The 129,348-nt window shown below is 41.7% G+C and overlaps 3 long non-coding RNA genes across 3 annotated transcripts; 1 reads left to right on the top strand and 2 right to left on the bottom strand.

The window, feature by feature from the left end:
- Positions 1-3,213: 3,213 nt before the first annotated feature.
- On the top strand, positions 3,214-46,206 carry LOC114086097 (uncharacterized). Its single transcript, XR_003581591.2, has 3 exons — positions 3,214-3,331; positions 37,097-37,183; positions 45,701-46,206. It is a non-coding gene; the product is annotated as an uncharacterized lncRNA (long non-coding RNA).
- Positions 5,988-16,416, bottom strand: LOC114086098 (uncharacterized). The gene is made up of 4 exons (XR_003581593.2): positions 16,342-16,416; positions 7,844-8,002; positions 6,728-6,861; positions 5,988-6,232 (listed from the first exon to the last, which is right to left on the bottom strand). It is a non-coding gene; the product is annotated as an uncharacterized lncRNA (long non-coding RNA).
- On the bottom strand, positions 39,186-42,496 carry LOC139703310 (uncharacterized). Its single transcript, XR_011705712.1, has 3 exons — positions 42,419-42,496; positions 41,218-41,400; positions 39,186-39,831 (listed from the first exon to the last, which is right to left on the bottom strand). It is a non-coding gene; the product is annotated as an uncharacterized lncRNA (long non-coding RNA).
- Positions 46,207-129,348: the final 83,142 nt, after the last annotated feature.

Here is a 129,348-nt window from a genome sequence, read left to right on the forward strand (position 1 = left end):
AGCCAGGGATGGTGGTACACACCTGTAATCCCAATGACTCAGGAAGCTGAGGCAGGAGGATCACAAATTCAAGGCCAGCCTCAGCAATTTAGCAAGACCCTGTCTTGAAATAAAAATAAAAAGGATATAGCTTAATGGGAAAGCACCCCAGGTTAATCCCTGGGGTAACAAACTTTTTTTTTTTAGTACCAGGGATTGAACCCTGAGGCACTTAACCACTAAGCCACATTCCAGCCCTTTTAAATATTTTAGAGATAGGGTCTCACTGAGTTGCTTAGGGCCTTGCTAAATTGCTGAGGCTGGCTTTGAACTTGCAATCCTCCTGCCTCAGCCTCCTGAGCTGTTGGGATTACATGCCTGGGACACACGGTGCTCAGCCTGGAACCTTTGAGTATAATGTTGAATAGAAGTGCTGAGAACAGAAATCATTTTCTTGATCCTCAAATCAGAAGAAAAGAATTCAGTCTTTGACTATTAAACATGTTAGTTTCAGGCTTTTTAGATCCCCTTTACCTGGCCCAAGAAGTTCCTATCTATTCCAGATTTGTTGAGAGTTTCTGTCATGAATGGCTGTTGAATTGTGTCAAATGCTTTTTCTGCTTGTATTGAAATGATTGTCCCAATCACTCAGGAGGCTGAAGTGGGAGGATGGCAAGTTCAAAGCCAGCCTCAGTAACTTAGCAAGGCCCTGTCTCAAAATAAATAATAAAAAAGGGCTGGAAGTGTAGCTCAGTGGTTGAGTGCCCCTGCGTTCAATCCCCGTACCAAAAAAGAAGGAAAAAAAGAAAAGAAAGAAAGAATTCTCTGTGGGGTGTGTGTGTGCGTGTTTTAGCCTGTTAATGTGGTGAACTACATAGATTGATTTTCAAATATTAAACCAACCTTGCACTCTTGGAATAACCCCAGTTGTGTTATCCTCTTTGTGTGTAGTTAGATTGATTTTGCTAAGTATTTCCAAGTCCAAGGCCATGAGGGATGTTTCTGTATATCTATATAGCATTTTTTTTTTTTTGTGGTGCTGGGGATTGAACCCAGAGCCTTGTGCATACAAGGCAAGCACTCTACCAACTGAGCCATATCCCCAGCCCCTAGGCTAATTTATCTTTAATTTCCAAATATTTGGAGGTTTTTCAGATTTGTTTGGTTGTTGCTATCAAAGTTAATTCTACTGTGGTCAGATATAATATCTTCTATGATCTCAATCATTTTGCATTTCCATGGACATATAGATGGTCTATAGAAGATTCTGTATTTTTCTGTTGTTGGGTGGAATGTTCTACAAATGTAAATTTGGTTAGTTTTTTGTGTCCATGTTACAAATCTTCTTGATCCTTACTGAATTTCCATCTACTTGTTGTATTAATTACTGAGGAAAAAGTAATGATATGTACAAACAATGATGGATTTGTCAATTTCTTCTTTTAGTTCCATTAGTTTTTATTTTATGCATATTAAAACTCTTGTTGAGTCCATATATATATAAGAATGATATTTCTTTCTGATGAATTGATCCCTTCACTATCACAAAATATTTTCCTCTCTCTGGTAAAATTCTAAAATACACTACTAATGATATGGTCACTATAATAATTTTGAGGTTAGTGATTACATAAGCTATATCATAAACTATATGTATTTTCTTTTCTTTTGGTACTGGGGATTAAACCCAGGGACACTTAAACATTGAGCCACACATCCCCAGCCCTTTTTAAGTTTTATTTAGAGACAGGGTCTTGCTAAGTTGCTTAGGAACTCTCTAAATTGCTGAAGCTGGTCTCAAACTTGTGATCCTCCTGCCTCAGCCTCCCAAGGTGCTGGGATTACAGGTGTGTGCCACCGCATCCAGACTTTTCTTCTTTTCGTGCCTTTTTTTTTTTGGTGGGGAGGGGCGTGGCTGCTACAGACTTCAGAGACCTCCTTGGCCCTGTCACATGGTGGGTTGCTATAGCCTCAGCCACAGCCAGCCACCTCTGCCCACCTTGCTAGCCGTGTAAGCCATGCAGTTTCACACAATATTTTGAGTATATTTTAGTATTCCATTTTCCCCCTCTACTATCTTATTAGCTATATCTCTTATTTTTTAGTGGTTATTATGGGCTACAACACGCACCTTTAACTTATCACAGTGTACCTTCACCTGATGTTGTACCACTTCATGTATAATGTACGATCCTTTTAAAATGTTTTATTTTCTTCTCCCATCCTTTGCGATATTGTTAGCTTCTGTTTTACTTCTCCATGAGTTATAAATCTCACAAAATATGCCTATTATTTTTGCTTTAAATAGTCCATATCTTTTCAGTAAACTAAAAAGTGAGGATGAAAGTGTTTTGTATTATCACATATTTACCACTGCTGTGCTGTTTATTCGTTGATATTGATTTAAATTCCCATCTGGTATCATTTTCCTCAGCAGGAAGAAATTCCTTTGACCTCTCTGTGGCTGCTATCTGCTGGCTGCACATTCTCTCGGCTCTTTGTTTGGAACAGTCTGTTTCACCTTCATGTTGTAGCTGTATTTTCTTTGTGTGTAGAATTCTAGACTGACTTTTTTTTCCCTCTGTGTTTAACTGATGCCATTCCGTATTTTTCTGGTTTGCACACTTTCTGATAAGAAGTCTGTGGTGTCTTTCTAATTTTTCTTTTTAATTGGGGGCTTCCTCTGCGATCTCTTTTCTCTTTCATAGTTTCTCATTGTTTTATTGGAATTGGATTAGAATTTTATTTGGTGTGATTTCCTTAAGATTTATTTTACTTGGGTCCACTGAGCTTCTTACATGTATAGGTTTATAGTTTTCATCCAGTTTTTAAATTTTGACCTGTGTGTGTGTGTGTGTGTGTGTGTGTGTGTGTGTGTGTGTTGTGTACTGGAGATTGAACCCAGGGGTGCTTACCTACTGAGCCACATCTCTAGCCCTTTTTTATATTTTATTTAGAGATAGAGCCTCGCTGAGTTGCTGAGGCTCATGATCCTCCTACCTCAGCCTTCTGAGCCCCTGGGATTACAGGAGTGTGCCACCTTGCCTGACTGGATACTAAATGTCCCCCAAAGCTCCTGTGTTGAAGGCTTGGTTCCAGGCTGATGGCACTCTTGGAAGGTGGTGGAAACTTCAGTGGGCGGGGCCTAGCTGGAGGAAGTAAACCATTGAGGCTGCACCTTTGAAGGGGATGTGGGCACCCTGGCTCTTTTCTTTTCCTTTCTCTTTCTTTTCTTACTGGCCACCAGGAAGTGAGCCTCTCCTCTGCCCCCCACGCCCTGCCATGATGTTCTGCCTCACACCAGCCCAAAACCAGTGGAGCTAGCCGACTGTGGACTGAGACCTCTAAAACCGTGAGCCCAAATAAACCTTTCCTCCTGAAAGTTGTTTTCCTCATGTTTTGTCACAGTAATAGAAAGTTGACTAATGTATTTTTCTTCTCTAGAATCTAACCTATTAGGGCTGGGGTTGTGGCTCAGTGGTAGAGTGCTTGCCTAGCATGCGTGAGGTACTGGGTTCGATCCTCAGCACCACATAAAAATAAATAAGATAAAGATCCATCAACAACTAAAAAATATTTTTTTTAAAAAAGAATCTAACCTATTACTAAGTCCCTGGTAAATATTTCATTTCAGGGATTGCCTTTTTCATCTCCAGAAGTTCCATGTGGTTCTTTTTATTCAAATTGTGGGAAAACATATATAACATTCACATTTTTTTTTTCATTTTTAAATGTAATTTCACATTGTTGTGCAGCCATCACCACAATCCATTTCCAGAACATTTTTTATCTTTCCAAATTGCAACTGTGTACCTGTTACACAACAGCTCCCCCTTTCAGCCTCTCCCCAGCCCCTGGCTGCCACCATTCTACTTTCTGTCCTTATGAATTGATGTGTTCTAGACGAGTCTCATGAGTGGAATAACATTGGGTCCTTTTTAAAGGCTTCCATTTTTTCCTCTTCATGTTTGTGTTTTCCTCTGTGTACTTTGACATACTCATTATGGCTGTTTAAGGTCCTTGTCTGCTATTTCCTTCACCTCTGTAACCTTTGAGTCTGCTTCTATTGGCTATTTTTTTTTTTTTGTTAATCCTGGAATAGGTCACGTTTTTATGCCTCTCAGAAGTTTAGTAATTTTTATTGGATGCTGAACATCACGAATATCAAATTGTTGAGGTCTGATTTTATCCTTTTCTTTAAAGAGTGCTGAGTCTCTCTTTTTTTATCATCTGGTGTGTGTGTAGGGGGGTGTCCTGGGCTTGCACCCAGGGGTATCTTACACTGTGCTACTTTACCAGCCTTTTTAATTTTTTTATTTGAGACAGGGTTTTGTAAATCGCTAAGGCTGGCCTCAAGCTTGTTATCCTCCCACCTCAGCCTCCCAAGTCAGTGGGATTAGGCATGTACCACCACGCCTGGCCTGAGTCTTTCTTTGACAGGCAGTTTAATTACCTCTAGTTCAGGCTGATCCTTTCAAGATTTGTTTTGCAGCCTTGTCAGGGCAGGTCTGAATGGCCTTTCATCTCGGGCTAGTCTAGACCTATTACTAGAGATTAACCCTCCTGGGGCCCCTCTGCACACCCCAGGCATTTCTCCACTGAGTGGTCAAAACCCTAACATTTCCCAGTCCTAAGAAGAGCCTGGGAGTTGCTCTGTTAGTGGCAGTTCTTTCTGGGATGGTTATTTTCTCTCAGGCTGTGAACTCTTACCCTGTGTATGTCGCCTGTGCTTGCTAGCCTGCCAGACGGCACTCTATGTGAAATTCTTGTTCTCTTTCTGGTAGTCTTCCTGCCAAATTTCAGCCATCCCAGCTTTGCTGAGTCTCCACCTCCTCAACTAAGCAAGTCTCTGCGCCCTACTTGGATTGCTCCTATTGCGTTCTAGAAAGTGCCTCCAATCAAGTCAGTTGGCTTTATGTCATTATGATAAAGATACCCGAGATAATCAACTGAAAAAGAGGAAAAGTTGATTTTGGCTCACAGTTTCAGATCATGGTCACCTGGCCCTGTTGCTTTGGGTCTGAGGCAGCACAAGACATCATGGCAGCAGAAGCAACTTATTCTACTATTCTTCTTACCCCTGTACCTCCTTGCCTCCCTTCCCTCCTCTCTGCCAAATCCAAAGTACCTCTACTCTTCCCTAGCCCCCCCTCTTTATTGTGAGTTAGCATCCACATATCAGAGAAAACATTTGGCCTCTGCTTTTGGGGGATTGGCTTATTTTGCTTAGCATGATATTCTCCAACTGCAGCCATTTACCTGCAAATGCCTAATTTTATTCTCTTTGAATGCTGAGTAATATTCCATTGTGTATATATGTCATATTTTTTTATCCATTCATCTACTGAAGGACATCTAGGCTGGCTGCACAGTTTGGCTATTGTGAATTGTGCTGCTATAAACATTGATGTGGCTGCGTCCCTGTAGTAAGCTGTTTTTAAGTCCTTGGGGTCTACACTCAGGAGTGGGATAACTGTTACCCCATCTTTTTTAGAGAATGCTAGCAATTCAGTTCCCTTTGTGCACCCTCCCTTTGTGTTTCACAACCAATTAATAACCAGTTCCTGCCATTGTATCGCCTCCATCCATTTCCTGTCTGCAACACACTGGTACCTCTTCAGGTGAGGCAATCCACGGTTTCAGTCTGAAGCGTTCCAGAGTTTTCTAAGCGTTCACCTCTCCAGCACTGCGCCTCTCTATACCATCCCCCTTACAATTGCCAGGAAGATCTGTGCAAAATACAAATATGGTCCTTTTTTTTTTTTTTTTTTTTTTTCCTGCAACTTAAACCTACAGCAGCTTCTTACTGCTTATGAGAAAGTCCATTCTTCGGAGCTTAGTTTACAAGACCCTTCCGGTGGAGCCCCAGACTCCCTGCCGACTCCTCTTCCTGCCCCTCCCTTCTTCTTACCCTCCAGCCACACTAAACTACCCGCCATCCCTGGAACACCGCGTTAGTTCCGAGCTTCTAAAAAGCAGAGGCCAAAGCAGAATTAAATGCATGTGAAATTTATATGCAGGGAAATGCCTCCGATGGATTCGGGGCCGAGGGGGCAGGCCAGGCGCATTCGGACGCCTGTGGAAGGGGAAGAAGAATGAAGGAAGAATGGAAGAGGAGGGGCCCTGGATCGGAGCGCGGGGCTCTGCGAAAAGTCCTGATGAGGCCCACGGAGTCCTCCCGGGGAAACATGATGCATTAGGGAATTCCACATCCGAAAGAAAAACGGTTCAGCTCCGGTGCAAATGCTGTGCTCTGTCATTGGTTGAGAACAGACCCAGAAAAAATATGTAATAAATATGCAATGGTGGAGCCTGAAAGTGAGGGATCTGGAAACTGTCAGCCAGCTACCCTCCCGAGGCAGCCTTTCTGGAAGGGAGACAGACGTGAAGAACACAGGCAGGGCCATGGCCGCCACTAGCATGGCACCCCCACCCCCACCCTGGGTCTTTGTTAACCCAGTTCCTGCTCCCGGAGGCTCCCCCATCCTGTTCCCCCAGGGCTGGCTCACTTCTCTTTCAGGGCCTCAGCTTACAGGTCACCTCTTCCATGAAGCCTACCCAGACTCCCTTCCCCAGCCCCCATGACCTGGCGCAGCTCTGCAGGATTCTCTCCTGGCACTCCCTATTTACACTAGAGTCGCCCTGGGCGCCTCGGATGCCCTGCACCTTAGTCCAGGGGAACCTTCTCTTTGTATCCCTGGTACCTAGTTCGGAAGCTGAGACGGTAGATGCAAAAATTGAACTTCACCTTGAAATCGTTGCACCTTAAAATCATTGCATTTTTCAATCCCCTTGCAAATACCCGGAAACGTGGCACCAAGTGCAATTATTCTCCAACCACGGAGTACGGTGCTCACGGTCCCCAGTACAAGGAAGGAAGGCCTGCAAGGAGACAGTTTTCATTTTGTGTTAGATTCGTGCAAGAAGTCACTGCTCACCCCGAGCAAACCAAGTACAGTGCACCCCCAGCCCTCCCCACCCCCAGGTGATTTGCATTTAAAAGTGAAGGCTCCAAAGGAGAATTCCTTTTGCCAAAGAGGAATGTCAAGCATCTGGGACTGGCCCGGGAGGTGAATTTTTTTTTAAGGGGCCAGAGGCCCATTCGGGGAGCAAATACCAAAGATCCCTTAGAAGGAGGCCATTTTATTTGGATCCTAACCAGCCACGAGAAGTATCCCGAGGCCTTGAACAAAGTCCCTAAGGAGGCCCGAATTTGGAAAAGACAATGAGAGTGAACGCTCTAGCCTTTAAAGAGACATTTCCATTTTCCGGGCTCGGGCGGAATCTCCGCCCCTTCCCCCCTTGTTTTTGTCTGCGACAGAAATTCGGCCTCTGCCAGCAGCGCCCGGGATGCTGTCCAAACAGCATGCTGTCAGCGGCATCAGCCGGCAGGGACGACAATCCTCCCACCCTTGGTTTTCCAGGGTGATATTAGCTAAGAAAATACTCCAGATTTTTCTCGTTCGTGTGGTGTAACTCGCTCGCTTCAGACATGCGCCTTTCTCCAGTAATTACCTCCCACGCTTGGGGAAATTTCTTTTCTTTTCTTTCTTTCTTTTTTTTTTTTGCAATCCAGTGTCCAATTCAGGAAACCCGTCAGCGTCTCCCAAGACAAAAAGGCAGCTTTTCAGACTGCCATGTCCCTGTTCTTTCATTCCCAACCCTTCCTCGAGTCAAAGGGGCACAATGACCTCAAATTTTCACATTTCTGAAACCAAACGGACGAGCCGATTCCTTTTTTTTCTTTTTTCCTCCCCAGCGTCTAAAGCTGTGATGAGATTGATGGTCAGCTAATGACTCACGGCATCTCCCAATGGAAGAGGGACAAGTCACAGATCCCCCACCCCCACCTTCCTGTCATTACCTTCCTCCCTGCAGAAGAATGCTGCTGAGACCGGGGCCCTCCCCGCCTCTGCCGAGACACAAAGCACAAAGATGATCCACGCCTGAGACCCCGAGCCGCTCAGGCCAAGGGAATTTCTTGGAGATTTATCAGATGCCAAACTCCACGTCGCACGTAGACCTGGATAATTGAATTCAGGCAAAGCATATTGAAGCCTGTGTGGAGCTGGCACTCGGGCTTCAGACAATAAATCACGACCCTACTTTGAGTAGCTCGGCGTGGTCAGGGAGACGGTCTCCAAACAGGGAGCAAACAATGGGATGATCAGTAGCAAAGAATCGCAGGGGAAGAACCGAGAACATTTGGTGTGGGGAATGGGACTTTTGAGTTCCTTAGAGACCACTTGAACAGCTTTCAAACCCTTTGCTTTGTTCTACAGTAAGGAATACATTATTCTTTTTTTTTTTTTTTAATTTGTGCATATTAATTTCACAGAACAGTGAGTTTCATTGTGACACATTCGAGCCTGCGCATAACACAATGTGACCAATTTCACTCCCCAGTATCTCCTCTTGGGATCCCCCCCTCCCTCTGATCCTCTTCTGTCCCTTCCTTCATCAGTTCCCTTCTATCTTTTATGGATCCCCCCCCTTTTCTCTGTAGTCTCCACCTATGAGAGAAGACACTCAGCACCTATCTTTCTGGGTCCCGCTTACTTAGCATGACATTCTTCACTTCCACACATTTTCCTGCAAATGACACAATTTTGCTCTTTCTTGTGGCTGAATAAAACTTCATTGTGTGTGTAGACCACAATTTCTTTATCCATTCACCTGTTGACAGGCATCAAGGCTTTCTGTTTCCATAACTTGGCTATAAGAAGACATTTTTAATTGATGTTTTTATAGAGGTGATTGTGGATTTGCATGAAGTTATAACAAATAATATAGAGAACCACCATGCACCTGGAGTCCCAGCTATATGGTACTCTATTTTTGGTACTGGGAATTGAACCTAGGGATACTTAAACACTGAATCACATCCCCAGGCCTTTTTATTTTTATTTTGAGACAGGATCTCCTTAAGTTGCTTAGGGCCTCATTAAGGTGGCCTCCAACTTGCAATCCTCCTGCCTCAGCCTCCCAAACCACTGGGATTACAGGCTGGTACTGCCACACCCCTCTAAGACCCCATCTTCTAAAAACAAACAAAAAAAAAAAAAAAAGAAGAAGGAAGAAAGAAAGAAAAGGACAAAAGGAAAAAAAAGCCAGGACCTCACACACTACCCAGTTCTCCACAATGGTAACATTTTTTTAAAAATGTTTATTTCTTAGTTGTAGGTGGACACAATATCTTCATTTTACATTTATGTGGTGCTGAGGACAGAACCCAGTGCCTTCTGCATGCTACGTGAGCACTCTATCAGGAGCCCCATCCCCAGCCCTATTTTGTATTTGATTTAGAGACAGGATCTCACTGAGTTGCTTAGGCCTCACCATTGCTGAGACTGGCTTTGAACTCCTGATCCTCCTGCCTCAGCCTCCCAAGCCGCTGGGATTTCAGGCAGGCACCACTGCACCCGAGTAATGGTAACATTTTAGAGAACTATATTGTAATCTCACAACTAGGATCTTGACATTGATATAATCCACCCAACTTATTCAGATTCTCCTCCTTTTACTGTTACTAGTTATAAGTGTGTTTGTGTGTGTTTTTAGTTCTACACAATTTTATCCCTGTGTAGTTCGCATATCCATCATCATATTCAAGTACACAACAGTCTCATCACAACAAACCCCCTCCTGTTGCCCTTTAAATCACACCCACCTCTCTCTCACCCCTGTCCCCAACCCCACCACTAACTTGTGCATTTCAGCTGCCATTTCAAGATTGTTACATAAATGAGATCATACATACACAGAAGTTGATCCATGTCACAAATGTATAAAGAGTTCCTTTCTTTCTGCTGTGTAGTAGTAATAGAAGACTACGTGTTATGGAATTCCATGGTATGGAATACCAGGTTGCTTAACCATTCATCTGTTGAGGAACAGCTGGGCCCATTCCAGTTTTAGCCTATTATAAATACTAGGATCACTTGAGCTATGAACATTTGGGTACAGGTTTTCGTGTGGGTACGAATCTTCTTTCCTCTGAGAAAAACACTCAGGAGAGTAATTGCTGGGTTTCTTTTTTCTTTCTTTTTTAATATTTTGATGCTGAGGAATGAACCTCCCAGGGCCTCATGCATGCTAATAAGCGCATGCTCTACTACAGAGCCATACCCCTAGCCCACATGTTTATTTTTTTGGGAAGCCAACAAATATTTTGTTAATTCTTTTTTTTTTTTTTTTTTAGTTATTGATGGATCTTTATTTTATTTATTTTTATGTGGTGCTGAGAATCGAACCTAGTGCCTCAGACATGCTAGGCAAGCACTCTACCACTGAGCTACATACAGCCTCAGCCCCAAGAAACCCACAGATTGTTTTCCAGGGTTGCTGTAGCCTTTTACATTTCCACCTGCAGTGTATGAGTTTCTCTTCATCCTCACCAGCATATGGAGTTTTCACTATTTTTAATTTGTAGCCATTTCAGGTACATGGAGAATGATACATCATTGGGGTCTTAATTTGTATTTCTCTAATAGCTAATAGTGTACAACATCTTTGCATGTGTCTGTTGGCCATCTGGATGTCAACTTTGGTGAAGTGTCTATTCAGTACAGAAGTGTCTCTTGCGTATGTTTCATTGGAATGTTTGTACTTTTTTGCTAGGTTTTGAGAACTTTTTAAAAATATATTCTGCCAGGCATGCTAGCACACGCCTGTAATCCTAAAGGCATGGGAGGTTGAGGCAGGAGGATCGCAAGTTCAAAGCCAGCCTCAGAAACATACCTAGATCATATGCAACTTAGTAGAACCCTGTCTCTAAATAAAATGTAAAAAGGGCTGGGGATGGGGCTCAGTGGTTAAATGCTTCTGGGTTCAATCCCCAGTACTAAAAAAATTAAAAAATATGTATTCTAGATGGTGGTCCTTTGTCAAATATGTGGTTTGTAAATATCTTCTCCTGGTCCCTAGTTTGTTTTTTTAATTGTCTTCACTGGGGCTTTTACTATGCAGAAGTTCTTAATTTTGATGATACAATTTATGAATTTTCCTCTTATAGCTCATGCTTTTGGTGTTAAGTCTAAGAACTCTTTGCTTATCTCTAAGTCCTAAGGATCCTCTGTGTTTTTTCTCCAAGTGCCTCTTACGAAGCCTTTACCAATTTCAGTGAAAGCATACCAGAGCTTAATGGAATCCAGGCAGAGAGTTAGAATTTAATAACAAGACTATATTAGTCTGCTCAGCTGCAGTAACAAAAACCAGAGGTTGAGTGACTTAAGCAACAGAAGTTGATTTTCTCGTGGTTGTGGGGGCTACAAGTCCAAGATCAAGGTGCCATCAAAATTGGTGTCTGGTGAGGGCTTTCTTGCAGACAGCCACTCTCTTTCTGTATTCTCATGTGGCCTTTCTTCTGTGTATATGGTGAGGTGGGGCATCTTTTCTCCTTGGTGTAAGTACACCAATCCTACGCCATCATGTCCCGCTCTTATGACCTCATTTAACCATATTGCGTCCTTCAAGGTCCTATCTCCAGACACACCTCACATTGATGGTTAGGGCTTCAACATAGGAATTGTGGAAAGGAGAAGACACAATTAGGTCTGTGACAACACAGCCCCAGCATACTGAAAGAGCTTCTTTGGCTTCTTTGCCTCAACCTGTGTTGGTTGCTACAGCCAACGTCATGTGCAGATACAAGTGCCAAAAAGCCTGGCACTGAGTGGGTGCCAATCATGCACTTATGTGTTTAGTGGACTCCTATTCCCTCCCCCTCCCTGATCTTTCTGGGAATCACTCCTGTCCCTCCCACTTTGCTAATGAGGTCATTACCCTAAGAACTTCTTACTACAGCAGGCCACACACGCTGGACAGTTGATCAGTCCTGGAAAGGGACTAGAAGCAAGCTGTGCCAATCACCAATTTTCTCTAGAAAGTTTGGCTCTTAAAATTTAAACTCAATGTAGCTGTTCTTTTTTTTTTTTTTAGTGCTGGGGATGGAACCCAGGGCCTCATGCATGCCAGGCAAGTGCTCTACCACTGAGCTATATCCCCAGTCCTTCGCTGTTCTGTCTAACTAAAGAAAGCTAAACTGGGAGTCCTTGATGAAGGGCTATTTTCTATGTGACTAGGAAACAGAGAAACAGGAATGGTGGGTTTGTCGTGAGAAAGAAAATGGAACAGATACAAAGAGAGAAAAAGAGATAGAAGCAAGGAACCGAGGGGCTGGGGATGTGGCTCAGCGGTAGAGCGCTCGCCTAGCACACATGAGGCACTGAGTTCGATCCTCAGCACCACATAAAAATAAAATAAAGATAGCCCGGCGAGGTGGCACACGTTTGTAACCTCAGCAGCTCGGGAGGCTAAAGCAGGAGGATGGTGGATTCAAAGCCAGCCTCAGCAAAAGTGAGGCCCTAAGCAACTCAGTGAACTCTGTCTCTAAATAAATAGGGTGGTGATGGGGCTCAGTGGTTGAATGCCCCTGAGTTCAATCCCTGATACCCCCCCAAAATAAATAAAATAAAGATATCGTGTCCACCTAAAAACTAAAAAGTAAATATTAAAAAAAACAAGGAACTGAGAATATTCTAACCCCAACCCCTTTCCTACTATATCCTGTCCTCAGGTTCTATGAAGCACCTGAGAATAAGTTGCCCTCTTTGCTTTAAAGAGGGAAGGAGGAGAAAAGGGTAGGGAAGAGCAGGCGACCCCAAGGAACCCCTGTCCAATTTCCAGTCCCTGCCTACCCCAGTGCGGTATGTTAGTCAGCTTTCATTGCTATGACAAAATGCCTGAGAAAAACAACTTAGAGGAGGAAAGATTTATTCTGGCTCACAGTTTCAGAGGTTTCAATCTCCTAACCCATCCCATTTAGGCCTGTGATGAGGCAGAAACATTGTGGAGAAAGGGCTTGATAGAGACAAGCTGAGAAAGAGGGAGAAAGGGGTTAGGGACAAGATACGCCCTTCCAGGACACACCCTGGGTATCCTCCTTCTTCAACCTAGGCCCCACCTCCTGTGGTTTTCACCACTTCCTAATAGACCATTGATTATGAACCCATCTGTGGATTGACCCACTGAAAAGATCGGAGTCCTCATGATCTAATCGCTCCCCTAATCCCCACCTCTCAATATTGTTGCGTTGGAAACCAAGGCTTCAATATCCGTTTTCAGGGGACATTCTAGATTTGAACTAGAACACCCAATGACACCTAATCCCTTCAAAAAGGACCTAGTTTGGCATACACTCTTAAGAGCACCTCTGTCCAGTCAAATATAATGTGAGTCATACATTAGTTTTCAATTTTCTAGCAGCCACATTTAAACATTTTTTGTTTTGTTTTGTTGTTGTTGTTGTTTTGGTACTGGGGATCAAACCCAGGAGCACTCAACCACTGAGCCACATCCCAAGCGAGGGTCTAATTGAGTTGTTAAAGGCCTCACTAAATTATGAGGCTGGCTTTGAACTCATGATCCTCCTGCCTCAGCCTCCCGAGCCACTGGGATTATAGGTGTGCACCACCATGCCCAGCTTTTTAAAAATTTCTATTTATTTTTTTTAAATTACACATGACAATAGAGTATATTTTAACATATTAAACATACATGGAGTATAACTTATTCTAATTAGGATCCCATTCTTGTGGTTGTACATGATGTGCAGTTTCACTGGTCGTGTATTCATTTACATAGGAAAGTTGTGTCCCATTCACTCCACTGTCTCTCCTATTCCCATCCCCCTCTTCCCTTCATTCCCCTTTGTCTAATCCAATGAACTTCTATTCTTTCCTCCCCACTCCTTATTGTGTGTTAGCATCCACATATCAGACAGAACATTTGGCCTTTGGTTTTTTGGGATTGGCTGATTTTACTTAGCATGATAGTCTCCAGTTCCACCCATTCACCAGCAGATGCCAGAATTTCATTCTTAGTTACAGCTGAGTAATATTCCATTGTGTAAATGTACCACATTTTTGTTATTCATTCATCTGTTGAAGGGCACTTAGGTTGGTTCCAAAGCTTGTCTATTGTGAATTGAGCTGCTATAAATATTAAATTGGCTACTTCACAGTAGCGTGCTGATTTTAAGTCCTTTGGGTATATGCTGAGGAGTGGGATAACTGGGTCAAATGATGATTTCATTCCAAGTTTTCTAAGGACTCTCCATACTAGCAGCCACATTTTTAAAAAAGCAAAAACAAACAGGTGAAATAAATTTTAGCAATGTATTTTATTTAATCCAGTGTATCCAAAATATTATCATTTGGACATGTAATTATTTCTTTTCTTTTTTTTTTTTTAAATACCTCATGAGGGTTTATTGGAGACTGATGAACTCAGTCCTTGGTTGGAAGTTCACCATCTACAGCCTCTCTTTATCATTTTATTTTTTATTTTTCAGTTTTTGGTGGACACAACATCTTTATTCTATTTGTATGTGGTGCTGAGGATCAAACCCAGCGCCCCGCACATGCCAGGAGAGCGCATTACCGCCTGAGCCACATCCCCAGCCCTGGACATGTAATTATTTCAACATGCAACTCTGAATTTTCAAAATTGTCCCAGGTGATTCTCATTCAAAAGCTTTGGGAAAATGAACTATCGGTTGCCTCAAGAGACTTAGAAAATCCCCTGGGAGGTAGAAGCCGGAGGCAACCCCTGGGCTTCTCTGAGGCTTCTCTGTGGCAGCTCTGTGCCCTGGGAGGCAGAGTAACCACGTTTCAACTTGGCAACCAACTGTCTACTTCCCTGAGGCCCCTTCTAAATAAGTCTGTGATTCTAGTTAACCCTTTAAGAGCTAAGAGTATGGACTTCCTTCCTCATCAATATCATCCATCTGGCCTGGCTCAGTGGTGCCTGCCTGTAATCCCAGTAGCTGGGGAGGCTGAGGCAGGAGGATCTCAAGTTCAAAGCCAGCCTCAGCAACTATGAGGCCCTAAGCAACTCAGTGAGACCCTGTCTCTAAATAAAATACAAAATAGGGCTGAGGATGTGGCCCAGTGGTTAAGTGCCCCTGAGTTCAATCCTTGGTACAAAAAAAAAAAAAAATCGTTCATCTCTCTGTCCCTCTCTCTGTTCATCTGTCCTCTCTCTTCACATGGGCTGTGCTATCACGACCTTCTGTATTTGACTCTTGATTCTGTGCCTCTTGATAGCCAAGACTTTGGGCAAATTATCTCAACTTCTCTGAGTTCCTCTTTTCACAGTTGTAAAATGTGTCTCATCATATTACCTGCTTATCAGTTATAGAATAAGCATTAAAAAAGGATGAAAACACAGTGGCATATGTTAAGTGTACTATAAACGGTGGCCATTATTACGCAGACCTGCTCTCTAAAGGATTAACAGCTTTTTTTGACTGGGTACTGGGGATTGAACCCTGGGACGCTGAACCACTGAGCCCCATCCCCAGTCCTTTTTATTTTGAGACAGGGTCTCACTAAGATGCTTAGGGCCTCACTAAATTGCTAAGGCTGGCTTCCAACTTGCAAGTCTCCTGCCTCAGCCTCCTGAGTCACTGGGATTACAGGTGTGCGCCACTGCAGCTGGCTAATTTCTGGGCTTTCTATTGGACTAACATCTTTCTAATGACTCCTAAGAACAGAAAAGCCACATACACAGGATTAGAAAACAGACACTTCCAATTGTGATGTGTTACTATACCAAAGGCTCAATACAACACTTTCAGACTGCATTTGGGTTCCCAATAGAAGACCAAAATAAAATTAAAGCCCTTTCCTGTTTTAGCATCGATTTGCTGTTTCAATTTTGGATTCTTCAAAGGAAATTCTTCTTATACAGTAGGCCCTTCTCCTTCCCTTTCCAGTAAGTTAATGAATATCTGAAATCTTTTAACGTCCTCATTGAGCACAACCACTTTCCATTGGCTTCTGCATTCCAAGTGATTTTCCTCTGGAGCACAGAGAGGTAATTTGAAACAGTGGCCCTGGAAACTGCTTTTTACTGTTAGAAAAAGAACTCCTAAGGTGATCTGTAAGTGGGTTAGCTGGAGTCCACCCACATCCCCACAGAGCTAAATGCGCTTGTTACAATGGAAGGAAGACTTCACAGAGAGAGAAATAAACAGCAGAAAATTCAAGCTGGAAAGGACTTTAGAAAATTTGTGATGCCATCTTTTTTTTCTTTTTGTGGTACTGGGGATTGAACCCAGGGGTGCTCTACCACGGAGCTACATCCCCAGCCTTTTTTATTTCTGTCTACTCTATTTGATTTTATGGTGGAGACAGGGTCTCGCTAAATTGCCTAGGCTAGCCTCAAATTTGCAATCCTCTTGCTTCAGCCTCCCAAGTAGCTGGGATTACAGATGTGAGCCACCATGCCTGGTTTTGAAACAACCTTCCTTAAATGTCACAGCACCTGCCAAACCCGCAACGACACAGTAGCCCTTACCTGTTGCAGTGCGGTTGTCCTGTGCCTGTCCGATCTGCTATTCTCTGAGGCTGCGTCTTGCTCATCTGAGTCCCCAGCATGGTCGTGATAGGTACTAGGTGCTGAGTTAATGTCTGATAAGCGCATGAAGGGCATTTGGCCTTGTAACGGGGCATGGTATCTCGCATGAATAAAAGATCAGAGTGAGATCTTTAGTTCCCATCTTTTTTATTCCCAGGGTATGTGTTGGTTTTATGTTTTTGCTCTTCATGGGGCTGAGTTCCTATAAAACATGGCTGACATTTTATTTATTTTTAAAAAATGTTTTTTCTAGTTGTATATGGACACAATGTCTTTATTTTTATTTATTTGTTTTTATGTGGTGCTGAGGATGGAACCCAGGGCCTCACGCCTGAGAGGCAAGCACTCTACCATTGAGCTTCATCCCCAGCCCCGTGGCTGATATTTTAAATGATGTTTAAAATGTGGTCATTCGAGGAGGTCCCTGGGCATAATGTGAAACATAATTAGCCGGTGGAGATTTCAAAGTGCTGCCAGAATTAAATATCCTCAACTTACCATACCTTTAAAATGGCCATTCTGACTACCAAGTAGAAAAAAACTTGCCAATGAAGCCTATACAAAGGAAATCAGTATTAAGTGAAGGACACAAAGATGTCTTCTGATGGTATCATCTGAGTACCTGGATCCAACCATACCTGAAGTCAGTATGCCTGCACTTGTCTCTCCTATAAACCAATATGTTGGCTTTTCATTTAAGCCGGGATGACTTAGGCTTCTGGTACTTGTCACCAAAAGAGTACTGGTGACTAGAATAAAGATCAAACAGAAAACCATAAAATCCAACATATATTAAGTGTTATGTTGCATAATCTGATTAAAAATGTGATACAAGTCCAGAGGCACAATAGCTGCAGGAAGCTAACTGACATAATGGGGTTTGGGCAGGGCATAATCTCTGTTGTCATCATGAAGGAACATAAAGGACTGTGGAGCTCGTAGACTGTCTCAGTCTAGTATAATATGGCATAATATGGTACAGTGTACGATCCCAGCATATTGGAAAGGCAGGAAGAAAGATGGACCAAGTGCAATGCTAACCTTTATCCTCTTTTAAGATTATTAAGAGGACTGGTAGAGGAGGGAGAGTCAATGTTGGATAAGATTGTTAGATTCAGGCTGATCCTGGAGCATTTGGGTCAGACTTGGTACCTCTTTTGTGAAGGGGTAGCTGAGGAGACTTTAGCATTGGATAAAGCCCAAGGAAGGAGTCAAGGCTGAGAACAACAATCACGTTAACTTGAAGGTGGCGGGCAGGATGGTTCTGTGGTGCAGTTTAAGATTAAAAGGCCTACAGGCATACACTAGGCTGGCTATAGTGGTTCACTCCTGAAACCCCAGCAGCTCTGGAGGCTGAGGCAGGAGGATCGCGAGTTCAAAGCCAGCTTCAGCAACTTAGTGAGGCCCTAAGCAACTCAGTGAGACCCTGTCTCTAAGTAAAATACAAAATAGGGCTGGGGATGGGGCTCAGGGGTTGAGTGTCCCCAGGTTCAATCCCCGGTACAAAAAAAAGTGTGTACATCACATAATGAAAGCCGACTGTGAATGACATGGTTTGTCGATGAGGCAGATGAAATTCTGATTTGATGGGCAGCCAATTAATGAAACAGACACCCCTGCCCACCTGCACAGTTAGAAATGGAGAATCAAGATACAATTGAGGGCTGGGGCTGGGGCTCAGTGGTAGAGCGCTTGCCTGGCATGTGTGAGGCACTGGGTTCGATCCTCAGCACCACATAGAAATAAATGAATAAAATAAAGGTCCATCAACATCTAAAAAAAATATTTTTTAAAAAGATACAATTGGTGTGTTCCAGAAGCAGATAGGAGGGTCTACTAAAAAGGGAACCTGCTACTTTACTCCAGTGTTCTGTTTTTACAGACCCAGAATACATTCTCAGAAAATGGTCATTTGGTTCCACCACATCGTGACTACTACAATATGGTTTTCTCTATCCTTTCATTTTCCCCCTCCCCATTCCTTTATAAAGTAACTGGTGTATGTGCACAAGTGTGTGTGTATGTATATATATGTATGTACCAAGAATTGAACTCAGGGACACTTAACCACTGAACCACATCCCCAGCTCTTTTTATTTTTTATTTTGAGACAGGGTCTCGCTAAATTGCTTAGGACCTCGCTAAGTTGCTGAGGCTGGCCTCAAACTGCAATCCTCCTGCCTCAGCCTCCTGAGCTGCTGGGATTATAAGTGGGTGCCACCATGCCCAGCATATTGCTTAAAAAAAGAAAAAAAAAACCTAAATGGCCAATGATGTTTTGATTGACATCAAATGGAGATGGGGTGGGGAAAAATACTGGTTCTGTGAAAATAGTTCCTTTGTCCATTAGTAACATGCTCATTCAGCTCTTATCTTTGTATTCCAGTAAGTTATTTTGATGTCATTATTTTAACAACAATAACAACAAAACCTGAACAACATAAAAAAACCTTGCATACCTTCTTCAATTGGAGAATTTTAATATTTTTCCCTTATCATTAAAAAACCAAGGACAATTTTATGACTAACTTTTTTTTTGTATGTACCTGTTACACATAGGGCAATCTGTCTTTAAGAAGGGGTGAATTACTCTTTATAAGGGAAAAATTCCTAGATAGCTTCCCTTCAAGTCAAGCATCTTGTTGGATTTTTTTGGGGGGGAGGTTATTGGGGATTGAACTCAGGGGTGCTTAACCACTGAGCCAAATCCCCAGCCCTTTCCATGTTTTGTTTTGAGACAGTCTTGTTGAGTTGCTTAGAGCCTTGGTAAATTTCTGAGGCTGGCTTTGAACTTGTGATCCTCCTGTCTCAGCCTCCCAAATCGCTGGGATTACAGGCGTGTGTCGCTGTGCCTGCACCTGCGCCTGGCTCAAGCATGTTGTTGTTTAAATAAATCTCTCCTTTGGGAAAAAAAAAAAAAAAAAAGATCGTTAGCATACCTAGTGATCCAAGCATACCTGGCACCTGGGCTGAGAATATTCTCTAGTCTAGAACAGTGGTTCTCAATCTTAGTTGCACATTTGAATCACTTAGGGAGTTAAAAAAAACAAAAACAAAAACAAAACCCAGATACATAAGCTGCACCCCAGTCCAAGAAGATCACAGTCATTACAGGTGAGACCCAGGCATCAGTATTTTAAAAATTCCCCAGGTGGTTCCACGGGGCAGCCAGGTTTGAGAACAACTGTGAGATAGTACTTCTCAAACTTTGACATGCCTTTGCAATTTATTTTATTTTTTTAATTGTAGATGGACACAATGCCTTTATTTTATTTGTTTTTATTTTTTAAACATGGTCCTGGGGATCGAACAGTGCTTTACACATGCTAGGCAAACGCCCTACCACTGAGCCCCAGCCCTGGCCCCCTGCATTTTGCTTTAACAAGATTCAGATATAGTAGGTCTGGAGTAGGGCCCAGAATTTAGGGGGTTAAATGTAGTGGGGAGGGGAGGGGTGTCCTTTCCAATGCATTCAGCCAGATTTCCCAGAAATAACCTTTGGACAGCTAAGTGTGGCAAAAGGTCGATGAATCACCTGACTGTCCCCAATCTGATGCAGGATATAGGATGACCAACTGTCCTACTTTGCCTGGGACTCAGGGATTCCTGGGAGTTGGGGTTTTCAGCACTAAAACCGGAAAGCCCTGGGCAAACCAGGATGGTTGGTGACCCTGCCCGTCCCTGACCTTCTGGTCAGTGAAATTCTGACCATTGTTACAAAAGCTTTTCCAACCAAACAGGCCCCATCGAGTACCTGGGAACAAATAGGACCTCAGAGGACAGGCCTGGAAAGAGACAGGGAAATCCTCAGACACATGATCCTCCCTGAGGCCATCAGTAGATCTGGGGACAAGAGCAGGAAAACAGGGGCTTTACCTGACTTACAGGCACTTGCCAAAGAACAAGCATTCAGCAAACTGAAATATTCCATATCCAGTTGACTTTTATTGGAGACTCATGAACCGGGCAGCATGCTGCTTATTATACTACAGACCTTCTCAGAACTGGCCCAGAAAAGGGTGAGAAAGGAGACTCCTCCCAGGAGGCAGAAGTTCCTGTGATCCATTGAGTAGTTCATTTTGTTGGGTATAAGTTTGGCCAGGGGGCTGAGCCACACTGCCTCACGGGCACTGGCTAATTTGTCAGGGACTGGCCAGCGCACGGTGCAGACCTGTTAGGGAAGCCGGGCCAGGTCTTTTCCAAATTTCTCTGTCCATAGATCCTAGGGAGTGGGTAGAGCAGCAACAAGAGCTGGTGCCACAAGAGTCTGGCCACCTGCTAGTGCAGTTTTCTCTTGCTTTCCAAATGTGTTTGGGCCTGGTCTTATACCTTCCACCTCTATTTTTTAGTGGAAAAATGCTATGCATGTCCAATTTTATGGCTTGTTAGATGAGATAATACCCAGGTCATAATGGGTGTTTTTGAAGAAGCTTTAAGGATAGCTGTTGCCTTTTATTGAATGCTGTTGCATGATCTGCAGAGATGGGCTTATTTTATTTTTTTCCTGTATTCATGCCATGTACTGTAGTAATAAATTCTTGCACACTGAACTATCCTTGCATTCTTAGTATAAACTGCACTTAGTGATACTAATTTCTTTTTTTAATATGATGCTGGATTTTTGTTTGCCAATATTATATTTAGGATTTGTTGTGGTTGTTGTTGTTTGGTACCAGGGATTGAACCCAGGGGCACTTAACCGCTCAGCCACATCTCTATGCCTTTGTCATATTTTTATATGTAGAGACAGGGCCTCACTAAATTGCTGAGGCTGGCCTTGAACTTCAAAGGATATTTCCTTCTTCTTCTTTTTTTTTTTTTTTTGGTGGAAGGGATTGAACTGAGGGGTGCTTACCCACTGAGCCACATCCCCAACCCTTAGAATGTTTTATTTTGAGACAGGGTCTTTCCAAGTTGCTTAGGGCCTTGCTAAATTGCTGAGGCTGACCTCAAACTTGCAATCCTCTTGCTTCAGCCTCCCAAGACACTGGGATTACAGGAATATTTCCTTCTTTATCTATGCTCTGTCACATCTAAGGCAATAGAATTATCCCCTCTGTAGAGATGTGCCAGAATTCACTTGCAAAACCATCTGGACATACCACGTTATGAAACTGGACCATCAACTGTGGGTTCTACTGAGTCTCTTTGGGTCAGCTCAAGGCTTGGTCAGGAAAGCTGGTAACCAACCCTCCAGCACATGGCTTTCTTTCTGTTCTTCTTACTTGCTATGCTCCATCTACCGTATGCTATTCCCCCTTCCATGTTAACACCGACTCTTGCTTCCCACGTCACCCCAAGTCTCACCATTTCAAAGAAGCCCTCCTTGAAGCCTGGAAGTCGTTTGCGGGCTTGCTTGAGTAATATTGGTCATGCCCGGCTTCTGTTCACTGTGATGTCACCTTCAAGAGGGCAGAGGCCATGTCTGGTTTGGGTTCTCACTGTATTCCCAGTACCCAGCCCAGAGTCGGGCACATACCACGCACTTGGCACCTACTTATTCAATTAAGTAGCGGATGCATCAGGCGGCGCAGAGCTAGAATAGCTCTAGAGTTCCCATCAGCTGTCATTTTCTGGGCTCCCTTTTTGGGTCCTGCTTGTGGGGCGGAGGGGTGAGGGGCAAAGCGGCCAGCTGTGGTCAGTTGGCAGCCACCCACCATGCGGTCAGATCTGGTTAGAGGTTGAAGAAGCCCTTTTCCTACTTCAAAGATCCTGCTAAGAACAATGTGGCAGGCCCCAGCCCTGGCCAGACAATTCTCAAGGAATGTTCCACCCAGGCCAGAAAACCCAGTGCCAGAAATCTTGGACAGAGCCTGTGCCAGGAGATTCCCTGCCTCGGGGAGCTGAGCTGACAGGGAGATGGCTGTAAATGCCACTGATTCATCACCAAGGTGACACTCGGCTCTTCCAGTGCTCAGGGTCTGCTCCTTTACAAGCCACCACCCACCACCACCCCTTCTAGAAAGATCCCAAGTGAGTGTTGCTGCCTTGACATCTCCTCAGATGGTTTTCTTGGCTGGTGCCCAATATCTTTTGTCTTGTATTAGGGTGTTGGGGAGGGAGGGGGACAAGGTCATCTAGCTCCTGCCTTGTGTGATTCTGTTATTCCAAATTCTGAGAATGCCTTTTCCCTTTTAAAAGAGTGAACTAATTCCACTTCGACAGCGACAGCGTTACTTGGACTCCCTCCAAGGGAAAGAGGTAGGGGATTCCAGGGATCTGAGTCATCTAGCCACTGGAGCTGGAAGCAATTCTTCGGTCCTTATCCCATGGCAAGGACAAAGTTTATGTCAAGGTCAGATACTGTTGTGAATCCACACACACCAAGTGGCCTCTTCTAGCCACTGGAAGCTTCTCCTGAGGCCCAGGAAGGAGGGCTTGGAGGAGGCACCTGATCGATTTTGTTTCTAGAAGTGGGTGTCGCTTTGGCTCTGAACTAAGACTCCAACATCTTGTATGAGGCAAAAGACTGACTACAAGCCTGGGTCCTGAGTTTGGCTGGTAGAAAAGATGTGTCTGTTCAGAAGGTGGAATGCTATATAGCAGTTAAAAAGGATGTCCTAGGCTGGGGCTGGGGCTGGGGCTCAGTGGCGGAGCACTTGCTTAGCATGTGTGAGGCACTGGGTTCATCCTCAGCACCACATAAAAATAAACAAATAAAATAAAGGCATGCTGTCCATCTACAACTACAAAAAAAAAAAAAAAAAAAAAAAGGATGTCCTATACACACCCTGTCCTCATGGACTCATTTTGAAAACACAATGTTAGAGAGAAAAAGCAAGTTCCAGAAAGATATATAGAATGTGTTACCATTTGTAAAATGTTAAAATATACTGTGGTTTGGATGTGTTTTGAATGTGTACCCAAGGGCTTCTGTGTTAGCAGCTTGGTTCCCAGTGTAGTGTTGCTATGTGGCGGTAGGACTTTTAAAAGATGGGGCCTAGTGGGAGTTGATGAGGTCACTGGGGACACTGTCCTCAGAAGGGATTAAGATAGCTCTCAGGGAACCCCGAGTTAGTTCTTACAAGAGCAAGTTGTGGCTGGCTGTGGTTGCTCAGGCCTTTGATCAAGTGATTCAGAGGCTGAGGCAGGAGGATTGTGAGTTCAAAGCCAGCCTCAGCAAAAGGGAGGCCCTAAGCAACTCAGTGAGACCCTGTCTCTAAATAAAATACAAATAGGGCTGGGGATGGGGCTCAGTGGTCAAGAGTCCCCTGGGTTGAGTCTCTGGTATCCAAAAAACCAAACCAAAACAACAACAAAAACAGCAAGTTGCTATAAAAGAGCAACCTGACCCCTGGATTCCTTCTGGCTTCCTTTCTCTCTCTCTCTCTTTTTTTTTTTTGTGGTGATGGGGATTGAACCCAGGGCCTTGAGCATGTGGGGCAAGCACTCTACCAAATGAGCCATATCCCCAGCCCTCTTTTTTATTTTGGTACCAGGGACTGAACTCAGGGGCACTTGGCCACTGAGTCACATCCCCAGCTCTATCTTTGTATTTTATTTAGAGACAGGGTCTCACTGAGTTGCTTAGGGCCTCAGTAAATTGCTGAGGCTGGCTTTGAACTCGTGATTCTCCTGCCTCAGCCTCCTGAGCTGCTGGGATTACAGGTGTGCACCACCGCGCCCAGCCTGGCTTCCTATGTCACCAAGTGATCTCTCCCGCTTGTGTGTCATTCCATTGTCCTGCCCTCTGCCATGTAATGCCACAGCCAGGGCTCTCTCACCAGATCTGGTGCCATACTGTTTGGATTTTCAAGTGCCTGAACTGTGAGCTGAATAAACCTCTTTTCTTAACAAATAACCCAGACTCAGATATTTCATTATAATAACAGAAAATAGACTCATACATTTAGGATTAATAGTATATGTATATGTGACGTATGTAATAAAAGAATAAAATTACACATGGAAATCATAATATGGTACCAAATTTGTAGTTGTCTCCCGGACAGGGAGAATGAGAGTGAGAATTCGTACATATTGGTCTAACTGTATCTGAAATGTCACGTCATTGGCTGCGTGTTCATTATGTTGTTCTGTATACTTTTTATATATCTGGAATATCTCATGATGATTTTTTTGTTTGTTTATTTTGCTTTGTTTTAATACCAGGGATTGAACCCAGGGGTAATTTACCACTGAACTAAATCCCCTGTGCTTTTCATTATTTCCTTTTGAAACAGGGTCTTGCTAAGTAGCACAGGTTGGCCTCAAACTTACCATCCTCTCTCCTCAATCTCCCCAGTAGCTGGAATTATAGGCACACACCACTGCACCCGGCCCTTGATGACTTTTGATTTTTTGTACTGAGGACTTAACCCAGGGGTACTTTACAAATGAGCTACATCCCCAAACCTTTTTTTGTTTTTATTTGGAGATAGGGTTTCACTAACTTGCTTAGGGCTTCTTTAAGTTGCTGGGATTAGCCTCCAATTTGTAATCCTCTTGCTTCAGCCTCCTGAGCCCTCAGGATGGCAAGCATGTGCCCCTGCACCCGGCCCCACGATGATTTTTTGAAAGTAGAAAGAAAAATTAGCTTTCAGGGGCTGAGGTTGTAGCTCAGTGGTAGAGTGCTTGCCCAGCATGTGCGAGGCCCTGGGTTTGATCCTCAGCACCACATCAAAATAAATAAATAAAATAAAGATTTTGACAACCACAACTGAAAAATAAATATATATTTTTTTAAAGCTAGTTTTCAGCAGCCTCGAGTATAACATGAAACTGCCCATTTTTTTATTGACTGGGACAGTCCCTCCATTATGACCGCCCAAGGTGCCAATGTCACATGGACAAAATCACCCCTGTGTCCAGGGACTTTCCTCCTGATTTTAGCCTAGACTATAGACACCCCTCCTCTCCCCGTGGCTGGGCCACCCTGTTCCTTTTCCCTTCCTCTTTTGTCACTCCTGGGAAGCCCCTGCCTCTGCCCACAGACTCCTGGATGCCTTCCAACTCCTTTTCCTGGCCTGTGTACTTCGATGACCCCTGCTCTAGGCACACCCGGCAAACACACTTCTGATGGCGAAAGAGAGGGAGGGCAAGCTGAGTTTCTGCTCTCCCAAGGTGAAACGGGGCAGTGGACTTCACCAGGAAATAACACTCCTTAGTAACCTTGTTTTTGTTTTTATTTTATTTTGTTTTTGCACCAGGGATTGAATCCAGGGTCACTTAACCACTGAGCCCCATCCCCAGCCCTTTTCATATTTTATTTAGAGACAGGGTCTCAATGAGTTGCTTAGGGCCTCACTTTTGCTGAGGCTGGCTTTGAACTCGTGATCCTCCTGCCTCAGCCTCCTGAGCCGCTGGAATTAAAGGCATGTGCCACCAGGCTTGGCTTATAACCTTGTCACTTGACCATCATTCATACCAGAGCCTCACTTTCTATGGGTGACATGGGCTCTGGCGGCCTGCTTGGGAATCAAAGTCATTCACATGGAATTGAAGAAAATCTGTTCTGAATTCTAAGACAGATTTTTCCAACCAAGTTTTGGAATGGCCCCAATTTTTCAGTTTGTCGCTTCTCCATAAAGTCCTGGTGGGTGGGGGTGAGCTAAGTTTTCCTTGGCCAAAAAGGCATGAATTCAAGGAACCCAGCTTTGCTGATGGGTGAAATAAAACAGGGTACTTCAGGGCAACCCCAGAAAGAATTTCCCGAGAAATGAAAATGACATCATGGCTCATCTGCCTGAGCTGCTCAGTGTCCACGTGTCTACTGAAAAAGCTTCTATTTTTTTTTCTTCTCGGCAGCCACACATTTTAAATATGAACAATATAATAACTAACTCCAGAGAGAAGAGCTGATCGTTCACCACACAATGTGATTTCTAATTGCTTGAATAATACTGCACAATGAAATAATTTTCTACCCAGTAAAAATGATTTCTCTTTGCTTGAGTGATAATATCCTGTTGAAATATAATGCCGTTCCAGACAGTGAGTACATAATGTCTGGAGTATTTTTTTTTTCTTCTTCTTTTTTTCTATATATAACCTTTAAATGCTAAGCATTAGGAACAAGGCAAGACCAAGTGATAAAACAAGTTCCCAGATGAAGAACAGGATTCTTGGAGTCTATGTTGGAATCTCTAATGACCCACTGTCCTTGGTTACAATGGTGAGTCAATAAGCTTATAATGCATAGATGGTCTTGGCTCTGTTCTTTTAGAGATCAGCCGTGTGATAAGAATGGAAATGGATTTTTCCATAAAGCTGGTGTGCTCTGGAGCATCTGTATTTGGACAGGCGCACATACACCATGTTGTTAATTTTAATGCAGCAATTTAATCCTCATTACTTGCATCGCTGGACCCATAAAGACAGAATTTTCTTTAGGAAATGAAATTGCAAGACATTTGTTGGCCTACCGTGCCAGTAGGCGTGGAGAGTGTCAGTGCCCTCTAGGACTAGGGCAGAAAAAGAAGGTGTGCCTCCTATTCCTGAGACGTTGAGAACATAGGGAATAAGGGTTTCAGGCCAGAGAAGAGCCATTCAGCAGAAAGGCAAGTAGCCAGCATGGTGGCTCATGCCTGTAATCCCAGTGGCTGTGGAGGCGGAGGCAGGAGGATCACGAGTTCAAAGTCAGCCTCAGCAAGTTGGTGAGGCCCTAAGCAACTCAGTAAGACCCTGTTACTAAATAAAATATAAAGAAGGGTTGGGGATGTAACTCAGTGGTTAAGTGCCCCTGGGTTCAATCCCTAGAAGGAAGGAAGGAAGGGAAAAGAAAAGAAAAACAAGAGTGAGGCCCAGAAAGGGAAATTGACCTTCCCAAGGTCACACAGCTAAGGAAGGGAATTGGTCAGGTAAAAACCAGATGCTTAGAACCTAGCCTCCTGCCTCTCACTGTACTGAGACAGCCAACACTGCACTAGAGTGCTTCTGTAGGTGGGATCATGATCCTGACTTCTATGGGATTCACGGGAGGCTGGGTCCCTTTGGCTGCAGCTCCTACCATATAGACCACACACTGGCTCCCTAATTGCCACTCCCTTTTGGCCCCTCTTGGGCTAAGGTGAGAGGATGGCAGTGGAGTATGGAATCCATACACCTTCAAAAACTCTTGGGAAAGACTTAAGCTGCTTCAGCTTTTACAAATAACATCGCCATGACCCTTACCATCCCACCCCTAGCTATGTCCACAAGTGTGTTAGAATGTCCAAAACATTTATAGCAGTCCCAAATCAGAAGCTACCTGCCTTATTCTTCTGCTGTTGCTAAAATAAAATACCACAGACTGGATAATTTATAAAGAAAAGAAATTTATTTCTCACAGTTCTGGAGGCCAAGAAGTCCAGTATCAAAGGGGCTGGCATCTAGTGAGGGTATTCATGCTGCATCATTCCATGGTAGAAGGCAGAATGGTAAAAGAGTGCAAGAACACAAGAGGGGCCTGGTGCTGTGGCTTAGAACAGTACACATTGCTAGGTGTGGTGGGGAACACCTGTAATCTCAGAAGTTTGGGAGGCTGAGGCAGAAAGATTGCAAGTTTGAGGCCAGCCTCAGCATCTTAGCAAGGCCATGGGCAACTCAGTGAGACCCTGTCTCTAAATAAAATACAAAATAGAGATAGGGATGTGGCTCAGTGGTCGAGTGCCCCGTGTTCAATCCCTGGTACCAAAATTAAAAAAATAAATAAATAAAAAGAAATAAAAAAGAAAAAAGAAAGAAAGAGATAAAGAAAAACCAATCTGTGCTATTAGAAGCCAGGTTAATGGCTACCCTTAGGGGTAGCAGACTAAAACGGAGTACAGGGGCCTTGGGATGCTGATAATTAATGTTCTGACTTCAGGAGGATGTTCAATTTGCAAAAGAATCACTTTAATATGTTTCTTCCATTTCCAAACTAAAGAAGACTCCAGCCTGACACTGACACCCCCCCCCCTTCCTGTGTAACCCAACCTCTTTAAAGGACCCTCTTAATGCACTTTTTCAGGAAACATGAGGTTAGAAGGCAACCCCATCCCCCACCCCTCAGTAGCCTTCTCGAAAAATCTTCACAAACCCTCCTTCCTGCTCCCTTCTCTCGATGCCTTTATAATCAAAATTGTTGAGGGAATTTGAGAATTTTAGAGCATGTCTTTGGTGAGTCTGCCTCTGCGGATCTGTCCACACTCATTTTGGAATGTGATATCTCTTGCGTTGGTATAGGACAGCAATAGGAAGGTCCCAATTTACTATCTTATTGTGTAGGCAAACAATAAATCCATCCATCATAATGACTTAGGACATTCACATAGACTTGGATCTTCTAAAGAGAATTCAAATCTATTACCTTCCTTCATTTCCGCAGCCATCCTCCGGGTAGCCCTTGTTATTCTCAGGTTACCAGTGAGAGTATTAAGTCTTGTAAAGGGAGGCTTCCTGCCCCGCCTGAGGTCACATGGGTACCATCTGAGGACACTGGGATCCCAGGTGTCCTGACTCCAGATTTATTCTCCTCCACCCCTATCTGGGGCAGGCCAAGGCGGGGAGAAACACAGCCCAGGGGGAGATGCTGGGCCTCAGCCTGCTGTTCTGACAGGTGAGCCTTGAAACAGCCGGGCCTGGTTTGAAGCCACCTCTGTTCCTTCCCAAGGGCCTCATTTGGAGTTTGGTTATTTTGCCTCTCTGGACCTTGAATGATCATATCTGCTTCTTGTGATTCTTGGGAAAAAAATTCAATAAAATCGCCAAGTGCACTGCCTCACTCCAGGCTTTAAAAAGATATTGGTTTCTCTCCCTCCCCTTGAAATCCTGTGGCCCCAGCAAGGTGGCTCACACCTGTACCCAGGAACTCAGGAGGCTAAGGTAGGAGGATCGCAAGTTCCAGGCCTGCCTAGGCAACTTAGCGAGACTCTGTCTCAAAATTAAAAATAAAGAGATGCAGGTGTGGCTCAGAGGGAGGGTGCTTGTATAGCATGCAGGAGGCCCTGGGTTCCATCCCAAGCACACTAGGAAAAAAAAAAAGAAAGAAAAAAGAAGCCATCAGGCCTAAGGAAGAATAGGCAGAGAGGGATGATAAGCATAATAAAAAAGGGAGGGTTTGCCACAGTGGTGCACACCTGTAATCCCAGAGGCTGAGGCAGGAGGATCATGAGTTCGAAGCCCGCCTCAGCAAAAGTGAGGCCCTAAGCAACTCAGTGAGACCCTGTCTCTAAATAAAATACAAAATAGGGCTGGGGATGTGGCTCAGTGGTTGAGTGCCCCTGAGTTCAATTCCCAATGCCAAAAAAAAGGGGGGGGGGCGGTGGAAATAAGACAGGAAATAGTTTCTCCCTTGCTTTACTATCCTGCTCAATGCTATTTTTTTTTTATTTGATGCCTGCAGCTGCTGAAGCCATCTTTTGATCATAAGGCACAAATGTGAAGACTAAACCAATAAAACTAAAGATAAAGAAACAATTAAGAGGAAAGAAAAAACCAAACAAACAAACACCGGAGTCCTTAATAATGTCATACTAATGAATCGATCAATTCTGGAACCACCAAACTCCAGATACATTACATAAATTAATAAATGCCATGATTTTTAAGCTAATTTTAATGAAGTATTTTCTACTTGCAGCCAAAAGTTAATATTTTGGCTAACCAAAATAGCAAATATTTTAGTACCATATATATATATATATATATATATATTTTTTTTTTTTTTTTTTTTTTGGTAGTGCTAGGGATGGAACCCAGGGCCTGGTGCATGGTAGGCAAGCTTTCTACCGTGGAGCTACATCCCCAGCCTCTTTATAAAATTATTAAGATGATACCCATTTATTAACTGATGAAGTCAGATACCAATCAGAAAAGAGAACAATAGGTTTTAGTGCAGGAAAAGACAAAGAAGGTCCTAGAAATAGAGGGAAAAGGTAACCAAAAAAGAATAGGAAGATGGAAGGAATTCTCTTTACCGTATTAGAACTAAAGCTAAAAGAAAGCCATAGTACCCCCAAATAGCAATGTACTCCTGTAATCCCAGTGACTAGGGAGGCTGAGGCAGGAGGATCACATGTTTGAGGCCAGCCTTAGCAATTTAGTGAGGCTCTAAGCAGTTTCGTGAGACTCTGGCTCAAACTAAAAAGGATGGGGGATGTGGCTCGGTGGTTGAGCACCCTTGGGTTAAATTCCTGGTACCACACACAGAAAGAAAGGAAGAAATAAGGAATAAAGAAGAAAGAGGGAGGGAAGGAGGGAAGGAAGGAAGGAAGGGGAGGAGGGAAAGAAAAGAAGAAAAAAGAAAGCCCTAAGTTTGCCGTGGCAGGTGTATGTGTTCTGCTTTCCCTCACAGACCTTAAACTTTTTCAATGTGCAGCTTCCAACTGGGGGTGGGGGGACCCAAGCATTAATGAACCATCAACCATGTTTCTTACACTTCATATGACTGAAATGACCCATTTATTTCTCTTTTTCGCTCTTTTCTGTTTAATGGGAAATGATTTTTTAAACTGGGATTTTTTTTTTTTTCTTTTACGAGGTTTAGATTTCTTGGATGATCGCTCTGTCCCAGACATTGTGCTCGGGGTCTATAAATATCATTTATTCCCATCTTTATGGCAACTGCAGCACATGAAATATCCATTTCACCCCCTTCCTTGATCCCTTTTCATGCTGGGGCTAGAGGGCAGCCTTCCTCCCTCCTCCTGGGCACAAGGGCGGGGGCAGGGTGGCAGGGCTGGGGTGGGGGCTGGGGGTGTCGGTCACAGCACACCAATAATCCTCTCCAAAGAGTTCTCTCCACTCATCCTTCTTCCTAACATGGCCCTGGACATTTTCAGGATGACAATGTTCTTAGGTAAAGCCACCACCTTTCCAGACCCCTTTGTTTGGGGACGCCCCTGACAGAGTCAAGGCCAATGAGAAAGAAGCAAAGTTGCTGTTTGGATCACTCTGGAAATTTTTTTTCAAGGGTCCAACTCAGCTACTTTGTCTCTTTGCCCATTTTCTTGAGCCGTTCCTCTGCTGCACCTTCTGGAATATGGATGTGGGGCCCAGAGTGAAGCAGCCCACATAAGAAGGGTAAATAGAAAAGCTAAGCCTGGCCTCACCAAGATCTGCGAGGATACAGGGTGCCCAGGGCAGCATGGGGAGATCTGCTCACCCTGGGCTGCTTTCCCAGGCACTTCTTAATTGTGGGAGGAAAATGACCCTCTGTGGTTAAGTTTCTCATCTATACAGGTGAATACATATGGCTCAGCTAATTGATATGGTCATATGCTGAAGTTTAGCTTTTTAAAAATTATGAAATCTAGCCAGGCGTGGTGGTGCACACCTGTAATCCCAGCAGCTCAGGAGGCTGAGGCAGGAGGATCCCGAATTTAAAGCCAGTCTCAGCAATTAAGAGAGGTGCTAAGCAACTCAGTGAGACCCTGTCTCTAAATAAAATATAAAAAAGGGCTGGGGATGTGGCTCAGTGGTTGATTCAATACCTGGATTCAATCCCTGGTATCAAAAAAAAAAAAAAAAAAAAGTTGAATTTATCATGCACAGAGTGATCGAAACTCATATATACTTGAGAAATGCAATCAAAGAAATTCCGCCATCCATCTCCTCTTGAATCCTGCCCCCAGAAGAGACCACCATCCTGACTTGCTGGGGCAATATGTTTCCAAGTTTGTTTTCATTCTTTTAAAAATGACAGTTTCTTATTCTTTTTTGTTGTTAAGTAATGGTTCCTTCCAACAAATTTCATTACAGTTGACAATAAACTGGATTAAAACCCTACAGGGGCAAAGAGATAGGAAGAGGAGAGAACAAGAAATCTTTAGAAGCTAGAAAGCAGATGGAAAAATACTTAGTGACCCAGCAGACCACAAGAGGCTGAATCTTGTTTTCAAAGGGGGTCAGGGAGACCAAGAAGCCAGCTAATTTTTGTTGGAAAATTCTAGAAAAGCCTGAGACTTGGAGGCAACTAAATATGTTAATGCAGGACGTAGATGGGGTTAGGAAACAAGAAAGCAGGGTAATTACTTGGGATATGGTCACAAATAACACCAATTATTTGAGACCAAAGGAATTTGGAGGAAGCGGGTACTAGGGATTGAGCCAGGGGCGCTTCAACACTGAGCCACATCCCCAGCTTTTTTTTTATTTTTTTATTTAGAGATAGGGTCTTGCTAAGTTGCTTAAGACCTTGGTAAGTTGTTGAGGCTGGCCTCGAACTTGTGATCCTCTTGCCTCAGCCTCCAGAGCCACTGGGATTACAGGTGTGCACCACCATGCCTGGTGAGACTGAAGGAGTTTAATGTAAAGAATTAAATTGGTGCAACAGAGGCCACACCATTTATTTGAGATCAAAGGAATTTACTACAAAGAATAAAATGAGTGAGACAAAGGCCATATCCATTATTTGAACAGAAGGAATTTCATATAAAGAATTGTTAAGGGGCTGGGGTTGTGGCTCAGTGGTAGAGTGCTCGCCTAGCTCATGTGAGGCCCTGGGTTCAATCCTCAGCACCACATAAAAATAAATAAATAAATAAAGGTATTGGGTCCAACTACAGCTAAAAAATAAATATTAAAAAAAAAAGAATTGTTAAGCAGGCATGAGTTGTTAACTGGGTAACTGAAAGGGTAAAAAGAGAATTCTTAAGGAATCATGGAGGGAGTAATTCCCAGAGCTGGGTGGGGAACAAAGGAAAAAGTTGGAATTATCAAAACCTGGAAGCTTGAAGTAGGGGTGCTCCTCTATACGGGCCGGAGTCTCTGGGGTGGCAAGTGATGAGGTTGGTTGTATAAATGTCAGAAAAACTGCAAAACCACCTTCCAACCAGGCGCGGTGGTGCACGCCTGTAATCCCCGCGCTCAGGAGGCTGAGGCAGGAGGATCTCGAGTTCAAAGCCAGCCTCAGCAACTTAGCGAGGTCCAAAGCAACTCAGTGAGACCCTGTCTCTAAATAAAATATTTAAAAAAGGGCTGAGGATGGGGCTCAGTGGTCGAGTGTCCCTGAGTTCAATCCCCAGCATCCCCGTCCCCCCACAATAAATGGAAAAAAAAAATCTTTCCACTGATGCTACAGCTGGATGGAGAGGCCCTTCCGGATGCTGACCACAGGAACAGGAGGCCAACAGGAAGTGCCTCCTCCCTCCTTCTTTGCCCAGTCTTCCAGTTTCCCTCTATTGCCCTCTATGGGTAGAGCCCAACAAGGAACAGCTAAGCCAAGTCTGTGCTTTGCAGGGTCCCTGCCTCAGTGTCACAAAGCATGGAAAGGTGAGGTGAGAGCCGAGACACCAGAACATAGTCACTGACAGTGTTGGCATTAGAAGCCAGTTGAAAAACAGATCCCCAAACTCAGCAAGGCAAGTGCTGCCCTCCACTCGAGCCAAATGCTCAGCTGTGTTCTCTGGAGGGCAGGGGCTCTCTGGACTGGGCAGAGGGGACATTAAGCACAGTAGAGGGGGAGATCCTGTACTGAAAATAGGGCACAAGCAAAGGCTAACTGACCATCAGGACCTCAGCCCTCATCTCCGACTGAAAGTCGGACATCCACTCTCTAGACGTCTTTCCAGAAGGAGCTTTCTAGAATGGCTCTTGTCTGAGAACCTTGCATCTGCAAGAAAATGATCTAAATATTCTGATTTCAGTATAATGGTCTAACTAGATTGTGTGAGATCTATAATCAATTACTCCCATTGAGCTCTCTTCCAATCACGTTTTTAGATTATAATCTGGTTTTTTTTGGAGGGGGGGGTACTGGGGATTGAACTCAGAGGCACTTGACCACTGAGCCCCATCCCCAGCCCTGTTTTGTGTTTTATTTAGAGACAGGGTCTCACTGAGTTGCTTAGGGCTTCGCTTTTGCTGAGGCTGCCTTTGAATTCACAATCCTCCTGCCTCAGCCTCCCCAGCCAATGTGCCCAGCTAGATTATAATCTTAAACATGAACAGATATTTTAGGGCTACCAGATATCTTAGGAGACTCTCTAAAGTGCAGGACAGAGGCCAAACTGTTCAGAATAAAAGAAACTATCCTACAGAGTTCATCTCTGATGCTTAATATTTTCTGAGAAATAAAACAAGATATTGCAAGCAAATAAAAAGAAAACACTTAAAGAATAGGACTGGGGGTATAGCTTAGTTGGTAAAGTGCCTGCCTTGCATGCCCAAGTCCCTGGGTTCAATCCCCAGCACCACAAGAAAAATAAATAAATAAATAAGGACCCTTAGAAATTAAAACTAGGATAGCAGAAATGAAAAACCTAATGGGAAGATTGGAAACTAAAGTTGAGTCTATTGCCTACGATAGGGAGCAAAAAGAGAGAGGTGGAAAACAGGAAATTAAAGCTAATAAAATCTGGTTGAGAACACATCACAAATGAAAGGTAAGAACCATCCAAATTCAAGAACATTCCTCAGACTTGAAAGATACCTATTTCCAGATTGAAAGCACTGATCAAGTGGATCACAGAACGGCTGACCTGAAAACAACTACGAATATGCAAATGATCACAAAATTTGGAAACCCAAAGAACAAGGAAAAGATCCTATGAGCCAGATGCAGTGGTGCACACCTGTAATCCCAGCAGCTCAGGAGGCTGAGGCAGGAGGATTACAAGTTTGAGTCCAGCCTCAGCAATTGAGCGAGACCCTGTCTCTAAATAAAGTATAAAAAGGGCTGTGGATGTGGCTCAGTGGTTGAGTGCCCCGGGGTTCAATCCCCAGTACCAAAAACCAAAACAAAAAGTAAGTTGCATAAAGAAAATTAGTTACACGGGCTGGGGCCAATCTCAGGAACCTTTTTTGGGAGACCCCAGCCTACTCCCCAAGTATTTGGACAATAATTATATACAAGTTTAACAACTAGCTAGCATTTATGAGGCACCAAAGACTTTACACACATCATCTCATTTTATTTTATGACCATCCAATAAATCAGATTATTCTCTCTCTGGTTTTTTTTTTTTTTTCTTTGTGGTGCTAGGGATGGAACCCAGGCCTTGTGCATGTGGGGCAAGCACTCTACCAGCTAGTTACATCCCCAGCCCTCCTCTCTCAGTTTTACAGATGAAGAATTTGGAGCAGGAGGGGGTATATGCCTTGACGAAGAAGTTCCCATAGCTAATAAGAGCTAATAACAGCAGCCAAGATATATCTAATGCTTGCCATGGACTAGAGTCCGTGCTGTAACTGGCGCTGTGGGAGCCTGCCCAGTAGCCATCTCACCCTGTACCTGACGGCAGAATCCCACTTTCGTTTACATATCCATTCCTCAAGAAAAGAGAGCTTAATTCCAGCTTGACGGTCCAAGCCAATCAGCGTGTTTCTATTCCCCATTTTCAGTGTTTGGGTTAAACAGGCTGGCAACTCAGCTCTCACCAAAAATATGGGAAGGGAAAGGTTTTCTTAGTCAAAAAAAAAAATAAAAAAAAAAAATGCAAAGCCGGTAGCAGGGGCACACACCTGCAATCCCAGCAGCTCAGGAGGCTGAGATAGGAGGATCACAAGTTCAAAGCCAGTCTCATCAACTTAGCAAGGCCCTAAGAAACTCAGCAAGAATTAAATAAAATATGGAATATGTATTTGAATGTATTGAAAAGAGAATTAGAGCCAGGTGTGGTGGCACATACTTGTGATCCCAGTGGCTCAGGAGGCTGAGGCAGGAGGATCACAAGTTTGAGGCCAGCTTCAGCAACTTAGCAAGGCCCTAAGCAACTTAGAGTGTGTCTTAAAATACAAAATAACAAAGGCTGGCTCAGTGGCTCAATGGTTAAGCGCCCTGAAGTTCTATCCCTAGTCCAAAAAAAAAAGAAGAAGAAACAAAGGAGAATTAGGACTGATGGTGTCGCTTAGTCATAGAGCGTTTGCCTAGCACGTGTGAAGCACTGGGTTTGATCCTCAGCACCACATAAAAGTAAATAAACAAATAAAATCAAGTTAAAGAAAGAAAGAAAGAAAGTTGAGAGGGCCAGAAAAGATAACTAGGGGTCACTATATAGTTTAGGCATGGATTACATTTATGTAATCATAATAATGTAAAGGTTGAATGTTGATTTAGTTAAAATTATGATGCAATATGCTGGAGGCTTGGTGTGCTGTGAGCGAGGAGGGGAGATGGGTGAAAGAACCAAAATCTTCCTTTTGCATATTGAGCCACCAGTAGATAATGCCCACGCTGTGCAGAGCAGGTTATCACCGCAAGCATGTCATTTTGTGATATGAAGGAAAATACCACAAGGATCAGCTAAAGAAGAAGCAAATCGGTGGCCTTGGGTAGCAGAGAGCAAGAGATGGGCTACAGAGGACTGTTCTTTTTCATGCTATTTATTTATTTATTTATTATTTTTTGTACCAGGGATTGAATTCAGGGGCACTTGACCACTGAGCCCCATCCCCAGACTTATTCAGTATTTTATTCAGAGACAGGGTCTCACTGAGTTGCTTAGGGCCTCACTGTTGCTGAGGCTGGCTTTGAACTCGCGATCCTCCTGCCTCAGCCTCCGGAGACACTGGCATTACAAGCGTGCACCACTATGCCCAGCTGTTCTTTTTCATTCTTGACCTTGTGGAACTGTTGGACTCTACAGGAGTGTGAATCATTGGGGTAGAAACAAAATTTGAATTTAAAACACAAGAAACCAAAAACGAAAAAAAAAAAAAAAAGTCTTGCAGAAAAAGATCCAATTATTAGCTCCAAGGAAAATCAGCGTTACTCAAGAAAGAAAAGAATGCTAAATGTCCTCAGCTGTGAATACGAGTTACATAATGTGCTGCCTGTGTTTGCCTTGCCTTCCAGATCCATCCAGCCTGCCCCGCCTGCTCTGTGATGGGAGGCCACCATCTATGGATTCCACCAATAGGCTCCTTTGCCTCTGGCTTCCAGGTGGGTGTACCCCAGGGGAGCCCCGGCAGGAGATCAGAGGGAAGACATGGGTTATAGGCACTTAGTTCCCTGGCTCCGTTCCTGGCGTGGGCATCTAAGGCTGGCCTCATGCCTTAACCGATGATTACAGCTGCTATCTGGCATCTCTCTGTCCCCAGGTCCTTTGAGGCCTACGAGTGATAATGGAGTCCCCATAGTTTTCCCAGCCATATCTCTAGTGGTTCCCTGTATGCTACCCACACTTATATAAATAGTCCTTTATTCAATTCTTCTCAAATTACCCAATTTGAGCGTGCCATCTGTTCTTCACTAGGACCCTGACTGATACACAGAATGATGATCATATAAACAATGAATGTTGTTAACCAAGCTCTCATATTATCTCAGGAGCTGAGGAAGGGAAATATATGTGTATTTGCAGCAGGTGTACAGAGAGAGTTAAATTCTCATTTTCCCCGAGAAATAAATAGACGATATCTAATAACAAAGAAAAACATTAAGAAAAAGCATTATAGAAAGGTGGACGGAGATCTCAGAAGAAACAGCAAAAAGAATTGAGGATACCAAGATCTTTCTTAATTGCTCCTTGGATAGCTGAGGAATACCTTCGTAAACTATTTCTTTTTAGACTGTGATTCCAGACTCGTTAGTGGGTTTGGAAATCAGTTCAAGGGGTATCAGTCAATTCTCTGTGTATGTGTTGGGGTTATTGGAGAGTGAACCCGGAGGTGCTCTACCACTGAGAAACATCCCCAGCCCCCCTTTTTAAAAATTTTACTTTGACCACCATGCGTGAAGGTTCACACCTGTAATCCCAGCAGCTCAGGAGGCTGAGGCAGGAGGATCATAGGCTCAAAGCCAATTTAGCAAGGCTCTAAGCGATTTAGCAAGACCCTGTCTCAAAATAAAAAAATAAAAAAGGTGGGGGTGATGTAGCTCAGTAGTGAAGCGCCTCTGGGTTCAATCCCTGGTCCAAAAAATAATTTTACTTTGAGATAGGATCTCCCTAAATTGCTGAGGCTGGCTTCCAACTTGAGATCCTCCTGCCTCAGCCTCCCTAATTGCTGGGATCACAGGCATGCACCACTGGACCTGGCAGTCAAATCTTTAATTAATCAGAACAGAATAGAAATTAAAAACAGGCATCCCCAATAAGGAGAAGAAATGTGGTTTTGTTAAGCTTCTGTTCAGTTTTATATTTGTTCCTGTGGATGTAATGTGAAATGTGTTTCTTATTGTGGATTACTCTCAAAAGAGCTTGAAAGTCACGATTCTAAAAGAATGGTGGCTGAACACAGGACCGAGAACAAAACAGTCTACTCAAATGAGGTTAAAGGGTTATGTTATTCTCTGAGGATGCAGTTAAATTTCAAATGACTGACAGGAATAATAATTCTCCGCACTGATGCGAGGGCCAGCCAGGTTAATAGTTCCACACGCAGTTCTTATTATAACCACCCTGTGCATTATGATGTTCTTGGCTCAGCAGCTAATAATAAAATAAATCCAGAGCATCTCTGTTGAAATGATAAATTGCTTTAGCATGAAAGCCCTACATACAAAGAAATATAATTGTTCAGGATGAGGCTAGCAGACATTACAATAAGACTAGCAAGCAAGAACAGAAATCACATTCAACACAGAGGGAAATGGGAGGGAAAACCCGACCCATTTGCAATTCACTGCTACTTAAACCACCAGCTAGGTGACTCAGGGTGCAAGTGAACAGAATTCCTAGAATCTAAAAAACAAAAACAAAAGCATCGCCTGGGAATCGACCTCAGCTCTCTTTGCATTAAGAGAGCTGGAAAATAAGGTTTCAGACTCACGAAATCTATTGGAAAGTGGATTTTGTGATCAAACTAGGAAGCAGTGAGTCGAGATGCAATTTTTACAGTACCGTATTTATTGTACATAGTCATAACTCAAATTGTGACATTCAATGTATATTTATTGTATCATTTATGTGATTGTATGAAATAATTGAGAGAAAATGAGGAACTACAGTTTCTTTTCCAACTTGTGTAAAGTCAATAAGAGGAGGCACCCTAAGACCAATAATTCCCATGCACCAGAATGTCCAATCGTTTGACTTCTTCTAATCTCTGAAATCTAATGGCAAATGTAAAGTTTATTTTTGGTTTTTGTGGGTTTGTTTTGGTAATAGGAATTGGATCCAGGAGCACTCAACCACTGAGCCACATCCCCAGCCCTATTTTGTATTTTATTTAGAGACAGGGTCTCACCGAGTTGCTTAGAGCCTCACTAAATTGTGGAGGCTGGCTTTGAACTCGCGATCCTCCTGCCTCAGCCTCCCCAGCCAGTTGTCAATGGATCATCAATAGAAAGTCAGTGCTTATGCCAGTATTTGATCTGGCAGTGCATTCTGGTCTGTGTGACAGTGGGAAAGTAAAAGAGAGCCGGGTGCAGTGGCACACGCCTGTAATCCCAGCTAATGAACTGGAAATGATGCAATGAAGGCCCCCTCTCCACCGCCCTGCTCTCATGCCAATGAAGATTCCTGCAGTTCACCTCTGAGCCAGGCATCATGGAGAGCCAAAGGAAGGAGGGGATGGGGTTCTACTGTGGTCTTCAATCCCATTAGGTATTCAGGAAGCAGCTGCAGCACGATATCCACCTGAGGACATCTAATAAACAGATAAGTTGTATGGGTTAAAAATAAGTTTAGCCAAAGGGATCGGTATCCCTGATACCATTCTATGTTGTGCAGAAGTTAGCCACCATTTTCTGCAATGCACTTGGCTGGCAAGTGACCCTAAGGGCCAAGATGTACTTTTATTTGTATATTTTTGGTACCAGGGATTGAACCCAGCAGAGCTTAACCACTGAGCCATATCCCCAACCAATTTTTTTAAATTTATTATTTTGAGACAGGGTCTCACTACATTGCTTAGGGCCTTGCTAAATTGTTGAGGCTGGCCTCCAACTTTCGATCCTCCTGCCTCAGCCTCCAGATCCACTGGGATTACAGGCATGCACTACCATGCCTGGCCCCAAATGCACTTTTGAGCCCACTGCTGAAACCCACTAACCTTACGAGCCTCTTGACTCTGGTTCTAAAACTCCCCAATGCCTATGTATTGGCACTTGACCCCTGATAAGCTCCAGAAGGCTGGCCTCCAAGAAGTAGGATCAGGATAACCACGTCCCATTGACTGCCCACCAAGGCTGGCTTCTGCCTGAAACCATCATGCAGTGAGACAGTCATGCAGAACCACACAGCAAGTATGTCAGGCAGGTTTTTGGTTACAAGGCCCATTCTGCCTGATTATATCAAAAGGAGCATCCTAAGAGAGTAGGGGAGCTCACAAAATCTATGTGAAGATGAGGGAATCAGGCTTGTAAGCCTGGATTATGCTATCAGACTGCTCTGATGAGACCTCACTTCTGGGATATGATGGATGTATTAATCAGCTTGATTGTAGAGATCATGTCACAATGATACATATACCAAAACATCACATTGCACACCCTGAGTAAATATAATTTTTGCTTGTTAATTATATCTCAATAAAACAGGAAGGAGAAACAGAATTCATAAAATTAATATAAAAGATGCTTTAAGAACATTTCAGTACCCAGTTTTCACTTTTTTTTTTTTTGTACTGAGGATTGAACTCAGGGGTAGTTAACCACTAAGCCACAACCCCAGCTTCCCTCCCCCATTTTTTTAAATTTTATTTTGAGACAGGTTCTCACTAAGTTGCTGAGGCTGGCTTTGAACTCATGATCCTCCTGCCTCAGCCTCCCAAGGTGCTGAGATTACAGGTGAGCACCACCATGCCCAGCCAGTTTTCCCTTTTTAATCATGGATACCACATGGCTTTCTTGGGTTTCTGTTAGTAAGATGAAGAATCCTGCTATGAATGACTTTTTTCTTTTTTTTTTTTTTTGCTTTAATGCAAACATAGGACTAAATTAAGAATGCTCATTTTTTTGCTCATTTTCCATTGTAATACATGGTTTTAGTTCAAAAAAGAAAGAAAGAATCCTTAAAAAGTACAGATACAAACCTCGATTTGGCCTCTCATATTTGGCAGTTTCTTTAGACAACTGCTTTCTTCTGGCTCAGCAATGCTTAACTGCAAACTAGCATCAAGAGCTTCTATCAGGATGCTGGGTTTGAATCCTGCTTGGCCATGCTATTTCTTTGACCTGGGCAAGTTCTTTAGCTCTCTGTGCTTCTGTTTTCTCATCTAAAATGGAAATAATAATGATACTTATTTCATAGAGTTGCTATAAGGCTAAAATGAGATAATGTGTGTAAAGACTGTCTGGAGGACAATAGGCACTTATATTTGTCAGTTTTCATTGCTGTAATGAAATACCCGAGGCAGGCAACTTACGAAGAAAAACAGGTTTATTTCGCTCACAGTTTGGGAGGTTCAAGAGCATGTACTGGCATTGGCTCAGCTCTGGTGAGGGCCCAATTGGCTGCATCACATCATGGAGGATAGCACTGGCAGGAGTACATTTAGCTGCCAGTGATTATATGGCCAAACAGGAGGACAGAGGCCGGGTGGGGTCAGGCTCAAACTTGTAAAACAATCCTTTCACAAGAATTGACCATGGTCCCATGAGAACTCTCTTGTCCCTTTTGAAGGCACACCCCTGATTGACATAGAAATTTCCACTAGGCCCCACCTCTTAAAGACTCCATTAGCTCCACATTGCCACAGTGGGTATCAAGCTCCCAACATATGAAACTTTGAGAGGGACAAAGAGCATTCAAAACATAGTAGCCCTATTGTTGCTTTTGTAATCATTGTTATTATACTTTCCTTGATATTTTTTATCTAATCCTTTTTATGCAAATATGTTATGTGAGAGCCAGGGCATCTTAAAGGGAGCTTTCATATTTAAATATGAAATGAATTTATTGGTGACTAGTTTCAAAGGCAGAAATCTAAATGCTAAAGTTTGTTGCATTGAGAGAAAGGAAAATAAAAGCCCAAAGTTATAGCATCAAGGAGACCTCAAGGGCTGGGGATGTAGCTCAATGGTAGAGCGCTTGCCTAGCATGCACAATGATACTCAATCTCACACACACACGTGCACACACACACACACATGCACACACACACATGCACACACACACACACACACACACAAAGAAGGCCTTAAATTAAGTGATATTGCTGGCATTTGTATGTCATAACAATGATTCAAATACTAAGGCAAGAATGATTCTTCATATAAAAGGCTTTTACAGACCTCAAGATGTAGAATCTATCTTCCAGGCTTAAAATAGCTTCTTTCATAATTTTTAAAACATATGCGCTTTCATGCGAGACAGCAGGGGGCAGCTTTATTGGCACCATTTATCCGTTGAGCTGTAAGTCATGGCAGGTATCTTGGATTGCACATTTCCCCTTATCAGGGGGAGTCGACAGGCAAATAGACCAGTCATGTTTCTGTTTATATTCTCAAGAGCACTTATTTGTTTAATAAAGCTCACTGGTAATTGCCAACCAGGTTTCCTTATACAAAATACAAGACTTAATGAAATTTTATCATAATTGTGAGTCACAAAAGCCCTTTTAAGCAAATTAATGGCCACTGATGGAAATAAACAAGGAGCGCCAACGAAATTTCAATTAGTCATTTCACTAAGAGTCCTTCCATCTTAACACTCAGAACTTTATTCTGCCCTGTTGTCACTGTTTTTATAATTCAATACAAGGTCTTTTATTTGACATTAGTTTTGTTGCTCGGTGACATATTGTGACCCAAGTTTAAAACTGCAACATAGCACAAGTTTCATCAAATTTTGATTAGCATACTCCACATGACAAAGAAAATATATTGCTACAATCTCAACTCTCCAGCGCTTAGAAAAGTAGCTTAGTAAATTGAGAGGGTATATGTGGAGAGGCTACTTAAAATATATTTATGTCTTCATTATGTTCTCTTAAAATATGATATATAAAATCTAATTTTTTTTTTGGTACCAAGGATTGAACCCAGGGGTACTCAACCACTGAGCCACATCCCCAGCCTACCTCCCTCCCGCCCTGTCCCCATAAGGGGAATTGAAGAGTTGCTTAGGGCCTTACTAATTTGCTGATGCTGGCTTTGAACTTGCGATCCTCCTGCCTCAGCCTCCTGAGTTGCTGGGATTATAGGCGTGTGCCACTGCACCCAATTTAAAATCTAATTTTCTAGTGAGCGCAGGTTTGCAAATGGAAAGAGATAGGATCCTTTTAAAATCCAGCCAAGTGAGGACTATACGCCTGTAGACCCAGCTATCAGCAAGGCAAGGCTGAGGCAGGAGGATCACTTGAGCCTAGGAGTTTGAGGTCAGCCCCAAACAGAGAGAGATCCCCATATCCAAATAAATAAATAAATGAAATCATTAACAGATATGTTAAGGTTTAGTACAGGGAATTCAGAAAAGCAAAGTTGAGCTTTTTAAAGCTAATATTTTTTGGTAGACATTTGGAAGGATTTTTCTCTAAGATAAAAGGGGAAAAAAGACTTTGATGCCTGGTAAAGGTAAGAAATCTGAGTGGTGAGTTTTGCCTCTGTTCAAAAATAAACTGCGATTCAAATGCACATTTTTGTCAAACCTGGAGAGCTGGTAATTAATAACCACGGCATCTCGGTGATTCTTTTCTCATTTACACTTAGATATTTATATTCTTTTCATTGTTCTTGGATTTTCTGTGGTCTTAGTTTGGATTCCTTCAGAAGCTGAAGGTGAGACAAGGGTTGAAGCGCAAGTAGTTTGTTTGGGAGGTGGAAATAAGTGTCCATAGGGGGCTGAGGCTGGGGCTGGGGCTCAGTGGTAGACTGCTTACCTAGCATGTGTGAGGCACTGAGTTCAATTCTCAGCACCACATAGAAATAAATAAAATAAAGGTCCATTGACAATTAAAAAAATATATATTTAAAAACAAAGTGTCAATAGGGAAGTCAGGAAGTAAATCCTAGAAGGGAAGCCACTATAAGTGGGTTATCCAGCAAGATACAACTGCGGACCCAGGCTGCCTAATCTCACTGGGGAACTCTGGGAGGGAGGTGGTGCAGAAGGGAGCCCCTGAGTCATCTCACAGTAGGAGAGAGGGAGCTGGGGCATGGATAGCTAGGGAGCCAGGCAGCTGGGGTATTGATTTGCTAAATAGCCAAGGTCTTTGGCTGGGGGCTTGCTCCTGTCCTCTGGGGCTGTCCAATCCTCAGCTCTTCCAGCCTGCCGTGCCCTGGGCCAAGTCCTCAAGCAGATACTAGCAGTTGGTGCACTGAAGTGGTAGAACACCTGCTTTGGGTCACCCCAGAGGATTTCTGTAAGAAAGTAATCACTGCGTAAATATATGTTTAACTTTTAGAAAAGAAATCACCAAACTATTTAGAATGGCTGTATCATTTTATATTTCTATTAATAGTATATAGAAGATCACTGTCTTTAAGTTCTCATAAACATTTACTATTGTTAATTTTTTAAATTTTAGTTATTCTTAAAATTTTAATTTGCAGTTTTGTAATGGCTTATACTCGTTTTAGTTGCGCTGCTGAATCAAAGTAGTATAAAGTGAGCAGCTTATAAACAACAAATTTACTTCTCAGTTCTCATTGTTGGAAGTCTGAGATCAGTGTGTCACCATGCCTAAATTAACACTTGTGTTCTGGTTTTCTTAGAGTTTTGAAATATTTTGAAAAGTTCTCAACATAAAGTTGCTTCTTCATTAGTTTTTGTTTAGATGAGATGCCCCCCACTGGCCAAAGCTCCTGTTAATGCAGGAATATGCCGAGGTCAAATGTTTAAATTATGAGAGCTGTAAACTGATCAGTCCATCCTAGTTTCAGTGGACTGTTAACTGGGTGGAAGAAGTGTGTGTGTGGATGCTTTGAAAGGGTTGTTCTTGCTGTGGCCCCTTCTTCCCCCATTACCCCCCTCTCTCTCTCCCTGCTTCCTGATCCTGCCATGAGCTGGGTAGCTTTCTCCCACACAACCCTTCCCCCATGATGTGCTACCTCACCTTGGGCCCAGATCAGTGTAATCAGCTATCTATGGACTGAGATCTCTGAAACTATGAACCCCAAATAAACTTTTCCTACTCTTTAAAAAAAAAAAAAAAAAAAAAAAGAGTTTAGAATAATGCCTGGAACAGAGTAAGGACTCTGTTCTTAGTTCAGTTGTTCTGATAACATTTGCTTTCCTTTTTTTTTTTTTTTTTTAGTATCAGGGATTGAATTCAGTGGTGCTTAATCATTGAGCCCCTGAGCCACACCACCAGCCCTTTTTCTTTTTTTATTTTGAGACAGGGTCCCACTGAGTTGCTTGGGGCCTGGCTAAACTACTGAGGCTGGCCTTGAATTTGTGATCCTCCTGCCTCAGCCTCCAGAGCCACTGGGATTACAGGTCTACACTGCCACACACCCGGCGTTCCATCTTAATTAATTAATGTAGTATATATAAACCATCCTTTCTTATTGTTCTAGGACTTGTCTTTCTCTGCCTGCACCTTAGATACTGGTGTTTCTCTTTACTTCTTACAGTACAACCTCTTGCAGGGCCGTGTCTTATTATCTCATCCAATGGCGTCTTTGTTCTGGAATCTTCATATCCGGATCAGACCACCGCTCTGTTCTGGATGCCACTGCCTGCCGGGGAGCATGGCTGCGGGTCACACAGCTCTTCCAACTCACCCTGCCCTCCCAGAACTCCTGCTAAAGGAACCCTCTTCCACTTCCATTGGTGATTCTGTAACCAAGGTTCACTTGATGCTTTGACTATATCCCCTGTAGCTATGAAACGTACATTTTTTTTTCTTTTCTCCAACCTTCTTCTCCTGATCTTCTGCTCCCTGCTCTTTTCCCTAACTTTTCCCCTAATCTTCTCTGATCTTCTTTTCCCTAAACTTCTCCCTGATCTTTTCCCTGATGTCTCCTTCCTGATCTCATTTTCTCCTCCCTAATCTCATTTTCTCTGAATCACCTCTAGAATCACAGCCTTTGGGACTTGATGTGTTTCTCCTTTGCTAGCAAAGCAATAAACCCTCTTTTTTTTTCTCAAAACTGTGTCCTCTTTATTGGATTGGCAACAGGGACAGGGACAGAGCTTGCAGCAACAGTTCCACTGGCAAAGACAACTCCTTCTGCATCTCAGACCAGGGCCGACCTCCAGCCAAGCCCATGAGGCAACTCAGCCCCTCTCCATCCCCAGTATGACAGGACAAGAACTGTTCTAGGGTCAGGCCCCCCAGGATCAGGGAGGGGTCTGGGTTCTGGAGTGAGGAGGATTGGGAAGCCGGGCACCTCACAGGGAAGCTCTGTCAGGAAATGTCCAGGTAAATTTGGGGAAGGTGGGGGATGGTGGCCTCTAATTCTCTAGCGTTCCTAGGTGCTTACAGGAACCCTTCTGTTGCAATCCCTCCTTGAAGGGAAGGTGGCCCCAAGTGTCCCAGGCCACCTTGGAGAGATAATGGAAGATTATCACAGATTGTCTCAGGAAAGACTGTGAACAAGGCCAGAAAAAAAAGACAACAGCAACAATGAGAAACTCTTAAAAAATTCACACCTGGGGCTGGTTGTGGCTCAGGGGTGGGGAGCCCTTGTCCAGCAGGGGTGTGGCACTGGGCTCAATTCTCAGCACCACGTGAAAAATAAACAAATAAAAAATAAAGGTTAAATTCTTAAATACACCCACATTTTCTCCATCCTTAGGACTCTGAATGGACTTTGGAGGGAGGGACTCTTAAACCCTCAAAAATGTGCTCCTCTGGTGCTGAATCAAGCATCGCTGGTCCGTTGAGGCCAGCCTCCATTTTCTTTTTCTATTCTTTATGTGCTTTCAGAGAACAATATATATTTAATCACAAATGGCTCCCCTCTGGCAGGGGGCTCCATGTAGGTGGGTATTTTTCTTTTTAACAGGTGCTAGACGGTTCTCATGTAGCCTGGCTTAGACCAACCAATGGGAAACTCTACCCAGGATAAGGATCTAACCTTAGGGCAACATTCCGAGTTGTCCAGTGTCCAGCCCCTGCTCAGGTCTTGTTCCTCTCCTGATCCTCTCTGCCTGAAAACATCAGCCCCAGCAGCACAGCAGTCTGGAACATTTTTTCACGCACCCCTCCGGCCAGCTCAGCTCAGCTCACTGATGCTCATTCACTCTTGTGCAATGGGGCCTCCATTTTAGCTGCACGTTGGCTGAGCTACAGTTTCTCTGGAACCTGCTAGTAGAGCCTTCTCCATACCTCGTTGCACTGCTGCTGTGTTGTCATGATCTCTTGAGGTCTGTCTCTTTTAGTAGATTGTGAGGACCTTGAGGATAGAATCACCTAGAACTATTCTATGTGCCTCCAGCCTGGCTGGCATAGAGTCTAGAAAGAAGGGGGAGGAGGAAAGAGGGGCGTTAGTTTGGGTCTTCAGAGAACACACAAAGAGGAAAGAAAATTTGCAAGGAATTAATAAAAGAAAACATGTATGAGAGGAATTGCGGGGGGAGATGGAAAAGACTAGAAGATCTTTTAGGCCCGGATGTAAATGTGTCTTGTGAAGGAGGAAGAAAAAGAAGGAAGTCTGGGTGGAAGCACCTTAGACTGCAGCTCAGTCTAAGAAAGTTTTGGCAAGGCCAATGGGAAAACCTGGAACACAGATGGAGGTGAGGGAGCTTCGAGTGTCTCAGGAGCGGCCTCCCTTGGCATCTCCACTAACCTCAATCCCCGGCAGGAAGTAGGCCCATGGAGGCTGGGCCTCAGCCATGATGTAGTGACTTATGGGCTGTGGTTGGGGTTAAAGGTCAATTGCAGTTCCAACAGTTACAGATCAGAGAGGCAAATTGTCATGACCATGGAAGGAAGGAAGGGAGAGAAGGAAGAGAGAAAGATGGAGGGAGGGGAGAAGGTGCTCTGGAGAGAGGGGGGAGAAGACACCATACAGATGTGTATAACAAGCCCACAGGAAATCTGGCTTCCTGGACTTGGAGGTGGAGAAATCACAAAAGCAGAGAAGTGGAAAAGAGCCCCAGAGTTGGTGTCTGGGTTCCTGAGTGCCTCGCTGCGTGACTGGGCGACTTCACCACTCCACATGCTGTTTCCCCATCTTTAAGTCGAGCATATGGATACCTGCCCCACCTGTCTCACAGGCTTGCTGTCCTCCCTGAGGGGTCCTAACTTCAGCCCATTCACCACCAAATGTAGGAATTCAGCTTTGAGGACTCTGCAACATCACTCAGGGATACCCAGGAGTGTCCCTTGGCTTATTGGAGTTTTAGGTCTTCAGAGGGAGGTGTCCACATGGAGTGGGCACAGGGGGACCTAGCAACATGTTCCGATCCAGCTGGCTGCTCATCTGTCTGACTTTCAGTAGGTGATTGTTGAGGATTGGATGGGAGGGGTCCCCCCAAAGCTCACGTGAGACTATGCAAGAAGGTTCAGAGGAAAAATAATTGGGTTGTGAGAGCCTTAACTCAATCAGTGAATTGCTCTCTGATGGGATGAACTGAGTGGTCACTGGAGGCAGGTGGGTGTGGCTGGAGGAGGGGGGCATTGGGGGCATGCCTCTGGGGTATATGTTTTGTTCCTGGAGAGTGGAATCTCTCTCTGCTTCCTGATCACCATGTGAGCTGCTTCCCTCCACCACACTCTTCCACCATGAAGTCCTGCCTCACCTCAAGCCCCTACAATTGTGCTGGTTGGGTCTTTTAGTCGCAGCAGCAAAAGAGCTGACTCAAACAGTGAGCTTCAGGTATGGATGGAGTAAGGTGCCCCTCTGCCAAACAAAATTAGAAATTTCCAGCCCGACCCCTGACCTACTGAATCAGAAACTCCGGGGAAGGGACCTAGGGATTTTATTTTTTAAAGGTCCCAGATGTATAAAAAAGAAAAGTCTAAACATGCAGCCGGAAATAACCACAGTCCCTCGAGAGCTGATCTCACTAACCCAGACCCAAAATGCACCACCAAGCCCCTCCGGCTGCTCACACAGCTCCACACTTGTGACTGACTTGCTGGCTTGCTTGGTACGGTTTTCTCATGTCACTCTTCATTGTCTACATTAGGAAGTGAATTCAGGAGAGATCCTCAACTAGAAAACTCATCTGACCGCCCAACTCTGTCTTTCCATCTGGGGATTATAAAACTGTCCTTGATAAGCGGGGAGACACTCAACTGACTTCCTCCAAAGCGTGATTTGTGATCTCCTGGTTCTGATCATATCTGTGTTTACAATGGCTTCTCAGGACCACCCAAGATGTTGGATGACAGTTTCAGAAACCAGTTAGAGCCAAGATTATTGAATTCACTGCATGCACAGTCAAAAAATCCACTCGGGCAGACGTAACTATACCCGTTCTTGTGAATTCCTAAGCTCTCCAAGAATAGAGACTGGTGTTTGTGGACCTCCGTGTTTCCTGTCTTGTCTAGTTCTTGACACACAGGAAGTATTTAATAGATGTCTGTTAGTAAAACTTATGCTTTGGCTCTTTTTTTGGTACCAGGGATTGAACCAAGGGGCGCCTAACCACTGAGCCTCATCCCCTGCCAATTTTCCTATTTTATTTAGAGACAGGGTCTCACTGAGTTGCTTAGGGCCTCACTTAATTGCTGAGGCTGGCCTTCAACGAGAGCCTCCAGAGCCAAGCCAGTGGGATGACAGGTGTGTTCCACTGTGCCCAGCTATGCTTTGGCTCTTAAGTGGCCCCCAAAGGTCCATGCATTAAAAGCTTGGTCCCCAGCCTGTGGTGCTGCCAGGAGGTGGTGGAACCTTGTGGAGATGGGGCCTACTGGAAGGACATAGGTCACTGGGGGTGTGGCCTTAAAGGAGATATTGGGAGTTGGTTCCTGTCTCTGTCCCTTTACTTCCTGCCTGCCAAGAAATGAGCAGCGTCGCTATACCACTCACTTCCTGCCACAGTGTTCTGCCTCACCACGAGCTCAGAGCAACAGGGCCAAGTGACCGTGGACTGAAACCTCTGAAACCAGAAGCCAATCCTTTTGTCTTTTAACTTCTTTGTGTGGCCCAATGCCCCATGCAGCACGCCTATAATCCCAGCAGCTCAGGAGGCTGAGGCAAGAGGATCACAAGTTCAAAGCCAGCCTCAGCAACTTAGCAATGCTCTAAGCAACTCAGCGAGACCCTGTCTCTAAATAAATACAAAATAGGGCTGGGAATGGGGCTCAGTGGTCAAGTTCCCCTGAGTTCAATCCCTGGTACCAAAAAAAAAGGTTCTTTGTCTAAAATATTTTTTCATAGTGACAAAAAGCTCACGAACACAATAAATGAACATTTAGTTCCTGTGACTCAATGCTGTGTACCTGCCACGATACAGATACAGGAGCCACACAGCTTGTGAGCTTTGTTTTGTGTTTCTTTGGCTTTGATTTAGTTGCAGAGGTATTTCATGTACCTGGTAACCTGTTAAACAAGGAAGAGGACATTTTGAATACACTTTACCTCCCCACTCTAATCCCACCACCGAGATCACCAGTGTCAAGTTGGTTCATTATTCTTCCACATCACTTTTTGTGATGTTCAAATAAAAATACAAATACGGGGCTGGGGTTGTGGCTCAGAGGTAGAGCTCTCCCCTAGCATGTGCGAGGCCCTGGGTTCGATCCTCAGCACCACGTAAAAATAAATAAAATAAAGGTATTGTGTTCATCCAAAACTAAAAAAAATATATTTTTAAAAATATACAAAAACTTGTGTATCCATCAGGGTTCTCTAGAGAAATAGAACTAATGTGAGGCATGTGGGTGTGGGTGTATGTGAAGAGAGAGACGGAGAAACAAACTTGTTTTGTTTTATTTTGGGACCAGGGATTGAACTCAGGGGTGCTTAACCACTAAGCCACCTCTGCAGCCCTTTTTTATATTTTATTTAGAGACAGGGTCTCACTGAGTTGCTTAGGGCCTCACTAAGTTGAGGAGGCTGGCCTTGAACTTGTGAACCTCCTGCCTCAGCCTTCGGAGCTTCTGGGATTACAGGAATGTGAAGTGTTTGGGGGGTTTTTTTGTTTGTTTGTTTTGGTTTTTGGGTTTTTTTTTTTAGATTTTGTTTTTTAGAGCAGTTCTAGGTTTACAATAATATGAGCAGAAAATACAGAGACTTCTCATATATCCTCTGCCCCAACATTTGCATAAATTCCCCAATTATCAATATGCCTAAAGTGGTATATTTGTTACTATTGATGAACCCACGTTGCCATTGTTTACATTCATCCATAGTTTACGTTAGGGTTTACTCTTGATATCCATTCCATGTGTTTCAGGCAAATGTAGAGTGACATGTATCTGCCATGATAGTATCATACACAGAAGTTTCGCTGCCCATTCATCCCTTCGTTCCCAACCCCTGGCAATCACTGCCCCTTTCACTATCTGTATACTTTTGACTTTTTCATACAGTTGGAATCACACAATATATAGCCTTTTCAGATTGGCTTCCTTCACTTAGTAATATATATTTAAATTTCTTCTATGCCTTTCCATGACTGGATAGCTCATTTCTTTTCAGTACTGAACAATATTCCATTGATTCGATGTATCATAGTTTATCCACTCACCTACTGAAGGACATCTTGCTTTTTCCCAAGCTTTGGCAATTATGAATAAAATTGCTGTAAACATCTGTGTGCTGGTTTACGTGGAAATGAGTTTTCAATTCTTTCCAATAAATACCAGAGTCTCATTGCTGAATCATAAGGTAAGAGTATATACATATATATGATTTTTTTTTTTTTGGTACTGGGGATTGAACTCAGGGGCACTTGAACACTGAGTCACATCCCCAGCCGAATTTTGTATTTTATTTAAAAACAAAGTCTCACTGAGCTGCTTAGCACCTCGCTTTTGCTGAGGCTGGCTTCAAACTCTCCATCCTCCTGCCTCAGCCTCCCAAGCTGCTGGGACTATAGGCATGCACCACCACACCCAGCTCATGTCGCAACCCTGAGTCAAGATTCTCCAGGGCAGGCTGGTGAAAGTGGAAACTCAGGCAGGGTTTTAGGGTTGTGGTGTTGAGGTCAGTTTCTCCCACTTCAGAGAAACTCAGCCATTGCTTTTAAGACGTTCAGCTGAGCGGATAAATACTACCCTCATCATGGAGGTTAATCTGCTTCATTCAAAATTTACTGGTATGTATTATTTAGTCACTTCTAAAACAAAAATATCCACAGTAATATCTAGACCGATATTTGAGCAGACAGCCCGGCACAATAGTCTGGCTAAATTGGTAAATAAAATTAACTATCACAGCATATAAACCTATTATAGGATTTTTAAATTTGTTTTTTACACAAGTGAAATTATGCATATACTTTTCTGTACAACTTGCTTAATAACATAACATATCATATTATTAAAAATAATATGTCACACTTAGCTCTTCAGGCTAATCCTATAAGGAAATTCAGATTTCCTCATAAAACTCCTAACATAACTGGGGAAATGTAGATAGTCCCACTCCCACCGAAGTGAGGGCTACCTTGAACAGAAATTTAGAATCTGTTTTCAGTGGCACTGGCCTATCTCTCTGTCATTTCTTTTCTGATAGATGTTTGTGATTTTCACTGTGGGCTGGAGGTGAGGCAGGACATCATGGAGGAAGAGTGTGGCAGAGGGAAGCAGCTCACATGGTGATCAGACAGCAGAGAGACTCCACTCTCCAGGTACAAAATACAGACCCAAAGGCATCCACCTCCTCCACCCTATTTGTATGTATATTTTGTATATTATATATATAAAACGTATGCCCTAGGGGCTCACCTCCTCTGGCCATACCCTACCCACCTTCAGCTGACACTCAGTTAATGCCACCAGGGGACTAATTCACAGATTAAATGGAGGCTCCCAGACTGGGGACATAGCTCAGTTGGTAGAGTGCTTGTCTTGCAAGCACAAGGCTCTAGGTTCAATCCCCAGCACAATCAAAAAAAAGTTGAGGCTCTCATAACCCAATCATTGTCTCATACTTGACCTTTTGAGGGACACCTCACATCTAAACCATAACAGTCATCTTGGTTTATTAAATTGGTAAGTTTTGTTTTAAAAGGAGAAGCATTCTACCCCAGTCGATCCCACATGGCAGGCTGGGGAGACAGAGGAAGTGAGCTGGCAGAGGCAGGGGACAGAGACTAGCTGAGGTGTGCAGGGGACCGAGCACAAGTAGGGACCCCAGGAAGGAGCACAGTCCAGTCCAGGTGAAGTCCTCCATAGACAAAAAGAAGTACCTTCTGACATGTGTGTTGGGGGAGGTGATCCTGTGGATGGGCTGTGACAGGGGTGTCTGGGGGGTGATTGTGGAGGTGGCCAGCTGTCGGGGCATGGCAGTGGGACAGAGCTGGCCCCCAGAGCAGGCACGCTCTTTCATGAACAGCACTGCCGTTTGTCAACACTGGGGACGATCAGAGAGAAAAGAGCCCAAACCCCAAGCAGAAGAGGACCAGATAGGCTGCCCCCAAGTCCTACTAGACATACGCAAGGAGAAGGCCACCCCAACCCCCAAACCCCACAAGTGCTGGTAGCAAAAGACCTGGGCAAGGACCACGCAGATGGTGTGCCACATGGTTTCCTTTAGTCCCTCCAGATCTACTCCGCCCTTCTCCCCCGGCTCCATGCCCCCAGAGGTGGGCCTTCCGGTCACCTTTGGCCAACAGTAAGAGATGGGGGCTGTGAGGAGAGAGTATTTATTTCCCCCAAACACCTCCTTGAGGGCTGGCTGGCTGTACCTCTGGACCAAAAGCCATAACTCCTGTTAAGAGGCCCTTTTCACAGAATTTTCTCTCTCAAGTTTCCAGTAATTGCTTCCCCCTTCTGCTCCTTCTGGCCTGTGGTTTCCCTATACCCTGCCATGCCTTTGTAAATAGTCTCTTTACCCAACTCGTCTCAATTTACCCAATCCGAGGGTGCCATCTGTTTCCTTCTAGGTGAAGCTAGGTACAGGCCTTTGAGGGGTGGGACCGTAGCTTAGTGGCTTTGCCATATTGTGATAGGGCTGATTTTTAAGTAGGGGGCCCTTTTAGGTTCCTCTCTTTCTTCAGTTCAGGAACATTGTTTGAGCTTTAAGGGATTATCATTTTCAGATAGTAATGTTCCTGAGGGGTTGATAATTTTCTTAAGATCAAAACCATCATTGAGGCCTTGAGAGGAAGAAAGGGCCCCAGGAAGAGGCAGAAGTTGAGGAGATGAGGATTTGGAACAGCACTGAAGGGAAAATTTGGATTTAAAAAAGAAAAGGCTAAGGCTCCAGAGGCCTCCACCCATCCCACAACTGTGAAACTGAAGTTTTTATTATTATTATTATTATTATTGGTACCAGGGATTGAACTCAGGGACACTTGACCACTGAGCCACATCCCAGCCCATTTTTATATTTTAGTTAGAAACAGGGTCTCACTGAGTTGCTTAGGGCCTCAGTTTCTGAGGCTGGCTTTGAACTTGCGATCCTCTGGCCTCAGCCTCCCAAACTGCTGGGATTACAGGCATGTGTCACCATGCCCCGCTAAGTCAGAAGCTCTTGGCCAGGAGGAGCTGCTAATCCAGCTAAAGAGAAACCAGAGGAAAGCAAGGGTCCAAGCCACTATGCAAGACAGAGTATACCTCTCGCCAGGTGGCACATACAGGCCAGTTACCTGCAAATTCTGCATTATGAAAATGTGCTGATAGCTAGAAGATTAGATCTGAATGGCCTTTTACCATTTTTTGGAAAGTCAAAGTGCACTATGATCATAACCATGTCCAACTGTAAATTTGCCAAAGACTGGAAAACACATGAAAATATTGTATTGGGATATTAAGGTTAGAGAAAATTTTTTTATGCAGTTGTTAATTAAATGAAATTTTTCTTATGATACATAAAAAGGAAAGGGAAAACATAAAGCAAGAATGTATATGAAATTGGGCAAGATACTTAATCGGCCTCCTTTCTCTCTTTATAATAAAGGGATAAATGGGGGCTGGGGATGTGGCTCAAGCAGTAGCGCGCTCGCCTGGCATGCGTACGGCCCGGGTTCAATCCTCAGCACCACATACAAACAAAGATGTTGTGTCCACCGAAAACTAAAAAATAAATATTAAAAATTTCTCTCTCTCTCTCTCACTCTTTCAAAAAAAAAAATAAAAAATACAAAAAAATAAAGGGATAAATGGTCTCTTCCATTCCAGCCTATTCAAGGTTTTATAAAATGTGATTCTGAACTGTTAAATTGAGTTACATAAATGTGGATAAAGACAAAAGAGAAAGAGACTGAGGTCTTGGTTATTTGAACATTTCCGTAAAACTCAAGACATAAGATTGGTTTTGTTCTTACTGAGGACTGTCCCAACTAAAGTTTTCCTTCCCCATTCCTTCCTCTGTGTCCCTTAAAGAGCTCCTCCTTGACATCACATGATGCTGATGGAAAATTCAGTCCCAGTGCCCTGCCCCCTCCTTGATCATCATTTGGGGGTCACATGATCAAAGCAGAACCTGAAATGATAAGATGTTCAAGGATGCTGCTATACTTTGTCTTCCCCATATCTGTGATAAAAAATTGTGAGATGTCCTTAACTTTCCTAAGTTCATATATGAATGCACCAGGGTGTTCATATATGTTCATATATGAATATGACCAGGGTAACTCCACATCATGGACAGCCACAAGAATGGGAAGTGATACTCTATGTATGTATGATATGTCAAAATATACTCCAGTGTTATATATCTAAAAAGAACAAATTTTTTAAAAAATTAAAATATGAAATCTGAAAAAAAATTACTCATCATACCAGAATCAAGGAAACTCAAACTGAATTTAAAAAGATAATCTGTAGATGCCAGCACTAAGGTGAAACACATGTTAAAATGATCTGACAAAGGTTTTAAATCAGCCATCATAAAAACAATTCAGTGTACAAATTAAAAACACATTTCACACAAACAAACAAAAAAATAGATACTTTCTATAAAGGAAATAGAAGCTAAAAGGAGAACCAAAGAGAAATTTTACACTGAAGAAAATATAACCAAAATAAAAGTGGGTAGACTCAATAACAGGATGGAGGAGATGGAGAAAGAATCAGTGAACTGGAAAACAAAACAATGGAAATTATCCAACCTGAACAATAGGGCAAAGGTAAACTGAAAAACTAAATAAATAGAACTTCAGGGTAGGACTTCAACAAAAGATCTAGCATTGATATAACTGAAATCTCAAAAGGAGAAGATAAAGGAAGTAGGTCTAAGAAAATATTTAAAGAAATGATGGCTGAGCAGGGTGTGGTAGTGCATACCTGTTATCCCAGCAACCCAGGAGGCTGAGGCAGGAGGATTGCAAGTTTGAGGTCAGCCTCAGCAACTTAGTGAGAACCCTGTCACAAAAGAGGGAGAGAGAGAGAAGACAAAAAGATTTTTTTAAAAAGTGGCCCCAAATTTCCTAAATATGGAAAAAGACATAAGCCTATAGATTTAGGAGGCTAAATAGGCCCCAAAGGGTAAGCCCAAAGAGATTCAAACTAAGTCACATTCAATCAAACTTCTGAAAACTAAAGACGAAGAACCAAATCTTGTAAGCAACAGGAGAAAAATGACACCTTACAACAAGGGCAAAACATTTGAATAACAGAATTTCTCATCAGCAAACAGACTAGCCAGAAGAGGCACAGTATCTTTCAAGTCCTAAAAGAAAAAAACAGTGAACCCAGATTCCTGTACCCAGTGAAAATATCCTTTGGGAATGAAAAGGAAATCAAGACATTGTCAGATGTAGGAAAATCAAGAGAATTTGTTTCCGATGGATCTACCCTAAATAATGTGTAAAGGAAGTTCACCAAACAGAAAGGAGGTGATAAAGGAAGGAAGCTGGGAACAATAGGAAGGAAGAGAGAGCATGGGAAGGAAACGATACGAGTGAATACGATCGACTTTTCTTTTCCTCTTGGGATTTGTAAAGTATGCTTGACAGTTGAAGCAAAAATTATAAAAGTGTCGGATATGGTTTTAAATGCCTCTAGAGGAAATCTTCAAGACAATTATGTTATAAATGGAGGATGGCAAGAAGACATGAATAGAGGCAAGATTTCTGCACTTCACTCAAACTAGTAAAGAGATGGCACAAGTAGACTGGGATAGTTATGTATGTAAGAGTCCTAGAGAGGCCACTGAGAAAACTACAAAGAGCAGAGCGCGGTGGTGCACGCCTGTAATCCCAGAGGCACAGGAGGCTGAGGCAGGAGGATCCCAAGTTCAAAGCCAGCCTCAGCAACTTAGCAAAGCCCTGAGCAACTCAGTGAGACCCTGTCTCTAAATAAAATATGAAAAAGGGCTGGGGATGTGGCTTCAAGGTTGAGTGCCCCCAGGTTCAAGAGGTAGTCCCACCGCCAAAATGGTTAAAATAGTAAATGCTATGTATACTTAAATACAATAAAAATGGGTGGAAACATATATAGGGCTTATATGGGGAAAACTACAAAATCAATTATATAGAGAAAATAAAGCCTTTTCAACAAACGATGCTGAGGTAATGGGACAGCCTTAGGCAGAAAGTGGGCCTCAACCTAAGTCTGAGTCACACAAAAATAACTCAAATAGATCACCAACTTAGAAAAGTAAGACGTGAAACTATAAAACTTTAAGGAGAAAAAAAGCCATAGGAGATCTTTGGCGTTTAGAAGCAGGCAAAGAGATCTGAGACTTAACACCCAAATCAAAGCCTAAGGGGAAAATTGATAAATTGAATCTCAACCAAATTAGAAACTTTTACTCTGGGAAAGATTCTGCAAAAAAAGAGGAACAGACAAGCTATGGCCATTTGCAGTGGTGTACCCCTGTAATCCCTGGGACAAGGGGGGCTGAGGCAGGAAGATCACAAGTGGGAGGCCAGCCTCAGCAACTTAGCAAGACCCTGTCTCAAATTTAAAAATATAAAGAATTGGGGAGCCGGGCTCAGTGGCACACGCCTATAATCCCAGCAGCTCCGGAGGCTGAGACAGGAGGATTTCGTGTTCAAAGCCAGCCTCAGCAACTTAGTGAAACCCTAAGCAAGACCCTGTCTCTAAATAAGATATAAAAAAGGGCTGGGGATGTGGCTCAGTGGTTAGATGCCCCTGGGTTTGATCCCAGTACCAAAATAATAATAATAATAATAATAATAATAATAATAATAATAATAATAATATTTGACAAAGGTCAGGAATCCAAAATATATAAGGAACTCTCAAAACTTAATAGTAAAAAAAAAAATCCAATTAGAAAATGGACAAAAACATGAAAAAAACATTTCACTCAAGAGGCTGTATAGATGGTAACTGAGCACATGGAGATGTTCAACATTCCTTAGCCTTTAGGGAAATGTAAGTTAAAACCACCCCTCAGAATGGCTGAAATAAAAAAGTAGTGACAACATTAAATGCTGAGGAGGATGCAGAGAAACCGGATCACTCATACCTTTCAGATGAGAATGTAACACGATACAGTCACCCTGGAAAACAGTTTGGCAGTTTCTTTACAAACTAAATATATACTTGCCATATGACTGAGCACTTGAACTCTTGGGCATTTATACAAGATAAATGAAAACTTATGTCCACACAAAAACCTGTACACACACGTTTATAGCAGATTAGCTCATAATAGCCTCGAACTGAAAACAACCCGGATGTCGTTTAACAGGTGAATGTTAAACTGTGGCATTTCCATACCATGGAATAAGAGTGATAAAAATGAGTGAGGACTGGGGTGGGGTTCAATGGTAGAGCACTTGGCTAGCATGTGGGAGGCCCTGGGTTCAATCCCAAGTACCACAAAAGAAAGACAAAACAGAAATGAGGTGTTTTTTTTGTTGTTGTTTTTTGTTTTGTACCAGGGCTTGAACCCAGGGCCATTCGACCACTGAGCCCCATCCCCAGCCCTTTTTTTTATATTTTATACAGAGACAGGGTCTCACTAAATTGCTTAGGGCCTTGCGAAATTGCTGAGACTGGCTTTGAACTCACGACCCTCCTATCTCAGCCTCCAAAGTCGCTGGGAATACAGGCATGCACCACCACTAGGAATGAGCTATTATTGCAAGCAACAACCTGGATGAATCTCCAGAGAATTAAACTGAGTGAATAAAGCTAATCTCTAAAGACTGTATGAGTCCATTTCTACCAGTTTTTTTGAAAAACATCACAGAAATAAAGTGATTGCCAGAGGTCAAGGAGTGGTGAGACAGAAGTACATATGGCCAATGTTAGGGACCCTTGAGATGATGGAAATGTTCTGCATGTACCTTGATTTTTTTTAGTGTCAATATTTTGCTTGTGATAATGTACTGAAGTTGTACAAGATGTTCCTACTGAGGAAAGGACACATGGGAATCTATACTTTCTTTTCAACTTCATGTGAATCTAGAGTTATCTTTTTTCTTTTTCTTTTTGTACCAGGGATTGAACTCGGGGGCACTTACCCACTGAGCCACATCCCCAGCCCATGTTTATATTTTGTTTAGAGACAGGGTCTCACTGAGTTGCTTTGGGCCTCGCTAAGTTGCTGAGGCTGGTTTTGAACTTGCGACCCTCCTGCTTCAGCCTCCCAAGATGCTGGGATTACAAGCATGTGCCACTGAGCCAGACTGGAATTATCTTCAAATAAAACGTGTAATTTAAAAAGAAATGAAGTGGAGGAGATCCTAAAGAGCACAAAGCCTACAAGACTAAGAAGAAAGGTATCTGATGGTGTGATTTACGGCATGGTGACACATTAGTAGCAGAGGGATTTATACGCACTCTTTGCTACCTTCTTTAAAGTCAGTCCTGGCCCCTAATATAGTCAGATGTCAGTGTTTACATATAGTTGATTTCGAGAAGATTCTTCCCCTATTATCCTCTGTCAAATTTGTAGTCATCAGTAAAGACAAGTGTTTTTTTTTTTTAATAATTTTTATTGTTTAATTTTCGGCGGACACAACATCTTTGTTGGTATGTGGTGCTGAGGATCGAACCTGGGATGCACACATGCCAGGCGAGCGCGCTACCGCTTGAGCCACACCCCCAGCCCATCACAAGTGTTTGATTCTTAGACCTAGGTATAAAGGACTTTAAAATCTTACTTGGTGAACTGTGTTTACAAAATTTAACTACAGTGACTTGTATATGAAAAGATGAATGCAGTTTTAATCTGCATCAGAGGGGAATTTTCAGCTAAAAATATCTCAATCCTGAAAGATCTTAATATTTGTCATGAGAAAACACCCATGGTCTCAGACATGGTTACAGAATAATGGTCTCCTGATGACTCACCAAATACTTCTTTTTTGGGTAAAACTAAAATCTCTAGCATTATAAGTAGATTTGCAAAAAACTAAAAAGATGAGCTTTGTCAAGTCAAAAGGTTTTTGTTTTGTTTTGTTTCTGGGCAGATTAATGGAGAAGTAAGGCCTAGCGAGGTGGAGATGGGCAGCAGACTCTTAAATGCTTTTGAAGCCTCTATCTTTCTTTGATAACTCTATGAAAGTTAGGAAATGAATTGTGTATGTGTGTGTGTGTGTGTGTGTGTGTGTGTGTGTGTGTTTTGCTGGGGTGGAACCCAGGTCCTCATGCATGCTAGGCTAGCTAGTACTGTACCTCAGTACTGAGCTACATCCCTAGTCCAGAAAATATATCTTAAGATGGGAAGGAACTGTACTATTAATTTGGTCACCCAATTCTAAAAGACTGAGTGAGAAACAAAGATTCAGGGGAGGTCTGAGGATGTAGCGCAGTTGGTAGAGTGTTTGCCTCACATGCACAAGGCCCTGGGTTCAATCCCCAGCACCAAGAACAACCAAAGGGGCTCATTCTCTGATTTAATCAGCACAATAACAGGAGAAGTGATTTTTCAGGGGAAATACATTTTGAAGACATGATCAGGAAGACACTGACATTGATGACGCATTGTGAACCCCGGGTAAGATGGAATCCTCAGATACAGACAAGAGAGAGGAGGTACCAGGAGGTGAATGGTGTGGCTGCTGGTCATGGGCTTAGTGTTTGGCCCTGGTCATCTGCAGGTTCTGAATCCTAACCCAGAAGGGCAGACCCGCCTTCATGGGTTGGCTGAGGTAGGAACACCTAATGTCTGGGTTAGGCTGCTTAAAGCCACCTGGTAAAATGATTTGCTCTTTAGAAGAGTATGGTCACTTTCAGAGATTGCCAGATAGAATATGAACTGGTACAACCTCCACAGAAGTCCATTTAGCAATATCTATCAAAAAAAATTTTTAAGTAAAGATTGGTATTTTTTTTATTTTAATTTTTGTTCTTGTTGATGGAGAGAATGCCTTTAGTTTATTTGTTTTTATGTGGTTCTGAGTGCTTCACATGCGCTAGGCAAGTGCTCCACCACTAAGCTATAGCCCCAACCCCTCTATCAAAATTTTAAGAGCATATGATCTTTGACCCAGCAATTACATTCTTAGGAATTACCCCACAGATATATTAGCAGATGTAAGAAAGAAACTCTACTATATGACATTGTCCACTTGGTCACTCACCTACTTATTCATTGATTCAATATATGTATATAGTTACTAGTAAAGATTGAGGCCAGGTGTAATCAGTGATGTATGCCTATGATCTCAGCAACTCAGGAGACTGAGGCAGGAGGATTGCAAATTTGAGGCCAGCCTCCACAACTGAGTGAGACACTGTCTCCAAATAAAAAGTAAAAAGGAGTGGGAATGTAAGTCAGTGGTAAAGTGTCCCTGGGTTTAATTCCAAGTACCACAAGAAAAGAAAAAGAAAACAAAGAAAGAACAGAAGTAACCTAAACGTCACTTACATACATTACTGTACAATGGAGTCACATGCAGCCCGAACAAAGAAGCTCTGTATGTATCAATTTGGGAAGATCTCCAATAAATTTTAAGGCACAAAAAGATCATGCTATAAGAAAAGAGTGTGGCTGGGGCTATAGCTCAGTTGGTAGAGTGCTTGCCTCACATGCACAAGGCCCTGGGTTCAATCCCCTGCACCACAAAAAAAGAGTATACATTGTATTAAAAAGAGGAGATTGAGGATGTCTATTTATATTTGTTCCTACCTGCTTTTAAAAATATCTGAAAGGGGGCTAGGGTTGTGACTCAGGGGTAGAGCGCTCATCCAGCCCATGTGAAACCCTGGGTTCGATCCTCAGCACCACATAAAACTAACTAAATAAATAAAGTTATTTAAAAAAAAAATACATGAAAGGTAGCAGTGGCTGTCTGTCAGGGGAGGGCAGGGACTGTGGGGTAAGCATTAGAGGGAGACCTTTCACTGTGTAGATACAGACAGGTGACACTTTTTATTAATATATATCTTATGTATTTATATTTATCCTGGGTATACTTTTTTTCCGTGTCGTTTTGAACTCTCAGCCAGGTAAAATGTCAACTGAACGTACTTTATAATTAAAACATTTTAAAAGAGGCTCTAGCCCAACAGAGTTAAGAACCCACGTGATGTTTGTAGCACAGCTTCTCACTGTCCTTCCCTGTGGAAACCAAGGTGGCCCTCAGACAGCCCCTCCCGCCCCCACCTTCTCCTGTTGGGATTTTGTAGCCCAAGCTCTGTCCTCTCTGGGAGCCACCAATTACCCTTCCCACCCCAGCTCCCTGGGGGAGGACCTAGGGGCTGCTTTCCCAGAGGCCACCAAAGATCCCCTCTTGCTAAGCACCAGGCCCCAGCCATCTGGGAAAACTTGAGTTCAGGTGACCCAACCGGTCCTGTCCTGCAGGTTTGAATCCCTTCAAGTAGGGCTGAGACAGCGCCAGGCGATGCCTCACGTTCTCCCTGATACCTGTCCTCTACCAGCTGCTGAATACTTCGGTTGTCACCTCTGCCCTGGCTTGCTGTCCCTCTCACTTCAGTTTCTCCCACTCCCTCCTTCCCTGGGCTTTCTCCCCTGATCAAGCCTGTTCCTTGCAGATGGCCTTCCGGTGTCAGACAGAGGCCCAGCAAGAAACAGATGGCACACTCCAATTGGGTAACTGGAGAAGAGTTTAATAAAGGACTACTCATAAAAGTATGGGCAGGGTGTAGGGAAGCCACCTGGGAGAGGGTGCGCCCTGGGGCAAGGGGAGGGTACAGAGGTAGAGAGGGCCAGGGGGAGGGGCTGCACTGAGACTTGTGATTGGTTACTGGAGGCAGACAGTTCACGGTGACTCATGAGAGACAGAACTTAGGAAATGAAAAAGCCCAACCTCAATCAACTTTCACCCTTCTGTCTCAATTTCCAAATCCAGCACAGGGCCCAAGAACTCATCCAGAGAGGTCAGCCTACAGGGCGCAAAGCATGATGGTAGGGAATGGTGGATCCAGAGGGGCAAATGGAATCTATGTAACACCCCTCCCACAACATTTATCTTTATCATGGAAAGTTTTCAAACATAAAAATGCAGACAGACTAGTAGAGTGAACTCCAAATACCTACCATACAGCTCCAACAACTATCAGCTTACAGCCAATCTCATTTTATCCGGATCCCCACTCACCCCCACTTTATCATTCTGCAGCAAATGCCAGTCATGATACCACTTCATCTGTCAATAATTCATATGCATTTCTAAAAGATATGCCAAAGAAACAATGAAATAAGAATATCACCATTTTTCAAGCCCTAATAAAGTAGTGGATCTCAGCGATGATCACCAATGGCTACTAAAGCCATCAGGTAAAAGCTTAAGGAAACAGATGAATCGGGCTGACACCACCTGATCTCACTAATCAATGTTAGCATCTCTACAGGTAAGACAACACACTACCACCTCTTGATGTGTTGTAGTGGAAAGTAGAGAGCACTGCCTACTAAAGATCTTTCCCTATAAAAACTTTAATTTAGCCGGGCACAGTGGTGCATGCCTATAATCCCAGTGGGCTCAGGAGGCTGAGGCAGGAGGATTGCAAATTTGAGGCCAGCCTCAGCAATTTAGGGAAGCCCTAAGGAACTCATTGAGACCCTGTCTCTAAATAAGATACAAAAAAAGGGATGGGGATGTGGCTCAGTGGTTAAGCACCACTGGGTTCAATCCCTCATATCAACAAACAAACAAACAAAAAAAACACTTTAGTAAAGCTTTGCAACTATTCATTTTTAGGAAACATAGAGAATACAGAGAGATTGCAGAAGCAATTAACCAAATCCAGACTGTAAGACAATGATATTGTTTTTCCAATAAATCAATGGTATAGGAAGAAAAAGGAGATATGGCTATTATAGAACAAAAGGAACTTAACTATTATGACTGAATACATTATACGAGCCTTGTTTGGATCCTGAAAAAAATGATATCTTTGTGATAATCAGGGACTCTATGGATATATCCTAGGATGAGATGATATTAAGAAATTATTAGCCAGGTGTGGAGGTACATGTCTGTAATCTCAGTGACTTGGAAGGTTGAGGCAGGAGGATGACAATCTTGAGGCCAGCCTCAGCCATTTGGTAAGACCCTGTCTCAAAATAAAAAATAAAAAAGACTGGAGATGTAGTTCAATGGCACACCACCTCTGGGTTCAATCCCTAATACCATACCACAAAAAAAGAAAAAGAAATTATTGTTTATTTTAAAAAGAGTAATAGTGGTATAGTGTTTATGTTATTCTCAGTGTCCTTATTAGGTAGAGGTGTTTACTGAAACACTTATGGATAAAATAATATGGTCTGGGTTTTGCTTTAAATTCAACAAAAAAATATTGGGAACATGGCTCAGTGAGACCCTGTCTCTAAATAAGATACAAAATAGGGCTGGGGATGTGGCTCTGTAGTTGAGTGCCCCTGAGTGCAATTCCTGGTACCTGCCCCCCTCCCCCAAAAAATATACTGGGAGATGGATTAAATGAAACGAGATTAGCGAATGTTGGTAATTATTGAAGCTTAGTGACGAGTGCATGGGGTTATTATCCTAGCATGTGTGTGTGTGTGTGTGTGTGTGTGTGTGTGTATATATATATATATATATATATATATATATATATATATATTTAAATTTTTCCATAATCAAGTTTTCGAAAATAAATATTCCTTAAAGATGAGGAAAGACCAAGGAAGTGTCACAGATTTGAGTAGACTAAGGTGATACGGACTAAATGCAATGTTGCATCCTGGGTCAGAGCTTGAAAGGGTAAAGGAGGAAATCCAAATAAAGTCTATAGTTCAGTTAAAAGGATTGTATCATGGGGTTGGGGTTGTAGCTCAGCGGTGGATCACTCGCCTCATACTTATGAGGGCCTGGGTTCGATTCTCAGCACCACATAAAAATAAATAAATAAAAATAAGGGTATTGTGTCCAACTACAACTAAAAAATAAATATTTTTAAAAAAGTATTGTATCAGCCAGGCACCTGTAATCCCAGTGTCTCAAGAGGCTGAGGCAGGAGGATCACCAGTCCAAAGCCAGCCTCAGCAACTTTGTGAGGCCCCAAGCAACTTAGCAAGACCCTGTCTCTAAAATATGTAAAAAGGGCTGGAGATGCGGCTCAATGGTTGAGCACCCCTGGATTCAACCCCTGGTACAAAAAAAAATCAATGGTATCAATAATATCAACAGGCTAATGAAGAAAAAAACACATGATCATATCAAATGATACAGAAAATCACGTGGCAAAAATCAACAGCCATCCATGAGAAAACAAAAAACTCTCAAGCAGACCAATAGCACAAAGAAACTTTCTCAAACTAATAAAAGGCATATACAAAACCAAAAATCAAAAAACTTACAGCAAACATCATTATTAATGATGAGAGAGTGAATGCTTTCCTTTTAAGGTTGCAAACAGGCAAAGGAATACACTTTCACTCTTATCAAATTTCCTACTGGAAGTTCTAGACGGTGCAATAAGGCAAGAAAAATAAATAAAAGGCATACATGTTGTAAAGCATGAAATAAAACTGTCCTTATTCACAGACAACATATTGGTCTATGGAAAAAAATTTCAAGAAATTCACACAAAAAATCTAAAACTAATAAGGGAGTTCAGCAAGGTCGCAGGATACAAGGTCAACACACAATATTTCTATATACTGTACCAACAATTTGGCAATCAAGTTCACATATACTAGCAATTTGGAAAGCAAAGTTTAAAAAGAATATCATTTACATAATTTCAAAAGATGAAATATCTTGGCATAAATTTAACAAATTATGTATAGGATCAGTATACTAAAAACTATAAAAACCTGAGACATTTGGGCTGGGGTTGTGGCTCAGTGGTAGAGCACTTGCTTAGCGTATGTGAGGTCCTGGGTTCGATCCTCACCACTGCATAAAAAATAAAATAAAGATATTGTGTCCACCTACAACAAAAAAATAAATATTAAAAAAAAAAACTGAGACATTTAACACAAAGCCATTTCATTTACTCCACAATGATGCCCAGGAGTGTCCTAAGCCACAGAGGAACTTTAGGGCAGCGGAGTCTCTTTGTGTACAAATTCATAACATCTTAAAAAAAAAAAAAAAAAGTTAAACCAGTTTCTCTTGTACAAGACTTTTCAGAGCCTTTCGTATGTTAACATGTACTATGAATCTAGGAAACAACAAAATCCTCTTCTCTTAGTGAATTATAGGACATGTACCCCGAAGACACGGAGATGCTGTTAGCAGGGCAGGGGGTCTCCAGCTCGGAGGATTCCGCGGGTGTGGACATTTGTTATGAGCTGCGCCCTTTGGGGCTGGTGGCTAAGGAGGAGGGAAGCAGCCCTAGGTGGCCAAGGACACTAGAGATTTCTCAGTGTGGGAATCGGCCCCCTCCTGCCCCCAGGCTGGACCACCTGGGCAAAGGCCCACCAGCCCCCCCACGGCCAGCACTCAGGGCCTCTGTGGAGTGAGGACCGGGCTGCCAGATCCCACCCTAGGCACCCCAACAAGCCAGCTCTTTTCAGGGCTCAGTGGAAATGAGCAGAGGTGGACTGTTTTGTGAGCTGCAGGATCAGCAGCTTTGGGGACCCCGGCCACCAGGGTGGCTTTGCAGGCTTCCTCCTGGGGCTGGCTCTGGGCTGCGGATGTGGCTCAGTGGTAGAGTGCTTGCCTAGTGTGCGTGCAGGAGGCCCGGGTTCCATCCCCAGCACTGCCAGAAATATAAAAATATAAACTGATGGAAATAGTCAAAGATGTAAATAGTGGAGATACATGCTATCTTCATGAATTGGAGGACTTGACCTGTCAGTCCCCAAAAGATGATCTGTTATAATTCCAACAAAAATCCAGCAGAATCTTTCTTTTTTTTTTTTTTTAATTCATTGTTTGAATATGACACAATTACTTATTCCTTTATTTATTGATGAAGAGTTTATTTATTTAGTATGTGGTGCCGGGGATTGAACCCAGGGCCATGTGCATGGGAGGCAAGCACTCTACCAACTGAGCTATATCCCCAGCCCCCTCCAGCAGAATCTTTCTTTCTTTTTATTTTTGGTACCAGGGATTGAACCCAGGGGTGCTTAACCACTGAGCCACACCCTCAGCCCTTTTTTTTTTTTTTTTTTTTTTTTTAGAGACAGGGTCTCACTGAGTTGCTTAGGGCCTCTCTAAGTTGCTGAGGCTGGCTTTGAAAATTTAGTATCCTCCTTCCTCAGCCTCCAGAGCTGTTGGGATTATAGGTGTGCGCACCTGGCTTTTTTTTTTTAGATCTAAACAACCTGATTCTAAAGTAAAAAGGGAATGAAACTAGGGTAGCTAAAGCAATTTTGAAAAAGAAGAATAATGTCACAGGAACCACAATACCTGTTTTTAAGACTTACTATATAGTTATAGTAATATAGTTACTATGTAATAAAGTAACTGTACCTCACCAAACTTTAAAACTTTTTCTCTATGAAAGAGCCTGTTAAGAGGATAAAAGGGGGCTGAGGTTGTGGCTCAGTGGTAGAGTGCTTGCCTTGCACATGCGAGGCACTGGTTCAATCCTCAGCACCACATAAAAATAAATAAAATAAAGATTAAAAAAAAGAGGATAAAAGGACAAGTTATAGACAGTAGAAACTATTTGCAAACCACATATCTGATAAAGGATTCCTATCTAGGACATATAAAGAACACTCAAAGCAGTATTTAAAAAAAAAAGAAAGAAAGAAAGAAAAAGAAAGAGAAAAAGGAAAAATATATATATATAATCAGCCTTTTACGCAAGAAGATATATGGAGCCAGGTGTGGTGGTGGCACATGCCTGTAATCCCAGTGTCTTGGAGGCTAAGGCAGGAAGACCACAAGCTCAAAGCAAGCCTCAGCAACTTAGTGAACAACTAAGCAAATCAGCAAGACCCTATGTCTAAATAAATATAAAAAGGGTTTGGGATGTGGCTCAGCGGTTAAGTACCCCTGGGTTCAATCCCTGGTACCAGGTATGGATGGCAAATATACACTCAAAAGATGCTCAACATCATTTGCTATTAGGGAAGTGCGAAACAAAATCCCTCTGATTCCAGATGCTGTCAAAGATAGAGCAACTGAAATCCTCAGACATTACTGGTAAGAATGCAAGATGGTCAAGATGTTCTGGAAAACTGTGGCAGTTTCTTACAAAGTTAAGCTTATGTCGCAATAATTCCACTTCTAGCTATTTACCCTAGAGCAGGTGCCCTCGAACTAAGATAAACAGGTCAAATGAAGTCAGTTATCTACTTTTGTAGGACCCGCAGGCAGATAATGTTTTTGACATTTTCAAAGAATTATTTAAAAAAAAAATGTGACAAAGAGCATGCATGACCCACAAAGCCTAAGTATTTACTATCTGACCCTTTACAGAAAAAAAAAAAGGTCAATATCTGCTCTAAAGAAATGGAACCTTAAGTTCACACAAAAACCTGTATATGAATTTTTAAATTCTTTTGCTCTTGCTCCAATCTGGAAGCAACCCAAATGTCCTTTAATTGGTGAAGAGATAAATAAGTAGTGAGTGATATACCCCTAATAAAATGAAATTTTAATTTGAGTTTACAGTGATAATAAGAGCAAAACAGATAAGAATATGCTGGTGCCGTTCTGGGAGAAGTTTAGGCTGGATAGTAACCTCTGTCATATTGTCACCCATCACTGTAGAGATTATACTATAGAATGTGGCCTATACCAGCATGAGGAAATGCTGCAGGGGTTAGGTGGTGAATGTCAAGGGTCTAGGGGCAGATGGAGGATCATTAGACACGCCACAAATCATGTTCTTCTCTGATATCAATGCCTCTAGAATGACATTACTAATTAAGCCATTGTGTGCTTCATTGAGAATTTGGCACAGGTTAGATGAGAGGGATGAAAATCATTCCCAGGAGGAGAAATAATATTTTCAATTTTCATAACCAATGCCTAAAGTGTCACTGCAGCATAATAAGAGGCTCAGCCTTCGTGGGCAGGTGCCACAAGGAGTTGGGTTTCTCTCAGGTAAGCCTAGGGCAGGCTTCTTCGCCAGCTCAGGCACTTATGTTAATGGAGCCCTGTGGGAATGAACACTCTAGTATTACCTCCAGATGGTGGTGGTGACGAAGAATAACTCTAATCCCTCTTTGCCCAATTAAGGAGTTCCCAGACAGGTCTTGCCAACCAACATGATATTGGCTTTCTTTGCCATCCAAGGGAGTCTTTGCCATCTCTTCACCTAGACTCTCAGAGTCCATTTTACTTTAAAAAAATGTTTTTTAATTTGTTCTTTTTACAGGACAGTAGAATGTATTTTGACATATCATATATACATGGAGTATCACTTCCCATTCTTGTGGTTGCACATGACGTGGAGTTTCACTGGTCGTGTATTCATATATGAACATAGGAAAGTTCTGTCCAATTCATTCTACTGTCTTTTGGAGTCCATTTTTAAGTTAATTGATGCAAGAACCAAAAAAAGGAAAACACCAATCATACATCTCGAAATCCATCGTCCACTCTTTCCAACATGCCTGAATCACTATAAGAATCAAGAGAAGAAAATGCAGATATTTTTTCTGACAACCAGCTAACTGCAAGGGAGGCTGGGAAATGTAGTCTGGGAATGCTCCAACAAGAAAAGGTAGGAGGTTTGGTGAACCTTTGTCACAAGCAAGTGGGTGGTAATGGAGGTTGAATTGGAGAGAAACCCCTTGAATACTTTTCCCCAGAGAGTGTTAATTAAATGATAAATATTATCCTAGGATGAATCAATGCTAAGACAGTTTGGAGGGAAAAGGTTTATTGGTAGATAATGCATGTGAGAAGGAAAAGAGGAAGAATTGCAGGCTGGGTAGGATCAGCCTCAGACTGCCATGCAGATTTGGCCAAGTCTCAGCAAAAAAAAAAAAAGAGAGAGAGAGAGAGAGAGCGCTCCCCGACAAAGACTGCTTATTTGAAGAGTTCACATTGTGTGGCCATGGCCAGGCCCTTGTTCCCACAAGATAACCAGTCCTTGCCTGGGGGCTACCAAGGAAGAGCATGGCTTTGGCTCAAAAGCTGAGGTAGAGTGATATCAGCAAAATGGTGGAAACAGGAAGCCCCACATCCTCCTTCCTCTCACAGGGCCACACTGATTTCACAATACACACACCAATACCTTCTGTGAGAAATCCAGAAACAAACGAAGAAGCTGATGCACCCTGGTGAGTGTGAAACCAGGCACATGGAAGTGAACAGGAGAATTCATGGCACCCTCTCCCCCTAGTCCCTCTCCCCAGCACACTGCCACATGATTGTGAGGAAACTCAGCTTGGGGCTTCTCCCTGTGGAGAAAGAGATGACTGGACAGATGTCAAACATTCTGACTTTTCTGGGGTCAGGGGCTGCCTGAGGGACTGGCTTGGAACTTGCCTGTATCACTGTGCTGACAGGATTCAGCATGCCTTAGATGCCTGAGGGCTGCTGGGACAAGAAAAAGCTGGACAGCGGGCAGTTGCTGTGGAGGAGCCCCCTCCCCACAACATGGCCTACAAGGGCCAATAAAGCTCTGTGTCCTCTTCCTCAGGGGAATGAAAAAGGTGGAGGGAGTTCAGCATTATCATTTTTCAGGCGCTGCCTGAAGGACTAATTTCTGTTTTGCCTGTTTCAGAGCAAGAACAGGACCCAGCATACTCTAGGTGCCTGAGGGCTTCTGAGAACAAAATAGAGCTGGGTGGTATGCAGTGGATCCAGAGGACCCGCAGGAAGGCACACACAGGCCTACACTGCACACCAGAGGCCTACGCTGCGCACACAGGCCTACACTGCTCACTGGCTTCTCCTTCTATGGGGAAAGAGAAGAAAGAGTCTGGTGTTCCAGTTTGGGGAGGGACCTGGTTTCTGTCTTGTTTCTCCCAGAACATGGTCAGGAGTCAGCATATTCTAGTTGCCCGGGGGCTTCTGGGAAGGAAAGAAGAACAGTGTGGTAGGCTGCTGCTCCTGAGGGCCACACAGAGGCTGCAGGCCAAAAAGATGGAAAAGATACTCTGTACAAATGGTACACAACAGAAAGGAGGGGTGTCAAATTTATACCAGAGAAAATGGACTGTAAGTCAAAAACTATCACAAGACACAAAGAAAGACATTCTGTAATGATAATAGGGTCCATGCACCAGGAAGATAAATGCAGCTAACATCAAAACACCTAAATATACAAAACAAACACTGATGCAACTTGAGGGAGAAATTGATAACAACACAGTAATACTAAGTGATTTCAATGTCCCACTTTCACTAACGCATAGAACATCCAGACAGAAAATTAATCATAATTTTAACAATTATTAATAATAATTAATAACTTGAACAGCACTATAGACCAAATGGAACTAACAGATATATACTGAATATTCCACCCAACAGCAAAATAATACACATTCTTCTCAAGCACACACAACATTCTCCAGGATGGATCACATGTTAGGTCAACAAATGAATCTTCACAAATTTAAGATGGAATTCATACCAAACATCTTTTCAGACCACAGTGGAATGAAACTAGGAATCAATAGCAGAAAGAAAACAGGGAAATTCACAAATATGCGGGAATTAAATAGCATACTCTTGAACAACTGATGGGTCAAAGACAAAATCAAAAGAAAAATCAGAAAATACCTTGAAACAAAATGAAAAGGTCAGGAGCTGGAGGTACAGATCGGTGGGAGGGCACGTGGGTAGCATGTACAAGGCCCTAGGTTCCATCCCCAGCACTGGAAAGAGACAGACAGGAAAGGAAGGAAGGAAAGATGGAAGGGAGGGAGGGAGGGAGGGGAGGAGGGAGGGAGGGAGGCAAGCTCAGGAACAGATGGCTTTTGCTGATGGACGCCACCAAATATTTGAAGCAGAATTAACATCAGTCTTTCTCAAACTTAAAAAAAAAAAAAAAAGGAAGAGTCAGGAACACTTCCAAATTCATTTTATGAGGCCAGCACTGCCTTGATACTGAAGCCATAAGATGGCACACGAAAATAAAATTTCAGGCTAATATCTGTGATGAGCATAGATGCAAGATCCTCACCAAAATATTAGCAGAAAATTCAAAAGCACATTAAAATGATCATATACCATGAACCAGTGGGACTTAGCCCTGGAATGAAAGGACAAGACACAAATAGGAAAGGAAAATGAAAGATTCAAGACACAAATATTAATGTCATACACCACATGGACACAACAAAGAATACAAATCACATGATGGTCTTAACAGATGCAGAAAAGCATTTGACAAAATTAAATAGCTTTTCATGATAGAAACACTTGGTAGAAGGAAATTACCTCATCATAATAAAAAGCATAGATGTTAGCCCATACACAACAGCGAGAAACTATAAGCTGTTCCTTTAAGATCTAAAACAAGGCAAAGATGTCCACTTTCACCACTTCTATTCAATATAGTACTAGAAGTCCTAGCCAGAGGATTTAGACAAGAAAAGGAAATAAAAGGCATACACATTAGAAAGGGAGAATTATATTTATCCCTGTTTACAGATGATATGATGTTCTATGTAGAACACTCTAGAGATTACATATGTACACACACACACACACACACACTGTTTATAACTAGTAAATGAATACAGTAAAAGTTCAGGTTACAAAATCATGTTTCTGTACAATAACAATTAATAATTTTAAAATGCAATTAAGAAAACAATTCCATTTATAATAGCATCAAAAAGAAGAAAATACTTTGGAATAAACTTAACCAAAGAGGTGAAAGACATATACACAGAAAACTATAAAACATTGCTGGAAGAAATTAAAGAGTTGAAACATGGAAAGACATCCTGTGTTCATGGATTGGAAGATATTCTATTGTTAAACTCTCCATACTACCCAAAGTAATTTACAGATTCAATACGACTCCTATCAAAGTTCCAGGAGTATTTTGTGCAGAAATAGAAAAAAAAATCACATAGAAAAAAATTCCAATGTAACCACAAAGGATTTTAAATAGCTAAAACAATATCAAGTAAGAAGAACGAAGTTAGAGGCCTTATACTGCCCTATTTCAAAACATATTAAGCTACAGTCATCAGAACAGCATGGTACTGGCATAAAGACAGACATATAGACCAGTGGAATTGAATAGAGCCCAGAAATAAACCAATGCATATATAGTCAACTGATCTTCAACAAGAGGACCCAAATATATGATGAGGAAAAGAGAATTTCTTCTATAAATGGTTCTGGCAAAAGTGGACATTCACATACAAAAGAATAACTTTGACCTTTATCTTACACCATACACAAAAGTCAATGCAAAATAGAATAAAGATGTAAACATAAGACCTAAAACTACAAAAATCCTAAAAGGAAAGATAGGGGAAAACTTTGTCACCTTGATCTTGGCAATGATTTCTTGGATATGAAACCAAAAATAAACAAGCAGGACTACATCAAACTAAAAAGCTTTTGCTCAAAAAAGGAAATGATCAGCAGAGCAAAAAGGTAACTTATGGAGTGAAAGAAAATATTTTCAAACTATATATCTGATAAGAGTTTAATTTCGGAGCCAGGCCTTGGTGGCGCATGACTGTAATCCCAGCCATTCGGGAGTGGGAGGCAAGAGGATTTCAAGTTCAAAGCCAGCCTCAGCAACAGCAAGGCCCTAAGCAACTCAGTGAGACCCTGTCTGGAAATAAGAAATACAAAATAGGGCTGGGATGTGGCTCAGTGACTGAGTGCCCTTGGGTTCAATCCCTGGTACCCAAAAACAACAACAAAAAAAGTTTAATTTCGAGGGGGCGTGCTGAGGTTGTGGCTCAGTGGTAGAGCGCTCACCTAGCACATGCAAAGCGCTGGGTTTCTTCAGCACCACGTAAAATAAATAAATAAAATAAAGGTATTATGTCCAACTACAACTAAAAAAAAAAAGAGAGAGAGAGTTTAATTTCCAAAACCTTAACAACTCAATAGAAAAAAAAAAAGATTATACAATGGACAAGAACTTGATAGATATTTTTCAAAAGAAGACATACAAATAATTAACAGGCTTAGGAAAAGATGGTCAAAAATCGAGAATCATCAGGGAAATGCAAATGAATACCGCAATGAGATGCAGACATCATGGTACACACTTGCAATGCCAGCTACTCTGGAGACTGAGGCAGGAGGATTACAGGTTTGAAGTCAACCTCAGCAACTTAGAGACCCTATCTCAAAAGAAAAAATCAAAAAAGGCTCAGGATGTATCTCAATGGTGGAACTCCCCTGGGTTTGATCCCTAGTACTACAAAAAAAAAAAAAAAAAAAAAAAAAAAGGAGGAGGAGGAGGAGGAAAACTATATTGAGATGTCATCTCACACCTGTTAGGATGATCATGATTTAAAAAAACAAAAGAAATAAAAACCAGAAAATAGTATTAGTGTTTTAGTCAGCTTTTGCATCATTTTAATCAAAATATTTGCTATATATTTGTTGTCACCAGTACTGGATTTTGTTTGTTCCTTTATTTTTCCTGCTTAATTTCAAAGATACAGTGCAGTTACTTTAGGGGAGAGGAAGGCTTATCCTTTTTTTTTTTTTTTTAACATACATGACAATAGTGCAATACAGTACACTCACTATTACCCATATACAGCATAATTTTTCATAACTCTGTATATAAAGTATGTTCATGTCAAATTATGCCATTATACATGTTCTCTCTCTCTCTCTCTCTTTTTTTTTTTTTTTTTTTGCACTACAATTCTTAAGATAAGTCTTCCCTTTTTTTGACAGTGCTGGTGCTGAGGATCAAACCCAGGTCTTGTGCATGCAAAGTAAGCACTCTACCAACTAAGCTATATCCCCAGCAAGCTTATTTGGTAGAGTGCTTGCCTTGCATGCACAAGACCTGGGTTTGATCCTCAGCACCAGCACTGCCAAAAAAAAAAAAAAAGGAAGGCTTATCTTAAAAAATCAGTACTAAGGGACTGGGGCTGTGTCTCAGTACTAGAGTGCTTGCCTAGCAAGTGGGACGCACTGGGTTTAATCCTCAGCACCACGAAAAGTAAACAAACAAGGGCTAGTTACATAGCTCAGTCAGTGCAGAGCTTGCCTCACATGCACAAGGCCTCTGGGTTCAATCCCCACCACCACACACACACAAAAAAAATGTAAATAAAATAAAGGTATCATGTGCAATCTACAAACTAAAAGTATTTTTTTTAAAAAAAGAGCACTAAATATATTTGGAATAGCAGAAGGTTAAGTAATTTCTTATGTATAGTTGAACTAAAGCAGTACTTCATCACTGAAAGGATTTTTCTTTTTTTATTATTTTTATTGTTTTATTTGTTCTTTTTAGATATTCCTGACAATAGAGTGTATCTTGGCATATCATACACACATGGAATATAACTTCCCATTCTCGAGGTTGTACATAATGTGGAGTTTCACTGGTCGTGTATTCATATATGAGAATAGGAAAGTAATGTCCGATTCATTCTAGTTTCTAAAAGGATTTTTCTTATCACTAAATTGAATTTGGCAATTATTGCAAAAAAAAAAAAAAAGAAAAGAAAAGAAAGAAAGAACTTAAGAGGGTAGGTCTCAGATTGTATGTTTTTTTAACTATAATTTTAAAAAGCTAAGGCAGAACCTAAAGGCATTAACAGCTGAAGCTTTTAGCTAACTTGGTTCTTTGCAGGTCTCCTCTTGAAGACCAGGGTAGCGTACCTCCATAGCTGCTGCTTGATATTTTGGGGAACAATTACTGGAATAAAGTTATCAAATGATAGTGACATATCTGCAGCTGATTCATAAGACAAACATTAGTTCTCATTATAGACAACTAGGAGTTTGAGAACTATCCTGATGTCTAGAATAGAGCTGGACCAAATTCAACAAGGTTAAATCTCATAAAGATAAATGAAAGCTCTTCCATTTAGGTTTATAATGGACTATAACTACTAATGGTGAAATTATTTTTCTAAGCAATAATCTGAAGCTTTCGCTTGGTTATAGGACTAAAAACAATATAAGAATATGCGTATGGATACTTATAAAGCCTAGGAAGACTATAGCCATATTAATAAAGGTACTGTGTTTAGAACAAGAAAGGTGATATCCCCTCTGGAGCTGGGTATTCTCTCCTGGGCATTACTATTTATTGATGTCTCCAATGATAATTGGGAATTTGTCTATTTCTCCCTCCAGTTTTATTGGTTTTTTGATTCACATATTTAGCTACTCTGTTATTTGCTGCATACACACATAGAAATTTATTTCTTCTTGATGCATTAACACTTTTATTATTGTGTAATGTCACTCTGTATCACTGGTAATTTTCTCTTCTCTACAGTCTCCTATATCTGATAATGAGTCACTCCTGCTTTCCTTTGAATAATGTTTGAATTATGTGGCTCTCCTCTATTTTTACCTTCAACTTACTATATCATTATATTTGAACTGTGTTTCATGTAGACAACATGTAGTTGGGTCATGTTTTTTTATCCATTCTGCCATTCCCTGTCTTTTAATTGATGTATTTAGGCCATTTAAATTTAATATAATTATTGATATGTAAAAGCTTAAGTCTGCATTTTATTTTTCATTTTCTCTCTATCCTTTGCTTTCCTTTTTCTTTTTCCTGCCTTTCTGTGGTTATTTGAGTCATTTCTAGAACTCCATTTTGATTTATCTTCAGTATTACTGAGCACATATTCTTATATATTTTTCTATTGGTTCTGCTAGATAATATTATATTTGTATACTATGTATGTAATGCATCATGAATTATGTAAGTATAACTTATTTTCTTAGTGTCATAATTTCAGCAGTCTAAATGCATCCCTTTCCCTTCCTAATTTATAATTGCCTTAAATATTTCCTCAACATACATTTAGGACTATATAAGACAACAACCTAATTTTTGCTTCAACCATCAAACATAATTGATGAAACTCAAGAGGAGAAGGAAGGTTTATTGAATTTACCCATAGTTTGCTCTTTCCTTCATTCTTCCTTCCTGATATTCCAAGATTCCTTCTTTTCTCCCAAGATTCCTTTTTATTAGGGAACTTGTTTTAGCCATTCTTTAGGATTGATCGTCTGGTAATAAATTCTCTTGGTTTTCCTTCATCTGAGAATTTTTTTTTTAATGCCCCTTCATTCCTGAAGTAGATTTTCGTTGCTTGTAAAATTCAGGGTTAACTGTTCTTTTCCTTTAGTACTTAAAAGTTCTGTGCACCTGGCGCCTGTAATCCCAGCGGCTCTGGCTCCAGAGGCTGAGGCAGGAGGATCATGAGTTCAAAGCCAGCCTTAGCAACAACGAGGTGCTAAGCAACTCAGTGAGACCCTGTCTCTAAATAAAATACAAAATGGGGCTGTGGATGGGGCTCAGTGGCTGAGTGCCCTTGAGTTCAATTCCTGGTACCCCCTCTCAAAAATAAAAGTTCTGTGCCACTTTATTCCGGCCTCCATGTTTTGCTCCCTTTGTTTCCTTTTTGTATCAGGGGTGCTTAACCACTGAGCCACACTCCCAGCCCTTTTTATTTTGAGAAAGGGTCCCACTAAATTGTTTAGGACCTCGGTAAATTGCTGAGGCTGGTTTTGGAATCGCCATCCTCCTGCCTCAGCCTCCCAAGCTGCTGGGATTACAGGCATGCGTCATTGCACCCAACAATATTTTTTCCTTGTTTTTAATTCTCAAAACTGTGATGTGTCTTTGTATGCATTTAGATTGATCCTATTTCAGGTTCACTCAGCTTTTGAACCTATACTTTTTATGTCTTGCCAAATTTAGGGAGTTTTCAGTCTCACATTTTCCCCCCACTCTCCTTTGGGACCCTGATGACTAGATATTTTTTCAGAGCCCTGTATATTGCTGAAGCCTCTATTTTTTGCTGCTGTTCTTCGGTCTTTTTTCCTTTCTATTGTTCAGATTGGTAAAATTTCTTTTTTTCTTTATTTGGTGGTGCTGGGGATTGAACCCAGGGCCTTGTGCATGTGAAGCAAGTACTCTACCAACTGAACTATACCCCCAGCCCCAGATTGGTAATTTCTATTTTTATCTTCAAGGTCATTGATTCTGTCTTCTGTCCTCTGCATTCTGCTGTTGGCCCATTCAATGTATTTTATATTTTAGTTTGTATTTTTCAGTGCTAAAGTCTCTATTCAGTTATTCTTTGTATCTTGAATTTCCTTGCTGAAATTATTTGACCTGCAAATCTCATAATTCCTATTAATATCTCAAAGGCCAGTAGAGTCCATGTGGCCCAAGAAGGAAGCGCTATTTACAGGGGACTTTGGTATTTCTCTCTCTCACAGTATATTATAAAAAGTGTTGGACACAGATGTGCTTTTCCAGAAAATGTTGAAATCCTTAACCTAGAATATGAGGCCTTTTGTCCTAGTTTGGATTCTTCCAGAAGATGAACCCAACACAAGTATAGAAGCACAATTTTGGGGGGCAAAGGGAGAGGCCACCTCAGGAAATACTAGTAGGGGAGTGGGAAAATGATACAAGGAACAGAATGAAGCTAAAAGGGGTTTATTATGGAGCAGGTTAAGGTTTGGGGCAACTGAGACTCCAAAGCACTGGAGGACTCTGGGAGGTAGTTAGAATTAGCTTTGGGGTTGGCTAAATGAACACTCCTCCCCTCCCCGACACACTGAAGACAGGAAGCCAGGGTATTTATCCTAAACTCCCTTCCATCTTTGGCAGAAGGCCACTCCCCGGATATTCACCCTCTGGCACTTCCTGCCTGTCCTGCCCACAGTGCTCACACTGAGAAGCACAGGTCCTTGCTGCAGAAGTCTGTCTTGTGCTGGAAGGGAGTGCCAAGGGAATATGAATGGGTCAATGTTAGGATCTGCCACATCTTTGAATTTTAAGTGTGTTTTTCCTAGTCTCTTCTTGGCTCCAGTGTAGTTAAATATACAACCCTGCTAGTAAAATATTTTTGAAGATACTGAAACAAGCTATTGATTTTGATTTTGATTTTTTTTTTAAGTCCAAAAAGCCAACTGAGAACAACCAAGTTGGTTGCAGTAAGATGGGCCAGGCAAAGGGGAATGAAGGGAAGGGGCATGGGAATAGGAAAGACAGTGGAATGAACTAGAGAGAACTCTCCTCTGTTCATATATGAATACACGACCAGTGAAACTCCACATCATGCAGAACCACAAGAATGGGAAGTGATACTCCAAGTATGTGTGTCAAAATACACTCTACTGTCATGTTTATCTAAAAAGAACAAATTTAAAAAAAATTTTTTTTAAGTAATAAACAACACCTTCTCTTCTTATAGAGAGGTTAATCAGGAAATGAAAAGTCTTCAGACAAACATGCTTAGTCTCAAGTTTTAAAAAGCTTTGCAGGTGAAGCCCCGAAAAGGAAAAAAACTTTTCCAAGGGCAATATTTGTAATAAAACTGAAATATGACTTTATTTTATTTATTAACACATATCCATAAAATTGCAAACTGATGTTAAAAAAAAAAAAAGATGGACCAGACTGGGAAGGAGTGACACCTCAGACTGCACCCCCCACACAGAATGACACAGATGTTAGTGAGACACAGCTGCAGGGATGTGGGGCCACAGACTCAGCTTCTGAGTGAGAACAGTCCAATATGGCAGACACCCCATGGTGCCTGACAGCTTTTGGTGAAGGACAATTGACCGTGTGATGCACACAGCATTAGAAGTCAAAGTTAGGGAAAAAAATAGCTATGAAGATCTCGGAGGAATCCAGGCATAAGCAAGGCATGTAGAGCCAAGGGGACAGATGGACAATGGGTGACAGTCATCTGTCTCTAGAAGTTGGAGCCAAACAATGGGAAAAAGTTTGGGAAGGACGTGGTATTATAGGATGAATTTGCCAAGACTTAGTCAGGACCCCAAATCATAGAGGATGTCAGGAAGCAGACAGATGCCCAAATCAGAACCTTGAATATGGGAAACAAATCCAAGACCAAGTTCTAAAGTAGAAATGGAGGGGCTGGGGTTGTGGCTCAGTGGTAGACCGCTTGCCTAGCATGCGTGAGGCACTGGCTTTGATTCTCAGCACCACATACAAATAAACAAAATAAAGGTCTATCAACAACTAAAAAAATATATTAAAAAAATACAAAATTAAAAAAAAAAAAAGTAGAACTGGACCCAATAACAGAGCTGGGGCCAGGAGGCGGCACATGCCTGTAATCCCAGTGGCTCAGGAGGCTGAAGCAGGAGGATTGAGAGTTCAAAGCCAGCCTCTGCAATTTACTGAGGCCCTAAGCAACTCAGTGAGACCCTGTCTCTAAATAAAATACAAAAAAAAGGCTGGGGGTGTGGCTCAGTGGTTAAGCACCCCTGGGTTCAATCCCTGGTACAAAAATAAATACATTAATTAAATAATCATTAAAAAAAAAAAGTCTATGCCAAGCTTTGTGATCTTCAATTAGGGAGGCAAAAAGCCCAAGGTCAAAATAACTTAAGCAGCAAGGACTTCATGTTTCTGAGTCCCAGAATAGGGGACGAGGGTTCCTGAGACACTACAGCTAAGGCCCGAATTTGTCCTAGAGCTTAGAGAAGACTGCATCACCAATGCACATCAGGTGGCCCTTGCAGTAAGGGAGGAAAGTTCTCTGAGACCAACAGTCAGGCTCGGCCTGTCCCTTACTATAACATTGAGAGCCGGGTGGTCAGGAGTTCTTGTTAACAAACCCACCCATCCATCCCAAAGCCTGCTTCATGACCTTGCACATCTCTTTGTCTCTGTGCTCCACTGACACCCTTATACCTTTGGAGCACCTAAAAAACAGTGATCTGGATCCTGCCCAAATTATGTGAGCCAACCATTCCTATGACAGAGAATACCCAAATCTTCTCTCCTCTGTAATCCACAGGAATAGAGTTTGCAGGTAATTTCAAGGGCATCTGGGGTGTTTGTCATATATATATTTATTTTTTAGTTGTAGTTGGACACAATGCCTTTATTTTATTTATTTATTTTTATGTGGTGCTGAGGTTCGAACCCAGGGCCTTACACGTGCTAGGCAAACGCTCTACCGCTGAGCCACAACCCCAGTCCCTGGGTTTTGTTGTTTGTTTGTTTGCTTTTTTATTTTGGTACCAGGGATTTGAACCCAGAGATGCTTAACCCCTGAGTCACATCCCCAACCCTTTTTGATATTTTATTTTGAGACAGGTCTCACCGAGTTGCGGAGGGCTTCACTAAGTTGGCTGAGACTGGCCTCGAACTTGCAATCCTCCAGCCTCAGCCTCCCGAGCTGCTGGGATCCCAGGCGCGCCTGGCAGGGCATCTGCTTTTTACCATTTAAAATCCTCTCCCCCTGAATTCCTCTGCTGGCGCGGTTTTAATGGCCTTTTCTCACTGTCTCCCTTCAGGTCACACTGCACAAGTCTATTTTGGTCAATTTCCTGTCAAAATTGCTTCCCTTTTCTCTTTCTATACTGGCGCCTTATTCATCTCTCCCCCCCCCACCTCCTTCTCATTTATTTGCTGTTTGGGGTTTTGGGTTTAGTTTTCGGGTTTTTTCACCCTGAGTTTGACCTTGGCCAGCTGCTCCCACGCCCCCACCCGCAAGATTCAGATCTTTTCATTTATGTTGACCACATCAGCAGCTCTTCATTTCTTGGTGGCCCCTTTCTTACCTTATTTCTTTTCTTTTTTGTTTTAGTTTTAATCCTTCATTACCCAACTTTTCCTGGCAAATGTCCACGGCCAAACTGCACATTTCTCTTGTACTTCTTTCCCTCCCCCTGGCTCTCCAACAGTCTGCCTCAGGGATCCATGTTATAGGTTTGTTTATTCCAATAACAAATACTTCATTTACTATTTTGAAGAAATGGTGCTTTGCAGCTAATGGAGAACTTTTTTTTTTTTTTTTTTTCTCTTTGGAAAATGCTGTATTCGAAAAAGAATCAGATAAATCCCTCTGATGCTTTTCATTGAAATAGTTCTACATTTTCACTGCAGAATTCCAAATATGTGGCATCATGCATGTTGGGAGCCAGACTTCTGACAACATACCCTCAATCACCCACAGCCTCTTCATGAGTTTTTTATGTCAAATGTGACTTTAGTTATTAAGATGTCCCAAGTGATTAGACTCACCAGCAGTCTCCTAAATCCTCAGCCATGAAACCTGAGCCTGCAGGAAGAGGCCATTTGGGGGCGATTATTTTGCAATGGTAACAGTCTGAGGCCTGAGGTCTGCAGAACTTTGTTCAGTTCTCAAAAGTCTTTTGACTGCAGGGTCTGGGGAAGCCACTAGAAATCTCTTTGTCTCTCTCCAACTGCAAAAGGTAAGGAGAGAGCAATACTCCATTACAGAAGTTCTACGAGAAAAACATTACAAAACATCAACAAAATACCTTGATCTTCTTGTATGTTAAAGGACAGATGTTCTGTCTGTCCTTCTTTCCACCAGTCACCCTGAAATTTAGAAGTGTTAGGGCCAGCCAGACAAGAGCCTTAGGCTTTGTGGTTGAATTTTTTTTTTTTTTTTTGGACACTTAACCCCTGAGCCCCATCCCAGCCCTTTCTTGTATTTTATTTAGAGACAGGGTCTCCCTGAGTTGCTTAGGGCCTCGCTAAGTTGCTGAGACTGGCTTTGAACTCACAATCCTCCTGCCTCAGCCTCCGGAGCTGCTGGGATTACAGGCATGTAGCACCGTGCCCAGGATGGATACTGCTCCTTGTGAACCTGTCAGGGCAGGGGCAAAGGCAGGGCCAGCAGCAGGATTGGGGCTGGTACACAGCCCCCTGCTCCCAGGCCTGTTCCAAGCATCCAGGTATATTTCCCTAGTTCCCCACTATTTTGTACATCTAAGAGCTTGTTGCTCAAGCAGATAAGGGACAAATGGAAGAGTGACAGAAAGGCAGCACACTATGATGGTTCAGAATATAGATTTGGGAGACAGATGCCCTGAAATTGACAACTTGTTCTGTCGTGAGATAGCTTTGTGATCTTGGGCAAATTACTTAACGTCTCTTTGCCTCAGTTTCCTCATCTGTAGGCTGGAAACAATGTTATGAAGATTAAGCAGGTGAATGTTTTATAAAGGGCCTGCTTAGAACATCCCCTGTCACATAGTGAGTGCTCTAAGGTATCTGTTCAATAAGAACATTGTCCTGAGCCTAAGGTTTTTAATGTTATGAAATCTTTCTTGGAAGTAATTAGGTAAGAGATCACAAAGGATTATTTGAAAAGACGGCCTTCTGGTCTCTAGAGTGTAAAGGATGTGGTGAGGTGGAAAATAAAATATAAACAGAAGAAAAATAAAATTATTTAGGGAGCCACCAGGCAGATTATCAAGATGACCCTGCTGGCAAGACTTCACACTGTGAAACAATAACTGCTTATAACTGAAAGGAAGGAAGGATGAGGGAGAGAGGGAGGCAATAGAGGAGAGAGGGCAGGGGAAGGGAAAGAGAGCAAAGAGGAAAGAAAGTCCTCTGAGATTTTGCTTTCTTTTTTTTTTTTTTTAATACAGATCCAAGATGGCTAATGAGTTCCTGTGGAAATTTGGGGAGTGTGCCAGATTGTGTTTCTCCAATATGGCCGCTCCCATCTATGCATCCTCTCCTGCATTCTCTTCTTTCAATGTGACACTGACATCTCTTCACCAAAGATGGGGGTCTGTTTCCTTCTCTGAAATCTGGGCAGAGGCTCTACCAATGGAGTACGGTGGAATGATGCCAACCCGAGTTCCAAGGCTGAGTGGCAGAAAGGATACAGCTTCCATTGCTTGCTCTTGGATCCAGGCACTGGGCTGTGTGGGCCATGTGAGAAGGCCACGGTGATGTGTAAATGTTCTGGCTGACAGCCAGCCTCAGCCACCAGATACGTGAGTGAATGGAGCTTCAGATGGCTCCCGCTCCTGCTCACCCGGTCTCCACAGCTGAGGCCCAGACATGATGGAGCAGAGACCAGCTGTCCCTGTGGGTCCTCTGAATCCCTGATCTACAGAAGGCATCGGAGATAAGAAAAGGATTATTCTTTTGTGTGTGCGTGCGTGTGTGTGTGTGTGTGTGTGTGTATTACAGTTGGACACAATACTTTTATTTTATTTATTTATCTATCTATCTATTTATTTATTCATTTATTCTCATATAGTGCTGAGGATCAAACCCAGTGCCTCGTGCTACGCGAGTGTTCTACTGCTGAGCCACAACCCCAGACCTAAGAAAGGATTATTCTTGTTTAAACCACTGAGTTGTGTTTTTTTTTTTTTTTTTTTTTTTTTTTTTTGTATGTGTGTGTGTGTGTTTTGTACCAGGGATTGAACTCTGGAGCACTCAACCACTGAGCCACATCCCCAGCCCTATTTTGTATTTTATTTAGAGACAGGGTCTCACTGAGTTGCTTAGGGCTTCACTGTTGCTAAGGCTGGCTTTGAACTCACGTTCCTCCTGCCTCAGCCTCCCGAGCCGCTAGGATTACAGGCATACACCACCGTGCCCAACTAAACCACTGAGTTTTTTTTTTTTTTAATATTTATTTCTTTTAGTTGTACACAGTGTCTTTATTTTTATGTGGTACTGAGGATCGAACCCAGGGCCTTGCTTGCACCAGGCGAGTGCTCTACCACTGAGCCACAACCCCAGTCCAACCACTGAGTTTTTAAATATTTTTGTTGTTGTTGTTTATTTTGTTTTGTTTTTGAATCCAGAAGTGCTCAACCACTGAGCTACATCCCCGACCCTTTTCATTTTTATATATTTTATTTTGAGACAGGGTCTTCCTAACTTGCTTAGGGCCTCGTTAAATTGCTGGGGCTGCCTTTTGAACTTGTGATCCTCCTGCTTCAGCCTCCTGAGCTGCTGGGATTACAGGCATGTGCCATGTCACCCAGCTGAATAGTTTTTTAATGCAGCAATAAATAACCAATACAGGAAATCTACAAGGAAGTAAAGAGTGTGGTTTCTAGGGGAAAAAAAGGACAACAGAATTTTCCCATGGGAAATTCTGTTTGAACCCTTGGGATCCATGCCACTATAAATTTAAATCCTTCCCAGAGTTCCTAAATCTTGTCAAATGAAATATGGTTGATCCAAGTCAAATCGGGAATCTCTGAATAGGCTCCATAGGGGCCCCCTGATCCAGGCTGCCACCCACGGACTGAGCAAAGAAATTCTCAACTTGACAGAAATTACAAAGTGACCTGGTGTCTGGAACCCATCAAAAGTCCAAACAATAATATTCCTAACTTATTAGCTGGTACACTGGCTATAGGTACATGCAAGAAATGTAAGAAAATATAATTTTAAAAAACTAAAAGAAAATATCAACCAATCCTCCATTTATTCATAATTAAATATGTATAAGTTACTCCATATTTAATTTTAGATATATTGAGAAGTAGAGATTTTAAAAACAGGTTTTTAATTTTTTAATTAGAAATAACCATTCCTAATTTTTTTTTTTTTTTTGTACCAGGGATTGTACCCAGAGGCACTCAACCACTGAGCCACACCCCAGCCCTAATTTGTATTTGATTTAGAGACAGAGTCTCACTGAGTTGCTTAGGGCCTGGCTAAGTTGCTGAGGCTGGCTTTGAACTCGTGATCCTCTTGCCTCAGCCTCCCAAGCTGCTGGGATTGCAGGTGAGCATCACCATGCCCAGCACTGTCTTTGACAAATAGTGCTGAACTGCCCACCAGAAAGATTGGGTTAATTTTATATGTCATCAACACTATATGGTCACTCAGACCTACTATTTTTAAAAATAACTTTTTAGATGTTGATGGACCTTTATTTTATACATTTATTTATATGTGGTTCTGAATATAGAACCCTGTGCCTTATACATGCTAGGCAAGCGCTCTGCCACTGAGCTACAGCCCCAGCCCCAGACCTACTATTTTTTAACTGGCTAATCTTACAGGCCAAATCTTGTGGTTCACTTATGCAATTTGCAACTTTATAGTTGAACATGTTTTTCTTTTCTTTTCTTTTGATTTTGGTTCACTTGCAGTTCTTCGAGAGTTGCCTGTTCTTGTTTTTTGCTTTTTTAATAATGCATACATACTTTTTAGTTAATCTGCATAATGTATTTATATGGGAAAATATTAGCCTATCATCTATTATAGAGACTGCAATTGTTTTACTTAATTGCCCATTGTCTTTTAATTTTACTAGTGGTATTTTTTTACTCCAAATTTCCAGGTATGTTTGCACGTGCCTGTAATCCAGTGGCTCCGGAGGCTGAGGCAGCAGAAGGATCACAAGTTCAAAGCCAGCCTCAGCAATTTAGTGAGGCCCTAGGCAATTCAGCAAGACCTTGTCTCTAAATAAAAAATAAAAAGGGCTGGGGATGTGGCTCAGTGGTTCGGCTTCCCAGGGTTCAGTCCCTGGTACAAAAGAAAAAGAAGAAAGAAAATATGAAAGTACCTTCATATCTCATGATGAAGAAAAGTATCTGGGGACTGAGGATGTAGCTCAGCATGCAGGAGGTTCAGGGGGCCCCAGGGTTTAATCCCCAGCACTGCAAGAAAGAAAAGCATCTGATATTAGCATATATGCAAAAAGACCTGTGGGGCCAAGAGGCTGAGAGGAGTGTTGGCCTGAGTGATGAGCCTTCCACATTTCTATACTTTCCAGAGGTACCAAAATGAATGAATGACTTTTATAACCTTAAAAAGTATTCTATAGATTTTGTTTTTCTTTTTCAAGTGAAGGGACATTTATGTTGCCAGAAGCAAGAAAGAGGATGAAAGGGAAATAGAATAGGAGGGAAGAAGGCGCATAGTAAAGTTGAAAAAACAATGGGCAAAATCTCATGTAGTGGACCATATATATATGGGCTTTTATTTGTCAATAAATAAATTAGAAGAGAGGGGCTGGGGATGGGGCCTCAGCACCACATAAAAATAAATGAGTAAACATATTAAAAATATATATATTACAGAGAGAGAGAGAGAGAGAGAAAATGAGGACCAGACCACCAAAGACTTTGGATTTCATGTTGGGGCTGTAGTCAATAGCTGAAGGCTTTTAGACAGTAAGTGATCTGATAAGATCTGTAGTTCAGAAAGAGAACTCTGGTTACAATGAGAGAAATAAATTAGATTTTGGAATTAAGAAGCCATTGGTGATGGCATTAGTTGTTTCTTGCTACAATAATGGTATGTATAAATTATAAAATCTCAATGATAAACAGCAGTGTTTGTCACTCATATGTCTGGGGTCACCTGGAGGCCAGCTAGGCACCCCGGCTCCTCCTGGCTTGGCTCAGTCACTTGTCTGAACATGGCTGCCTATTGGCTGATGGAGACTGGAATTGTTCTGGGCTGTTTTTTTTTTTTTTTTTTTTAATATTTATATTTTAGTTATAGGTGGACACAATATCTTTTATTTTATATTTATGTGGTGCTGAGGATGGAACCCAGTGCCTCACTCATGCTTGATGAGGGCTCTACCTCTGAGCCACCACCCCAGCCCCTCAGATATATTTTTAAGGATGCTTCTATAGCAAACAGACATGGAAGATAGAGATTTTTATCTTGCTCCATAGAAAAGGCCAAGCACACTTACCGCTTATTATAAAAGACTCAGGCTCCCTAACTTTAGTGTTTTGCTCCTATAATGTGTGCAAATATTTGAGTTTCAAATATTTGAGTTTTTAAAAAAAATTTTAAAAATATTTTTGTTAGTTATAGATGAGCACAGTGCCTTTATTTTGTTTGTTTGTTTGTTTTGAGGTGCTGGGGATTGAACCCATGGCCTTGTACATGTAAGGCAAGCACTCTACCAACTGAAGTACATCCCCAGCCCTATATGTTTATTTTTTATGTAGTGATGAGGATGGAACCCAGTGCCTCACACACACCAGGCAAGTGCTCTACCACTGAGCCACAACCCCAGCCCTCAAATATTTGAGATTTAAAAAAATTTTAGTCTTTTTAAAAATTGTGTGTACAGGATCCATCTGAGCTCATTCACACCACCCTCATCGGACTGGTGGGGAGGGGACCTGATGAAAATCTACTCATGCTGTTTGGTGTGCTATGAGTAATAAAATTCTTTGCTTTTGACCCAGGATTCTCATGTCTTCTGCCAGTGTCCATACAATATGCATTTCTGAAATATTTATTGAACAAATAAATTAATCATTATTTAATCTTTATTTTTGGCAGATAGGCTTGAAGATACCTTTTCCCTGATGAGGTCATCAATCTCCTGTTCTGGGCACTCTATGCATTCTCACACCTCCCCCGTGCTTGTTAAAATAATGATGTAGTCTAACATGCATGAGGCCCTGAGTTAAATTCCCAGCCAAAAAAAAAAAAAAAGAAGAATGAAAGAAAAGAGAGAAAGAGAGATGATGTCATAGCACTGAAGTAGCTAGATGTATTCTACTGATTTTTTTTGGTACTGGGGATTGAACCCAGGGGTGTTTAACCACTGAGCCACATCCTCAGCTCCCCCCTTCCCATTTGAGATAAAGTCTTGCGAAGTTACTTAGGGCCTCCCTAAGTTGCCAGGCTAGCTTCAAACTTGAGATCCTCCTGCCTCAGCCTCCCGAGTCACTGGGATTACAGGCATGCAATACAACACCCAGCTTGTTCCTACTTTTCTGAAATTTATTTTACATGTGGGCTTTGATTTCTTTCTTTTTTTTAAATTTTTTTTAATATTTATATTTTTGGGGTGTAACTGGCCACAATATCTTTATTTTATTTATTTATTTTTATGTGGTGCTAAGGATCAAACCCAGGACCTCCCACGTGCTAGGCCTACAATCCCAGCCCCATGGGTTTTGATTTCTTTACAAACATTTTTCTTGTAGAAATTACAAAAGAAAATTAGTAATGTGTCCACAAAGACTTGTAGGTTTGATTCCCGGACATTTGTCCAAATGAGTGTGTAAGCCCAGGAAAAAAGATGCAGATGAGGCCAGAAATGGAGAATCAACAGACTCAAAAGGAGAGAAATGCATAAAGATGAGGACAACTTGTCCACTCAACTGCATTGTGCAAATTTTCTGCATCTGTCTGCTTAGCTGCTCAAGTCTGGGTTAAAGTTCAAAGGGAAAGATCTCCATGCACTTATTTTCTAATTTAAAAAAAATGCTAAAGTACTTGAAATTCAAATATTTTCACACATTAAAGATTCAGTGATAAACTTTAATAAAACACATAAGCAGTATAGAAGCAATTCAGCTCAGATTTAAACATCATCAGTGTTGAAACTATATTAATTTTAAAACCTCAGCCCTGGCACATTTATTGAGCCTGCTGACTTTGGCGACAATCTCCAGGCTAAACGTGAGTCATAACTTTGACACTGCAGACAGCATCTGCGAGGTGGGGTGTTTCACTTCTCACTTTGGTACATGTTTGCTTGTGCTGATTGGAAAGTAAGGACGTAAGAGGAAAGCAAATGTGTGAATTGACTTCTCCTATTTTCATTCAAAAGGCTCTGGACTAGGACATAGTTATAGATTTTTTAAAATGATTTTTTAAATAGATTTTAAGGGGCACACAGTTTCAATAGGTATTAAAATGCAATAGATACTTAATGCCACAAAAAAATATGCTTAAAAAACGGTTAAATTGAGCCAGTCGCGGTGGTGCACTTCTGCAATCCCAGCAGCTCGGGAGGCTGAGGCAGGAGGATCATGAGTTCAAAGACAGCCTCAGCAATAGCAAAGTCCTAAGCAACTCAGTGAGACCCTGTTTCCAAGTAAAATACAAAATAGGGCTGGGGATGGGATTCAGTGGTTCAGTGCCCCTGAGTTCAATCCCCAGTACCAAAAAAAGATTAAATTGTATGTTATGTATATTTTACCATAATAAAATGTTTTAATTCACAGTGATATTTAAAAATTAGACACCTTGAAGGTTGTTAGGGACCCAATCCCTCACCTGAAAACTGATAAATAAAGGGAATGAATAAGATATATATATCCTGCTTTTCCAATAGAAATCATGCTACTAATCAGGCACGGTGGCACACGCCTCTAATCCCAGTGGTTTGTGAGGATGAGGCCAGAAGATTGTAAGTTCAAAGCCAGCCTCAGCAACTTAGCAGGGATCTAAGCAACTTTGTGAGACCATGTCTTAAAATAAAAACTAGAAAGGGCTTGGGATGTGGCTCAGTGGTTAAGTGCTCCTGGGTTCGGTCCCTTATACAAAGAAAGAAAGAAAAAAAGAAAGAAACCGTGCCACTAGGTGATCAATAAGTGGATCAGGGAAACATCTCTTTCTAAAATTATTCTACCTAGTGAATGAAAATAAGATGACAGAATTAGATAATCACTATACTGCAACACTCAATGAATGAACTGATCTAGGCAATGAGAATCAGCAGCTGCTAATATCACAAAAACAGACACAACCAGATATCATGGTGTCCTGATGACAGAACTCAGCACCACTCAATCTTGCAAAAAAAAAAAAAAAAGAAGAAGAAGAAGAAGAATCTAATCAAACCACTGGATACAAAAGACCATTGGCAGGAAAAGCAGGGGACAGAATGCAGGATCAAATGTACCATGAGTGTGTCGTCAGCAAAAGTCAGATTTTTTCCAGAAACTCTGTAGATTCATTTGTCTGCGTTCTTCAACAGGTAGGTAAATTACGAGGAAAAGAACAGGATGGAGAGGGGAACTGTAGATTAAAAGAAATCTGAAAGTGGCTAAGGATGCACACTTGGGAGGCACAAAGCCATGAAGTGTAAGAAATGATTACTATGCAAACCAGGAGGGTGAACAGGGAGGAACAAAGCACCAGTTCTGTTTGTTGATGGTAGTTAGGAAAGTGCGGCCTTTAAAAAATTCACTACTCCATGCGTTTGCTTAGTGTGATTTTCTGTGTTGTATTTTATAATAAAAATATTTTTCGGTGACGCATCCAGGAGAAACTGTGGTAGTTGGAGTCACCTAGGACTGCCAGCTGGACCCGACCAGCTGGTCAGAGGCAAGTAAGATGAGAGGACTGGTGAACCTCTAGAGACCATCCAAGGGCCAAGAATTTTGTGCAACTACATGTGACCGTGCAAAAGCTGAATTTTACCGTGAATTGGAGCCAAGACAGAATTTTGAATTCCTGGCAGAAATGGATGGGAAAGGGATCAGAAGCAGTTTGGAGTGAACCACATTTTAGTTCATGGAAGAATTTGGTTCTCTGGGCGTTATAGCTTAGACTGGCTGATTGTCAGCAAAAACTTGAAATTGGACCTTTAATACCTATGCCATTCGAGGGTGGTGAGTGAGGAAGTACTCTCTCTAGAGACCCCATTTCATTACAGACAAATGCTGTGGCTCCTTATCAGCCATGCACAGAGCCACTGAAACTGTACCAAGGTTGCAGACAGCTGTCTTTCTACCAAGGAATCTGGAGAAGATGAGGATCTTATTACATAAAGGATACCCCAAAACCCAGATATAAGTCCCCAAGGGGAAAGCAACATAAAGTGTCAAAGCAGGAGAAACAGCGTGGTCTACCCGAGATGGTGTCTCACCACAATGAGATACTGATACACATCTATCAGAATCTGGACATAAAACAAAAAGAAAACTGACAATACCAATTTCTGGAAAGGATGTGGAATAATAGGAACTCTCATTTATTGCTAGCAGGGATTAGCAAAAATGGTACAGTCCCTTTGGAAGACCATTTGGCAGTTTCTTATTAAACCTAAGCATAGTCTTACCATACAATCTGGCAATTGCACTACTATTAAACCAACTGATTTGAAAGCTATGCCCACACAAAAACCTGCACACAAATGTTTAAAGCCCCTTTATTCATAATTGTCCCAAACAGAAATATGTAATAAGAATTTCAAGTCAGGCGCGGTAGTGCCCATCTGTAATCCCAACAGCTTGGGAGGCTGAGGCAGGAGGATCACAAGTTCAAAGCCAGCCTCAGCAATTTAGCGAGGTCCTAAGCAACTCAGTGAGATCCTGTCTTTAACTAAGATATTAAAAAGAGCTGGGGATGCTGGGGATATATCTCAGTTGGTAGAATACTTGCTTCACATGCACAAGGCCCTGGGTTCAATTCCCAGCACCACACACACACACACACACACACACACACACACACACAAAATGCTGAGGATGTGGCTCAGAGGTTAAGTACCCCTGTGTTCAATTCCTAGTACCAAAACAAAAAACAAATGTATGAAATAATTTCACTAAAGGAGGCAACAGGGAAGGATGCTCACCTCAGTAATTTTGGAAGTAAGTGTAAGATTAAAGGCAAAAGGAACTATACACAAATACTATGCTCTAGTTGTTAAAGTTGTTTCCCATCAGGATACACATTAGCAGTTCGAATCCTACAACGTGCTCACTAGAAATGAACAATGTAATCAATGCATGGCAGATGGCCATATCTTGCTATTGGAGCGGGAGTTACAATAAGCAAAGGGAGAAGGCTACATGGTACTGGATGAAAGTGGGAGACATTCAGTATGGCACTGTACTATTTAGCTGTGGATGGACGCTCATAGAAATATTTACAGATCTGCAGGTATACCTTGGTTAATATATGCACATATATTTCCTTGCTCCATCATCTGAGAGAGCCCATAAGCAATGATAGGCCAGTAGCTATAAGCATACCTAGATCTTGGTGTGTAAGAGGTGGTGGGGATAGTGCTGGCAAGAAAACAAAGTAGTGGAAAATAGGAAGCATCCAGAATGCCTTAGGCAGGGGATACCTGTCTATTATGACAGGACCCTGTTGAAGATCATCCTCATTATAGCCAGGCATGGCGGTGCACGCCTGTAATCCCAGCAACTTGAGAGGCTGAGGCAGGAGGATCACAAGTTTGAGGCCAGCCTGGGCAATTTAGCAAAGACCTTCAGTGGCTTAGCCAGACCCTCAGCAACTTAGCAAGATACTGTCTCAAAATAAAAATTAAAAAGGGCTGGGGATGTGGCTCAGAGGTAAAGCACTTCTGGGTTCAATCGGTGGTGCCAAAAAAAAAAAAAAAAGGATCAGCCTTATTGGTCAGAATGACCTCCATTGTCTTGAAGTGGCAGTGCTCCCAGTGTGCTGTGAACAATTCCCAAAACCATGAGCATTGAGATGTCCAGATTGCAGCACAGATTGCTAGTTCTCCCTTTCTCATTATGAACAGAAACCTTATATTGTTGGGGGTGGCAATGTGCCCAACGTTAAAATAAGACTTTCCCAGTTTTCCCTGCAGATATTTGTAGTCAATAAGAAAAAAGCAAACGTCACTGCCTGCAGCTTCTGCGAAAGCTTTGGAAGGGGAACTGATTAATGTAAGCGGTTTCACCTTTTGCCCTCGCCCTTTCCTCCTGCCTAGTGCCTGGAATGTGCATAGATTCGGAGCTGCAGTAGTCCTCACCAACTCCCCACTCCGAAGCAGCCTTGGTGACGGGAGCCATGTGCTAAAATCTAAGGAAGCAGAGAGAAGGAGCCTGCATCTGGGATGCGTGTGGAATGGCCACTACACCAGCCCTGGATGTCTAGCTCTGAACTCCTTTTACAGGAGAAAAAATAAATAAATAAATAAGCAAATCCCTATCAGGTTTAAACCACTGTAATCCCAACAACTCAGGAGACTGAGGCAGGAGGATCACAAGTTTGAGGCCAGCATGGACATTTTGGTGAGACCTTGTCTCAAAATCAATAAAAAAGGCTGAAGATATGGCTCAGTGATGGTGCCCTTGGGTTCAATCCCCAGAGCTCAAAAATAGATAGATAGATAAAGACAGAGAGAGAGAGAATAAAAATCAAGCCCCAAACAACAAAAGACAAATGAAACTAATTAATCGATATATCAAATTGGCTTAACAACATGGAAAGAAATCATTTCAAATAACTTTAAACATGTAGTATTGAGGGGCTGGGGTTGTGGCTCAGTGATAGAGCACTTGTCTAGCATATGTGAGGCACTGGGTTCGATTCTCAGCACTGCATATAAATAAATGAATAAAATAAAGGTTTATCAACATCTAAAAAAATATTTTAAAAATATAGTATTGACTGTTCATCTCTTATAAGATATATCCAGTGGATGAGAAAATGCACAAGAAAATCACAAAACTGGTGGTGATGATTCTCCTATTGTTATTTTGAAATTTTGAATGTGTATAATTGTAGAAAGACACAAACACACATTTATATAGACATCAATATACACTCACACATATATTAGGATAAAGCAAATATAATAGGTAACTCTATTAATGTTATTAGAAATGAATATTTTTGGCCTAAGGAAAAAGACACACCAATATAAATTCAATGAAATGACCTAAAAGTCATAGGATCTTAATTTTAAATTGAATATACCAATAAAAATTGTGAATTATTTTTATCTTTCTAAAAATGTATGAACTTCCCAGTTCTTCTCACTGAAGAGGCAATTATCAGTCTAGTAACAATGAGTACTCGTGGTACTCAGATTGTCATTTCTCAATGTCCTTATGCACTAAAGGGAATCCAGGACTCCCTGGAGAAGTATCTGATTTCAGATCTGGAGCAGGAAATGTACAAGATGTACAAGGTATTGTAGAAGAAAACAAGGAAGCTATGCAATATGATGGATGTCATGTCAAAAGGACACAGTAACAGACTTAAGGGGTTCTACTTGCTAAAGATGAGACAATTTGAAGATTAAAAAGAATAATGATCTTTAGGTCGGAATCAAGTCAAGGATATCTCTTCTCACTCCTTTTCTTCCACATTGTACTAGAGGCTCTAACCAGGGCAAGTCCCCAGGAAAAAGAAAGAAAAGAAATCCATATGAGAAAGGAAGAAGTCAAATGATCTGTTTGCCAATGACATGATCTCATAAATACAAAATCCTCAGAAATTCACTAAAAAAAACTATTAGAACCAGTTTTAAAAAAAAAACTTGCAAGGTTGCAGGATACAAGATCATTATACAAAAATTGATTGTATTTCTATACACTAGCAGTAAACAATTGGAAAATAAAAAGAATTCCATTGGTGATAGCATCAAAAAATAAAATACTGAGTAATAAAATTAATGAAAGAAGTGCAAAACTTGTATGCTGGAAATAACACAATGTTGTTCAAAGAAATTAGAGATCTAAATAAATGGAAATTTATCACATGTTCATGGGTCAGAAAAGCCTACTATTGTTAAGACGGCAATAACCTTCAAAGTGATCTACAGATTCAATGTAATACATATCAAAATCCTAACTTGCTTTTTTGTAGTGATGGACTAGCTAATCTTGAAATTCATATAGAAATACAAGAGATCCATAATAATCCAAAAAATCTTGAAAAAAGAAAAACAAAGTTGGAGGACTTATACCTTCTTTATTTTCTCATATTTCTAGAGCCAGAAATCTTAAATCCAACTAGTTGGTACAGACATTCTCCCTTATTCCTTGCCTCTTCCAGCTTTTAGTTTCTTGTGGCTGCCTAACTCCAGTCTCTGCCTCTGGGTGTCTCTTATTAGGACATTTGTCATTGGGTTTGGGACCTATCCAAATAATCCAGAATGCTTCTCATCTTGACATCTTTAATTCAATCACATTTGCGAAGAATCTTTTCCCACATAAGGTCACATTCATAGGGGACATAAAAGATGTATCTTTTGCCCAGCACTGGGGTGTATGCCTATAATCCCTGTGGCTCAAGAGGCTGAGGCAGTAGGATCTCGAGTTCAAAGCCAGCCTCAGCAACAGTGAAGCCCCAAGCAACTTAGTGAGACCCTGTCTCTAAATAAAATACAAAATAGGGGTGGGGTTGTGGCTCAGTGGTTGTGTGCACTTGAGTTCAATCCCCAGTTCCCCAGTACAAAAAAACCAAAAAGGTATCTTTTGAGAGGCCATCATTCAACCCATTACAAACCCAATTTTCCATCAACTGATAAATGGATAAACAAAATATGCTTCATCCATACAATGAAATATTATTTGGCAATAAATGGGAATGAAGTTGTGGCACATACCATAGTATGGATGAACTTTGAAAATATTATCCTAAGGGGATAGACAAAGGCCATGTGTTTTGTAATTCCATTTCTATGAAATGTCTATAATGGGCAAATCAATAGAAACAGAAAGTAGATCAATGGTTGCCAAGGGCTGTGGGGAAGAAGAATGGGAGTGACTACTAATGGATATAGGGGTTCTTTTTGGCATGAAAAAAAGGTTCTAAAATTAGATTATAATAATAGTTGCACAACCCTGTGAATATACTAAAAATTGTTGAATTTTGTACTTTAACTAATTTTATGATATGTGAATTATATCCATGAAACTGTTAAAAGATGAGAAACTAAAATCTGAGTAACGAATTGAAATACAACAAAGATGTTAAAATCCATGATTTTTTTTTTTTTGTACTAGGGATGGGACCCAGGGCCTTGTACATGCTAGGCAAATACTCTACCACTGAGCTACATACCAGGCCCTTTTTATCTTTTGCTGATACAGTTGTCTTGCTAATTTACACAGACTGGCCTGGAACTTGCTATCCTTCTACCTCAGCCTCTCCAATAGTTGGGATTTACAGGCAGGTCTGCCATGCCTGGACTCGAATGATTTTCTTTTTAAAATACTTTTTTAGTTGTCAGTGGATTTTTATTTTATTTATTTATATGTAACATTCAGAATTAAACCCAGTGCCTCACACATGCTAGGAAAGCGCTCTACCACTGTGCTATGACCTCAACCTACAAATGATGTTTTTAAAAAACTCTTTGGTCAGTTTTAGACAATGCTAGGTAATCAAGTCATTTTTATGAAAATAGGTGAATCAAGGTAAGGAGATTATTATGGTTTGGATATGCGGTGTCCCCTGAAAGGTCCTGTGTGAGACAATGCAGGAATGTTCAGTGGTAAAATTATTAGATTATAAGAGCTGTAATATAATCAGTGGATTAAACCATTTGATGGGTTAATAATTTGAATGAATGAATGAGTGATAACTGTAGGCAAGCAGGGCATGGCTGAGGGAAAGTGGCAGGGGGGTGTGCTTTGGGGGATTATATTATTCCTGGCTCCTCACACTCAAGCTGTCTGCTGCTTCCTGGCTGTCAGGAACTAAGCAGCTTTCTTCGACCATGCCTTTCCGCCATGAAGTTCTGCTTCAACTCAGAAGCAGAGTCATGGAGTTGGCCGACTATGGACTGAACCTCTGAAACCATGAGCCAAAATAAACTTTTTCTTCTTTAAATTGTTATTGTCGGGACTTTTGGTCACAGCAACAAAAAGCTGACTAACACAGAAACTAAGCACTTGTCTCCCTTTCTTACAAGTCCTACACCTGGAGGTACTTAAATAGTTAAAGAAAGTTCTTTATTATAGGACAGTTCTCCCTAATAAAGGCAGAAGAAATGACAGAATTAGAATCTCGCAAGTTTGCAAGCCCTAATGAAAAAATGGATCTAGGCACTGTTTTCTATTACATCAGAAGTCAATGAGAACTTAAAAGTGGAGTTAACAACACCTGAGTCCAATGTTTAACGTCAATATCACTAAAAATGGAACAGCCAGACATACAGGCCTCCTGATGTGATGTGATGGGAAATACACAGAACCACCCGCAAAGTATTCTTGCTAATCAAAATCAAACCTGAATTTTACAGAGCTTCTAAATCTACCTACCAGTTTATAGGAGATACAGAGTTTAAGGGAATATATTAAATGACACAAAAGACATGAATGAATTCAGCAAAAGGACTGATCGTGAGAAATCTTCCAGGTCAAATGCTCCATTTTTTCCCCACAAATAGCAAGAATCCAAGAGAGAAGAGTAACCTATCAAATAGACTTAAGGGACTATTAACCACATGTGATAAGAGACCTTGTGTGGTTCCTAGTTTGAGGGAACCAACTATAAAATACCATTATGGGATAATGTAGAGAACTTTGGACACTCACTGGATAGAATTGACATTAAGAAACTCTTATCAATATTTTGAAGTTGGGATAGTAGTGATGTTTGAAAAAAAAGTTTTTTGGTTGTCTTAGATATATACTTAAATATTTTCCAATATATTTCCATTATATCTTATAATATATCTTGTGAAGATATAATGTCTAGGATTTGTTTTAAAATAATTTTAGGGTGGGGTGAGAGAAATAGCTGTGAATATAGATGAAACAAGATTGGCCACGTGTTCATAATTGTTGCAACCAGGGGATAGGTGGATGGTGGTTCATATACTGCATTGCTGGTATATATGTTTGAAAATGTTCCAGAACATAAGTTTTTCTAAAAAAAAAATGGTTCTTTGAAACACTGAATTGAGCCCTGAGTATGTTTTCCCATGTAAATCAATATCTTCTTTGCCTGAGTTCCTATCCAGGATGTCCTTCAAAGGTTCATGTGTCAAAGGCTTGGTCCCTAGCCTGTGGCACTATTGGGAGGTGATGAAACCTTTAAGAAGTGGGGCTTTGTACAAGGAAGTTGGGTCATTTAGGGTGTGTCCTTGAAGGGGATATTGGGATCCTGGCCCCTCCCTGTCTCTCCCTTTTTGCTTACAAGCTGCCAAGAGGTGAACACTTTCTTCTACATGGCACTCCCAGCATGGTATACTGCCTCAGCACACACCCAAGAGCAATGGGCCAAGTGGCCATGGACTGAGGCCTCCAAAACTGTGAGCCAAAACAAACCTTTCCTTCTAATAAATTGTTTATCTCAGGTATTTTGTCACAGTGACAGAAAGCTGGCTAACTAACCTAAATGGATGGGAATTTCCTATTGTCTAATCTGATAAAAGTTGATCATCAGGAGGGCTGCAGGTATGGCAGAAAGGCTGAGCTTTGAAATTGGGTCTCAGTTTGAAATCTGGTACCACTATTCTCTCACCTTGTCAGATACTTCTGAAGATCAATTCTCTCAGTGATCAAACAGATATAGCAATAATAGTTGTTATCTCATAAGGGTTGTTTGAGGTATTAAGTAAGATACAGAATACAACGCAGTCAGAATAGTGCCTCACAATGCTCTATAAATATTAAGGGCAGGCTGGGGATGTGGCTCAGTGGCAGAGGGCTTGCCTAGCGTGTGTGAGGCACTGGGTTCGATCCCCGGCACCACATAAAAATAAACAAATAAAATAAAAGTATTGTGTCCATCTACAATTAATAACAAAAAAAATATTAAGGGCAACTAACCCAGGGCCTTGTGCATGCGAGGCAAGCACTCTGCCAGCTGAGCTATGTCCCCAGCCCATCTGCCATGTTATATTTATTTATGAGTTAGAAGGTCTGCCCCAATACAATGAAAGAGAAAAATTCCACCTCTTTTTTTTTTGAAATATTTATTTTTTAGTTATAGGTGGACACAATATCTTTATTTTATTTTTATGTGGTGCTGAGGATCGAACCCGGTGCTTCACACAAGCGCTCTACCTCTGAGCCACACCCCAGCCCCAAATTCCACCTCTTAATGGGGAGAGAGACAGAGTTTTAGGCATCTGTGTTAGTCAGCTTGCCATTACTCTAACAAATACCTGAAATGATCAACTTATAAAAAAGAAAAAAACTGGCCCAGTGGTACCCACCTGTAGTGCCAGTACTCAGGAGGCTAATACAGGAGGGTCACTCAAACCCAGGAGCTCCAGGCCAGCCTGAGCAACAGAGTGAGACTCCTATCTCAAAAAAAGGGAGAAAGGGCTAGGGTTGTGGCTCAGAGGTAGAGCGCTGAGTTGCTGAGGCTGGCTTCGAACTCATGATCCTCCTGCCTCAGCCTCCCCAGCCACTAGGATTAGGGGTGTGCGCCATCACGCCCAGTGGACATCTATGATACACCACATTAAGTATCCTTGTCTCCTCAGCATATGGTCCATAGGTAAAGATATGGATTTCAAAGAAACACACCAAAAAAGAACCCAATATGTATCTCTGGAACGTGCTTGCTATGGACCACCCTGGTGGACATTCTTCCTGCTGCTCAACTGACTAAGCCCAGGCCCAGGCTGGTAGAAGGAGCTAGAGAAGAGCTGGGTAAGAAGAGCAACTGAAGCCAGAATCAGACAGGCCATGAACATAGATAGGTAAATCGAGTCAGGTCGGATCAAGGAGGCCCATTTTGAGTGAGTCCAGCAAGTTGGAGACTGTCCCCTGAGGGATTGAAATGCTAATTCCTTCAGAGCCCTTCCTCCACCCTTAACAAGAAGCAGCCCCTGCTCCAACCTGTTGCCAAGGTAACCTGTCCCAGGAATTGCCCCTCCCTACAGGGAGCTATAGGATTGTTAATTTGGTCTTGGCTGCTCCATCCTGCCTTTCCCCCTTCAGCCCACCTGCTTTCCAGCCCACCGAGCCTTCCAGGGCCTAGTCTTGTACAGGAAGGAGAGAGTCTAGGAGGAGAGGGCAGAATTAAAAGGAAGCCCAGGACTTATTAAAAGGGCAGATCACCTGGCTTCTTGGGATACCAGGATGCCAGCTATGGCCCCCTTCTTCTCCCAGGAGAAGTCTATGTTACCCCTTTTTAAATAAACCCTGCTTTGTATGCTTGCCTCCGCGTGCTTCTCCAATGTTCAGACTTCAACATGTGGGGGAGCAGGACTCGTCCCAGCAACCGGCGGTATCATATTTGGAGGTTCCCACAGAGATCTACAGCGAGGTGAGCTCCTCTCCATGCACCCCAATTCTGTTTGAGGTGCATCTTTCTGTCTCTTTCGTGTTGGAGGGGGATGGGCATCCATCGGCCACTTAAATGCAGTCAGTGCAGCTGCCACTCTTGGATGAGAGGTTTCCCGGCCTAGGCCGCTCTCAATCACCTGTTCAATGCAGAGCAGGCATGTTGGGTTCTGCCAAAGCCACTTCCGACTCTTCTGTCCAGGCCTGGAGAGCAATTGGCGTGAGTGCACAGTGTCCCTAGTCCTGATCTGCCTTGGACGCGTGGAGGTGGGGGAAGGAGTTTGGGACAACTGCGGAATTTCCGCCCTGGGCTACACTCAGGCGAAAACCCTAAGGTTCCTTCTCTCAAACCCCCTCCCGACCGCCCTAAGGGGGCATCTGGGGTGATCGGTAGATGGATGGCACTGAGGGAAAGCCCCAGTTACATTTGCGACCTGCGGGCCACACAACACTCCCCACCCCCGCATCCATCCCCACCTGGATGCTCCCTTTCTTTGCCAATCAGAAACACTAGCAATCCAGATTGTGGGACTGAGACATGGGCTGATTAGTGAGAAAGCATCCAGATTCCCTTTGTCCTCATAGTTAGCCAGTTTAAAACCTCCCAGTACTGTTCCTGTGCTCACATGTCCTCAATGTATTATTATTATTTTTTAATGCTGCAAGAGGGAGGCACTCTATTTTAACCAACCCTTCCATAAACTCTTCTGCAAAAGGGTGTTTGTTCTGTGCTTAACAACCAATAAATGTTCCCCTTACTCGCTGGAGATTCCTTTAGTCTACAGGATAATCAGGCACAAAAGGTTAAGACATAGACAATTATCTTTTCTTCATGGGTTTTTCATAATCAGGAATTATAGTGGCAGGGAGGAAAGCAGTAATGGCCTTAAGTCTGAATCCTCCCAGAGTCTCTGGCACAGGGCAAACTGGGACCCTAGCACTTTGTCAAAGGGGAACAGAAATAACTTTGGCAAAAGCCGGTGATGAGAGATGGGTTTTCTGGAACCCACAATGAAGCTCAAGCTTGGGAAAACATCCCTAATAGGGTAAAGAGTTTTCTCTGACGTGGAGAAAACTTGAATTTTCCATCACTCCAGTGGGAGCTTCTCTCTCAAGTCAGTGTGTGGATTGACCACTAGTCGACAGACTGGGTTTTCATGTGTGGTCAGGACTAACCTCAATGTCTACCAGGAGAGAGGGCCTTAAGGAATCACCCACTAAGAAAACTCAATCTAGGGGACCGCCCCCCCCCCAACTTGAAATGTTCATTCCTTCAGAGCCCTTCCTCCACCTTTATCCAGAACCAGCCACTGCTCCAACCTGTCGCCTAGGTAACCTGTCCCAGGAATTGTCCCTCCCTACGGGGAGCTATGAAGTTGTTAATTAAGGTGTCCTTGTCTGCACCATCCTGCCCTTCCCCCTTCAGCCCACCTGTTCCCCACCTTTTGGCCACCCCACCAAACCTTTCCTGGGCCTACTCTTGTACAGGAAGGAGAGAGAAGGGGAAGGGGGCAGACTTCAACTTGTGGGGCAGCAGGACTCACCAGTAACCAGTGGTATCAAAACCACTAGAACAGGACTAAGTTTTCACTGCAGAGTTACCTGGCCAGTGGTTCTCAAAAATAATTTATGAGACCAAATTTGGTCATCTATATTTAATTATTGTCATTAATTTGACAAATTGTAGTTCAATACTGTTTTCGCATTTTTTTTTTTTTTTGGTACCAGGGATGCTCAACCACTGAGCCACATCTCAAGCCCAAACCCTTTTCTTTTTTGTTTTTTATTGTTGTTGTTTTTAAATTTTTTTTTCTTATTTTTTTGGGGGGGTACCAGGGGTACTCAGGGCACTTGGCCACTATTTTGTATTTTATTTCGAGACAGGGTCTCACTGAGTTGCTTAGCACCTTGCTGTTGCTGAGGCTGGCTTGAACTCACGATCCTCCTGCCTCAGCCTCCCAAGCTGCTGGGATTACAGGCAGGCACCACCACAACCAGCTTAATGTTTTATTTTGAAATAGGTCTTGTTAAGTTGCTTAGGGCCTCACTAAGTTGCTGAGGCTGGCTTTGAACTCGCGATCCTTCTGCCTCAACCTCCCAAGCTGCTGGGATTACAGGCATGCGTCACCATACCTGGTTCATATTCTATAATTCTTGAGGGTTAAGGAACTCATAGTGCCATCTTTCAAGGTATTATTTCCCTAATTCTTTACTGTTTATTTGTTTATTTACTTGTTTGTTTGTTGGTACTGGGGATTGAGCCAACAAGTGCTTTACCAAAGAGCTACATCCCTAACCCTTTATTTTTTATCTTAAGACAAGTTCTTAAGTTGCAGAAGATGGCCTCCAACTTGTGATCCTCCTGCTTCAGCCTCCCCAGTAGCTGGGATTACAGGTGTGCACCGCCTCACTCAGCCTTGATTCTTTATTTGAATGTACATCAGATTTCCTTTTCTTATCTTTTAATCAACAACTGCTGACTTTTACATTTTCTCTGACATTTTCTAAAATACTAATCCAGGAGAGTGGCTTCTTTTCTCCCCTTTTTAATGTGCATTATGCAAGTACCAAAGCTTCTATTCTGGGAAGGAAACATTTATTTCCTAGAGCTTAAATATGCAAAGTTAGAGGCAAGCTTGAACAATGTCTAATTAGAGCCATTTACAGTAAACAAATGATTGATACAGACACCTCTGTAAACAGGGAAGAGGAAGACGGGCCATGCTGAGCACTTTGTTTATTTTCCATTGAAAGAGGATGTAAACTGCTAATCACAGGCTTGTCTCAGCTTCATTTCCATACAACAGAACCCCTTATGGGTTTTCTATTAAAGAGAGAGAGAGAGTAATCACTTTTGTTCACCTAATTTCTTTGTGTAGAATTCTTAAGTGCTATTAACACAGGTTATCCAAGAAAAAAAAAAATAAAGAAAGAACTAAAAGACTCTTTAAAAAAACAAAAACCCTAGGTGCTTCTAAGCTTGAATTCATTTTGCTATTGAGAAGATCCCAGCTGACAGATGGATATAAATGCACAGAGAAGGAAATACACACTGTGTCTTTGACCATGACCTGGAAGTTGTGTCAGAAGAGTTTGGCATTCGATTCACTTGGCCAGAAAACAAATCCTGGATTGGGGGGTGGGGTGGGAGGAGATGGATGGGGGGTGGGGTGGGCACATTTTTTTTTTTTTTTTTTTTACTTTTCTGAAATTGTGAGTGCAGCAGAACATATAGCTAGAGGTCTGGAATCTTCGTGGTGAAGAAAGAACGATTGAAAGCATTTTCTCAGAATGAACTGTTCTTGTCCAAGCTAAGACCCTTACTGATATATTTGAGAGGGTTTTAAAGTTGTTCAAGATTCTTTTTGACCTAAGTCCTTTCTGACCTGTTTCAGAGTCTGATGAATTAGATGCAGTTCCTCAGAAGTATGCAACTCTTCCTAACTTCTGGAACACCCTTCATGTCATGTTTGAGACCTTTCTTAACTTGTTTCAGACCTATCCCTTCACGTGAAAGACCCTTCCTGACATATTTAGACAGTTCCTGACTTGATCAAAGTAATTCCTGATGTATTTGAGATGCTGATTTGTTTGGAGCTTCCTAATTATATAAGATTCTTGCTGACCTATTTGTGACTCTTCATGGCTTGTTTGGAACCCTTCCTGACATGTTTGAGACCCTTCCTGATGTATTTGAGATTTATCCTGAGGACTTTGACATACTTCCGGACACATTTGAGACAGTTCTCAACACATTTGAGACTCTTTCAGTCTGTTTATTTCAAACTCTGCCAAACAACTTGGAGACCCATTCTGACTTGACTTACTTGACACCTTTCCTTGACCTGTTTAAGAACATTTCTGATGTAGTGAGGTTATTCCCATCTGTTTAAGTGCTTACATACATAAAGCTCTTCTGGATTATTTTAGAAACGTCTAATTTGTTTGAGATGATCTCTTATATGTTTGAGACCTCACTGAACACGGAACATTTTATAACCTGACATGTTAAAGACCTTTTAGGACTTGTTTGACAGTCTAACTGTGTGAGAAACTTCTCGACATCTTTGCCACCCTTTCAAAATTGTTTGAGACAACTTGATCTATTTCATAAATCTCCTGATGTATTTAAGACTCCCTGACATGTTAGAGTACAGTATTGACTTTTGAAGCTACTTCCTGTCTGTTATGATCCTTTCCAAAAGTATTCGAGATCCTTCTTGTTGAGGCTTTTTCTGACAAAGACTCTTCCTGTCTATTTGAGACCCATCCTGAGATAATGAAAACTCTTCCTGACAATTTTAAGATTCTTCCTGCTGTATTTGAGACCATGCATGAATAGTTTAAGGCATTTTCTAACGCATTCAACCCTTTCCTGGCTTGTTAGACACCAATTCTGATTGTCTTCCTGACATGTTTGAGACGCTCTTTGGGGCATTAGAGATACTGACTGATGTAACTAATCCCGGTCTGTGTATTTGAAACCTTTTTAGATGAATCTGAGAGTCTGTATTGTTGAGAACCTTCCTGGTGTATTCTAGACTTGTACAGATGACATTCAGGCTTTTTCTGACTTGTTCGAGACCACACCCAAAGTAAGGCTCTTCAAGAGCCTTACTGACATATCTAGAAGCATTTCTGCCTACTTTGAGATCTTTCCTGATTTGTTTGAGATGCTTTCTGACCTGTTTGAGACCCTTCCCCATGTTTGAGACTCTTTCTGGTAAATTTGAGATACTTCCTGAATGGTTCATGTCTTGTTTGAGACTCTTCATGACAAATTAGTCACTTTTTTCTGACTTGCTTTAGGTCCTCCCCAACTTTCCAAACCTTCCCTCACATGTTTGAGATCCTTTTGGAGGTATTCAGGTTTTTCTCTCTCCATTAGAGATACATATCAACTTGTTTAGAGCTCTTCCTGAGTACTCTGAGAACCTTCTAGACTTGATTGATGAGATTCCTGATGTATTTGAGACCCTTTCCCACTGTTTGCAGGGCTTCCTAACATTTTGCTACTTTGCCTGATGTATTTGAGATACTTCCTGATGTATTTGAGACCCTTCCTGTGACCATTCCTGAAATGATGACATTCTTAATTACATGTGAGACATTTCCCTTCAAGTTTGAGTCCCTTCCTGACTTAATTATAACTCCTCTTAACTCCTTGAAGAACCTTCCTGACTTGGTTGAGATGTTTTCTCCTGTATCTGAGAGTATGCCTTGCTGTTCTAGATACTTCCTGACAAGATCCTTTCTGACATGTTTGAGACCCTTCCTACCACATGTGAGAAACTTATTGATGTATATAAGACTTTTCCAAGCTTGTTTGAGAGATGTTATAGCGTGAGACTCTTTGTGGTATATTAGGAACCTGTTTTGACATGCCTGAGACACTTCTGAACTTGAATCCCTTACTTAAACCCCTCCAGATTTATTTGAGACTCTTTTCTCTTTGTTTAAAACCTTTACCAACAAATTTAAAGTTCTTCCTGTGATGAAAGAGATCCTTCCAGTCTGGTTTGAGATTTGTAATTTTTTAGACCCTTCCTGACAAGATTAAGACCCTTTCTGATTTATTTGTTCACACATCCTGATGTACATAAAGGCTTTTCTGACTTGCTTCCAATCTTCCTGTTTGAAACCTTTAATGACATGTTTGAGACCATTTCTGACATGTTTTTTATGTTCGTCCTGAGGCATTTGAGATATTTTCTGTATTTGAGATTGCTTTGACATTTTTAAGATTCTTCTTGTCTGTTTTAGACCATTCCTGATGAATCTGAGAACTTTTTAGAACTCATCGTCACATATTTGAGACTCTTTATGACTTATGTGAGACTCTTCCTTATGAATGTGACATCTCCTCTGACTTAATTGAGCCTTTCCCTAAATTTGTCTTTAAATTTTTTTAGTTGTAGATGGACACAATGGACACAATATCTGTATTTTTAAAATTTTTATGTGGTGCTGAGGATTGAACCCAGTGCCTCACGCATGCCAGGCAAGCGCTCTACCACTGAGCTACAGACCCAGCCCCCCTTCCCTAAATTTTTGAATACTTTTTTAAAAATTATTATTGGTTGTTCAAAACATTACAAAGCTCTTGACATATCATATTTCATACATTTGATTCAAGTGGGTTATGAACTCCCGTTTTTACCCCGTATACAGATTGTAGAATCATATCGGTTGTACATCCATGTTTTTACATACTGCCATACTAGTGTCTGTTGTATTCTGCTGCCCTTCCTATGGGACGAGAGGTGGGAGGGAAAGGGAGAGAGAAGGGAAATTGCATGGAAATGGAAGGAGACCCTCATTGTTATACAAAATTACATATAAGAGGATGTGAGGGGAAAAGGAAAAAAAAACAAGGGAGAGAAATGAATTACAGTAGATGGGGTAGAGAGAGAAGAAGGGAGGGGAGGGGAGGGGAGGGGAGGGGAGGGGGGATAGTAGAGGATAGGAATACTTTTTTTTGTACTGGGAATTGAACCCAGGGGCTCTTAACCTCTGAGCCACATCCCCGTCCCTTTTTATTTTATTTTTTATATTGAGCCTGGGTCTGGCTAAGTTACTGAGGCTGGCCTTGAACTTGCGATCCTTCTACCTCAGCCTTCTGAGACCCTGGGATTATAGGGGTGCACTACCATGCCTCGATTGAAACACTTTTTGACATGCCCAAGACTCTCAGATGACCCAAGACCCTTCTGTCTTTTTGTAACATCTTATGGAATCATTTACATCTCATCCTTATTACTTTGAGAATATCTTAAATTTGTTTGAGATGCTTCCTGATGTATTTGAGAACATTCCTCTATATTCTAGAAAGTTTCTAGGAGGTTTGAGAAACTTTCTCTCATGACATCTTCTGCCAAATAAGTTCATTCTGACTTATTTGGGAACCTGCCTGGTGTATTTACAACATATTTTAGACTCTCCCTGGCATGTCTGAGAACCTTTATGTTGACATGAAGTGGTTTCTGATATACTTGAGACTCTTCCTTGCTCCTCTAAAAACTTCTTAGAAGTTTGCGTGCCGCAGTCCGGCTGCAGCAAAATAACCGGGGGGTGACGAACAACTTGTGTACGTTGATACAGCAGGAGTAGGAGCCGTTTATTGCAGGACAGGAGCAGTATTTATACATTCCACACAGCTTATCTAATTAGCATAAACTAGATGCATCAGTCAACCAATCAGGAATCTCCACACTTAATGGCTCGCTTTTGTTACTTCTCAAACCACTCCCTCTGGCATTTTGCCAGGCACCATCCAGACTTGTTTACGAACTCTAACATTCCCCTGGGAAAATGCCAGGTGTTATTTTGACTTGTTTATAGACTCTAACATTTGCGCACATGCTATTATGATTGAGGTCCTTTCTGACATATATAAAAATCTTCCTATTATATTTTTATCTCTTTCTGTCATGTTTGATACCCTTCATGAGTTGAGATTCTTAGTATTTTTTTTCTGACATGTTTGAGAACTGTCTGGGGGTGTTTGTGTCTCTTTCTGTCTGTTTGGGGGCACTTAGTGACATATCTAAAGCTCTTGAACCCTTCTGGACTTGTTTGAAAGGATTACTGATGTAATTACTGATCATATTCACCTCTCTCTTCTAGGTGGTTCCTGAGATGATTCAGACACTTCCTAATATGTTTAAGACCATTCCTGGCGTGTCTGAGACATTTCTTGTCATGTGTTTGAACCTAAAATATTTAAAATTCTTCCAGACACATTTGAAAGTCTTCAGAACTTCTTTGAGACTATTTGCAACATCTTAAAGACCTTTTCTGACTTGCTTGAGATACTTCCCATCTCATTTGAGACTCTAACTGAAATGTTTAACACCATTCCAGATGTATTTAAGACTGTTACTGACCTTTACTGACAAATTTCATGCTCTTTCTGTCTGCTGCAAGATCCTTCCTATCTAGTTTGAGAGGATTGATAACATTTCAGATCCTCTCTTCCAGAACATTTCCTGTCATGTTTCTGAAACATTATGTGATGTTTGAGACTCGTCCTGATGTATTTGAGACATCATGATGATGTTTCTGACTTTCATGAATCTTGATACATTTAAGACCCTTTCTGACCTGTATCTAACCATTCCAGAAGTATTCAAGTTGCTTCCTCTCTGTTGGAGAAATATCTTGGCTTGTTAAGGATGCCTCCTGACATGGTAAAACCATACTTGATTTGTTTGAGACTTTTCTAATGTTTAAAACTGTTCCTGATATGTTGGCTATACTTTCTGATGTGTGTGGGAATCTTCTTGATGTCTTTGAGACATGTCCTGATTGTTTGAGACCATTAGGACATGTTTGAGACACTTCTTATTCCCTTTTAATCATTCCTGGAAGTTTTGAGAATCTTTCTTTCCTATTTGAGATTCTTCCTGACATATTTGAGACTCTTCAGCACATTTTTAAAACGCTTCCTGACATACGTGAGGTGTTTTCTATCTTGCTTGAGACCTTTCCTGACTTGTTTTAGAAGCTTCCAGACATACCTGAGACTCTCAAATAAATCTGAGACTCTTCCTTCAGTTGGGTAAACTCCTTACTACCTTGAGAATGTTCCTAACTTGTTTGAGATGCTTCCTTGGGAATTTGAGATTCTTCTTCTGCGTTTGGACAGTTCCTGAGAAGTTTTAGAACCTTCTGTCATGTTTGAGATTCTCCCTCACATATTTGAAAAACTTCCTAATGTATTTAGACCCTTTCCTCTTATATTTTAAAGAATCCATGACTTCTTTGCAACTTCTTGTCATGTTAGGTATCTTCTTTTATTCACTTGAGACCCTTCATGACAAGTTTGGGAACCTTATAGAGACACTTCAGTCTCTATTTGAGTTCTTTATTTACACAAGTAAAACACTTCCAGACTACTTAGAGACTTCCACACTTGTTAGAGAAGATTCCTGATGCATGTGAGACCCTTCCTCTCTATTTAAAACACTTCCTGACATGTTGGCTCTTCTTCCTGATTTAGTTGAGACTCTTCCAGACAGTTGGAGACCATTCCTAACATGTTGATACTCAGGGCAGTATCAGAGATATTCCACTTCTGGTTGAGCCTCTTACTGGTTTATTTGGAACTCTTCCTTACTACTTTGGTTCAAAAATTTCCAGACTTGTTTGTGATGCTTCCTCTCAAACTTTTCCTATCTGTTCTAGATATTTCCTGTCATGTCTGAGACATCTTCTAGTGTGTCTGAAGGTTTTCTGATGTATTAGAGAAACTTTCCTATGTATTTAACACTCTTCCTGACAGAAGGAGTCTCAAAATTCTCAAGAAAATATGGTAGAAAGGGTCATTAGGAGAGCAAGTGCCTCAAATTCAACACACATTATCTCAACATGCAGGAACAGTTTAAGAGCCTTCTAGACTATCAGGTGAGATACATTTTTTTACTTCCTTGAGACATTTCCCTACTTGTTTGGATCCTTTACTGACAAATTATGAAGTTCTGCTTACGACATTGAGAACCTTCCAGATAATTTGTGAAGTATTATATGTACTTCCTCTCTCCTTGTGGCACTTCCTGCAATGTTTGAAACACATCCTGACATGATGAGATTCTTCCTGATGTATATGAGACTCTTCCAGATGATGTTGAGGTTCTCTCTGGAGGGCATTTGAAACCCTTTCTGACTTTTAGGAGAATCTATTTGACTTACTGACAATAACTAAGACCTGTCCTTGTTTGTGACTCTTCCTGACAAGTCTGAGACTTCTTCACGTATCCATGACCTTTCCCAGCTGTATGAGACTATGCTTTCAGATTGAGACACTTACTGACCTACTTGAAACTCTTCCTGACCACTTTGGAAACTGTTCCTGTCCAGTTTGTGATGATCTGTGAAGGTTTTGAGGTATTTGCTCTCTGTTTGTGACCCTTTCCACCATGGTGGGGACAATTCTTGACAATTTTGAGATGCCTCCTAAAATATTAGAGACTTTTCTTAATGTCACCTGTCTGTTTGGAACTAATAGAAACATTTAAAACTGATGAATTTGAGAGCTTTCCTTACCAGTTTCATACCATTACTAACTTGTTTTGGTCTCCTTCTATCATGTTAGATGTTCATGCAGACTATTCAAGACCTTTCTTGTCTGGATAAGATAACTCCTGATATGTTTGAGATGCTTCCTGATATAGTTCTAACTTTCTTAATTATTTGAGATCCTTTCTGATATTTTTAGACCCTTCTTCATAGATTTGTGACCATTCCTGATTATTTGATACTACTCTCTTACGTTTAAGATCTTATATGATATATTTCAGGTATCTCCTCAGTCCTTTGCAGATATATTTTCAATTCCTCTTGACTACATTGAAGCCATTATGGACTTGTTTGAGACTTATGTATAATGTCTTTGAAACTCAGTTCCTCTCTCTTTCAGTGGTTACAACACATTTGGGGCCCTTCCTGATATATCTGAATCCTTTCTGTATGATTGAGACTCTCCTTGTTTGACTTATGGCTCTTCCTGTAGTAATTCAAATTCTTCCTTACCACATGATCCAACAATTCCACTCCTAAGTGTATACCAAAGGAAAATGAAAACTTACGTTCACACAAAAACTTGTACTCAAACGTTCACAGCAGTTTTATTTATAATAGGCAAAAAGTAGAAACAATCCAAACATCCACTAGCTGATAAATAAGTAAAATATGATATATGCATATAATGGAATAATATTTAGGTATAAAAAGGAATGAAATACTGACACATGGAAAAACATGCATGGATTTTAAAACATTATACGAAGAGGAGCCAGGTGAAAAGACTCCATGCTACATGATCCTGTCTATACAAAATGTCCAGAATAGGCAACTTCATAAAGATCAAAGATTAGTCATTGCCACTGCCTGGGCTATGGGAGAATGAGGAGTGATTGCTAATATGGATATAGTTTCTTTTTAGGGTGATGAAAATATTCTGGAATTAAATAGTGGTGATGTTTGCATAAGCTTGGGTATATTCAAAAAAGCCACCAAATAATACTTTTCAAAGTGGTACATTTTACTGTATGTGAATTATATATCAATAAAAATTCTATTATTAAAAAAACTCGCCCTAGCCGTGCATGGTGGCATATGCCTATAATCCCAGCAGCTCTGGAGGCTGAGGCAGGAGGATCACGAGTTCAAAGCCAGCTTCAGCAAAGGCGAGGTGCTAAGCAACTCAGTGAGACCCTGTCTCTAAATAAAAAATATAAAATAAGACTGGGGATGTGGCTCAGTGGTTGAGTGCCCCTGAAGTCAATCCCTAATACCAAAAAAAAAAAAAAAAACCCTGTTCCTAATGACTTTCAACTTTGAGAAGATTCCTGACCTGTTCTGACTTTTCAAGACCTTTAAAAATATATTTGAGTCATGGAACCCTTTCCTGAGATATTAAAGAATTTTTGCCCCCTATGTGCATATATGATTACACAATCGATGTAATTCTACATCACATACAACTGGAAGAATAAGAAGTTATACTCCATTTATGTATGATGTGTCAAAATGGATTCTACTGTCATTTGTAACTAACCAGAACAAGTTAAAAAAAAAAAAAAGAATATTCTCTAGCAAGGAACAGTGGTGTGTACACCTGTATTTCGAGGCCAGCTTCAGCAACTTAGCCAGGCCCTAAGCAACTTCACAAGACCTTGTCTCAAAATGAAAAATAAAAAGGGCTGGGGAGGGAGAGGAATTGGGTTCGATCCTCAGCACCACATAAAAATAAATAAAAAGAATGAAGGTATTGTGTCCATCCACAACTTAAAAAAAAAAAAAAAAAAAAAGGTCTAGGGATGTAGCTTGGTGGTACAGTACCCTTGGGTTCAATCCTCCGTACCCCCCCCCCCAAAAAAAATACATATATTTCTGTATATGTATATTCTCAACTATCTAATAACAGTCCCCCAGACTGTTATTAGAGCCACTCAACATGTTTGGACCTCTCCTGACTTGCAGGAGAACATTTTTGATGTGTGTAAGATATTTTCCATTTGAGACTCTTCTGTTTAAAAAATATCCCTGACAAGTATAATACTTTTCCTGCTCAAAAGCACATGAAAGCATGAGCAATGTGATTCTGCAACCTGTATAATCAGAAAAATGAGATATTATATCCCATCTTATTCAAATGTATGATATGTCAAGATCATTGTACTGTCATGTGTAACTAATTAAAACAATTTTTTTTTTAAAAAAAAGCACATGAAATACCATTTCTTACCCACTAAGATGGCTAGAATCAGTCAGAAAACAAGTGTTGGTGGGGATATGGAGAAATTTGAACCCTCATACACTGTTGGTAGTTATGTAAAATGGGGTAGCCAATTTAAAATACAATCTGGCAATTCCCCAATTAAACAGAGTTACCATATGATCTGACAATTCCTCTCTTAGGTATAAACCCAAGAGGAGTGAAAACATATCCACACAAAATCCTATACACAAATTATTATTATTTGTAATAGCCCAAAATGAAAATAACTCTAATGTTCATAGGTGGATGAATGAATAGACAAATTAGGTAATCCATACAATGGTATATATTTTATTTCATTTGTTTATTTTTATGCAGTGCTGAGGATTAAACCCAGTGCCTCACGAATGCTAGGCAAGAGTTCTACCACTGAGCCACAACCCCAATCCCCAATGGCATATATTTTTAAAAAAAAATTTAACCAGAGATTGAACTCAAGGATGCTTAACCACTGAGCCACATCCCCAGCCCTTTTTATTTTTTATTTAAAGATAGGGTCTCACTAAGTTGCTTAAGGCCTCGCTAAGTTGCTGAGGCTAGCTATGAACTTGTGAGCCTCCTGCCTCAGCCTCCTGAGCCCCTGGAATTATAGGCTTGTGCCACCGTGCCCAGCTCATTCAATGGAATATTATCTGGCCATAAAAAAGGAATGAAGTATTGCCAGGCACAAGGGCATACACCTGTAGTCCAAGCTACTCACGGAGGATAAGACAGGAGGATCACTTGAGCTGAGGAGTTTGAGGGCAGCCTGGAAAACATAGTGAGACCCATCTCTAAATAAATAAATACATAAGGGTGAAGTATTGACATACATGACGACATGGGTGAGCCTTGGAAACATTACACTAAGTGAAAGAAGTCGATCAAAAAGGACCACATATTATGTGTTTGAGTTCATAAGAAAGTTCAGAATAGGAGCATCTGTAGACACAGAAAGTAGGTTAGTGATTGCTTAGGCTGAGAGAAGAGGGGGACAAAAGGGGGTGATAGCTAAAGGGTATAGAGTTTCTTTGTGAAGTGACAAAAGTGTTCTAAAATTGTGGCGATGACTGCATATAAATGTGAATATACGAAAAACCATTAAACTGTATACTTTGGGTGAATCGCATGGTACGTGTATAATAACTCATAAAAGCCTGTTTTAAAATTTTTCTAAAGACTCCTTTTGACATGGTTAGGACACTGACTTGTTTGAGACTCTCCCTAAAATATTTCACATCCTTCTGCCTTTCTTGAGATCTTTTCTAATTTCTATGGAACACTTCCTGACATGTTTTAGACCTGAGTCTTCCTTCCTGTTTGAGTGAGACCCTTGCGAACTTGTTCTATTCCCTCTTTACATGGTTGAGAACGTTTCTGAATTAAATCTTTTCCTAATTATTTGAGAAACACTCCTGTCTGGTCAAGATGCTTCCTGAAAAATAAATACCTTTTTATGATTATTTGAGAACCCTTCCTGATGGTTTGAGGCCTTGACAAACCTGTTTGAGATCCTTTGGACCCTTCCTGATTGATTGAGACTCTTCCTGCCTTGTTTGATATATTTCCTAATTGAAGATTTTCCTGCTGAGCATGGCGGCACACATCTGTCATCCCAGAGATTTGGAGGCTGAGGCAAGTAGATCATATATTTGAGGCCAGCCTCAGCAACTCAGTGAGATCCTGTCTCAAAATAAAAAATAAAAAGGGCTGGGATGTGGCTCAGTGGTTAAGTGCCTCTGGGTTCAATCCCTGGTATCAAAAACAATCAATCAATCAGTCAATCAATCAATCATCAATAAATGCTTTTCCTGATGTATTCAGTTCTCTTCCTGTTTATTTGAAATGTTCTGACTTGTCTGAGACCCTTCCTGATGATTTGATACTCTTCCTACTGACCTTGAGATCCTTCTTAACTTGTTCAAGGCTTTTTCTTAACTTACTTGAGACCCATTCCAAAATGTTCGAGCACCTTCCAAATCAGGTCAAATTCTTCCGTGGATCATTGAGATCCTTCCTGACTTCTTGTAGTAGATATTTTTCCTGAAACATTTGAGATTCTTCTGGATGCATTTGAAGCCCCAACCCTGCTGAACTTTCAGGAGACTCTTCCTGATGACTCTGTCATATTTGAGATCTTCTCTGACTTGTTGATACCATTCACCGCATGCTTGAAATACCTGACATTTTTGAGACTTTTCATGGTGCATTTAAGATTCTTCCCCTTTCTTTGGGACCCTTCCTGACTTGTTTGAAATTCTTCCTGATAAGTCTGAGACCTTTCCTAATTTGTTTCAGACCTTACTGACTTACTTCAAAAGGTTCTCAATGGTAAAGATTTTTTTTTTTCCTTTGCTTCAAATCATTCCTGGTGAATTTGAGACCCTTTCTAATATATTGGAGACTCTTCTGTTGTATTTAAAACTTTTCTTTTTTTTTTACTTGCTTGAGACTATTCCTGATAAGATTGAGATTCTTCTTGACATAGTTGAGATGCTTGTTTACCTGTCTGAGACACCTCCTGACCTATTTCCGACCATTCCTGATTCTTCAAGATTTCCCAGTGATGTTGAGAATGTGTCTTAAGGACAGTCTTTGATGACATGTTTCAGACACTTCATGAATTTTTTTTTTTTTTGCTTTCACTAGTATATTAGTGCAGAATCGTTGTACATAATAGTTGGGTTCATCTTGACATAATCATACATTCAAGGAAATTAATTTGCTCCATTTCAGTCCCCAGTACCACCTCCCTCCCCTTCCCTCCCCCTCCCCCTCCCCCATTCCCCTTCTGTACTCTATTGATTCTATTCCAAAGATCACTAAAACTTTTCTTACAACTTTGCCATCCCTTCTTATGGACTTGAATCTCTGCTTAAGACCTTTACTGACATGTTTTAAACCTTAACCTGGTAGATTTGAGCTCTTTATTGTCTGAGTTCCTTTGTGATATGTCTAAACATTTTTCTTTCTTTTTTTTTTTTTTTAGTACCAAGGATTGAACCCAGGGGTGCTTAGCCACTGAGCCATATCCCCAGCACTTTTAGTTTTTATTTTGAGACAGGGTTTTGCTAAGTTGCCTTGCTTAAGCCCTCACTAAGTTGCTGAGGGTGGCCTCCTACTTGTGATCCTCCTGCCTCAACCTCCTGAGTTGCTGGGATTATAAGCATGCACCACCGCCCCAGGCCCTGACATTTTTTTTTTTTCTTGTACCCTTCCTTACCTATTTGGGAGGCTTCCTGACTTTTTTGCTCCTCTTTCTGACATAGGTAAGATTCTTCCAGATCTTTTTGAGATTCTTACCTACATATCTCAGACTTTTCCTGACCTCTTTGAGATTCATCCTTCTCTATTTGAGACTTCTGACATTTTTGACACCTTTCCTGATATGTTTGCAACTCTTTCTGATTTTTTTTTTTTTTTGAGACCCTTCCAGATTTGTTTCTGAGTGCTAAATCTGTCCCTGGTGCAGGCTTAATAGGAGACAAAAAGACCATTAACATCAGACATGAAGTGGCCTTTCTTTAAGCATCTGGTCAAAACATGCCTATAACCATGTATCAAGAATAAGTATCAAGCTGCTGGGATTGTGGCTCAGTGGTAGAGCACTTGCCTAGCATGTGGGAGGCCCTGGGTTCAATCCTCAGCACTGCATAAAAATAAATAAATAAAATAAAAGAATTGTGTCCATCTACAACTAAAAAAAATACATATTAAAAGAAAAGAATAAGGACTGAGGTTGTGGCTTAGTGGTAGAGTGCTCACCTAGCACATGCAAGGCCCTGGGTTCGACCCTCATCACCACATAAAAGTAAATAAAATAAAGGTATTGTGCCCAACTAAACTAAAAATATAAATATTTTTTTAAAAAAGCATAGCAACAAATTGGCTCTATTTAATAATATAACAGAGGAAAATAAAGCTCCAATATATTTTTTTAAAAGAATAAGTATTAATACCTTTCCTTTGATTTCACTCTCAAATGAAAATGGAACGTGGAGACGTTTCTTGATCATTTTCTTGGTCTTTTAATCAAAATGTTCTCTGCTTAGGTACCTATATTTTCCAGTGTCTTAAAAGAAAGCAATTCATTTCTCTCTCTGGGCTGATACAGTCCAGGACTGCTCTGTCAGATTATTATGACTCCTTGGTTTCTAGTCTTTTCTGGAACTGCCATCCTTGAGATATTTTATCCACAGGGTCCAAGATGCCTCATTACCACATCCCTCTTCCAACCATGAAGAATGGGAAAGAGGAGAGGGGTGCCAGATTCTGCCCTTCTAGGGATATGACCCAGAAGTTGCAGACAGGAGTTCTGCTCAGACATAGTCACTCAGCCTGTAGTCACATGACCACACCTGGCTGAAAGGCAGGCTGGGTCATGTAGTCTTTATTCTGGGAAGCCATTTTACCTTCTTATATTCAGGGTTTCTGTCAGTGTTTACAAAAGGACAAAAGGAATATTGGGGAATAATTGGCTGTCTATCAATCCACAGCCTCCCATTCTGGAATTTGCAGGTTTTCAATGAGACCAAGAAAAAAAATCCCCACCCTCTGACAAAATCAAAAGATAGAATTCTCCCTTCCTTTCCTTAATCTGGTAGTTCCCAAAGAGAAATGGCTTTTCATTCTGAGCCATGAAAACCAAGAAAAAAAAGGCTGTTGGAACCAAGAATATTTATTTGTAATCAAGAACGCCTTAGCTCTTAGGACAGTACCTAATGACCGACCTGAATTTTGTCATTGAATAACTATTGCCACAAAAGCACAGAACATTTTGAGATGCAGAGTAGTATCAGATCACCATCTGGACCATAAATAATTTACACCTTTTAGATACCTGGGAATCACATGGGTCAGGAACAAATAATATACTGAATCTTGGTAAGAAAGAAAAATTGACAAACATTGTATCTGTGAATGCAATTTGGATCTAATAACAGTTCTGAGAATTGAATAAAATGCAGGAAAGGTCACTGTTGCTTATATAAAACTAAATGAACTTATTCTTGATTTTTTAAAATATACAAAGGAAAGGCTGATGAAACTATCTTAACACCCCACAATCCAGTTGTGGGGACTCAGCTAGAATTGAATTCTATGCCCAATGCTTGGTCTTTGTGATCCCTCAGCTAGTAGTGACTTTATACATTGTACTTCATGTTTGTGAAATAGAATCACTCCTTTTGTTTGTTTTTGGTACCAGGGATTGAGCCCAGGGACACTTGACCACTGAACCACATCCCCAACCCTATTTTGTATCTTATTTAGAGACAGGGTCTCACTGAGTTGCTTAGGACCTCGCTTTTGCTGAGGCTGGCTTTGAACTCGCGATCCTCCTGCCTCAGCCTCCTGAGTCACTGATTGCTGAGGCCTGCTCTACCGCATATGATCCTTTAACTGTTTGGGGGAGCAATTGCTGACAAATCTGACTGAGAACACTTGAAGAGAGGCACAATATGCAGAAGGAGAGTCTGGGGGCTGGTGCTGGTTGGTGGGAGACTGAGGAGCACTGGGCTGCTCTAGATTCTTTGTCAGGGTTGTGACTAGGGAGCAGAGTTGAATTGAACAATGTCAGAAAGTCACCACAGATGCCCTTTCAGAGTGAACCCTGGAATCTGCAGCCTAGAAATGAACTAGGTCAGGAACTGGCCAAGTCACTCAACTAATGACCTTCACCGCGTGGCCTTGATCAGCCTTTAGAGGCCCTGCCAGCTTCTGTCTGGACGGTGCTTAGGAAGCTTCAATACTGTCATTTCTGGGATGGATTCTAATGGGTGGGCTGCTAGACTTTTTTTTTTTTTTCCCCATCTCATTGAAAAATGGTGGATCACGGGAGGACCCTTTGGATTTAAATATCTGGGCACAAAATATGTGTTTTCAATCACTTAAAATTTTTATTTTATATTTATTTTTAAAGTTTTGTTTTTCTTGTTAGACCTAGCTATCCATTTGTGTTTTTCACATATCACTTTTGGATATACAAAAAAGGAGAAAACAGGGGCTGGGGTTGTGGTTCAGCGGTAGAGCACTCGCCTAGAACGTGCGAGGCCTGGGTTCGATCCTAGCACCACATAAAAATAAATAAAATAAAGGAGGCTGGGGATGTGGCTCAAGCGGTAGCGCGCTCGCCTGGCATGTGTGAGGCCCGGGTTCGATCCTCAGCACCACATACAAACAAAGATGTTGTGTCTGCCGAAAACTAAAAAATAAATATTAAAAAATTCTCTGTCTCTCTCTCTCTCTCAAAATAAATAAATAAATAAAGGTATTGTGTCCAACTACAACTAAAAAATAAATATTAAAAAAAAGGGGAGAAAACACAAACAGAATAAATCGGTGAAGGTACTCCCAAAATTTCTTCCCATTCAGAACCTCACTTTCCAAATCAACTTTTTTAAAGTATGTCAAGTTTCCTAGTTCAAAATGTTTATTTAGCATTGGATGTTAACCACCATCTGAAGAACATGGAACAATTGGAACATTCACATGGTTGGAAAGTTGAAAATTGATAGCACCATATTGAAAAATAGTTTTAACAAACTAGGCGAGGTGGTGTACACCTGTAATCCCAGTGGCTCAGGAGGCTGAGGCAGGAGGATTGCAACTTAGAGGCGAGCCTCAGCAATTTAGCAAGGTGCTAAGCAACTCAGTGAGACCCTGTCTCTAAATAAAACACAAAATAGGGCTGGGGATGTGGCTCAGTGGTTAAGTGCTTCTAGGTTCAATCCATTATTCAAGGAAAAAAAAAAGTGTATTAGTGAGGATTCTCCAGAAAAACAGAACCAACAGGATGTAGGAAGGGTAGAGAGTGAGATACAGAGACAGAAACAGAATAGGAAAATATTTATTTTAAGGAATCAACTCATGTGATTACGGAAGCTGGCAAGTTCAAAATGTGCAGGGTGTGTTGGCAAGCTGGAGTTCAAGTCCAAAGGCCGTCTGCTGGGGAACTGGAAAGAGCCAATGTTGCAGATGGAGTCCAAAGGTAGTCTGCTGGAGAATTTTCTCTTGCTTAGAGAGGCTGGTCTTTTTGTTTGAGTCTATCCTTCAACTGATTAGATGAGTCCCATCCACATCATGGGGGGCCATCACCTTTACTCAGAGTCCACTAATTTATATGTTATAATCTCATCCAAAAATGCTGTCACAGAAACACCTAGATTCTTCTTTCTTTCTTTTTTTTATAGCAGGGATTGAACCCAGGGGCACTTAACCACTGAGTCTCATCCCCAGGACTTTTTCATTTTTATTTTGAGACAGAGTCTCACTAAATTTCTGAGGTTTGGCCTTACACTTGTGATCCTCCTGCCTTAGCCTCTCTAGCCCCTGGGATTACAGGCATGTGCCACCACATCCAGCCTTGAATCATTTTTGACCAAATATCTGTGTATCCTGTGGCCCGGGACAGTTGGCATCAAATTAACCCTCATAGGAAGGTGAGTTGAGGAAAGATGTTGAATAGTAGTGTTTAGGCTACAAGAACTACGAAGGATTTGGAGGCTGTGGATTCAAATAAGGGAGCCTGGAGGCAGAGATGGAATGTAGGTGATTGATGTGATCAGATAAGAAGGGATCATGGCAGAGGTCCTGGAAGGAAGGGAAATGAGGCAAACAGTTTAGAACTGACAACACTTGACAATGACCAGACCTGGGCCCTGAGGGAGAGTGGTGCAGAATCTTGCTGTAGTTTCAAAACTAGGCAAGAAGGAGGCTGGGAACCCACGGAAAGATGGAGGCTGGGAAGTCTTGGAAAGATGGATGGACCCCCAGGTGGAAGATGCCTCCCCCCCCCCCACACACACACACCCAGCTGCTCAGCTAGAGGCGATTCTATGCAGGTTATCGATTTTTTGGTGAAACAAAAAAATTCTCCCCCAGTGGAGAATTCCAACAAATATGATATTTTGCTCACAAATCTGGAGGGTGACTGAACGCAGCAGTTGCAGTGACTCCCTGTACTGATTTTGTGTCGCTAACAGGAAATTAATTCTTCATGTAGAAATTATTAAACGGATGATGAAAGTAAACACTGGCCCATTTGTTCCTGCATATTATCCACAGACTTGTTTTTTTTTTTTTAAAGTTGATTACCATTTTTATCTAATGATACTGATCAATTCTAGATCCTATTTCATTGTCCTCCAAGAGAGGGACAATATGATTTACTGCTTGAGCCTCTCCTGTGTCCACAAAACATCCTGAGTCAGAGTACAAAATGTCTAAGTGGCTTGAAAAAGTAGGACTTGGTTGAATTATTTGTCTCTGGTTTTTTTTTTTTTTTTGAAATGAATTTATTTAGACTTTTTCTTTTTAATTTTTAGTTTTGGGTGGCGGTGCCAGGGATGGAACCCAGGGCCTCCCACATGCTAAACAAGTGTTCTGTTCCTGACATATACACCCCAGCCCTATTTGTCTTTTAAAAATTCATTTTAGATCCCATTTTAATTTTTTTTATTTATTAAATATTCTAGATCCCATTTGAAAACATTTAAACCGCTTTATTAAGGGATAATGTACTAGCATAAAATTCAACCATTTTAAATGTCCAATTCAATGATTCATAGCATATTTCCTAAGTTGTGACATCATTGCTACAATCCTTTTTTTTTTTTTTTTTTTTTTGTATCAGGGATTGAACTCAGGGACGCTCTGAGCCCCATCCCCAGCTCTATTTTGTATTTATTTAGAGACAGGGTCTCACTGTGTTGCTTAGGGCCTCACTTTTGCCGAGGCTAGCTTTGAACTCGCGATCCTCCTGCCTCAGCCTCCCAAGCTACTGGGATTACAAATGTGTGCCACCGCGTCCAGCATCACTACAATCCCATTTTAGAACATCCTCTTCTATGGGTGTCAGCCCCAGGCACCCATAGACGTGCCTGCCTCTTGTGGACATTTCATGTTAATGGGATCATATGGTGTACTGTATGGGTAGACCATATTTTATTTATGCATTCACCACAGGATGAATATTTGGATTGTTTCCACCCTTTGGCTATTATCAATAACACTGCTATGAACATCTGAGTGTGAACCTATATTTTCATTTCCTTAGGAGTGGGATTTGTGGGTCACAATGATTAATTTATGTTAACTTTTTTAACTTTTTTTTTTTTCCTGCAGTACTATGGATGGAACCCAAGGGCACTCCACCACTAAGCTGCATCCACAGCCCCTTTTATTTTTTGCTCTTGAGACATTGCTGAGGCTGGCCTTGAATTTTCAATCCTCCTGCCTAAGCCTCCTAAGTGGCAGGGATTATAGGTGTGGGTCACCGTGCCAGACTCTTTTTTTCCAGACAGAGGCTGTGACTTAGTCTCTGGGATTCCAGAGTTCAGTAATACAGGGGAAAAGCTCTGATTGGTCCATCTTGGATCAGGTGCTGCCTTCCAGGTTAATCAACAAGAGACCGTATCCGTGTATGTGTGTGAATGTTCATGGACCTTAATATGCAGGATTTTTATTAAAGAAGTATGCTTGGAGCTGGATATGTTAACACTCAACTGTAATCCCCGCGATTTGGGAGGCTGAGGCAGGATCACAAAGTTCAAGGCCAGCTTCAGCAATTTAGCAGCACCCTGTCTGAAAATAAAAATCAAATGGGCTGGAGTTACAGCCTAGAGGGAAAGTGCACCTGAGTTCAATCCCCAGTACCTCCCCCTTCTCCCTTGCTGGAAAACAGGATTTAGGAAACAGCAATCCAGTGTGTCTGGTTGATTACTTCTTGTACCTTTCCAAGGGACCATGATCTCGCCTTACCCAACACCTGGGAATGCGGCCCTGGAAGGCTTTTTATGTTAATGATTGATGATTTTGTTGTGTACACATAAGGCAATGGACCGTACTGGACGAGTTTGTCAGGAGTGCTTTGCACAAACACCAAGATTGCTAATGTACACCTAAAGGGAACGAGCTGTGCAGCCAGGCTCTCTAAAGACAGATTTTAGGAGCAGGAGTGGCCGTGTTTTGGGCTCTGTGGCTAAGAGAAAGCTGGCAGCTCCCCTCTCTGAAGCCCACTTTCTACCAACAACAGGTCTGTTCATTTGTCTTCCTCTCATTGAACCCAGAGAATCTTCTGCAGTTCTTTGATCTTGGGGAACCAGACCATAAAATAACACATGATAATCTGGGAACATCAAGATCTGTTTTGGCAGTCAACATTTTCAACCACAAGAGCTCTGAGCATGTCCAAGCCCTCCGGAATCATCTTGATTCTGTGTCAGTGCTACAGATGAATTTTGGTTTTTGGTACCAGGGATTGAACTCAGGGGCACTCGACCACTGAGCCCCATCCCCAGCCCTATTTGGTATTTTATTTAGGGACAGGGTCTCACTGAGTTGCTTAGGGCCTCACTAAGTTGCTGAGGCTAGTTTTGAACTTGCAATCCTCCTGCCTCAGACTCCCGAGCCACTGGGATTGCAGGCGTGTGCCACTGTGCCCAGTTTACAGACCTAGGACCTACTCAAACTTCTTTGCAATTATTTAAAGTGTACTCAAGAAAGAATAGTCTACATTAGCGACAGTGTAGGCTAAGTATCAGGACAATGGTTTCCAAAAGTTGACTGTACGCTTCACAGCAAAGACACAGAGGAAATAATGTTCATGAAAAGGGACAAGCACTTGGGCGTGGTGGCACACACCTGTAATCCCAGTGGTTTGAGAGGCTGAGGCAGGAGCATCACAAGTTTGAGGCCAGCCTGCACAATTTAGTGAGGCTCTAAGAAACTTCGCAAGACCCTGTCTCAAAAAATAAATAGGATGGGGATGTGGCTTGAACTTAACTGATTTAAATGACACAATAAGGTTGTGTCAAGCTTGGCTAAGCTGCAGTAGCAAATAAACCCCAAAACTTCACGGGCTAACACAATAAAGATTTTTTTGTTTTGTTTTGTTTTTGTAATTGTTTTTTTTTTTTTTTGTGTGTGTGTGTGTGTGAAACTGGGGATTGAACCCAGCATGCCCTACCACTGAGCTACACCTGCAGCCCTTTTTAGTTTTCATTTTGAGACAGGGCCTCACTAAGTTGCTTAGGGCCTTAATAAATTGCTGAAACTGGCCTCAGACTTTCGATCCTCCTGCCTCAGCCTCCTAAATTGCTGGGATCGTAGGCACAAAACAGACTAATGAGTTTCCCTTGCATGTTGCTGTGATATATCATCTAGGGTTTAAGCAGTTTCATTTTAAGACTTGGTTTTATGAAAATATTTTATAGACAGCAGTGTACTAAATATTCTGAGACAAGCCAAGTCCACCAAAAAGGAAAAGTGATATATAGCACTTCTCGATCCTGCTAGAAAAATCAGGGATAGTTGCGTTACAGATTTATACGTGGTTAATTTGCTCAGGACTAGTTTTCCATCTGTGTCCTCTCCTGGTGAGCAGTTACTGGGGAAACAAAGAAATAGAAATTACTTATATTGACTTCATCAAACATTATCAGAGTTTGAAGAAAATGAAAATCAACATGCATCCCACACCATACCAAAAAAAAAAAAAAAAAAGATTTCAAGATGAGGTATTGAAAAATGATCAGAAATACAAATACTGGATAGTTGAAGATGTGGGTGTACTTTGAACCCCTACAAAGATGGTTAATCCTCTAAAATACGTCAAGGCCCTTGTCTTGGGGTGAGTAGTTTAACGTATAACTTGGTTCAAGGACTCAGAAGCCTAGATAATCCTAAAATTCCAATGTAGTTAGACAACATGTTAACATAAAAATGACTTCACCTTCTCTCCTCAGCATGTTTTCTTTTTTAAAAAATTTTAAAATTTTGTCTAGTTGTTGACTGACATAATAACTTTATTTTTTTATGTGGTGCTGAGGATGGAACCCAGGGCCTCACACGTGCTAGGCAAGCACTCTACTACTGACCCCAGCCCCAGCCCAACATGTTTTCTTAATAAAACATAAAAATGATAAGAAGTGAAATCTGAGTCACATGTCGGTGAATTTTAAAAAATATTTATTGTTTTCTCTATATTAAAACAAAGAAAAAAATGATTATTCATCATTCTACCACTCATGTCCCACCATTTCAAATATATTGATTCCTATGTTTTAATTGTCTCTTTGCTCCACAATTTTTTCTTTATTTGTTGTTGTTGTTGGTACTGGGGCACTTTACCACTGAGCTACATCTCCAGTCCTTTTTATTTTTAATTTTTTTATTTTTACTTTTTTTTGAAAAAGGAGGCAATTTTCATTTTATTTATTTATGTATTTATTTGGTTCTGGGGATTGAACTCAGGGCCTTGGGCATGTGAGGCAACCACTCTACCAACTGAGCTATATCCCCACCCCTTATTTTTTTATTTTGAGACAGGGTCTTGCTAAGTTGCTTAGGGCCTCGCTAAGTTGTGGAGGCTGGCCTCAAAGTTTCCATCCTCCTTCCTCAGCCTCCATAATCTCCATCTCTGAGATTACAAGCGTGCACCACTGCGCCTGGCTGCTCCACAAGCCTTTTTCTCTCAGTCTGCTTTATACAACACAAGTGTTCCCCAAATAGAATGTATCATCAAAGTTCCTTCAGGGACCTTCTTCAATGCAAAACACAGCCTTGTGTGCTATGAAGCTTGCTCCTTCTTGGCCTGCTAAAGCCGGGCTGTTCCACATGTGGACATACTAGAACGCGTGCTTCAGATAAACTCCAGGAGGAGGAATTACTAGGTCACGAGCTGCACTTCCAACATCACACTCCAGAGAGGTCAACCCTAATCCCTCTCCGGTGGGTGGAGCACCACCGCAGTGTATTCTGGGACCTTAACCAAATAATGACGATGATGGAGAGGTTGATAATGAAGTCCCCTCCACTCTTTAACTAGAAAACAAACATCTCTGTATAGTCATGGAAACTTCTGGGTTCATGGCACGGTTGAGAGTCCTCAGAGTGGTCTGATTGGGGGAAGAAAAATGCTGTTTTGGGGGCTGGGGCTGGGGCTCAGTGGCAGAGCACTTGCCTGGCATGTGTGAGGCACCGGGTTGGATCCTCAGCACCACATAAAAATAAATAAAGGTCTATCAAATATGTTTTTGAAAATGCTCTTCTGGCATCTTCCATACCTGAAATCAGGTTCCCATCAACATCTTCAATTTTGTTTCTCCATGATGCCTGGACATTCACTCAGTAATTCATTCACTTCAAAATTGCTTTTGAGTATGTATTTTGTACATAAGTGCTAAACATTTGCCACACTGGAGAATATTCCTTGAAATAAAGCAATTTACAAGGTGTTTCTGTTCTCTCTGTTGATCCACACCCAGAGGCCAGTGAGTACCATTTTGCCTGTTTTACAGGTGAGGAAACCAGAGACACCAGGAAAGGAATTTACCCAGGGATCACCTATGAGTCAGAGTCAGGACTAAGGCCTGTGGCTTACTTAGCCATCCTAAGAAGGACGAGGCAGGCATGCATTCTGCATTGCGAGCAGAAGGACAGTAGAATGAAGGAACTTTTTTCAAATGGCTTTTGCTGTTGGGCATGGTGGCACACACCTGTAATCCTAGCAGCTCAGGAGGCTGAGGCAGGAGGATCGCCAGTTCAAAGCCAGCCTCAGCAACTTAGCGAGGCCCTCAGCAACTCAGTGAGACCCTGTCTCTAAATAAAATAGAAAATAGGGCTGGGGATGGGGCTCAGTAGTCAAGTGTCCCTGAGATCAATCCCTGGTACCAAAAAAAAAAAAACCTTTTGCTCAGATTGTGATGTCATTTCAGCTGTCTGGTGGTGGAGGGGCCCTGTGCCAGGGCAGCTGGATTAAGCCTGGGAACTCTGCTTCCTCAACCCCCTCCTGCATGATTCCGGGTTAGAGTTGGCCAAAAGAGAAGCCTATGGGAGGAGTGGGACGCAGTTTCCCATCAGATGGAGTGACTGACAGAGACAGAGGTGCCCTCAGCCCCCAGCCGTTCCCACTCTCCTGGGCTCCACTCCCAGCTCACATTTCCTACTGTTGGATCTGCTCACCAGCAGCTGCCTTGGGCCCACCACCAGGAGCTTGGCTGTCACTCTGCACAGATGGGAGTTACACGGAGGCCACAGCTTCCCATAAACCTCCCCACCAACTCCCCCTTCCTGGCGGCGGGATGTGCTGGGCTTTTGGAATTTTCCTGCAAGTTCTGATTTGTCCAACTGCACCCGTGCTTCCGGCAGTGGCTAGTGACTCGGATCCTTTGTCTCCTCTCTTGCAGACAGCCACCTTCCTGCTCTTCCCAAATTTGGTGAAGGTTTGATTCCTAGAATACTTATAGTGACTTTGCTTCTCTGTTGAAAAATCCCAACTAACATAATACTTATGGATTTTGAGTGACTTTTAAATGAAAAATAGCATAGGAAAAGAATTGTTCTGGATTGTAAGATAGAATCCCACCTGATAGTCAGGCATTGTGGCTCATACCTATAATCCCAGCAACTCTGGAGGCTGAGGCAGGAGGATTGTAATTTGGGGCCAGCCTCAGCAACTTACTGAGACTGTCTCAAAATAAAAAAAAAAAGGGCAGGGGATGTGGATCAGTGGTTAAGTACCTCTGGGTTCAATCCCCAGTACTAAAAAAAGAAAGAGAAAAAAAAATCCCATCTGGTATTTAAAATCTATATATCCTATGTGCTTGATTTCACTAAATTGCAGAGGCTGGCCTTCAATTTGCAATCCTCCTGTCTCATCAGGTTCTGTGGGAAATAAGCAAGGGGGGTTATTAAATGAACAGGTAAAGGATGAATAGTATTCCTTACATTCAAACCAAATTGGGAAAAGAGATGAGAAAGAAATAACTGAAAATATATAGCATTCTTTTTATCTCGTTTTTGTAAGATTAAAAAGATGGACAAGGAGTAGGAATTGATAGTGAGGCATTTTTTTAGTCTTTGGAAATTTTCAATTGAGTTATACTGTAGATTTCTTAGGACTCAGCCAAAGAAAATAATCAGCCCAGCCTCTATCCTCTAAGTAACTATTCTCCATGAATTGAATGAGAAGGAAGTGATTCTTACCTAGGAAATCCAGTTCTTTAAACACAAAGTATAAAATTACATTGTGACAGGAGCAAGGATCTGTAAACATTATAAAATCCAACAGGATAATATCCAGCCGGATACTGCTGAAGAGTATAGTCAAGGCTTTAACATTAAGTCAACAAATATGTCAAAGATCCTTTACTTTTAACCTCAATGTAGCTCCTTCTCTTTAACAGAGAAAGGAAGGTTTTGTTTTTGTTTTTTTTCAAGTACTGGGGATTGAACCCAGGAGTGCTTAACCACTGAGCCACCTCCCCAGCCCCTTTTATTTTTTATTTTGAGACACAATCTCAACTAAGTTGCTAAGGCTGGCCTCGAATTTGTGATCCTCCTGCCTCAGCCTCCAGAGTTCTGGGATTACAGATGTGCACCACCACATCAAGGAAGCTTTAAAACAGTTTCCAGAGAAGATTTTTGACATTTAACATTTTTCGTAGGAGATGGAAAATGGAAAAATCTCTGTGGTATTGTTCTTTCAAAATCAAACTTGGTCATCTCCCTCTTCCATCCCTACTCAATGAGTATTTCCACCCAGGGTCTTTAAAACATGCTGGCCTCAGGCGGCTGGTCACTTTATCAAATAAAAGGTGGCTGAAATTTGCCAATTTCCTTTCCTTACTCTGAATTAATAAGCCTGGCTCACAAAGCACTAAAATTTTATTTCTACCAAGCAAATATAAATTGCTTTCTCCTTGGCTGCTTTTTAAAAATCTTGTCACTCTTCATTTGTGTACAGAGCATCTACTGATCCCCACAGCACTGATGCTGATGGGAAATGCCCAGGACTCAGTCCTCAGAATTTTCTCCTCTGAAACCAGTCACCCACATGGGGCCAGTATGCAAGCCCACAGACCCAAAGAAGAGAACTTCCGGCTGGGATGCAGCTCAGTGGTTGAGTGCTCGCCTACTGTGCATGATATTCTCACTTCAATCCTTGGTACTGATTTTTTTTTTTTTCAAAAGGAAAAACCAAAGAAGACACCTTCTTGGACCCCAGGGACCCAAACTCTTGGCTCTGCATGTGATTTCACCCCCAATTTCCAATTTAGGGAGTTTACTGATAAAGCCCTG

This window comes from Marmota flaviventris, chromosome X (assembly GCF_047511675.1).
Source record: "Marmota flaviventris isolate mMarFla1 chromosome X, mMarFla1.hap1, whole genome shotgun sequence".
Lineage (NCBI taxonomy): Eukaryota > Metazoa > Chordata > Mammalia > Rodentia > Sciuridae > Marmota > Marmota flaviventris.